A 121,896-nucleotide genomic window follows, 5' to 3' on the forward strand; every position below is an offset into this window, starting at 1 on the left:
ATAGTTCACACAAAAATGAACACACTGTCATCTTTTATTCTTCCTTCAATTCAACTCCTTCAACTTCAAGACAATTCAAACCGGTATGACTTTCTTTCTTCTGCAGAACACAAAAGATATGTTGAAGAATGTTGGTAAACGAACAACAGCAGTGATTGCATTGGTTTTGTGTCCATAGAATTGAATGGGCACCGCTGTTGTTCAGTTACCAATATTCTTCAAAATGGCTGTCTTCATTTTTGGGTGAACTATCACTCAAGTATTTACTGGACAAAATTATCTGGCAAAAGGCAAACCACAGCAAATGAGGGAATGTGAGTTTTGCTCAAATGTACAAAAAACTGCATACTGGACAGCAAAAGCCTGCAGGAAATAAAGCAAACATTGACTGGAATTGTATCAATTATTAATATTTGTTGATCCTCTCGTGTAGTAATGTTTTGTAGCCATTCTTCTGGGCTTTGACTCAATAGGCTTTGCTGTCTTGTGTTATTTTTTTGCCAAGACTCCTTAAATTCTTCTCAAAGCTGAGCTGAGCTTTACACTCCCAAAAACAACATCTTTAATATTATACTTGAATAAAAAGTGAAGAAAACAAGTTTCTAAAGTTTTATAACCATCATATTTAATACTTATTAATATTCTTAGTCAGTTTTCTAGAAATGAAAGTCTGAGAGAAATGCTTAGTTTTCTGTATAACAAGCGTATATAGGGCTAGATGTAAAATCCAAAAAACTCCAAATTTGATTTACTGGGATGTTATAAAAACATGTTTTACACAACGAGGAAAAACTGTGAATAACCCTTGTGCGGCAGATGCTGTAATACACACTTTGCGTTTGTAATCCATCTCCGACAACAGCTTTGTTTGTACTGGCTGTCCGTCACCAGGTATTAGCAGCTGTCAGTAGACTTCACTCTGTAATGAACACTGTGTCTGGAGTTGTTTGCACTGTAATTACATGTTTGATGAGCTCTGTTTATAATCCAGTGACACATTCAGTGATGGTATGCTACAGTATGTGTCTTCTGCACTCATCTACACCAGCCTCCAGTCAAACGGTATGCTACATAGAATTACTATTTATTTACAGTTCTTGTACTCAGCATTCTATAGATATGAATTAGTTATACTTATTGAGTTTTTCCTTGAGAATATACCTCATCCTATAAAAATTAAAAAGGGATTTTGTTGATTCCTTCATGTGTGGGCAGAGAACATCATTAGGTAAAATGGCGGAAATGCGATCTTGAATTTGAAACAAAAGGACAAAGAAGGGAAAACACAAAACACAAGATACAATATAATGTAAAGTATAGCTGGATTGTGTGATGAAGGATGTGAGATGAAGAGAGCTAGCGAGAAATATACCTCATTAGGTTTGATATACAAAAGGATCAGCTGTTGCTTGCCAGATGTCACTTCTTCTCAAATGTGATTCTTAAGATCTGAAAGAATGCCGAAGGGTGCTGTGTCGTGGAGACTTGTATTGATGAAATTTTAATTGCAGTAATTCAAAGAAGCACGGATGCAAATTGTGATAGTGTTTTGAGAAACGAAATATTTAAAATTTATTTTCAAATATGTATAGATATGTATAGAGTTGTCCATGTCATCAATGCTATATACAATAATTACTAACATTTTGCTTACTTGCTTTGTAAAGGGACACATTTTAGCTTTCAAGGTCAGATTCCAGATAACTAAAACATTGAATCCAATTGACTTCCATTGTATGGGCCCAAAACCACTGATATATTTCTCAAAATATCTTTTTTTGTGTTCCATTAAACAATATGGCTGCATAAATGCTGACAGAATTTTTATTTTAAGGTAAACTTTCTCTTTAAAGGGATTCTTTAAAGATTGTCCCTGTCATGAATAACTTGACCTCAATTTGTGCCAAACCTGTATAATTGTATTTGTTTGATCAAACATGGTTGTCAAAGGTGCCCAGAATTGTTTGTTGAATTGCTGAAAAAAATATATAATTCTGTCTAGTTTGGTATTCAATGGTGCCCCAGAAATCTCAGTTGCTAACATTCTTTTAAATATCTTTCGTTGTGTTTATACATGAAAAGAAATATCCAGGAAAATAAATTAATTTGGAACAGGGGTGAGTAATTCATGACAGAATTTTCATTTTTGGGTGAACTATCCCTTTAAGGTCTCTATAACAGCTTTATCAGCTTTCTACATCCCATCCCTTATCACTCTGCAATCGTGTTACTGTCTCTGGGCTTCATTAATATGACAGCCCAGCAGATGGACCTTCAAAGACGTTGATGTCTACATCAGGTGTCCTCCGATATCCAGAGAGCTGGAGAGAGAGAGATCAGTATCGTATCGGTTGTGAATGGAAGATAAGCAGCATCTAAATCAAAACACATACACTCATAGGACCCATTAAAAGTTTAGCTACAATGTCAAAAACAGCTGACGGAGCTTTTCAAGCTTACTCAACACAAAGAAATAGAACAGACTCATGGTAGTCCACATCGGCCCCTGGGGGTCTCGGCCTCTGAGTGTTAGCTAACGAAAGCACATTAGTTCAAACAGTGCATTTGGCAGTGGATTTGTGTTACATTGCTCAAAATGTTTGCTGAGACCAAGGCATACTGTATATCTGCAGAATGTGTATTTGAAGTTGCAGGTGTAATAAAATTACAAATGCTAAATGTCATTCAGCAGACACTTCACCAGTGATCTACAGTACACTTGAGACCCATTTACACCTGGTGTTAACATAGTGACACTTGAGATATTTTACAAACTGTAAGTAACTTTGCAAGTTCTTGTTAACCCACACAGCCCATTGTTTTTCACACCCTGTTGCAAATCACAATGTTCTTATGTGATGAGCTACACAAGCTGTAAACATTCATATAAACACAAGGTTAGAGGATAGATGCTTACTTTAGCTTTAATCTCGCTTTAAGTCTTCCCCATGGCTTTTACACCCTTCCTCAGCAGACCAAACCAAATTTAAGATGTTTATGTGGATATTTCTACTTTCGAAAAATATGCTTTCCAGCTATTGGCTTCGGTCCCATAGACTCACACTGTGTTTGTGTGTCTGTGTTTTTGTGCATTGTCTCTCATTTGCAGACTCCAGTGAATTTGTGCTTCTTATTTATGAAATCTAATTGGAAGCTATTTTGATGTTGTAGAGCTCAAACCATTAGACATTCCGTTGCAGTCCAGCGGATCTCACTTAACTAGTTATAATTGAATCCCAAAGGTTCCCGCTCTGTCTGTGAAATTTTATTCTGAGGAAATTTGGAAGAGAAAGACAGCTTGTGTGTGTTTTTTTCCTCGGTCTGTTCCGTTGTCTTCTAAAACACTGCCCATCAAAGACGCTTTTACAAAGCCGAGATCCACAGCATGGTCTGAGTTCATACAGAGAACGAGAGAGATGGTGGCGATCTTTTCACTGTGGTTATGTACTGAGTCCAGTCCTTCACTGAAGTGCACCGCCAGCCTTGCGAGGACTTTTTATTTTTAGGACTTCAGCTGTGCCTGGAACCAGTCCAGGTAAATGATGCGTAGCAAATGCGATGGCTTAATACGAGCGTCGGCACCCGCAGGTGAAATGTTTATGAGTGGTCCTACGTGTGTTGTTTACTATGTGTGGATAAATTGTCTCCAGAGCTCTGGGGTGTAAACACGAGGTCAGGCAAAGTTCATGTGCTGTGGTAATGTGAGGGCCTCAGGTAAATGCTTGCTCTCTTCCAAATCCTTAGCTCTGTCCCGGTTCAGAGGCGGCGTCCTTTGAGTGCATCACAGTGGCGTGGCAAAGCCGTCCTGTTTGGTCCCACACAGATCGTTTAAATTAACATTAAAAACATCAGTTAAGTAAAAGTTTGTAATTTGATAAAGAAAAAATACTATGTAGTCAATGTTGGCCAGCACTTTTCAATACTTTATATTTGGATAGAGATTTTCAAAACCCAGGGACAGCCATAAAGGGTGACTGCTAATAATGATTTAGCAGCGATATTAAGTTTTGCATGATTTCTGCTGCATCACTGCCTATGTTGCATTTTACTTTTGTATATGTTCAAGGTTGGTAAATTCAATATACTCTTGTGTAGTTAATAATGCAGCATATCCTATAGGATCAAATATAGCCTAATGAAACATTTATTTGAAAAATAACTTAACAATAATGTGAACACCCCTTAACACTGGCTTCAAGTTGTATTCAGTTGTGCTTTTTCATGTTGACAGTCTTTTACATGTCAAGAGATGCTCAACTGCACTTTGTTAAAATAGAGAATTGCAAACTCCATCTTTGAGAGTCGAAGGAAATGCTGCATTAGATTTTAACTGAAATTAGCTATCTTTAAGACTGCACAAATGCATAAAAATATTACCTAAGAGGTATCATTTTGAAATCGAGTTCCAGAGTCTCTTTTCTGTCAAGTGTATTGATTCCCTGCGATGGCAGAAGGTGTTAACAGTGTGACAGAGGAGTTCTGGCTGTGAGCTTAAGACACCGTAGGAGTTGATCGACTTCGCTTTGCCCCACAGGGGGTTCACTTATCACTCCAAGGGCCTTTACTCAATGTCTTCTGTGCCCGGGAGACTCGCAGGGGAGCCGTGATTCTGTCACCCCCTCACTCTCTGCAATAACATTCCAGACCTCTACTTAGGAGACAGAATTTATCTCTCATCAAGGGCAGCTGGGATTTTGTCTTTAATCAATTATTGATGTGTGAAATAAAGCCGTATTTGGGAGGTGCTTTGTACTCTAACAGGTGAACAGAAAGACCTGTGTGATGATACCTGTGCTCAGAGTGAAAAGTGAACTTTTTAAGGGGAAGATGTACAACAAGGAGTCATTGTGATGTCTGAGATTAACAACACAGACATTGATTTGAATCTCTTGGTTCGTCTCTGGCATTTTTTTTTTTCTCACAAACACACACCAGCATTTTTTGTTTCATTTATTTTAAATATTATTATTTTTATTATCATTAAAGCAATAATTATATTAATAATGTTATAAATTATATTATGTATTAATTATATTATAACACATAATCATATAATATTAATATGATTCTGATGGTTATTATTATTATTAATTATTATATAGTTCACGAAAGTAATAATTTTATGAATAATGTGATTATTAATATTTTTACAAACAATACATAATAATAAATTATAGAATTAATAATTATGCTAAATTAATAATTTATTAAACAATAATATAATATTCATATGATGCTGATTATGGTTATTATAATTATATATTTCATGAAAATAATAATTTTATTAATAATGATATTATTTATAATTAATAGATAATAATATATTATATAAGTTATAATAATGCTTACTTAATGAATAATATTATATTAATATGATGATGCTTATGATTATGATTATTATATAATTAATGAAAGTAACCTTTTTTCATGGAAGGTGTGTTTTTATATCATTTCCAAGCTGCCTTTTCAAACAATGTAAGTAAACGATGATCACAACTCACAAGCATAGACTTTCAGTGAGTATATGAACTTTAATAATGGTTTTTTTTTATCTTCTCCATTATTCCCCTCTTCTTCATCTGTGTTTCTTTCTTTATGAGATGGTCAACAAATTTCAAGTGCGTGTCCACACGGACATGTGTTTGTGTCTTTAATCCCTTCCTTGCATCCACCGCCTCTTTTTTCCTTTGTTAGTGGCATGCTTGGAGTGTTACATTGTTGTGTGTTTGCTGATTGGCTGCTCTCTGAGCTGACAGTCGGATTAATTTAGCCTCTCCTGGGAGTCCTATCAAATCTCACCGCCAACATTGACACCAAAACAATCAACGACGGCTCGCGGCCCAGCCTGAGATCCACAACTAATTAAAGGGATTGTACGGTTTACTTCTAGAGAGCTGCCTAATGCTCCGCAGGTCATCATAACACAGCGTGTGGGATATCAAAGCTCAGAGTCACTCCTAAAGATTCTTTCACAATTCTCCAGGGAGATTTTCTTTCTTCTCTCTTGAGAGGCACTTCATAATCAATTTGATTGGGTTTTGTTCTGCTTATTTTGATTCGGCTCAATTAGGTTTCATTCAGAAGTGCTTTTATTGTAATTGCAGTGCAGTTTTTAATTCTAAAAACACTTTTAGACATTAATGACAGTCATAAGAAAACATATATCAGGTAAAAAAGTACTTGTAAGTGTTTAAATGTAAATTTATTTGCACTGTTGTTAAACATGTTCATATCGCTGCTGTCCTTCTGAAGCCTCGTTTCTCCATGTTTCGTGATTTTTATTTTGTGTCACAAATCATTGTTATTAGTCACCGTTATGTTTGTCACTGGGTTTTGAAAATATCTAATTAATGAAAAGTATTCTAAAGTGTTTTTCAAATTTGACAAAAAAAAGTATTTAAGCATTTTTGGACATGGAAGGTTTTAGAAGCACAGCGACGATATCATAGATAGAGAACCTGAATTTAATGTTTTCATATCGTGCATTGTGTTGGTGTTAAGCTTTAATTCCAAGAGTTGCATTTTGCCAAGAAAATTTGAAGGATGTAAAGGAAACAAAATATCTACAGAAGAGCTTGAGAGCAAAGGGATGTGAGAAGAGAGACAAATATTTAATACATACAATATTTGATAAATTACTTGAGCCGTGATCAATAGAAACTCACTCTGTAATGAAACACGATCAGCAACGACACAACTTTGAGACATCTAAATTGTTTTCTAAGTATGTCTTGTATTTTGTAGATATTTCTAAATCTATGTTTGCCGTGTTTCTGCAGAACGTAATGTACAGTAAATACAGTGCAATGACATTTCAATGCATTTAGTGGCTGGTTGGTAAACAGCACACAGGATTTTGCTTCGATGTGAAACGATGGTCTTAAAAGTGCTTCAACTGTTGAGTTAATCCTCTGCCTCTCTTCTATTCCCTTGTGCAGAGTTTGAGAAAATCAAAGCTGTCTTTAGACCTTTCACCCTGTCTCGCATTTGCATTTTCCAATTAAACTTGCAGTGCTTTTTTAAGCTTTAGGCCTGACCCAGGGAGTGCGTGTGTGTGTGATTCATAGAAAAGTGGCGAATGATTGTGTCACCATCATGCCCTGGTCGATAATCTGATGTAAAAGGTCCAAAGCTCACCACCTTATGACTTGATAAGAAATGCGATGAATTCATCTACATAGATCTTACGATGGCTGATCCGTGAAAACAGTGCACAGAAATCAGCGGTAAAAAAATGTTCGCCCTCTTCCATTTCACTCTTTTCTTTCTATGTAAATGATACATCTGACCTTGACTGCTTTCTCCGCTATTGATTAGCCACGTTAGCAAAGCCCGTTTTTAATCAGCGGGCCCGTTTCGCTACTTTCATTCACTCTGTTGGGAGACACAGACTTTTCCAGTCTCCCACGGCAACAGATGGCAGAGACGCAGGATTGTTTGCGAGCAGAAAAATCCTTTTCCTTTTTTGAACCCAAACATAATGAGCCCATATTCAGTGTTCAGTCTTTCCCGCATTTAGTGTTTGGCAGAGAGACGGAGCGTAGATGAGCTGCCAGCGTGTGTCTCTCTGTATCTAAAATGGCTCGGGTCATTAGTCACTGCTCATATACGACATAAACAGCTTCCAGTCTTTCGCCCGTCTTTCAGTCAGCGTATCGCACGGCCTACAGCGGGTTCAGTTGGTGTAATGGCTGAGGACGGGCGTTTTACTTTCAAGGAATTGGTTTGAAACATTTCATGTTTTAGTCTGCAAAATTGTTGGTATCTACACAGCGTACAACAGGAGATTTTTGTCGTATGGGTCCAGAGTGATTTGAACATTTTGATGTAAATGAGGCTTGAACTATTCTTGCACTTTTAAACAACAGGTAATTTGTAGGGAACATATGAAGTTAGTAACATAGTAACCTTAGGTGTACATTAGTTTCAATTGGTGACATATGGCAGATGAAGGCAATGAGACAAAACCATAACGATCTCCATTAGTGTTAGTTGTATTGAGTGTAAATTATCTTTTCAGTTTACTCTACTAATAAAACTTCCAAACTTTTATATTATATGACATTTATGAGTAGAAAATGTAGAGAAATATTTCATTAAAAACTAAATTTACTTTATGGTTTATCGTCATGTAAAATGCCATATGCTACATTGTTACCTAAAAAAGTAGTTTACAGTAAAAGCACTTTTGAAAACAGTTGAAAAAAGAAAGTTTGCGAACACTCTTTTCAAACAGTTCAACAAAGTAGGTTATTAGTGTGAATGCTCCTTTAGAGGTCCAGTGTGTATTTTTTTTAAGGATCTATTGGCAGAAAGGCAATATAATATACATAACTATGTCTTCAGAGGTGTATAAAGACCTTACATGATGAAGTGTTATGTTTTTGTTATCTTAGAATGAGCTGTTTCTATCTACATACACCGCGGGTCCCCTTACATGGAATTCACCATGTTTTTTCTACAGTAGCCCTAAACAGAGAAACTGCTCTACAGAGCGCTATTCGTAAATACTTTATCTCCTTCAAGCAAGATGCAAAAATGTGATGACGGAGTGGAGTGAGGCGTTGGTTGCAATTCGCAACCTCTCCACTAGATGCCGCTAAATTTCATTCACTGGACCTTTAAATATAGTTGAGGGTTTTCGCACTACTAATAATTAAGATAAACTGTTTATTTGTAAGAGCAGGTTAACCTAAGCTAACCTAACCTAGGCTAGTAAAGCCAGTGCTGTATTCTTGTCTGTTTAAAAATGTCATCAATACCTTATTTGTACATGTGGATATCAAATAGATCTTTATAGGTTTCAGAGCAAGAGAGCAGAGAGATATTTTTCTTTTAAATTCCAAAGCTTAGACAGTACTCCTCATGACCCTTTTGTTCTAGACAAATCGTTAATTTTTCAGGGGTTTGATGGAAAGTGTTTACTGAGAGAGTTTTCTGCTCTTATTGTTTTTGAAGCATTTTCTTTGACGTTCGTACAAGTTGTCTGTTTACATTTGTTTTATTCAACACAAAAATCCTTTTCATGTTGTAAAACGCTCCTGAACTGAATTTATTTGCAAAGTTTTTTCATACTGGCGTAACAATATGCGTGACTTTAGATTGTTTTATAAAATTGTTTTTATCTGTAATACTTTGTATTTGAAAACAAATAAAAATCATCAAAAAAGCCCAACGTTAATTAATTAGTACCTTCAGAACAGAATCCATAGACACGCAAAACTGAAATATTCATTTCGACTCCAAACAAAAGAACACAATTACAGCTTATCTGCAGATGAGAATTAAGCAAACCTGCCAATGTTTAACCTTGGAAACTGAGAGAGAGAGAGAGAGAGAGAGGGGGGGGGGGGATTCTCAAAGAATGAAAGCAGAGAGCACCTACAAATATTGTTTTTCTGAATACTCAACCTCACTATACCTATTATCATGACTAACCCATGATCCCGTAATTTCAACAAGAAAATTATATTTGAAAGATTAATTTCATGAAACACCAGCAATGCTCTTCTATACCAAACTGTAAAGTACAGCACTTTTTGAGGTTGAAAGTGCTGATTTGTTTGAAAATAGATGAAACCTTCACAATCCTTCACTTCAGAATATCACAGCTATTCATCATTCATCTCCATCTGTCCTCTGTGGAAATCTTATTGTGCTTCCCACCTCTCTCTCTCTCTCTCTCTCTCTCTCTCTCTCTCTCTCTTTGACTGTCTCTCTCTTGTCAGTTTTAGATGATGGTCATAATTTGTTTATGGTGACGGTGGAGGCAGGGGTGTGGATTCTGTAACCTTATCATATCAAAGCAGCTTCCCGTTAGATTCCACAGATGCACAAATGTAATCTGCCTCTGTTTATGAAAGCCTCATATCTGGAGTAATATGCATAACACTTTATCAGTGTGTGGCGAGACTCTATCTCTCTGCTGAAAGTGTGTGTGAAAGGGGAGGGTGAGAGAGCAGGTTGTATTTGCTGAAATTGAATTGCTGTAATGGCCATTCATGTATTTGAGGATAGCAATAGGTGTTTGTGGATTTATATGCATATAGAGCGTGTATAAGAGAATAGGGAGGCTCAGAGATTACCTATTTTTGTATGTATTTTTTAGCACTTCCGGATGGTTCCATTGCGCCAAAGTCTATGGGTTTTTTGAATGGGTTTTTGGTAAATCGCCCGAAATATCTGTGGTAAACAAACCTCTAAATATTGTCGTGTTTTATTCTATGACATAAAAAAACACACCAATTATAACCCGCTTGTGATTTTTTAAAGCCTTATTGTGTCTTAAAAACGGTGGTTGCTAACAAGTTGCTAAAAGCGTCTACTTCCTTTTTTTTCTCAAATTAACCATGTACTGAATGAAATAAAATTGTATTGTAAATATCTTTGACTTGTATCCACACAAACATGAATTGTTTCTAAAGTAAGGTATTCATGAAATTGCATGTTATTCATCACGAGGGTGAGCCAGTTCAGGTTTGGGCTGGATTCAGTTTTAAATATGTAGTATTTAAAAAATAAGTATAAAAATAAGTTTGTAACGTGATTTTATTTTAATAAAAATAGTCATTTTATTTTCATTCTCTATATTATTATCTGTATTCTTTATTAATAAATTCATTTGTTTATTTATCTTTTTATACATTAGTATCTGTTTATTTATTTATTTTGTTGCGTGGGTGAAGCTGGGGGTGTTATTCTAACTCCTCGTGTGCTTGTATCCTTTTAATATTGTAAAAGTTCAATCAACAAATTTTACAAAAATCCCCATACAAACTGGGTCGGTTCAGCTCGCGGGGTTTTGGATTTTAGATTCGGCCTTAAAATCGGTAAGTGTTTTAAAGAATGATGGTGTAACTTTCCTCTTGGGTGTGTCCTTGATAAGACCCCGGTAGATTCCCTCATCTTAAATTGATGATGCTGTTTATTTTCTGTATTGTTTGACTTCTGTAGGAGCTGTAGCTGTAGGTTCTGTAGGCGCATAGCCGTGGACTCCTGGGGTCCGTCAAAATGTTATATATCTGAAAATTGCAGGTCTTCAGCTCTAACCGCTCTCACTCCAGAGTTTCCACAAGGCCAAGGCAAAACCCCTTTATACCTCTGAAGACTCAAGGAGGCCCGTATTGATGTTCAGCAGTGGACGCGTGCTATCATCTGTATTCATGCATCTCAAACACATTATCATGAATCCGAGCACATATCTGTTTGTATATGAATTTATCAGTGCGTGCTGGGAAACATAGATGTTGGATTTTTTATGAGATGGGAATTACTATGAGTTATGTATTTTTTTATTAATAATATAAAAGTATGATGTACCTCAGTGTAGCCTTAAATGGACAGTTCACCAAAAATTTAAATTCTCTCCAAACCATGTGTAAATTTCCTTGTTCCGCTGAACACAAAAAGATATTCAGAAGAATGTTTGTATCAAAACAGTTCTGTGGCACAATAGTAGGGTACAAGTCAATGGTGCCCCAAAACTGTTTAGTTTCCCATATTCTTCAAAATATCTTTTTTTGTGTGTTCAACAGAACAAATAATTTTATACAGTTTTGGAACAACTTGAGGGTGAGTAAATAATGAAAGAAATTTCATTTTTGGGTGAACTATCCCTTTAATCTTGTGAACGCTTTTACACGAAATTGTATGGCTTTTTAATGAATTAAACACTCCTGTGCAGGAACAACCTGCGTTAACAATGTTGTTACAATCGAGGCATTAAAAGTCTTTTAAATGCAAATCCGTATAGTTGTACACCTTTAATTTCCATGACAAAAACATGAGAGTTATGCCTGTGTGCTACAGTCTCATTTCTGATCAGTGGATTCTAGGGCATTACTTCTGTTGCTTGTTGCTAGGGTGTTATTGGCGGTTGCTAGGTGCCTGTCCCAAGTCAAAAGAGCCACCAAAACCTTGCAAATATCTATGGTCCAAAGAACTGAATACTTTAATACTACTGAATTGTTATTTTATGAATCCCAGCTATCACCTGTGTGAAATTGGAACTAACAACCTTTGGTACTGAGATATTTGGCATTAGGAAAGGAGTTTAACCCGCCAGGAGCAATGCATGATGAGCAGAAGGTTGTTTTCTCGGAGTGGAGGGTGTTAAAGTGTTTTCAGTCTCAAGTTAGTTTCATCTCCTCCTCATTCACACGCCGTTCAGGGTTCTCCTCAGGGAATCGGCACCACCAGTCACCCAGCCTGCTGTCATGCTGTCTGTTTCTCTCTCTCTCTCTTTATTCTCACTCTTCATCTGGCTTTTTGGACTCAATCTATTGCTCAAATGTGTATTTTTGGTCTTATTTTTTCATGCGTCAGAGTGTGTTGTAGTTGATTTGATTTTGGACTCTTATTAAATCAAAGTGGGTTTGCTTTAATGTGGATGATATGAAGATAATTTCTCTTTTTACCTCTCTCTTTCTCTTTTTCTCAAACTTACGCTGATGAACAGAAGAGGACCACTTTGACAGCTTCAGGTTTGATAGTATGACTTCTGTTTTGTACCGCCATGGCATTGGTTAGTTCTTTTACATCATGAAAAAATGCTGTACAAAAAATATACCGAACCGGTCAAAAGTTTGGAAACACTCTTTATTTCTTGAGATTTTTTCACCTATTTAGAATACTGTCACGATTTGCCGACTCTATAGGCGTGAAAATGACACGCTTGTATGAAGGTGGAGTACCAGCAGGGGGCAACAATTTCCTCGATGCCAACAACCGTAATGTTAACAATACCATAAATGTATTATATTCAGAGGTGGGTAGTAACGCGCTACATTTACTTCGTTACATTTACTTGAGTAACATTTTGGAAAATATGTACTTTTTAAGTAAAATTAAAAGTGTGTACTTTTACTCTTACTTGAGTAAATTTCTAATAGAAAATCTGTACTTTTACTTCGTTACATAACTTACATTGCGTGACGTTCCTTCGTTCCTTCATTTTAAAATATGCTTTTTAAAACGCGTTGTTTATTTCAAGGTTGTCGTCTCTTTTTACGGGCATTCCCGAGTGATCGATTCTTTTGAGTCGATTCTTTTGAAAGCATTAATTGAACAATGGGAAAAACCATTTGAATGGGCTAATGAATCAGTTCAAATGATTTGTTCAGTTCGCAGCACGATCTGAATCATCTGAAGCAGGATTACTCACTCCTCGTAGCGCGAAACTGAAGAACACGCAGAACACAAAGAGCGTTGGATGAAGTGGATATGGATATGAATCTATATCTATACAATCAAAACTGCAAATGTGTCATATTGTTTGCCAGCAATGATAAATGCCCGCCATATGCGCGCTCCCGCGCGACCTGTTCGTCAGACAGATTTCCTGCAGAAATATACATTTGACGAACAGAAGGAAGAAAACTTGTTGATGGGCGTGTGGTTCACTGTTTACTGTTTGTTTACAAGTAAGAGCGTTTCACAACACACACGTGACACAACACGAGAAAACATGAGCTTTGTTCAAAAATGTGTATTTCATTTAAGAGAGCACTGCAGATGTTCGAGATCATCTTAGGAAATGCTCTGAGTTTAGTTCATGCTTTAGTTTGACATGGTCTATTATTCTAAATAAGTTGTGTAAACTACATTGACATCAGGACTAGATGAAATTTACAGAAATGCTTGTCTCTTCTGTGTTTGTCTATTCTTTAGTCTCTCTAGTATATTGCAAAGATATCTGCTTATGATAATTAAAAATATTGATTAAAATGTAATATTAAAATATTGGCGTTAATATTAATTTAATGTAGAAGGCCTATATAATCAGATACAAAGTAACTAAGTAACTAGCTACTTGAGTAGTTTTTTCATTGCATACTTTTTTACTTTTACTCAAGTAATTTTTAAAATAGTGACTTTTACTTTTACTTGAGTAACAATTTCTCTAGTTACTTGTACTTTTACTTGAGTAAAGATTTTGGCTACTCTACCCACCTCTGATTACATTATATTGGGGTGTATTTGGTTTTATAATTTAACCAGACATCATATTTTGTGTACATTTATTGTTTCACATTTAAGGCATAGTTGAGCATGTAACCCTACCCCACTCCTCAACCTAAAAGTTTGTAACTTATGAATATAAAACACAACACATACCAGGCAGATATGACAGTTTATTCAAATAGTGCAATTATTCCAATCGTTTTGTATTCATTATTGTCTTTACTAAGAACCGGGCGCCTCTCACATTTATCACATGGCCTTGTTTGGATCAGTCTAGAGCGTGACAGTCTATACATGTGCCTGAATCAGTTGAGCTGTTCATTGAAATGTAATGGCTTTGATGCAGAATCATGTAGAGTCGGGCTGAAGCATGGCAACTATGTCATTTCTGTTACATTAATAAGACTGTGAATGACAGCATACAGTATGAGAGGAAAAGCACATGAAATTACATGAATAGACCCTTTTATATCATCATCATAAATGATGAGACCTTGACTACTCTACATATATTAAAGTGAAATTATTTCTGAGACTTGTTTTTGTATTTGATTGTTGTTTGTGTGTCCAGGCGAGGTTCATCTACAGCGAGGTTCAGCATGCATGCAGATGAAGCAGCGATGGTCTGATGCTGGCCAATCATATTCTCCACAGGCTGTACCCACAATGCAACACTGTAGCAGAAGCGAGAGCCTTCCTGCACCTCGGTACTTTTCCATTTTTCATGAAGAGGTATAATTTTTTTGTTCTTGCTGGTTTTCTTTCTCTACCTCTTTCCGACCAATTACAGCTCCCATTACCGTTTTTACTTACTCCAGAGTGAGAATTTCATTTCATTTTTTCCGGTTCTTTCACTCCGTGCCAGTGCGTTTATTTAAAGCTGAGCTCCTGAGAGGCGGGAGCTGAGCGTGGCTAATGGATCGGGGTAATAATTGGGTGATTAAGGCCAAAATATTCAAGAAAAGAACAGGAGGGATTTTTGGAAGTAGCTATCTTGTGGATGTGCCAAATTCTCCTTTCCCCTTCTCTCGCTCTCAAAACCCTTTCTTTCTTTGCTGGTCTCATACAACCCACAGGCAGGTGTAATAGAAGCAGGCGTTTTTCAAATTGCTTTAATTCGCCCATCTGTCAATGTGATTAATCTAAAGTACAGAATGATTGGGGAAAAGTACAGCAGCACATCTGAAGGGCAGAATCTGCATCAGTGAATCCATAGCAACGTACTTTCAGTCCACACGTTTCTAAACCCAGGGTCATGTAGGTTTGTGATTCTGTCTCTCAGTTTTTGACCTTTCTGTTAAATTGGTGGAATTGCGTGCAGCTAGCAGCCATCTCATAATGTTTAATGCCATGATTATATACTAACCCCTGGACGAAGAGGGACATTTTATTGGAGATGTTCTTCAGTCAAAATGTTCCATTCAGAAGTGATCAAACCTATGTCAAAATCTCTTTAAAAGCTTCTCCCTCCACAGTGAAGGCTATGGAGGGATGAAGTATGGGCAATGGTTTGCAACCGTTTTTATTATAGTTTATCAAAACTGTAAAAACATACCTGAAATCGAAATCAAATAAAGTATCAACCTAAATATTGTTTGAAAATGTAAATTAATTTCCTTATCAAGTAGTTATAGGACGTTTAAGTTGAGGCTCAAAAATGATTAACTGAAAATACATAAATAAAAAGTAAACTAAATGAAAATAAACAATTATGTCATAAAACGACAAAAGCACATAACAAACGTGCTAAAATTAAGAAAGCTAAAAATATGAAAAATATAAGCTAATTAAAATATAAATAAGTGCTGGTACCATAGGCTAGTTGCACAAGATGGCACCGGTGAGCTTTTACGACGAGTCCCCAGACTAATTTTCGGTCATATAACACTATTGCGAGTTGTTTTGGCTTAACGAAGTACTCAGCAATGCAAAGAGGATCTGTCTTATCGCTTATGTATTACTTTTGTCTTTTTTGTATTGCTGCGCTCCTGCTATGTCCATGCAAGGCTGCATGGACGGGCAGAGAGTTTGCCCAGAACAGTTTCATTCCGGCAAACTACATATATGCTATCGTTAAATAATTGACGACAGTGGTCCCGACAGAAATGCACAGTATCTCTCCTCATCCATGTTTGATAATTAATATTCATGAGGTGCAGAACTTCCATCCAATGAGTTTGCTATGTGGAAGGAGCTGTCAAGGGCGATGTCGCAGAACTAGAAAGCGCCAAATAATGTTGTTGCACCTATTAAGGACAAAAACTCTTATTAACAAAAATAACCGAAAATATATATCACGTGATTTATGCACAACTTGTGAGTGAAATACGGTAAAATGCTGCTGCATCCGACGCTCTCGTGCAGAAACTCCAAATACGCACTGCAGAAGAAGACCATAACACATAGTTCTAGGAAATGCCTAAGGACATGTTTTTATCACTGTTCCTCAAGCCTCCTGAGGTATTTTCATGATAATAAAATATATTTATAATGATCATGTTTGATGGGTGTTACTTTTGTAAATGCACATTATAAGCAACTCAAACTCGCACTGCTTTTAGATCGAGCAGCATTTCCTACTGATCCCAGAGCCGTGCTTCACGGACAAGCTACGTATCAATAAAATAAACGATGCCTTGCATTATCGCAGCCAGCTCGGTTTCAGCAGGATTTAGTGGTAACCGCGGTTAACCGGGCACATGTCTAATACATACTACCGTGTGGCAACACGTCACGTTTGATTAGGACATGGTGTTATGGTCATTAGTTTTGTTTTATAAAAACAATTTTTACATCATACGTGTTGACATATTTACTGGTTACAAAAACAACCAAAAGCCAGAGGTTTAAAAGATAGACAATATTTATAATATAATCATAAATATGATCATTAAAACAAGACTATCAGGGGGTTTCACATCTTATTTGCTTACAGGACCAGAACACATTTGCACATGCGGCTGTATCTTGCATCTATATCTTGATGTTTGTTTATCTTACCCCCTTGGCAAATAATTTTATCTTATTTTAAGGATACGTCCATCCAGTTTAGAGAGGTTTTTCTTTTAAACCGGATGAAAATTGCCATGGGATAAGAAAAAAACATTTTAATTCACATATCAGCTTTATTCTCTATACATCATGTTATCGCACACGATTTTGCTTCTCAAGTAAATTCATCATGTTTTGAAGATGTTTAGATATGAAAAAAGAAAAGAAATCAGATTTCAAATCACACATTTAGCTGTATTTATTTGCTGTTCAGATTGCAAAGAACACAAATGGATTTAATGTAAGTGCTGTCTCTCTGCGCAAAAGTCTTGTCTAAACATTTTGTTCTGCACTTTTTGGCATCGTCTGGAGAATCTGCACGTTCTCTCTCTCCTTGTTTCCTCGTGGATGTTTGCGTGGGATATATCAGGGATGCCAGACCCGGGCTGGTCCATTGATGAGGGACGACTGAGCTTTGATTATCGCCCGGACAAATGGATCCAGGTGAGCTTCCATCTCCTGTGATTTGTCCCTCTCCACACAGATGTTGTTCCTTTGTGTTTGCTTCTGTGCAAATGATGTCGTTTGATGTCTGAAGTTCACCGTTTCGGGGTCATCCCTCTTTATGTAGCTTCGTATTTGTAGTCTTCTCAGCGGCTGTCTCGCGTCCAAATACCCTGCTGGCTCTGATGTGTCCGCGCGTGTATCAGCGCGGGTATTTCAGTCCAGGTTTTTGCATGGCTGTGCCTTTTAAAATGACAATGGGAAGACTAGTGATTGAGTTTGCTGCATGAGTTCAGGGTGTAATCTGACTCGGATATCTGGCTCGCCATGTTTAGATAGCAGCCTCTTTTTTCGGTGGGATCTCTATTTCATTTCCACTTTGTCCATCTTTCATTCATCCTTTGGCAGCATTTTGAAGGCCATTAAAAGGTTTGTGTATTGATATTCCTCTCTCTGCCTAGCTATTATAATAAGCCTTGGCGTTTATGCAAGTGTGTGTTTGTTCCCTCTCTCTCATGCACATACACACACGTCTCTCTCTCTCTCTCTCTCTGTCTCTCTCTGTCTCTCTCTCTCTCTCTCTCTCTCTCTCTCTCTCTCTCTCTCTCTCTCTCTCTCTCTGCAAGCCTATTCAATATGACTTCCAAAAGTCGAATGACTTTCAAGTCTTGCATAGGAAATCAAAGATTTCATGCTTGGTGCCGAACCAGAACGCAACGCTGGAAAATAATTGAAAACAAGTGAAACAAATCATATTTAATCATATAAAAAAGCCTTGCAAATTGTATTGCGTTTTAGCTGAGCACAGAATATTAACTGTCTCCGTGGTTTACCATCTTAAAGGAATAGTTCACCTATCTCATTGTAGCTTCCAAATCTCATTTGTATTGCATTTATTTAGATTTGGAGCATCGAGTTGCCAATAACACCACGCCATTGGTCTTGTCCATGCATGACAAAAAACTACTTGAAGGCAACAACAGGAGACTAAATAATATAAATAGGCCTATATTTGCACAAAGTTATCTGGAAACTTCAGCAAAATATAAAGCACACGAGTTGCATTTACTTATTTTGATGAAAAGTATATAATGATGACAGAATTACATTTTTGGGTGAAACATTTCTTTAATATCTCAGCAAGCTTAAGTAACCCTGTGTCTACAAATCCCTCAAAAACTATAAACACGCAAACTGCACTTCTCTTGGCCTGTAACTCTCTTTATCACAAGGAGATGTTCAAAAGGGTAAACTCTCTACTAATTTACTTGTGAATTCTCGCTCTGTTCTTCTTCTCTATGTCACTTGCAGCGTTCAGGCTTCTCAGCTGCGCCGTGTGCTGTGACGGAGGTCGGCTGAGCGTGGCTCGCTCGTGAAATTAAAGTGTCCACTCTCCGAATCGATAATGCAGATGATGAACAGAGCGGAGAGAAACGGGAAGAGAAGATATCTACCGGCCGTAATGAAACCTCCCCAAACCTAATGAAACCATTAAAGATTTCCAGAAAGAGAGCAGATGTTCTCTCTCTCGCACTGTATTCGCTGATGAATACATTAATGCGCAGAATCAATAGTTTTATTAATGATGCCGTTTGATTTGTGGGCCGGAGAGGAGAGCGAGAGCTCAGTCATACTTCCTGGAGTAGAGAAATGGAATTGGAGATGAATGAATTACCGAAGAGCTGATTAGATCAGGAGGTGACTGAGTTTCTGTTTGCCGGTGGCAGTTTGAATGTTTGCTTTCTTCCTATTGGGTGGAGAGGTCAGATTAGATGGAAAGATATTATAAGTGTGTGTGCGTGTGCGTGTGTGTGCGTGTGCATGCGCGTGTGTGTGTGTGTGCGTGCGCGCGCGTGCGTGCGTGCGTACGTGCGTGCGTGTGTGTGTGTGTGTGTGTGTGTGTGTGCGTGTGTGTGTGTGCGTGTGTGTGTGTGTGTTTGTGTGTGTGCGTGTGTGTGTGTGTTGGAATATTTAAATTGAAAGTTCACCCAAAAATGGAAATTCTGTCATTATTTGCTCACCCTCTTGTCAGTTCAAACCTGTTTAAGTTCCTTTCTTCTGCAGAACACAAAAGAAGATATTTTGAAGAATGTTGTAATTGAACAGCGATGGCACTTATTCACTTCTGCTGTACAGTACAGACACAAAACCAATGCAAGTCAATGGGTGCCATCGCTGTTCGGTTACCAACATTCTTCAAAATATCTTATTTTGTGTTCTGCAGAAGAAAGGAACTTAAACAGGTCTAAAATGACAAGAGGGTGATCAAATGATGAAGGAAATTTACATGATTCCATGACTTCATTTCTTTAGTTTTTTTTTTGCTTTTATTTGACAGACAGTTGTAGAGAGGACAGGAAGCGAAGTGGACAAGAGAGAGGTGGTAGGGTCAGGAAAGGACCACGAGGTGGGATTCGAACTCGGGTCGGCCGGGACGCACCGGCAGTGTTGGGTGTAACTAGTTACTAAGTAATTAGTTACTGTAATTTAATTACTTTTCCCTTGAGAAAGTAAAGTAAGGGATTACTCTTATTTTTCTGTAATTTAATTACAGTTACTTCTGATGTAATTAAACTAAATACTTTGTGTAATATATGTGTGTGCAATAGTGGAATTGACATCAAAATTCAGAGTCTAACTTTAAAATCTGTGCTTTAATGTATAATTCTCACATTTGTAATACTTTGGTCAGTTAATAAGATTACTTTATGTAGTTTAATATTATTTATTTGAATGAATTAAAAGAGCCGTTTCATGTCTATCCCTATAACTAATCAAGGTTGATATAGGATATAGAAAGTAATTAGTAATAAGTAACTAAATACTTTTTGGAGAGAGTAATTTTTACAGTAATCTAATTACACTATTGAATATGTAATTAGTAACTAGTAATTAATTACTTTTTGAGAGTAACTTACCCAACACTGCGCACCGGCACCATATGTCGGAGCACGAACCACTCGACCACCTGGCTCCAACTTCATTTCTTTAGTTTAACATGAATGATTAATTTTGTCTCAAAATGCATCTTTATCTTTTTTAACTTGCATGTGACAGCTAGTCACCCCCAGACATCAGACATGAGATTGCATGTTATTATCGTACGCCTGTTGTCATGGGTACGCAATATATTGATCCCTAATTAAGCTTAAAATATTAATTGTTTTCCCTTACAAACTTATATTTTCGCTTTAGAAGAAATATTAACACACTAAAGTAATTTCGATTACTTCCATGATGGATGGATGTGCTTTTTTGAGCTTTGCCATGTTGACTCCCATCTTAGATGATGACATGAGAGTATTTAAATGATTATTTTTGCATATACAATTATGTAATTGTGTTCAACTGAAGAAACATCAGATACGTACATCATATTTCAACTACTATTCCTTTAGGAACACTTTACTCAAAATGAAAATTCTGTCACCATTCCCTCACGCTGTTCCAAACCTCTATAACTTTTCTTCTTTGATCTGTGTAATTTGAAAATGGTCCATATTTTCTTTCTGACACTCTCGAGTGCTTTAAAATTGGTCTTGATGTATTGTCATTGATGTATTGTACTGAATCCTTCCAACTGGATATTCATTAACTCCCATCCACCTCTATTGAATAGACACAAAACCAACGCAGGTCAATAAGTACCGCTGTTCGGTTACCAACATTCTTTAAAATATCTTCTTTTGTGTTCTGCAGAAGAAAAAGTCAAACAGGTTAACAATGACATAAGGGTGAGTAAATGATGACAAAATTGTCATTTCTGGGTAAACTGTCCCATTAAGAACATCCAATACTGTTTGAATATCTAGTGGCTGACATGTAAACCATAGCAATGTTATTTTGTTGGTTTTGTGCCTTTTTTAAAAATAGAACCATTCAACCAACATACGACTGGAACCACTTTATATTAGTAACATACCTGTTCTTGTGAGGACACCATTTCTAAAAGTGTGTATAGTACAACAAAAAATTATGCATTTTGTTTTAAATGACACATACTCGCTGTTTAAAAATGCAGAAGTGGTTTCATCTGTGTCTGTTTGTGTGTGTCAGAGATCTCTCTTGTGTTCTCTGCGAGAAATGATGGCAAATGGGAAATGATGGTCATGATGGGAAATAAACCCATTGTCTATAATTACCAGTAAGTGGCACTAGAAAACAGATTAATATCCTTCTGTCCTATCTGGCTAAAAAGCTCTCCACCGCCCTTATTTGTTTATTTGTTTAATTCATATCCTGGTGCTGGGCTCCATGCGGCTGTTGATTTGATTAATTTGCTTAAGCAAATGAACTCGAATTATCGAATACTTCTCGGTTACCCCCACCCCTCGCGTCAACCTCCCACCCCGATGCCCGTCTCTATCTCGAGAGGAACAATTAAAGCTCATAATGCGTAATTGTGATGGAAAGTCTGTCTGATTTCTGCTTCCTCATTAGAGAACATCAGGGTTTTAGTTGGGCCTCCGGTGGATGAATTATGTATCGATATACTTTTATTCCTTTTCCTGTGGTCTGAGAAAGAAAACGTGGGAGAGGTGGATATGATGATAGAGAAGCAGATCTCTCTCTCACTCTCGTCACACTGAACAACACTTATTGTGTGAGATAGCGTGGGTGCAATATTTGCCGTAATTAAGTCTATGGTTTGGGCGTGTGCGGCATGCGCTCACCGTTCCCTGTTTATTGGGTTAAACGGTAGATTTCATGAAATTTGAATTATAGTAAATGAGAGAACAGGGTGCACTATACTGGAGACTCGTATGCCATTCTTAGAATACTGAATGTATGCCGTCAGACACAGTACATATTGACTGCAGGAAGTTAAGCCATTGCCAACATTAGTTATATAACTGATGCTATGAATCAAGATCAATTGTGGCAGTCATGCTAGTTTGACTACAGGAGGCTTTTGACCTGTACAAGACCAAAGCCTCCGCTTTCTGAATGTGTACATTGATTTAAGTCTCTGATGCTGTAATATATAGTAAATATTCTTAATATCATGCTGTTTTCTTTAAAAACCTCTTGGATCCAGCTGCATGTTGCAGCAGGTGCCTGTTTCTCAGTAGTCCCTCTACTGGACAGTGGTTGAATTACACAGCAGTTAGAACAGCAGAGAGGTTCGGTCAGAGCTGGATGGGTTCTAAAAGCTCAGAGAAAATGTGTTTGAAGAGATTGTTCATTGTGAAGATTCATCTTCATTGTGCATTGTGAACAAAACAGTACTATTTTTTATATTTCCCATCATCGTCTGATCACTTGTCTTTTTTGTTCTTTGTTTGCATTTTTGTATTATAAATATGTGATATTTGTATATTTTCTAAGGTGTTCTACACTCTTAAAAAAACGAAGGCTCTAAAATTGTTCTTTACAGCAATGCGATAGAAAAACCTTTTTTGGGTTCTTCAAAGATTTTTGTAAGCCAACACTTTTTTTAAAATAAACATTTTTATAGACGGTTTCAGCAGCAACAACATAAACTATGTGGCCCAAACTAAACTTCTGGTTGACATCTGCAAAGAATCAATAACTATTGAGTACAATTAATATACAATTGAATATAAATAAAATATATATATATATATTATATTATAACCGAACACTGACTGGAAGTTAAAGGGATTCAAAATAAAGATTATGTCGTTGTTGGAAACCTGTATACATTTCTTTGTTTGATTGAACACAAAGAAAGATGTTTAGAAGAATGTTATCAACTGAGATTTCTGAGGCATCATTAATTACCATAGTAGAAAAAAAAGTATTATTTTTTGTTCTGTTGAATACAAAAAAAGATAATTTGAAGAATTTAGGAAAGCAAACAGCTCTGGGGCACCTTTGACTACCATTTTTATTTTTTCTACTATGGTAGTCAATGGTGCCTCAGAAATGTCCTTTGCTAACATTCTTCCAAATATCTTTCTTTGTGTTTAACAGAACAAAGAAATGTATACAGGTTTGGAACAACTTGAGATTGAGTAAATGATGACAGAATTTTCATTTTTGGGTGAAGTATCCCTTTAACTTTGGGCCAGCGCAAGCATCAGATGAAACCGTCTATAGTCTAAAGGACCTTTTTCCACTACAAAGGACCTTTTGTGCAACCGAATAATTCTTTGGACATTAAGGTTCTTTATGGAACCATACAGCTAAAAATGGTTCTTCTGTCATCGATTAGCACCTCAGTGATAGGGATGAATTGGTCAGTTTGAACACTGCATTTTCTTTATTTTGTTTCTATCGATCCTTCTACATCATTATCATGATATAGTGTTGTTCGCCATCATTCCTTCGCTCATCACCAACTTTCTCAGCAGTTGTTTTACAGGCATTGACTAAACTGGAAAAGTTTGCCATATAAAAGTCAGGAAAGTCTAAAACTCATAATATTGACTGCATTAGACTTAATGGTGTGTGGCCGTGTTTGGATGTTGACCTGTCTGACCTCTGGGAGTTGGCCGGTCCCTTTAGAGATGGCACGGGAGCTTATCGTTTATTGATTCATCTATTTATGTTCCTCCTCTGCTCATAAACACAAACACAGACTCAACCTCTGCTGCATTTCAATACGCTATTACAAATTTAAATAGGGCGTATGGTTTGCTAATGTTAAAGTTCACTCAAACGCATCCAGATTATACAAAGTCTGTGTTGACATTGTCGGATTTACTTCACTATTTACTATGATTTATTTAATCATGGTGCTGCAAAAACGTTTTTTAGTTGATGTAACTACAACATTTGCTAAGGAAAAACATATATGTTACTTATGTAAAAAAAGTAGCTGGTGGACTTTGGACATGGGTTCAAATCCTGAAGAACACATAAAATATATCGGTGCATCTCTACTTCAAACCTGTACAATTGCACGTTTTGCTAAAGCAAATAGCTTCATTTTAAAATTACAGGCAGTATTTTAGAAAGCATGAGGAAAAATCATATATCCTTTAGAGTAAATGAACTGCTAAATGAGAGCCGATACCCATTGCAAAGACGGATTGCAGTCTGATTTCAGCTTGTTTCACAAACAAGTCAGACTCCCAGACTAACACATGGTTCTACATCATTTATGAATCTTAAAGTCTTACTTTCTACTTCTGTGGCTCAAAGGCACAGGTGTATAACAGCTTCAAGCACTGTTCACTGTGGAATATTTATCTGAAGACTGTAATGATTCTCATTCTGACGGCCTTCAAGTACGAAAAACATTGAGTTTCCAAAAGGAGTTTGTGATTTCTGCCTCCTGTTGGTCCCTAAGCATTAACATATAAACCTCATCTTTTCAGCAAAGAAAACCTTTTTTAAAGATTTTATTTCTGCTGTTGTTGTTATTGGATATATTTTGAATACCTCCCAATTTTTGACCTTTGCATTTCATGACGCTTATCTGAGTTTTCCAGTTTTGGCCTTCTGTTTGCCAGACCAGAAACATTTTTAAGGTCTGTGTCAGTTTTCCCCAACATTTCTTCATCATTTTTCTTTGTGTAAATCATATTATAAGGAAACGTGAGCTCAAATTCTTGTCACATTCGGTGAACTATCATAAATTAACTAGCATACTGAACAAAGGCGTCAGACGTGCAGACTGCAGCGTATTTCGACCATCCTCACAGATTGGCTTTGTAAGGCGGTGTAAGTGAGCCGGCACCGAGTGCGGCGCTGGTCCGATGCTCTCCCTTCACAGTATATCATTCCATTGTCTTGATTTGGTCTATTAAGGTGAGAAAACATTTATGTAATGAGTTTCAAGAATTAAAAAACAATTAGCTAGTAGCAATCTTTTTAATAAGACACCAGATGTCTGTAAATAATTGTTCTTTATTAATGGTAACAGTAGTGCATTTTCTCTTAGTGATTTGTAAATTAAGTAGTATTGTCCTCTGCTCCACAGTCAATGTGTAATTTTTGACTTTCGTTTTTATTTCTTTCAATAGGCTATATTATATAAAAATGGTCATGCTTGAAAGCTTGTGTATTTATTAACAGCAGGTGTGCTGAATGTGCAACATTTGCCATTGCCACACAGCAACCTGGTATACCAATTATTCTTAACAAGACATCCACAATACGGCTACAATAATCACTTGCAAATTGTACATTTTTGCTTTTTCTTCAGGATCTTAGAAAATAAGGGCCATTTAAAGTTTGTTAGGCAGTGTAAATTTGTCCATATAAATGTTCATGTTGTAGTATTTCCATTGACATGTTGTTTTTTCAGCAAGTAGGTGTATTTTAAAGACATTCTTAGTAATTATTTTGTTAGTCATTTTTTATTGTTAACACAGGTTTACAACTGAGTGAACTGATCTAATTATTATTGAAAAATAATATAATCATTATTATTATTATATTAAGTGATAGTTCACCCAAAAAAGAAAAATATGTCATCATTTATTCTCCCTCATGTAATTTAAAATCTGTCTATGACTCTTTCTTCTGTGAAACACAGGGGAGAAGATATTTTGAGAAAGGTCTCAGTGGTTTTGTGTCCATACAATGGAAGTCAATGGGTCCAATGTTGTTTGGTTACCAACATTCTTCAAAATATCTTCTTTTGTGTTCTGCAGAAGAAAGAAAGTCATACAGGTTTGAAATGGCATGAGGGTGAGGAAATGATGAACAATCCCTTTATAGGCTTTTTACTTCAGTGTCATGGTGTTCATGCATTGCTTGGATGTAATCAAATGTAAACAAACTATTGACTTATAAACTAACAGTTAAGTTACTGCTGCTATAAAAACAATTTCATAAAAGTAGTATTAAATTAAACTTTTATATTTTGTCATGGTTAAAAAATAATAATGTTATTTTTGTTTTTGAGTATATCATTTAATTGTGTGTGCTTGTTTGAACGTGTTTATGCATCACTGCATTTTTTCAGTATTAGCATTCCGGTATGGGAAAGTTAACATATCAGAATGTTTCATATCCCTTGTGAATTCTGCTGTATCACATATGCATGAATGAATAATTGTGTTCACTAAAAGAGCAAATCATAAACCACAGCCGATAACAGGAGTTCTAATTAAAAACATAAATAACACATCTTTCAAGACTGCGCTTGTGTAAATCACTTTAAAACCAAATGCAAATCTGAAAGTGACTATAAGTTTACGTGAGTATAATTCATCTTTTGTTTTCCACGTCTGGTCTCCCCTCCTTTATGATTTAAGCACAAGGGCAACGAGGCAGTAAAATTGTAATGAAGCGCTGTCCCTCTCCAGATCATGACTGATGCTGTTTTTATATGAATCTTTATTTGGAGTTGTTTTTAAACACCAAGATCAATGGCAAAAGATTTACAGCTCATTATCAAATGCTGATTGGTGTGAAGCAGTCTAGTACTGATGAAGCAAAAGCGTGTCACAATATTTATCCATATGATGTATGATCTGTACAGTATATTACATATATGATTTTGTAAAGAATCAGAATTTAAAGGTTAAATTGATGATTTTTCATCATTTACTCAATTTTCATTTCAAACTTCTATGACTTTCATTTTTTCTGCAGAACACAAAGAAAATGTTTTGAAGAATGTTACGCTACATTCACACCAAATGCGAATTAAGCGATTTGCATGAAATTACGTACAAATCAATGCAAAGATGCGAATTGACGTGCCTTCGCGGCAATCATGCCGTCCGATTCGTATCATTCTTGTCGACCGGCTGAACAATTTCAACTCGAGCACGAAATGCACACAAAGAGCTCATTGACACCTATTGTTTGACACGTCCGGACACTCCCCGTCGTGTGATGTTTTTCGCGTCACTCACACAGAAATTACAAACTATTCCCCGCAAGTAATAAAAAGCAAGGAACACAATGCTTCACGTTTGGTGTGAACACAGCATTAGTTGCCAAATACATTGACTCCCATTGATTTCTATTGTATGGTCAAAAAAACACTGAGACATTTCTCAAAATATCTTCTTTTGTATTCCACAGAAGAAAGAGTCACACCTAAACATTTTTTTAAATGACTGTTTTAACTGTGACTAGATCTTAGAAAAGTCCAATGCTTAGATACAGAAGCTATTTGGATAGTGGTTAACATTAACCAATAGGCTTTGGGCCTTGATGATGTCAGTAGAAACGGAAAGTTATTTCAGAGGCGGAGACAAATTTTGACGAAAGATTATGAAGGCTTTAGTTATTTACGCAGCTTATTGGAACCAGAAAACTTACAAGCCACCTGAAACGGCAAGAGGAAAAAAGAAAGATGAAGAAAGACAACAAGAGCCAGCAAGCGAGAGAGAAAGTATAGAACGGTTTACTCTGAAGCTAAGCCTCAGGCGAGACTGTGTAGGAGGAGACTCCTGTAATCTCAGTGAAAACTTGTGAAGAAAAAGACAGCTAAAAACAACCAGCTGTTAAAAAGTCACACACCATCAATGCATTTCCCCTTAGAGGACCTGATCCTATCACGGGCCTGTCCTCTATCTGTAAAAACACATTGCTGCTAATGACAAAGTGAGATGCAGTCCCATCAGGCAGTGCGGGAGGGTTTCTAATAAGGCCAGGAAAAGTAGCGTTTAAACAGAGAAGTTTTAGAAAAGCGGTTTGTGAAAATGTAGGTGGAAGATGTCTCCCCGACTGCTGACAGAATGAGAGAGCAAGAGCGATGGAGAGAAGGGATAGATGGTGGGATGCTTGGAGAGGAAGAGTGGATGGCAGGGCACAGGCACATTGATTGGCTCCATCTCGCCTGTGGGCTCTGTCGATTGTGCCCCCTCTTAAAAGGTTGCAGTGTTATTAAAAGGTTTCTTTTATCTGTCCGTCACCCTTCTGCTCTAATGATGGTGAGCAGGAGTGGAGGAGCGGAGGAAGAAGGAGAGAGATTGACTGTCAGAGTCACTTACCTCCTGTCTCTTCGTGTCTAGGAGTAATTCCCTCGGCTGCAGTTCTAACATCCTGTTGGTTTTACATGTGCGCCATTAGTAGCTGGTTATTTGCAGTAATGGCTGAAATGCATCCTAACTGTATTTGTTGTGCATTAAATTGTTTGTTGCCTGTCAAAAAAAACTGCTTAAACTAGTCTTAAACTAGTTTTTGTTTGGTCAAGCAGGTGTGTAGCTTAGGGACCAGTTGGTCTCTCAGAATAAGGTCGCAGTCACACTAGACTTTTTGTTGCATTAACTTCCATTCATATGCATGGAAATGCAGCAGACTGTAAATGCAAGCTCATGCAAAGTTTCTCATTTGGTGCATTCCCGGTTCAGGTTTGGTGAACTCTGACCTGAAAATCTGCAAGAAGACGTGTGTCCAATATTCAATTTGTCTGTTTGTCACACACTCAGTTTTACACAGAATACAGCTTGCGGTGAAAAGTAGGTAGTCGACCAAAGCAGTGTCTGAACATAGCAGCGCCATCTTGGAAGACAACAGAAGATTGAGATGTGACAGTGTGATCTTTTTCGCACTATGTTGGATGCTGAAAAGCTAGTGTGACCGCAGTATTAAACTAAAAACTCTATGAGAACACATGGACCAGTTATGATTTTAAAAACATCTCCTGCTGGATTAAAAAAGTGCATGAAACTACCAAAAATCGTACTTCAATTTATTCTTGTTTTGAGGATATGTGTTCTGTCACTTCTTTCAAATTTTTGTTTGTCTGTGATGGTGGAAATAATCTAATAGGTTTACAATAAATATGTTTTAGCTAAATTCTAGGGACTAGGAACACTTTAAGACCTTACCCTGATAGCACACGTACAGCTGGCAGACATCTATTTGATGTCTGCATTTTCATCTGCAAGACATCTGGCAGATACTGTTTGCTCATCTGCCCTACATCTCCGAGACGTCTGCTGTCAGATGTCATATAGACCTCTAGAAGATGTCTGTAAGATGTGTATGATTTAGAATGGATGTACAACAGCTCTTTCTAAGATGTTTAGCAGATGTTTTCCAGATCTCCAGATCTTTAGCAGACATCTTACAGATGTACCTGTGCTATTTAAATCTCTAAAAACATGGATAATTAATTCAAGGAGTAATTACGAGGAACTTGTCTTGAATAAAGTTTGAAAAAGTTGTCGGAGACTTGGTGGTGGTGACGTTGATATCAAGCGACCAAAGTGTAGTCTGTTTATATAGCCTCATGTTAGCTTTTTACTGCTAACTACTGGCGATTGTATGTAGGTTTTAAAAGCATTTGTAAAGGTTATCTTGACAAAACGTGTAAGAATCATAAACCTTTATTAATCACAGAGTTTATTTTTTGCGATCTTCCAAAAGTCTGTGGGAAAAATGCATAGGCTTCGGTCGAGGGAACCAGTGTGGCGCTAACTTCCGGTAAAGTCTACAAAAATACATAATCTCTGAGCTAATCTATTGCTTACATCACCCAATCACTGCAGCATTCACTCACATTTTCGTAAAGAGCTAAATACCACATTTGTTATACATTATACGTTTTTTTTTTCTAAAGTTTTAATAATTTCTCCCACTCATTTTCTCTCTTGCTCTCTGTCTGTCTCCTCACCCCCTCACCCTCTACTTCCAAACAAACTCTAAACAAACATCAGCTTTCTGAACTAGTTATCAGCGTGCTCTGAAATGTTTATAAAATGAACTGATGTGCCAAATGAATCTGCTCACCGGGGGAAAAACATCCAGAGGTAAATACTCATAATCAGAAACAGGTGTCTCACAGCAAGCAGGTGTTTGTGTTGCTTAGAGAGAGAGAGTTTTCAGCAGAACAGAGACTCTAATCTCGTGTTGTGACACACAGGGTGCCAGACTCCAGCTGTGCTCATTTGACCCTTGGACACTTGAAGCGTGTCTGATCAACATGGAGCACTTGTAGCGAGAAACAACCTTTATAGGTCACCTTGTGCAAACGGAACTTCATCCTTCGGTTTGACTCTAAGCTCATTCTCAGATAAGTCATTGGAGGACAACACGGAGCGCTGATCCGGCCAATGACCTGAACAGTGCTCCACTGAGTCCAAACACAGTCATCGACCTGATCCCACCGAGTGCGCCAACTCACTGACCCACAACTGCAGTCCGTACTGGCAAAGTCAATGGGCTTCACCAGCTCTTACCGTTAGTGTGGTCAATGAGCCACACTTCGCTTCAAGATGGCTGTTCCAACACACAGGACACGGGGCGGGCAGAGGCCAGCGCAGGGGCATCCGAATGCAGAGGAGCGATACGGGATTTCACACATGGGTGATCCCACACCTGGACTATGGAGGACTCTCGAGCTTGCTACATTGAGTTTCGTCCTGAATTGACTCTTGAATGCAGCTCTGACCCCAGCTTGACACTGCGGCAAAAAGTCTAGCTGCCTGAGCAGTCTGCCTGTCATCTTCCATTCAAAGAATCATGTATCTCAACTGACTCAGTTTGTAACACGTCATGCAGGGCATGTTCTCACATAAATGTATGACATATCGCTTTATTGCTCCCTGAACTCTCTTCAAGTCGCTTTGAATAAAAGCGTCTGCTAAGTGACTAAATGTAAATGTAAACACACGCACTGATCAGAGTGTGAACTCAGATTTGTATTCACATTTAACTTCTGTACTTATAAAACTGAATCCCAGTTGTGTATACGTACTTCATTATTCTAGTAGACATATGTTATCCAGTATCAAATATTGATAAAGTTGTAGGAAATAACACAACAATTTATAGTCTCAAAGTTTAGACACCTGTCATGGACTGAAGCATCCAGCTACAAAAACTCTCACTCACAGCCTCTGCATGGGAAAGTCTCCTTGGAAACCGTCTATCTAGTGCTTTGTAGTACTGTGAAGCACCTCTTTTGAAGTACTGTGGAAGTTGAGTTTTTGGTGTTCTTGACGGACCCAAACTAAGTTACACTGCAAAGTTTGGACATTTTTAGGCATATTGAGTAAGTCTATAGATATCTGTGGATCGTATGTTGTATCCTCCTCTGAGGATTGTTCTGAGTGGATTTGAAATGGTTAGTTCTCACTGTTGGTGTGAAGAGAGAGTTTAAGTACTTTAGAGAAAAGCAGAATTTCATTAGACCACAGTAAAACACGCTGCAGAGAAGAGTTTAAACTCTCTCATTTGTACAAAGATGTTTACTCTATTATTGAGGAAGCAGAGCTAAAAAATGAGCCCACGCTGCATGGTGCTGCTGTCACAGTTCCCAGTACTGTGCTAAAGTCTTAGACCACCACAGCTTTGTTGTTTTAATGACCATCCATGTTTATTTTTTAGTCGCTTTATAGAAAATACAGGATGTACATAAAATAAAAACGTACAAAATGGCTACTACAGGTAAAAGCCAGTACACCCGTGTGCTCAGTATCAATGTAAAGTCAGTATCGACCCATGGTCGGGTCAAATATGAACATTTTCTTGGTAAATTTAACCCACTGGGTCAAAACAGACAAACCCAGACAGAAAATTGCTTATATTTGACCCCAACAACAGGTCAAAACAACCCAGCATTTTTGGGTTGACACAACCCAGCATAGGTCAATTTACAACCCAATGGTTTGGTTTATCTCTTTTTGACTCGACACGGAGTTGAAAATAAGCCAACATTTTTTAGAGTGTATGTAGTAACAATAATATCCCTTTATTTAATTGACAAAGGTGGAGAACTTACAATGAAAACTTAACCATCACAAACATTTGAAAGTGTCTGTTATACCAATGTACACAATAAAACGTAATTTCTACTGAAAGACAAGTCAGTTTATATAGCCTACACAAAACACATCCACCACATCTGCAGTAGAAGAAGCAACACTCAGCTGTGCAAAGCCTGAGGCGGTAAAAGATTGCTGTCTGGATGAGTAAAGATGTCTTTCATTACAAGCGCTTTCCCCCCAAACACATAAAAGCATTTCACTTTGTCTACTCATCCATATCTGTGTGACAAAGGACTAAAAAACAGTAATACGTCCAAAGGTCACCATCTCAGTGTGCCTTCACATCAGCAAATAGTGAGTAAAGGCACTTCGGTGTAATTGCACGCAGAGACGAGCTCTTTGCCGTAGAGCAGAACACATTCAGATAGAAATAAAGAAAATATTCCTGAGACTCGTAACAGTCAAGGCCAGACAGCAAACGCAAGCGCCATTGGATCGATGGTGAGAAAGTCGTTTAGCCCGTGTTGAGCGAGAACAAATTGTTCGAGCAAAAGAATCAATCTGACGTGTCAAGCCTAAAGCTCCTCATCCTCGAAAAATTCCTCTTAACCCAAAGCGAAGCCAGAACTGTAAAAGAACATTGAGACAACATGGAAGATGAGATGCCTCTGCTTTTAAAGAGGAAAATGTCTCGGTGACATCAAAACTTTGCTTTATGGAGGGGTCAGAATGTGTATTTGTTCAATTGAAATGTAATTTTATATTTAATTTAACAGCCACCGCACCGGTGACTGTTTTCATGTCTTAGCTAGAACATTATGTTCTAAGAAAAATCTTTGTGTTCTGAAAACCCATGGCAAACTCATGCAAACATGTTTTGTACATCAATACTTTTGTCTTGTTTTCTAGTAAAAGATTCAAACATCCTTTCAAAGAAAGATTAATTTATCTGAGAAAGATAAAGGTTTTCTGAGTTTTTGAAGAGTTCATTTGCAAATAACAGGCAACGTGTTTAAAAGTGTTCAAAGATGTTTTTTATTGTGCATTCCAAGTAATATCAATCAAATGCAGTTGGCTTGTTTTGATTAAGTAATAATAACTCAAAAATGCTAAAACTAAAGCAATACAAACACAATAAAAACATCATAACATAATAAAAAACATTATTTATCTAAAAACATTACATTATCTGTTTTTGCAAAAAACTCAATTAGATTAGTTTGTTTTTATTACTGTTTAGGCTTTTTTATATTTTATTAGAAAACAAGACAAACATGCTAATTAGAAAATGTTTTTACAGCAAGCACTCATAGTAAACGTGCTTTTTAATTAATATTAATGTAATATTGTCACTAATGGCAAGTTGTTCACAAATAATGTCTCTTGCTGATGATCCGAGACAATTTATCTCAACTGTAGTGAGCTGTGAGGACATCTCTAAAATTATGAATGTAGAGAAATCAGTTTTTCAATCAGGTCTTTTTAGAAGCTTACGCTAATTCCTAAAGCCACGAAACCAGAATGAACTCAAGGCCCATTCAGAAGAAAAAAAGAAAAAAAAGTTTTAAAATTTGTTCTAAGTTTAAGAGAATAGCACACCACGACTCCAATGTTAGCGATAAAGAGTATGTTAATGTTGAGATCACTTTTGTGTTGATTTTTTTCATGAACAACAAAACATTGACAGCCAATTGAATAAAAAATGGATTGTGCATTTTGAAGCTGCATGTGAGTTAGAATAAACATGACTTTGTCTTTCATTAAGTGGTAGTTATCATGCATAGTTATCTTTATCAGTAATGTTTTTGGCTTTTAGTTCCCATAGCCGTTCTGTGCTTCTTCTCAAATCAATGCTCAGTTTTGCTTAAATTCATCCACACAAACACATCGATCCCATTCTCTCTCTCTCTCCCTGCTAACGGCGTTAATTAGCATGCGGCGGCTACATCATCTCCCGCGTCAGCCGACACGCTAGCGCTGTTCTGTAAATATTCCAACTCGTTTCAGAGGTCGATGTTTGAACTGCGAGAGCTGCTTCAGGCTTGGAAGATTAACATCCATCCGTTCATGTGATCGCGGTAGTACGCATCTACTTCTCTCTGACCTCTTTTCTCTGGATGATTGTGCTATTGGACATTGATGTTAGCAGTGTTCCTCTTCTGATTAGTAGTTCTCTCCCATTGACTTTGGCTCCTCGCCAAGGTAACCGGAGAACTGATCAAGAATCGTTACGCCTGTCTGCCTTTGTTGCTTGTTATTACAGCCCGCATTGCCGGTTGCTGTTATTTAGGTTCCATATGTACATCTAAATTGTGCAACTAGACTCTTCTTAGGTTAACCTACGGTGCTCTTTAACTTGAGGTCTTCAAATGGAACCATATGGTTGTTTATCATGTTAAACATAAAAGCTCTTTCATTACTTTGTAAATAAACACTTGCCATTGTTGAAATGGCTAAAGTACGTTTCAACTCAAAATAACTCTTTCATATCAATTAACGTGACTTTGCCTTAAAGTTGCAGTTTACCCACAATTGAAGTTGTGCTGTCATTTGCTCGTTCTCGTGTTATTTTGGAGCTTCACGTGTGTGTTTTATGTTATCACTGCTGTATTTCTAAAACCTTCTAAATCTCCATATTTTGTGATTTTTTTGTTGTTGCCATAAATCATTATTATTAGTCACGCTTTATGTTTGTCACTGGGTTTTTTCAAATATCTAACCAATAAAAAAGTATTAAAAAGTGCTTGTCAACTTTAACACAGTATTTAATCACTTAAAAAGAGTGTTTTTACATTTCTTGAAAACACAGCGAATCCGATGTTTCAGAAAGACGGTGACGCTATGTTGATATATAGATTATATAACAGCATATGGAACTATTTGACGGCAAGTAAATAATGACACAATTTGCATTTTGGGTGAACTTTTTCATGAATAACTTGTAGGAGTACTCATCAAATTTTAGAGTGAACCATCTATTCCACAGTAGCTTAAACCGTGATTTATGATAGCAGTGTTTATATAAGCACTGCATTGCATCCTAGTCAACATACAGTATAAAGTATAAAGAATGTTTCTTTTTCTTCTAATTACAAACACAACACTATTTTGGATCATAAATGAGTCATTTCTCAATTCCAGCGTGCCAGCAAAGCAAATAATCTACCAATTTAAACCGCACATCCAAGGATTCCGAGTTAGCGTGGGAGAAGTAAGAAGTAAAAGAATGAAAGTTTGAAGTAAAAAGGAGGTTAAATAAAAACAAGAACAAATCAGGCTGTTGCTGGTGTATGTGGAACTGAAAGCGGGAAGACACCAGTCCTGATTAATAGACATTTCAGCGGGAGATCAGAGCAGCATTAGGCTGACAGTGCGGAGGATGCCAGTGACGCTCTGAGAAGCTCAAGACTCACAGGAAGGCAGTGTGCCTGAAGAGGCTTTAATTGAATTTGAAAGGGGTGCCATTTTCTCCGCACGTGCAGCGAAAGAGTTTCGTTTGTGGGCGGAAAGTGTTGGCCTGAATTTATTTATTCATTTGTCTTTTTAAAAACCTCTTCTGGCGTTTCCAACAGAGGGGAGGTTGAGGGCTCGAATTCTGGGAACAAAGAATGCTTTTCTCCCCACTCCTGTTTGTTTGAAATATCTCTGGTAAGTGTAATGGTCTGGCGGTGGGCCATCTGTTTAAGGGACATTCTGTTCTGTCCCTGCTGGTTCACCATAGCCAGTGTGCTTTTGCTATTGGAACATAGAGAGTGATTTGATTAAAAAAGTACTCATGTCAACTTCAAGATGACCTCATTGAAAGATGTTTTAAAGGAATAGTTCACCCAAAAATTCTTACCATTGGCTTTGCATAGAAGGGATAAAAATTACTGTAGTCAAGTCAATGAGCATCATTTTTGGGCGAACTATTCCTTTAATTTATCTAGATTATTTAAAAAATATGTCCTCCAAAAATAAAAATTATGTCATGATTTATTCACCCTCATGTCATTCAAAACCAGTATGACAAAGGAAGATATTTTAAGAAATGTCTCTGTGGTTTTGTGTCCATACAATGGATGTCTGGGGGAGTATTTAGTTTGGTTTCCAATGTTCTTCAAAATATCTTTGTGACCAGGGAGGCATGACGAGAGCCGTGGGAGGAGGAAGCGAGGCCGGGACGCCGAGCGTCCAGTACCACCGCATGGCACCGCGAGGAAGAGCCTCTCGGCTGGTTGAAGACCAAACGACAGTGTGTCGGGGAACCGGACTATATATATTTTTTTTACATTTAACAAACTTTAATGAAAAATAAACAAACAATAATACAGAAGTAACAAGCCGTCAGCCCCTCGCGGACGACTGCCGGCAACACGAACATAAACAAACTTAAACAAAACTTAACTAATGTCGCCGTATTCCCCTGCCGCTCAGCCTTTTATGCTTCCGCTCCTCCGTGAGAGATACGAAGCTCCCATCACGCCTCCCTCGTCACAATCTTTTTTTGTGTTCTGTAGAAGAAAGAAAGTCATACAGGTTTGGAATGACATGAGGGTGAATAAATCATGATATCATTTTTATTTTTGGAGGAAATATTTTTAGTCTAGATACAATAAAATGTAAATGATGAGCAATTTTCATTTTGGGGTGAACTAATGAAATTTGTAATGCCTGGAAAGATGTATCTACAATGCAAAACAATTAACTTCTTAGTTGTTGTTTTTTTCTCTTGAAATATCTATATCTAAATATTTTATTCTAAAATCAAGATACTTGAGAGACCTAGTATATTAAATTTAGTGTTATAATGAATATTATGGTTTGTTTTAGATGTAACGCAATGTGTATACACGATTTAAGGTTCAAAAACGCTGTATTTTCCACATACCATGCATGTTTGTATCTCCTCTTTGCCCCGCCTCTCTGAAACGCGCAGATTTTTTACAAAGCTCATCGCTCTGAAAAGCGAGGTGTGCTATGATTGGCCAGTTTGCGTTACCTTTGCGTAGTGATTGGTCTAATACTGCAAGCGTGTGAGGGAAATGTAACGCCTCTTACCATATTTGGAACATCAGGTTCCAAAGCAATTGTACTGACAGGTACGCCCATCTTACTTGCGTATACATTTGGGCGGTCTTAGTCAAATCAGACCACGAACTGATGTAGATTTGTGGGGGTGTGGTTACACGAGGTGTTTCAGGCAGGTCTGGGTGAGCATTCGCTTTTAGACAGAATGCATCTTTTGTTCCGACACTTAAATTTTTTGCAATTTCACGTGTGGGCAACTTATAACACACCAAAGAAAAACACGTATTCGCGCCATATGACCCCTTTAATAAAGAGGTCAAGCTTATTTTTTTCTTATCCTTTTATAGATATTTTCTCTTGTTTTAATCATAAACTTAATTTAAAATTTAGACTTCATTTTGATCTTTTGTTCAGAAAACATGACTCGATATTGTAGATCATTTTGTCATTTTATGTCCATTTAATTATTTTACAAGTCCTAACAAACATTCACTATAATATAATAAAATATGTATAGTATAAAGATTTATATGATGTTTGTTTTTTATGAATGGCAGTAAAATTAAAAATGTGCTTTTGGCCCCCTGAACGGTGCAGTCAACCAATATCTTCCAACAGACTACAGGTGAATAAAATACTGTAACACGCCCCACTATTAGTCAATGTAATCGTACATTGATAAAGCCACTGAAATAAGTATCATACAGTGCCAAAATCTACCCCTTTAAAACCCATTAATATTCTCTCTAAACTGTTTTGTGTGTATGCTTATCTACACTGAGTGTGTGCGTGTGCGTGTATGTGTGTGTGCGAGAGCTTTTTTTAGACCGTGTTGGAGTGAAGGCATATGTTTGCTCCTACCAGAGCAGAGAGGAAGTTATTTCACCCATTAGACAGACTCCCATTCCCCTTAATTAAGACAGGAAGGTGCAGACAACAGGCAAAATTGCACACTAAACTAAAGCAGCCAGACACACAGACATCCATTAGAGGCATCCAACAAGAGTTGGCCCTGGGCTATTAAGAGAGAAGTTTGGAGTGTTGCTTTGGCAGAGGTCTTAACAGTCTCAGCATGGAAACCACAAGGTCGTGGCCTGATGCAAAATACTTTTAATTCGGCTTTTGTGTTGCCTTAATGCACTTTTGAGACTGTCGTTAACAAATGCAAAATGTGACTTTTTGTTTTCTAAGCATTTTTTTGCAGATAAAATTAGCATATTTAGTGGTGCTTGGGGAGGCTTGGGGGGTGCCATTTTGGAGTTGGGCAAGCAATGCTATACTGTAGCAAACACGCTGAAAATTCTAACAACACCCTAGAAAGTGCATACTGTAGCAACATGGCAAGAAACACTTTAGCAGTCGTCTTATTTTACACACACAGTTTACCCTTACGGGAAAAAAGTGTTTTTGGTGAAAAAGCTTTTTGTGATGATGCCATAAACAAACCCTTTCTTGTTTTAGATTTTAATAATCAAAAAAATCTCCAGAGTCAGAGAATTGGTGTGACTCATACCTTTCGTGAATAAATCAAATTTAATGAATTTGGTTTGCAGATACACTTGACTGATCATAGTATCCTACAAGCCAATTAAATGTCTGAAAGAAGTTGGAAACATGCAGTTAATTACCTGTTGTTGAAAAGGTAATTTAGATGTGCTTTGTATTTGGTTTATTACCATCAAATCTAAAAGTATTGTTCCTCACGAAGTCACACTCCATGTATTTTGCAAACATTTACAATTCCTCACCTATCATGCATTAAAGCCAAATCATTCTTTAAAAGTAAATGACATTGTTTTGTACTCTTAACCATTGTGTCCGTGTCTCAAACTGAAATCCAGATCGAGCTGCATCTGTTAATCTGGATTTACAGAGACTGCGTGCAAGTCACATTATCTTTAACAGTGGAAGAGCTTCTTTCTTTGACTTCAAATTGACACCCAACTCAAAACACCATCTAATCTCCACCTTGCAGCTTGTTACACATGAAAGAGATTGAGAGCTAAAAAGAAGTCCATTTCTTATTTATGGGTTCATTTGGAGGGCTTTTCATGCAAACTATTTAAATCCCATTGCAGCACACCAGGATCTTTGGCCTCACGCTATAGTAACCAAAGAGAAACTTGACTTCAAACATCACTACACGTCAGATCAGATTATGGGCTTAGTGAAATCTTAGAAGGGAAGCATGTGTAGATGTGTATGCGTGCATACTCTTAGTTTATTTGAGGTCAGACCGCTTGGTCTGAAATGAAAGTGTGTTTACAGTAATTGACAAGTAGTAGCCCATCCTGTTTAGAAGGTCTTAGCAGGGAAACCACAGAATGCCTTGATCGTACTTTTGCGATCTTAATTCGCTCGTGTGACTGTCATAAATGTGAGTGTGTAAACATATGATCGAATTTGCATATTTACATGTGCTTGCTCAATCAGACCGGTATACTGTGTAGAAGGTTCGAAGTTTGGTGAGCATATTGGTATGCATCCCACAACTTTTTTCCTCAAATTGTGCTTTTTTGAGGTGTGCTATTAACAGGGATGTTCTTAGACATGTTCAAGCCTACTGTTCTTTCAACGTTTTCTCCATGTTATCAAAAAGATTTTGCAGTAATATTAAAAGAGCATTTTATCAACATTATGGAGTATGTCATTGTATGTTATAGACGGTTTCATCGGACACATGTGCCTGGCCCAAATTTAACTTCCCGTCTGTGTTTGGTTATAATATAACAATTTATTTTAATTTATATTTTCTATTAATATTTTGTTTTATATAACTGTGTTAAATTACATTAAAAACTACTCAACAGTCATTGACTATTTGCAGAGGTCTACCGGAAGTTAAGTCTGGACCACGTAACGTTTGTTTATGTTGTTGCCACTGAAACCATCTATATAACATTCTAAAAATGTTATGTAACCGTTAGTATGAAAACCTTACTTCTTACAAACATTAAGAAATAACGTTTTTATAACTTAATGGGAATGTTAGTAAAACATTCCTGTGACGTTTTTGTTGTCTGGGTACTTTCCTAAATGATTGAACTTACAGTTAAATAGGTTTTCAAAAAACGGACATACTTGGGAGCAGGGGCGCAACTGCACATTTTATGAGGGGTATGCGAGATCAGTATTGATGCCCCCCCCCATCGGCCACCCCAATATAGAAAACACACAACAAATAAAAAATCAGCAGACAAGTTGTATATTACCTTTGGAGTCATTCTAGTTATATTTTACATCATGTGAAGGTGACAATCAGATCTGCATCTATAACAGAAGCATAAAGGTTTCCTTTTACATAAACACTTTTCCAACTGCTTCACAGTGTAATTGATCTTATTTATCTTTTCAATTCTGAAAAGATAAATAACAATCTGAAAACTAATGAAACAAAGGAGCGAAAAAAAGTACATAAAGTTTATGTTCAGACATACACAATAAATTAGGGCTGAAACTAACGATTATTTTAATAATAGTATAATCAGAAGATTGTTTTTTTTATTAATCGGATAACAAGCTAAACAATTTTTATTTGATCTTTTGCTTATAATAGCTAAATAAAACCCTAATTAAGGCTATTTATTGTATTATTTGAAAAGTGAGTTTTACTTATATAGTCTAGAATTTTGACATTTAAAACCTTTAACAAAAAAGCTTGTCCAGTTTTAAACAATAAAACTTCTTTAAATATCCCAAATATGAGTAACAATCGAGTTGTAGCCCATTAGAGATGTGCTTGTGAGGAAATAAACTTATTTTGATCTTCAAAGTTATATATTTAGATTATTCCATTTCCTTCAACAAAAAGTATTATTAACATTATTTATTATTATCAAAACTAATAAGACATATGACATATACTCGAGTTGTATAACACAAATAAACAAAATGTCTTTGTTTTTTCCCACTTAGGCCTACTTCAAAACGAATGCTTAGTTTGTGGTTCATTAATATTTCATGAACACACAACAATAAAATAGAAGCCTATGTTAAACATACTTTTACTGAAACTTTATAATTAAACTTTTATTGAAAAACTAAATAAGACGGATAACGCAAATAAATAAAAAATCTTTGGATTTTACCCTTGCTTTAAAACATTTTAAGTTTGTGGTTCACATTTTATGAAAACACATCATTAACATACTTACATTGAACGCAGAAATTAGTTTTTATTAACAAACGTTCTTTTGCGCTCATGTCTCTGTCATCCTGTCAATCATTGCGCTGTTTCACTGTCCACACGCAATCTCTCCGGTGCGCTGTGCTGCGCGCTGTTTGCAGAAGTATGGAAAGCCGTTTGGGTCATATTTCGCCATCAACCAGATGCCTGGGGCCTCATGTATCAACACTGCGTAAGCACAAAAATGTTGCGTACGCCAGCTTTCACGCTCACGGTCGGATGTACTAACAGTGAAATTAACGTGAGAATGCGCGTTCCTACACGCCAACTTCAAGTCTGGCGTACGTACATTTCTCGTGGTTTTTGTCCTTTGGCGACTCTTAGAGGCAATGAAGTGAAGTTTCAAACATATAGACTATCAAATCATTAGACAAGTCTATGGCACCACCAGCTGTGAGAAACATTACGATTAATTTGTAATTGATAAAATAATTGACACACTATTGTCACACGAGCCTTATGGGAATATGTTATCAATTATGCAATTAAGACAGAACATATAAAAGCATGAGCAAATGAATACAACCCTTAATCCATGACAATGGCAGCGTTAGCCTTATTAGAGGACATTGCCAATGACAGAATCCGAAGAGAACAAGTTTTTAGGGACCATAATGACTTTCTGGCCCACGATGATGACTGGCTTATCAGCCGTTTCAGATTTCCAAGGGCTATCCTCTTGGAACTTTGTGCTGAGTTGGGTCCGAATTTGGAGAGAGAGACAGCGAGGAGCCACGCATTACCTGTTCCCTTACAGGTGCTCACAACACTTGGTTTCCTGGCAACTGGCTCTTTCCAAAGGGAATTGGCAGACCGCTCAGGAATAAGCCAGTCGTCTTTGAGCCGCGCAATGCCAGCTGTATGGGACGGAATCATCCGCATTTCTACCAGATATATAAGGTTCCCATATGATGCAGTTGACCAGCCAAACATTAAAGCACAATTTGCAGCGATGGCCGGTTTTCCTAATGTAATCGGAGCGATCGACTGCACACACACTGCTATAAAGGCGCCATCTGAGGAAGAATTTGCATATGTGAATCGGAAACATTTCCATTCAATAAATGTGCAGACAATATGTGACGCACAAATGCGCCTAACAAATATTGTGGCAAGGTGGCCTGGGTCAACCCATGATTCATTCATACTTACAAACAGCATGGTTGGGATGAGGCTCCAAGCTGGCAGGGTGCGCGATGGGTGGTTCCTTGGTGAGTGATGCGTTTAAAGTTATGTTTCTATATAAAAAAATATTAAAATCATTCAACTGCCCATCAGGAGACCGCGATTATCCACTAAAGACATGGTTGTTAACCCCCCTCACCAACCCACAAACTGACCGAGAGCGCAGATACACTGATGCCCATTCTCGCACTCAGTCAGTTGTAGAGCGGGCGATTGGGCAGCTGAAATGTCGGTGGCGCTGCCTTGACAGGACCGGGGGAATGCTGCTATACCGCCCTGACAAGGTGTGCCGCATCGTGCTGGCCTGTGGTGTGCTGCACAATGTTGCGCACAGGCACGGCATTCCACTTGGTGAGGTGGTAGCACCGCCAGATGACCTCGACCCAGGACCAGTGTATGGGCAGCCCAACCAACAAGCTATTCAGGCCCGTCAACATGTGATTGCGACAATATAAATGGTAATCAGACACAAAGTTAATTTTTTGACCAATTCCTTTAATGAGTGACTTATGTCTGTGAGTGCGTCAGTGATATTTTTTAGGTGAGTATTCATTTCTCCGATGGCCTGAACGATTTGCTGTTGTGACTCCAGAACAGCATGCGTCAAGACGCGGCCAGACGGATGGGACTCAGCACTGGGGGGAGTACTGGAAACGCCTGAGACGTCGGACACAAAGGGCTCTGGCTGCTCCGGAGGGGCGGACTCTTGAGTGCGTGCCAGTGGACGTTCCTGCTGTTGCACCGCACAAGTCTAAATAAACACAGGCACATGTTAACTGTGATTTCAGTTTGTTCATTATTAATGGGTACACGTATTTGGCATAAATGGAAAGATATGTAAAATATCTTGTGTAATTGAGCTAGATTGCATGCATTTTGAAATTAATTGCAGGCTGGTGTGTACCAACGTTAAGCAAAGAAATAATAAATTACCTTCGTGGCAGTCCTGTAGTAAATCCGAGTCTCCCACAGCAACGGATACTACTCCAGAGAGTAAAGTGTCGCCTAAAATAGAAACAACTCTCTGCTCAAAGGGTGTGAATTCATTGACCCCTGTACCACCGCCTGTTCTGCCCACACTTTGTCGGTGTGCAGCAGTTCTCCGCTTAACTTCCACTTTTATATCCGACCATTTCTTTTTAATTTCATTTAAAGTGCGATTTTCCGATCCCACCGCGTTGACGGGGTCAGCCAAACTCTCCAACTCATTTTTTTTCCTTTTGTTATTAATTCCGGAGGACAAAGTTCCAGATAAAATATTTTTTCTAGCTTCTACCTCTGACAGTAGCACATCCAAGACTTTGTACATGAGGCCCCAGGCGTCTGGTTGATTTCGAAATATGACCCAAACGGCTTTCCATACATGTCTGCATTCAGCGCATGGGTGGCAATATAAGGCACCTGACGGAGGTGACAGGGGTCGTAAGAGAGACAAAGTGTCTCGTCATCTCCACTCCCTCAGTTTAATTATGGAGTCCAAGCTGTCACAGTTCTTTGTGTGACTGTCCGTCGCCTTCCGCGTTTCTAGCCCATGTGCCGTCTCTCTCCAACTGACACATGATATGACTGATCGGAATTATTCGCTGCAGAAGGTCCCCGTGCACATTAAGTAAAGTTCAAGTGGAAGCGGGGGGATTTGATCACTCCGATACCCTCCCTCTTTTTTACTCCTTTTTATTTATTTCTAGCTCATTCATTTTCTTGTCATGAGTCCTTTAGTGTTTTCAAAGCTTTGAAGTGTTTCTCTTTCTTCATCTTTTTTAATCAGTGATGTGGTGATGTCTTTGTTTAATGACTCATTAGTGTAGCGTTAGCTAGATGCTTTAATTAAGCAGGAAATTGCAACTTTAACTGGAGAGAGAGAGAGGAAAAAACAGTTTCATCAGCGATAGAAGATGTTTGTTTTGATGTCATACATTGCAGCAGAAACATGAAAGATCATTTCACAATTTTTTCATGTTTTTTCTGTACTTTATAAATAATATTAATAATGATAATAACAACAAAAAATACAATAAATAAATATAATAATGATTAATTAAATAATAGTAATTAAATAATAATAATAATAATTACAATTATTATTATTGTTAATTTTGTCTGTGACTGTAATACTTTAATGCTTTAAGTGTACAAAGCCATAAGGCTTTGTAAAGTTTTGTAAAGTTCTGCAGTGCACCAAGCCAAAAATCCAATAAAGAGAAGGTGCAAAAAAATATTTTAGCGTTTTGCTTGGAGATATTTAACATAGGGCTCCTTTTCTAGCAGTTGTTGGCTAGACGTTCACTGTAATGCTGACAAAATTAAAAATAAATCTTATTTAGTTAACAACACAATGTGAGACCATCTTTTGAAATGGACCTGTAGGGAATGTAAGTTATAATCATCTCATAACCCACCAAATTACCTAAGCATGCTCTAAGGTATATTTTCATATTGGTGATAAAGGCTTTTACCAACTTTTGCAATCTCGATTTTTCAAACTTTACTTTGTCTGGGTAGAGGGTTTGCCCATGTGGAATGACTCGACTTTTGCTGGTAGGAAAACAGTGAGAGCTGATGTTATGATCGTTGCCAGCTCAACCTTGTGGACATTGAGCATTACCGTCAGCTACATGCTTTTGACAGTGACATGAATCGGTTGGCTGGATGCTGGTCAGGTGAGATGAACTTACCCATATTCATGAGATATGTGTTCCTCAGACTGGCTTCAAATGAACAGTTCACCTGAAAATTACAGTTCTATCATTTACTCACACTCATGGCATTCTTTGTGTTTCAAGAAAACAATAAAATATTTAATATCCTTAAACCTATGGAAAAGCCCCTGTGTAAAAGTACTTGCTGGATCTGTACTTGCCATCTGTTAACCTATAGGGGGTTGTTTATCTCCTCTAATAAATGGGATGAGATGCACAGCCCATATGATAATGAAAGTACATACAGTAAAACAGTCAACCAGGCATGACTCCATAACAGACAGACTGTACCGGAGGTGCCAGAAATCCCATTTCACTGTTTTAAACACTTTACAATTCTCTAATCATAGAAGCTTTAGTTCTTGTCCAGTGCATTTAATAAAATGTAAAATATCTCAGTAGTCTTTCCCAGATGTCAATAAGCGAGCAAATTAAGACTTCTGCCTATATCGCCTAGTGAATTGAATAAACATAACTTCTTTATGTCTCAAGATCAATTTCTATACCATGAAATTTGCTTTGAGACTATTTTTAATAATTCATTATATTTTGGAAAAAAGCTTCAAAAGTGTAAAGGTCCTGTTGTCATGACACACGACGGAGGAGACTCAAGTGCAGGGGTAACAGACAGATTTTATTAACAAAAAGACAAAGCAAACAAAAACACAATCCAAACACAAGATAGTCATGGTGGTAGGTGGCAGACAGTCCACGGGGAGAAACTCGACCCGTAAGAATCAGAAAGGGAGAACAAGAACGCCCCTCGGGGATAACAACACCACCGTAGAGGTTAGGTGTGGGGAAATACCTCGACCCAACTAACTCACAAGGAGAGATTCCGTAATACTCCGAGTGGAGATGCGTGTCCAGTAGGAGGTGAGGTGCCTGACCACCGAAGAGAGTTGAAATCCGGGGCGCCAATGCGAACTGAGGGACAAAAAATAACCAAGAAACAGGGGATGCACGAAAAATCAAAACTATAACCAGAGAAGGGAAAAAGGCTGAGGCAGACTACGACTACGACTACGACTACGACTACGACTACGACTACGACTACGACTACGACTACGACTAGCTAGTCTGAGGCAGTCAGCACGGGCTGTGACAACAAGCAACGGTCTGACACAAGACGAGGGTACAAGAGGGACTAAATAGGGAAACCTAATGGGTAGCAGGTGAGAAAGAGAGAGGTAATTAATAAACTAATGGCCGGGACGATCTACAGGTGAACAGCGTGATGAAGTGATGAGAAACCGGTGAGGGGAAAGCCTGACGGGGAGACACGAGGGCGGGGTGGTGACGTAGACACCTAGCGCATGACGAACTGTGTAAACAACTCACATGTGCTCGACAAAAAACAAACAAACCCCAAACCAGACAAAAGACCTGCCGTGCCCAGGGTCACGACATCCTGTTGTATCTTTGCCCTCTAGTTTAGAATCTACAGTATGGTTACAATAGTGTGAAAGTGAAATTGAATATAGTGATTAGGAAGCTTTTGAACATTCTTAACATTTTCTGAATAAAATATACAACCTTTAAGTTAAAAATATATACTTTTGTCTAATCGCTTAGGACAGCATTCAATATCCAGACAGTTTTTGTTTCATTTAGTTAAAAGTGTTTTGTTTATTTTTAACAAGTTCATTTTATAGTTTTTATTTTGGTCAGAAAATATTTAGATAATATTCCATCATTTTATTGTTTGGAAAAACAGTACATCATTTTTTACAGCTCTTCTTCTAGTTGTCGTCCGAAAACTGTTTTTCAAATTTTGGTCAGAAAATTTACAGAAAATATTCAAAACAGTTTTAATGTGTTTAAATTGGTGGCATAGTGAAGCTGTATCTTGGCAAAGCTTCGGCATATTCAAATAAAATTCAGCGTGTAACTTGTTTGGTCACGACGCCTCCTACCGGTCAAAAGTATAAATTTACATTTGAAATAGTTTACATTTGGCATAAATTAATTTTTCAAGGTCCATTTTACCACTTTATGTGTCCCCTTGGAAGTCAAACTAGAGCTATACCGGAAATCAGCATATTGCTTTGATCATGATTAATGTGATGATTGTACATGAAGTTATAAACATGCATGGCCCTGTAAATGTTGCTTGCAGCTGTATTTTGCCTTTTGGATGACCACCATTTACTACTTGTTTCATCTCTGTCCAGGCGGTGGTCATGACTTAAATCATTCTGATGAGGTGATAGCATTTGAGCGAGCAAAGCTGTTGCTGTGTATCTTCCAGCTTCCGACCCAGCCAACATCCCCATCGAATACAGAGTGTCAGTGGAGCATTCTGGGAAGTATCCTTTCACCTTGGAGCTTCAGAATAGTACATCTCTGCAATATAGTGTTTATATACAATATGTGTAGGTGTGAGGTTAAGTGTGTGAACTCGGTGCTATAGAATACACAGTGGATATGTAGGAGAGAAGTTAGATGACTGAATACACATATTCAATTTTATGTGTGTACATAAGGAGTATATTTTTATATGTGTGTAGAAATTCTAAGTGTAAGAATCCTAATGAGGGCATTTTTCCCCCTTACGGGACCAAGGTTTTATAATGTAAGACCCATGACGAACATTAACAACAAGGATGTGTTTAGGTCCTGTGTGTTCTTGGCCATTTAGATGCCGATCTACCATTGGCTGTAACACACTTCCATTGATGTGTAAAGACAAGTTCGTACACCAGGGAGGCATTGGGATGGGTAACGATCTGACAAGTCTTGAAAACACATTTAATTGGCTGCAGAGATGCTAGAGGTGACTGTTTTCGCACGACACGCGCTTGTGTTTGCGTGTTTGTGCGGGGGTGTGCGCAACCCATGCCGCCACAGGCAGTTCGGGGTTGCGCCGATGGGACTTTGAGTTTGTACGGAGACTCTAATTAGAAGATGAGCTAAAGGAAATAAAAGGAAAAAATCTACGGAGATCAAGCATCAACCCCACTCACATATATTTACTCACATAAATAGCTTAACGCGCAAGGCCTTATCCTGGTCATATCTCCAAGTACAAACATTGTTGTGCTGTTTTTGCTAGAAATAGATTTTTGCAGGTAACTCATCAATATTTAGATATACTGTATTGTGGCCTCAAACGTACGAAGCTGTATAAAAAATGTATTGGTGTACAGTAATCGTCAAGAAATACTCAAGGCAAATGTCATTTCTTACAATAAAGATTAAAATGTTGTCCATAGTTAATGTGATGAATTACATCTGGTTACTCTTTAAAATCACCTCAACGTCATTGCAAGAATGATTCAAAATTGAAGTCAATTTATGAAAATTCAAACATTTTAAGTCTTATAGTTTGGGAAACTCTATGGGTAATTGTCTTAATGTTAGTCAATGTCTACCTCCAAGGCTGTCATTTCGTATATCTTCTTGTGATTCCGTGCTCGCACATGAGTCGCCCAGAAGCATTGGAGTCTTGTTTGTGAGCCCTGTGGAATGGAAGCATCTACACCTCAGATCAATAAAACAGTAACGGGTGGTGCAAACAGACCATGGCACTACCTCTGATGGGGTGGGATCTATTTATTTTAGCCCCAAGAACAGAGCTCTGTGTTGAGGGAGACTTGAGATTCTTTCAGAGGTGTTCCGCAGCCTTGATGATTCTGGGAAAGAGACTTGGATCAATAATGCGCTGTAGTGGAGATCTCTGTGGAGGCATATCTCCAGACGTTTCTCCTGAACGCTTTACTTCTTTATGTTTCTTTCAGTATTTTCGCTTTTTTGGCGCATCTTTTCATAGTCAAGGGATGCAGACGAGGATAGTATTTGACTGCGATAGTCAACAATTGCTTAGGAGGCACACTTTGCCGGGCAAGGTTTTGTTGTCTGTTAGTTTGTCCGTTTTGGGCTACTGTAGAAACAACACGACGAATTCCATGTAAGGGGACCCGTGGTGTATGTATAGAAATAGCTCATTCTAAGGTGAAACATTACGTTTCATTATGTAAGGTCTTTATACACCTCTGAAGAGATAGTTACAGTATGTATATTATATTGCATTTCTGTCCATATGTCCTCCAAAACACACTGGACCTATACATCTAGATGTTTTTGATTACAGACTTTGGTTTTGACAAATCTGGGAACAGTTTGAGACAATGTTGTGGTATCCTTTGAAACTGCATATGAAATTGTTATTTTTCTCAAAATGGAGAACCAGTCTCTATTTTTAAGATTTTTTGTGCTTTTTATTTTTTAGGAAGAAATAAAATCCAAGATAGTTTAGCTAAGTAAATGTATCATCTTTTAAAAGATGAATAGAAATTTTCACAGGAAAGCAACACAAAATATATATTTTTGAAGCTCAGACCCTGTAGTGATCCAAATCAATCTTGCCTTTTTCTGACAAACAACGTTCAAGCTCAATTATAAATGCCCCCACTGTCAAGTAATAACCAGCTTTGCCAGGAACGGCCAGTATGAAGCATGTCGCTAATGCACTCTCCAGCAGCTCCAGACTCGAGCGAGCCGACCCTCATTATAACAGACCCAGAGTAGAGGCCCTCGCCCACCCAATGGCTCCGCTCATACCCCCTGCCCTCCTCTTCAGAGAACAGGGGCCGTGGGGAGCAGCCGGATATGAGTTCCACCAGCTGAAGGCCTCCCACCGGAGCCTCTATTTAATCACGGCCCAGGCACCGAGCGAGCTTGGCGGGGAACAAAGACGCCCTTCAGCCAAGGCTACTAAGGCTTCCACCAGCTCCTGCCGGTGCCCTTTCTGTGTCTTGCCTGTGAGGGGGGAGCCCTCTTTCCATGCCACCAACCGGCGTGCTTTGAAGATGAGAGATGAGGGGTTCAGAAGTGTGGGGTCCTGCTAAAGACAGACAGGCAGAAAGGACTGTAAATAGGGCCCCCGTCGGCCTCCCCGAGCATCTAATCGGTTTGTGTTATGGCGTGTATTCTTCTCATTAAAACATCGCCTTTAACCAGAACTAGTGTGGGCCCATGGTGTGCATTTTAAAGGTTAAGAAACTATTTCCTTCAGTTCTGCCCCGAAGCTATAAACCTAATGTGGTTCTTGAGACGGCACTCATCGTATTTTGATATTCAAGTGATGCTTTTTCAGCATGCCTGTATAGTTGTATTCAGTATTTTTCTATACTATTCTGCACAATTTTTATTTCTGAATCTCAGTGTAGAAAGCAGAAAAAGCATGTGACATTTCGCATTGTTGTTTGTAGCTAAAAGGAATGATGGAGCAGTTCCTTTTGATTGAATGGTTTCAGTTCTTGTTCATCTTAAGGGGACAGTTCACCCAAAAATGATTCTTTCATCATCTACAGTTCTCACCTTCATGTCATTCCTAACCTGTATGACTTTCTTTCTTCTGCAGAACACAAATGAAGATATTTTGAAGAACGTTGGTAGCCAAACAACATTGACCCCATTTGTCTTCCATTGTATGGACACAAAACTGCTGAGACATTTCTCAAAATCTGTCATCACTCATGTGTAAAACACAATTGACACATGCACACCTAATATCAACTTCTGTTGTCATGTACTGTTTCATATCTGTTCCCCCACATTCCCAATCCCATGCTTCTGATTGGCTGGAGCTGTTACTAATCACTTTAATCTGATCACGATGCCAGATTTCTCCTCTACTGGAGTGTTTTGTTTCGAGGCTGAGATGGGAGGTTGATGTTGGGGTCTCGGAGAAGGATCAATCAGTTCTCTTTGCAGGAGATATCGACCCTTCCGGTCTCCAGGGCCATGAAGTGAGGAGGGAGCTTTCAGCCAATCGTACGGGTCGATAGGAACATGGCTGGCACACGCTGGCTTCTGATAGGTTATCACAGCCAGCTAGGCTTTCGGATGCTGAACAGTTAGATGTACTCAAGGAACAATTGTGACCTGAGAGGCAGGTGGCTCTTTAATTTTTGGATTTTTAAAATAGATTTTAAAAAGTTCCATATTTAAATATGTGTAGCTCAGGGTAAATATTTACAGATTTAAATGTTGAATACCGACTTAAAGTAACATAATCCAAAAGTAAATGGCAAATATATGTGTACAAAGATTTTACAGCTCAGGATCCTCATGCAACAATGACACAAACACACACACATGTAATGGAGCATATGGACCCACTTTGCATTTTGATCATATAAAATATTTTTAAAATGTTAATGTCATCTTATTTGCTTTCCCACACGTTCTTAGTCATCTCTCCCGCTTTCTTTCTATAGCTTCACCGACCTAATTCTCTGTGACACTTTCTTTCTACTTTCTTTTTCGTTTCGTTGTTTCTTTGTAAGCTGTGTTTTCTTTCACCACTTCAACTCTCCAACTCTAGTACTCATTTCATGCTTATGAAAGCCTGCAGACGTTTTCCCTACAGACAGAAGTGCAGAGAGTGCATTCAGGTCTATATCAGCCATAAGTGTTCCCCAGTTAAAACATGTCCAGGGGCGAGTTATCTTCAGATCGATCGCGCTGAGAGGAAGGACCAGCTGAAGCTGTATATCCAGGACAGCAGGATTTAGAGAAACTTTTCTCTGAATTATTCATGAAGACTAACACACAGAGTTGAGTTGAAAGGCAACAGATTGTATAAAGTAAGTATTCTTGGAGCTTTTATTAGAGACTTTCAAGAAAACTGCCACTCAAACAAGTTCACAGGCAGTGTACCATAGCAATAACATTAATTAGAGTGACAAACACACACTGTAAACTCTTGTCTTTAGTGCCTGAGGCTTTCTGGATAATTCTCTGGCTGTGTTCGATATATCACATTAACATGCTATTAATATTTTTGCATTGTAGAGTACAGTATGTATACTATGCAAGTATACAAATTCTCTGAAGGACTTATGTTTGCCAAGCATACGGTGTTGAATATTGTATCCCACGATGCAATGCACCGACCTTCACCCTTTTAGTTCAACACAGCAAAATCGCCAGTGTTATAAAAGGTCAAATTAACACTCACAGTGTATATATAATCCACACTATCGAAGTGCGGATTATATATACACTGTGAGAGTTAATTTGACCTTTTTTAACACTGGCGATTTTGCTGTGAAGAGATGGTAAACAGTTGAGTCTGTTTCTTTAAATGTTAAAGGTGGGGTGGTTGATTTGGAAAGGTGCTAATTTTAGCCTGCTAGCACTGAAATTATAATCCCACCCTCTATGGGATTCGCCCTCCAAAGCCACGCCGTCTCCTCCAAACACATGAATGTATTTCTTAAATCCACGTAACGAATTACAAACTAAATCCATTAAATTCCTCCCAAAGCATGTACATACCTGTCCAAAAGAAAGAGAGCAACCATGCATCGTCTTTCAGATCCATTGCCTGCCGGGGCTGTCTCCATCGTATAAAAGCTGAACCGATGTTAATTCGAGTTTTTCCTCTTTCATGATCCAGACGTTTTTTCGTCACTGCTTTTTCAAAATCGGACTTTTATTTTGTAGATTTACTTGTTGTCGGTTCCGCACAAAAGTTTGATTGTCGCTGATTGTCCGCCATTCTCCCTACATTGACACAGCGGACGTGAGCGCGCTGATGACGTATTATGTATGCGTGAACAGGGTGCGCAGTGGTATGCAAAATACGTTGGCTGAAAATGTACACATGACCAGTCACAGCGTTCGGCCAGAACATTTTGATTGGCCGAATGTTTTTTGGTCCTACACCTTTCACAGATGATATATAATTATAAAAATCTTATTTGACCACTATACTTTTTGATTGCTATCAGGATGTAGAGAGATTTCCAGCCAACATGACAAACAATGTTTCTGGACAGGATCACCCACCCTGCCTTTAACTGTTCTTTCTGTGCTCTCTTATATACTGGACCTTAAAGGATAGATCACCCAAAAACGAAAATTCTGTCATGAATTACTCACCCTCCAATTGTTCCAAACCTGTATGAATTTCTTTGTTTGGTTGAACACAAAGAAAGATGTTAGGAAGACTGTTAGCAACTGAGATTTCTGGGGAACCATTGACTAAAGAATTAAATATTGTGAAAATAATTTGGAAAACAAACATTTCTGGGGCGCCTTTGACAACCATTTTATTGGTAGTCAATGCTTCCAAATATCATTCTTTGTGTTCAACAGAACAAAGAAATTTATACAAGTTTGAACAACTTGAGGTTGAGTAATTCATGACAGAATGTTCATTTTGGGGTGAACTATACCTTTAAACACCAACTCAAAGAGGTGATCTGAAAGAAAGATAGAATTAAATTAAAAGCCTTCAGTAGCAAAAGAAGATTGGGCAAATTGGCGAGAGAGAAAAACGATAAGCTCTGTTTGAAATGAAAGAACCAAACACAGTTGAGAAATCTTCAAAGCAGAGAGAGAAATGTTGGCGTTAGAGAGAAAAGGTCACCAAGATATAGATGTCAGATTTTCCGATATTAGATTAGTTCAATGAGTTTAGGTGAATGACCCACGGCTGTTTTATTCCCAGAGATCCTCCTGTGATCTAGAGAACTGATTTCCACCTCAGGAGTTTCTCAGCTGTTGCTCGATCCTTCTACGGATGGCGAATGAGCCCAGCGAAAACCATCTCCACTCAGACTTCCCTCTGATGTTGTCTGCGGTGTGTAGCTCACACAAAAATCAGCCCCCTTCCAAACATCCGGGGGGTAAAGAAGAAAATGGGGAAACAAATAGAGCGGGAAGGGATTTGGAAATGCGTGACGGCACGCAGGAAAAGAAGTCTGAAATCGAAATGGTAGGAAGATTGCTTGCCCACCACCAACCTCCCTAAAGAAGCAAAAATTCTGCGAAAAGCCAGCAGCGGGGCTGTGGGGCTTTTTAAGGAGAATGAGATTCGGCTTGTACACACGGAGCATTGTTCTCTGTTTACTAGATTTAAACCGCAATCCCTCTCAAATCCTCAATTTTACACCAAGCCGTGGTGTTTTTATTGCGATTTTAAAACTATAACGGCAGTCACCGGATATAAGCTCTGTCTAAAATGATGTGCTTGCCGATTCCAGAACCTGATCTTTTTCTCTCTCCCTGAGGTTTTTGATTGTGTGTTTGTTGGAGGACAGGGATACACACCTCTCGTGGAAGAGGGTCTCGTTGAAGTCGAGATTTCTTGGTTTAATGAGAATAAGTTTGCCACCTGCTATTCTCATCCAGCTCGCAATCACAAAACACATTTGACTTCCTTTAATCTCGACAGCAGCTGGCAGCATTTACAAGCGGTGTCATATAAAACGCTAAAAATATAGGATTTAAGTTACTGCGACGCTCTGTGGTGCTATCAGAACATTGCATCAAATCATTGTTTGAGCAGCCTGACAGCTATATATCAAAAAGTTGTCAAAATAAATAATGTCACTTACTCATTCTTTATTAATATTTTCCCATTTAGAATATAACACAAATGTAGTCTACAGTAACTGTGAATTATTTTGTAAATAAAATAAAATGCTATAAATTAAAACTTTATGTTAGAATCTTCAGTGAAGTCACCAGTTGTGCAGAATTTGTAAAAATTTACTTTCTGTAATTTATTAACAAACTTTTTGAGCCAGGTAATGTCTGTTCTGGGCTCTTATTGTTTGCTTTTACTTTATTTGGTCATCCATATTAAAACATTTTTGATTAATGAAATTAATATGGGCACAATATATATTATATAGTAATACTACTATTATATTATCATTATTTTTTACATTTTGGTTAGTTGATAAATATATTACTATAACTAACAACAAAAAGAAATCTCTCTTATGCTCTTAATATAAATATTTGTAGTATAAAGTAATTAACAGTTATTGTTAACAGTGTTTTCTACATCTTACATGTATGGTATATTTGCCAACTACCCATATGCTTATACTATTAAATATTCTTATGTCCTTCCAAAACGTTGTATGTGCAAATTCATTGTTTTTCAGGAAATGGGAAAAATGATTTTAAATGATTTAATTTTAAATTATTAAATACTGTGATGTCAAAGTTGACAAGCACTTTTTAAAACGTTTTTTTTTTTTTTGATAAAATTTGCAAAACCCAGTGACAAACATAAAGGGCAACTAATAATAAGGATTTACAGCAAGACTGGGCTGGGCTGGTTTTTCTTCTCCTTGTATGTTCAGTACTCATTCATTTTCAGCACTCGGTTGAAATTTCTTTGCACCAAAAATGTTCAAGCTTTACTCTCTGAAGTGTTACTCTGTTTGCAGAATTTTTCTTCTCATTGTATTTTAACTGCATTTGGGTGATGCTTTGAAACATTCAATAAGTATCCACTAACCTGTAGTGCTTTTAACTATATTTTATTTTCCCATGAGGCCAGAATTTAGAGAGAGAGAGGTCTCCCTGGTTGCATTCCTCCCTGTGTGGTGCTTGTTCACTGGCCTCACATAAAACATAACACACTGTACCCACAGGGGGTAAATTATGTTGTAGCTAATGATTACTGTAGCTTGCAGGGGGCGTGGAGGATTGCTTGAGGGTCTCCACAGGAAGGGAAGAATGAAATATGTTCTTTTAGCAAATCGTTTGAGTCTCAAGACTCGAGTGTATTAGCCGTTATAATTATAAAGGTCCATATGGACATGTAACTTTACTGACAATCACAGCATCACATCATCCCTCCATCCCACATGGAGGCGATATGCTCAGTTTTCTCTAGTCTGGATGAAAGGCATCATTGATTAGTTTCTGTTCTGCATCATGTTATTAATAAACTGACCAATCAGAATGGATATTCATTCGTTCACTGGTTTGATCAATTATACTGGTATACATATCAGCCTCCCCAGATATTTCCCTCACAGAACACCCAGAAATGTAGATATAGATCAATTTTTTGTTTCATGAGTCTTGTGGTTTCCATCTTGTCCTTTGCGGTTACAGTGGGGCCATCCATCACAAATGTATTGATCATGATCAGACCAACCATCTGTTCCTGAGCTTCTGTTTGCAGGAGAGAGATAAATGTCACAAGGCCAAAGAGAGTTTCATGTTTTGTATCAGATATAAAATCAAAATGGAACTTAGACAGGCTGAAGTGGAGGCTCGTTCCAAACATTGAATTCTTCACAGCACCTGTGTCTTTAAACGTCAGATCACACTCAGATCTGGTGACTTCTCAGTCACTTTATGTTTCTGCATTTGTCTGACATTTTTATCCATAATTCACAGTACATTTAATCGGTATGTGTTTCTGACAGTGTTACCCCCTTAGGTAACACTTTATAATACTGTTTCATAGTTATGCAGGAACTAATGCAGAACAAATGGTTAGTGCTGCATTAACACATTAGTTATCAGTAATGACTACAAAGGAAGAAAGATTAACTAACCAGTAGGTAACAGCATACTGATGTTTAAGGTAAGTAACAATTAGTTACTTATTACTTATTTAATAGTCATTCATAACCACTAAATGTTGTATGTCTCCCGCAGAACTATATAACAACTAAGACTCATTTAAAATAATTATCTACAAACTACTTATTAACAGCTGCTAAAAATAATTGTCCTGATTACTATTAAAAATACAATTTTAACCTATTTTGTTTACTTTCAGTGAACTTCATTATTTTATATCACTAAACTATTGTCTAATATTGTCCTCATCAAGATTTTATTTTTCATATCAATCATATCAATGAAATAAATCTCAATAAAAATCTTCAATAAAAATGAATTTTTATCATTTTTTCTATTTTATTTATTTTAAAGGAAAGAAGCTTAAGAAATACACCAATCACTGCATCATTAGCCAACTTACCTCACAAACATATCTGACATGTCTCTCCTTGTTGCTTATTGAGTCTTGTGGACAATAGCTGAAGACTTGTGTTTTCATTATTAACTATTAAGAAATTCTTGGTAACCCATTAGTAATTATTAAAAAAAGAGTATAACTCTGTTCTTATTACTGAATTATTCTGTGAAAATCATAGTAACTTTTTAGTAAAACTCAGGTCTTACCACAACAGTATTAAGTAATTAGTTATGATCCGGAACCGTATTATAAAGTGAAAACCAAGGTCATTTTTAATAATTACTCAGGTCTTACCACAACAGTATCAAGTAATTACTTATGATCCGGAACAGTATTATAAAGTGAAAAACATTACTTTTTAATAATTACTCATGTCAGTATTAGGTATGATCCGGAATTAACAGACTGATTATAACAATTATAAAGTGATTCTGGGGTATATTCCTAGTATTACCAATAAAGAAAAAGTACTGTTAAAGCTAGATAGGTACATTTTCTGAAGAAAATGTGAGTGATGCTTTGTGGCAAACCGCGGAACTGGGCACCAGAGTGATAACACATTAAGCCACGAATGAATCTAACCAATCCCTATGTCTCTACGATGTTCTGATGCAGAGATATACATATTGCTAAACTGTTGCTAGGCTAATATGTTTGGTTACTATGGGCGTGGCTTGGCATCTGCACTTGATAATACTCTAACCTATGAGTGAAACAAACCAACCCCCGTGTCTCTACGAAGTTCCTATGCAGAGATATAGGTTTTGCTAAATGGTTGCTAGGCTAACCTGTTTGGTTGCTATGGGCGTGGCTTAGCATCTGACAATTGATGATGCTCTAAGCTATGAGTGTAAAGAACCAACCCCGTCTCTCTACGATGTTCCGATGCAGAGATATAGGTATTGCTAAACGGTTGCTAGGCTGACATGTTTTGTTGCTATGGGCGTGGCTTCGAAGCTTCATGATGATCCTGGGACACTGATTGGTTGCCTGAGTAAAACGAGCCCACCCCCTTGTCTCTATGACACTGTGTTGCAAAGATATCCACCTGAACATTTTATAATGGAAGTCTATGGGATCGGTAGCTAGGTTGCTGTAAATGGTTACTATGGGCGTGGCTTAATAGCTTCAAGATGATCCTGTGACACTGATTGGTTGTGTGAGTCAAATGAGCCCACCCCCTTGTCTCTACGACACTGTGTTGCAAAGATATCCACATGGACTTTTTATAATGGGAGTCTATGGGATCGGTTGCTAGGTTGCTGTAAATGGTTGCTATGGGCGTGGCTTAATAACTTCATAATGATCATGTCACACTGACTAGTAGCCTGAGTAAAATGAGCCCACCCCCTTGTCTCTAAGTGGTTGTACTGCTAAGATATTCAACACGGGACGTTTTACGCCTTATATGGGCATGCTTCCTGTGATTGGGAAATTTTGGGAGGCTCTCACACCCCAGGGGTGCAATTTACACCCCATTGTGAGTGATGTTCTTATAGAGCCTGATTGTGTTTGTTTATAAGAAAACAATTTATTTTATCATAAAATTTTATTTATATTAATTTATATGAATATTTTATTATACATTCACTGTATTAAATTACATTCAAACTACTCAACAGTTTTTGATTCTTTGCGGGGATCTACCGGAAGTTACGTTTGGGCCACATTAAAGGCGTGTTCGACTTGATGCGGCGCCGCAAGATCCGACAGGCGGATGACATCACAGCACTGCGAAATCGATTCAAAACCAAACTTTTTATAGTTTTTCGAATAGCTCTCGCGGTACTGTGATGTCATCCGCCTGTCGGATCTTGCGGCCCCGCATCAAGTCGAACAAGCCTTAAGTTTCTTGTTGCCGCTAAAACCGTCTATACCGTCAGAAAATTGTAAGTACATTTGGCTTGTACTTACAATTTTGCTCGATACATAGCCTACTTAAAAGTGTAATGAAGTATTCTAAATGTACTTGTCATGTATGTTTACTTTTAACCGTTAACTGAGTAGATATTCATATATGTTAAATATTTTTTAATATAGTAAATGATGGGTATGTCATATACTTTTACAAAAGTATATTTAAGTATTATAAGTATATTTAAGTAAGTATATTTGCTTATACTTGTAAATACATACAACTTATTTTTTACTTTATACTTAATAAAAAAACTTGAAGTACTTATGTTTTGTAAGGATAGCACTGCTGTTGGGTATATTGCTGGTTTTACATGCACATGCACATGCCATATTTTACCTGGTACTGTATCAATTGTTCATCCTCTTCATGGTCTAGTTTGATGGTCATGGTCTAGCATTTGAAGGTTATATAACTGTGCTTGTGAGAGATACTTGCAGCTAAAAAGTAGATCTTCGTGGTCTCTTGTGTTCAAAGTTTGATGTGCTTTAAACATAACCTTGGCATAGACTCTGAGCAAATACTACAGTTACCTGTATTTAAAAAAATGGTTGCACACTGCACTGCTATCAGAGAGAACAGCACACCAGCGCTGTTTCATTATGCAAGACTAAACTATTACAGTATGTCATTTATTAAAAAATACAGCTTTAAAGTAGAGCGAAGACTAAGTAAATCATGATCTCATTTCTGCCTCATTACAGCTCATTGAATTTTATGACAATCCACTTCGTGTAGTATCTAAGGCCAAGGTGAGTGAAGCTGCCCCTTTCCGTAAATCAGGTGAAGATGTGAAGATTTACCAGAGCATCCAGAACTGAAATTATTGGTGCAGTAAAATGTTTCTTAATACAGTGAAAAGTTATTCATACACTTCATGTACGCAGACAGTATACAGTGCAGTGTAGAGAATGTGATCGCCATCCACATGCTGTGTCTGAGGTGTTGAGCGAGTCCTTGCTGCTCTGCCCTGGATACAATCCACATAGCGCAACTCTGGAGATGGAGGTGAGGCCTGAGGGAGGCTTTAGGCTGAAGTTCATAATGTCCCCCGTACTTGATTTATTTTTCGAGTTCCCAATCTGTCTCTGTCTTTCTCACCTTCTCTCCCTCTTCTCCTGTTACTGGCCATTCAGTCAGCTCCCCAGGCTGTTTTCAGATGGAGCGCCGGGGCTCTGGAATAAGGCAGGCCTGTAACGAACAGTTGAAAGAGCCGTCTCCAATCAGTTAACCTGTGAAAGCCAGACTAACTTTCTCTTCATAATAGAAGCTTTCTGTTTAGCTCTCACTCTCTCGCACAGCGTCTCAGGACAGGTCCATAAACACAGCGCCTCGCTTTCATATTGCTATTGATCTTTCTATCCCATATTTATAAGCAGCCAAATGTATCATTTGTTTCCCCTGCTATAGGATAGAAATGTACTCTGTTAGCTTTTCAATGTCTTCAAAATATTGTTTTGGTCTAGTTCCTATGATCTAGTTTGCTTTTTATTTTGGGGCTGGCTCCAGTATACGGATAAATAAAATGATGAATGAATAGGTGGATGGAAAAACAAACAGACATTCAAAATGTATTCCCACATTCTGTGGCTAATTACATCCTAGAGACATTTTAAATATAGAGACTAGAGACATTTTGAAAATATGAATACATTTTTGGAAGAGTGTTCAGTTGATGTAGCTGCTTAAGACATTAGAAGAGTGACTTTTACATGTGGGAACTTCTGTGGCTTGGAGATATTGACTTGTTTTAAAGTGAGTTTTAATATTTGTGCTGGTCACACTACAATTAGGTTTAATGCATGTGCATCTATGTATGTTTGTGCAGTGAGGTATTTGGAGGAGGGGTGTTTTCAGTTTAGACTGCATTTTATTGGGCACATATTTGGATATTCTCCTGGGTGCAAGATGACTCATCAATATTTATGGTCCATTTTACAGCAAGAAAAATACTGTCGATTTTTTTCTAAAAGTACACATAGGCTCCTTCAGAAGATCTTAATAGCACTGTTCCAAAAGAACTTCCGTTTCAGTTTTTTTAAAGTTCCAATATGTAATTTTTTGGAGGATCTATTGACAGAAATTCAATATCAAATCACTCAAATCACTTTTATTGTCACATCACCAACAGCACGTGTGCCGTGGTGAGTGGAAAGCTTGGATATATAATATATATATATATATACACAGCAAAATCGCCAGTGTTAAAAAGGGTCAAATTAACTCTCACAGTGTTTATATAATCCACACTTTGAGAGTGTGGATTATACATACACCGCGAGTGTTAATTTGACCTTTTATAACACTGGCGATTTTACTGTGTATATATAAAATATATAATATATACACTGTTAGCCCTTACCTGCCATTTCTACAGTAATATATTGGCAACACTGATGCCAGCTAGTTACTGTAGGTGTTTTACAGTAAACTACTGCAATGACTGTTTGAAGATACATCATTAAAAGAATCTAACTCACTTAAGTCACACAGTCTTAGATAAACATTAAGTGTAAATAACAGATGAACACATGAAATCTGTCAAGATCTCACTAGAGGAGAATTAAACACAAACATCATTAACATCTTCACTTATTACAGACACCACTTTCACTTTATTTCTGTCATCTGTGTAAGATCTTATTGAGAATTAACAGAGATTTAACTCTAGTTCATTATAGTGGTTTCATTATGTTTCAAGTCACCATTATGGTGATCAGTGTTTGCTTTAGTTGGACGCTTGACTTTATAGTGGCTTGTTACCTTTTTTGGTAGTTGCATTAGTACTTTGTAATGTACATTTATGCAGTAACACTGAAAGGTACTTTTCAGGAAATGCAACTTTATGTTTGCTTTGTAACTGAAAATATGTCAGAAAGAAGTTGATTATTATATACTGTAATAAAAATATAGCATTTATGATTTATTAAGATATGTTTGGTAAAGTGAATACAGCTGATATAATAGAAAGATCTCTGTCAAAAAAAAAATTTCTTTGCAATTGAGACACAATTAGACACTTGACATACAAATCTCATCAATGGTGACAAACAATCATGAATGAGTTTTGTACTATGCACCCAGCATGCATTGCGGCATGAAGCAATTCAGTTGATTGTCACCATTGTATTCATGTGTGGATTGTATATGTCTTTGTGTGCCGGACTCATTCTGTAGATTAATTTTTTTGTCTATATATTGTGAGAGCACTTTTGGAACTTAAAATACTATACATTTGTTTACAGGTTAACATCACTTCATGACAATTGCCCCACCATATGGTCTCTTTTAAGCATAATGTCCTTTTCCAAAACAAACGTGTTTAGAGCACAAAGTCAGGTAGAGTTAATTTAAAAAATGAGAGCCAACAGCCCAACTCAAAGAAACACTGATCACACTAATGGTGACTTTCAAAAATTCAACCTCAATAAGAGATGTATGCCAATATTACTGTAGAAATGGCAGGTAAGGGCTAACAGTGTACATCATTTAATACATAACTATGTCTTCAAGGGTGAATAAAGACCTTACATAATGCAGCATTATGTTTTTATTACCTTAGAATGAGCTATTTCTATCTACATACACGTGGGTTCCCTTACATGGAATTCACCATGTTGTTTTCTACAGTAGCCTTAAACAGACAATCTCCAGCGAGAACGTGACAACATGTTAGTTAAAGGGGCGGAAGGGTTGGAGTGAGCCGTTGGTTGCAATTTGCGACCTCACCACTAGATACCGCTAAAGTTCATACACTGGACCTTTAACACTGCACAAACGTTTGAACAGAATACAACCAACAAAACATGTATGACCAAATCCAATGCTAAGCAAATACATTTAAGATTTAATGATATGTGTAAGATTAAAAAATAATAATACAAAAATGAAACCGGAAATGCTGCTGGACCAGTGTTTACATCTTGCAAAGTAGTCTATAGATAGCTGCTGAGCTAACACACAGGGATTAAAACCACCAGAACAATTTTTATTTCAAGGGCCCTTTTAACTATAATACTAAAAATGTTCTGAAGTCATAATCACTCGTTTTATTACTTTAAAAGTACATAATTACATCTTGTCAGTATTTTTGTTCATTCTGTGTCTGCAACGGACATGTCTGGCGTGGCGCGACACGACACGGCTTGTTCTAATGGGATTGTCGCATTGTGCCGCGCTGCATCCAGTGGACAAAATGTAAAATTATAATGGGTTCTTATGCGTTCTATTGTCTTTTGGCGCGTCGCATCGCGCCGTGTCCAGCGTAGATACGGTGTGAGTGTAAGCTAGCGAGTAATGTATTGTTCTAACCTTGCTAGCATTAGAGGCACTAGCAAACATGGCCAACGTTTAAGCCATTTTTTTCTCTACACTGTCAACTAATACTAGGTTCAAACACCTGACAAAAAAGAAAAATATCCTGCTTTCGTCTCTCACACACACAAACAAACGCACACGCCTTATAGGAATGTCTGATTGTGACGGGGAATTAATTATTAAATAGAGACGCAGGTGCCGTTTACAACCTCCATTTTTGGAGAGTCGCATCATGATTTATTTAAAAGACCGTTGCTTCAAAGTCAGTTTAAAGTTAGTCTTTCCTCACCGTTTCTCTTTAACGGGACTCATCATTTTTCGCTGTTTTTCATCACCTTATCTCTTGTTCTGTTGTTATCTCAATCGTTCTCTTCTCTTTCTCAAAGACAAACTAACATTTGGACTCTAAATCTGTTTCTGTCCTGACAGCTATCACAGTTTGAAAGGATGAGCCAGGCTGGATAGCAGTGTCGAGCGTTCGATATTGCAGGTTTCACAGGGAAACCGCAGCACTCGGTATAAACTTCACGCTGGTTTCGATCACAGCCTCTCATGGCAAGCATCAGCTGTTATCCTGAACATCTCTACCACGGGCGTCCCGCATGAATTACTCTGTTTATCCCTTGTAGTTTGCAGTTTGGTATTGAAACAGCACTTTATGCTCGGCGGTTTGCAAAGAGCCCCAATTTGAGGAACATGAGAAACAGTATTTTGTTCCTCTCTAATCTGAGCATGATAACAGAGAGACTTGTTTTGTTTCAAAGCAGTGTTTGGCTGTTGAAGATATTGGATGCATTCAGTGCTGATTCACTGCTGAGTCAGCCATTTTGTCAACCTTTCCTTCTTCCTCTCACTTTGCTTGTCTTTGTATTTAAAAGGATAGTTCACCCAACAATATAAATTCTGTCACCATTCACTCACCCTTAAGTTGTCCCAAATCTGTTGAACACAAAGAAAGATATTTTGAAGAATGTTAGCAATTTTCAGTTCCGGAACATCATTCACTACCATAGTAGAAAAAATTATTGCATATTTTTTGTTCTGTTGAACACAAAATGAGATATTTCAAAGAATTTAGGAAAGCAAACAATTCTGTGGTACCTTTTAGTACCATTTAAATTTTTCCTGCTATGATAGTCAATAATGTCCTAGAACTGAAAATTGCTAACACTCTTCAAAATATTTTCCTCTGTATTCAGCAGAACAAAGTCATTTATAAAGGTTTGGAACAACTCGAGGGAGAGTAAATGATGACAGAATTTTTATTTTGGGGTGAACTATCCCTTTAAACTGGTATTGCAGGCATTGTAAACCAGAAATGTTAAAGAAAGAAGTTTTTCACTTTTCCTGTAAGACAAGGCCTCATTTGTGTAATCGCAAACAAATATAACATTTGGCTCTTTGTTAGATATGTTGACGGTACATTAACAATGGTATAATTCCAATAAACATGTTTAGGAGTTAAGTCTTATTTAAATTATTTGTTTAAGTTATAGTCTTCTGAGAAATTGGTCAAATAGACAGAATGTACTTTCACAAAAAGGTGCTATATGTTACCAATTTTAGCAGGTTGCTCTTAACTTTTTAATCAAAAAATTGTGGATAAATGTAACAAAAAAGATGTATTTTATTGTAAGAATATTAATAAAGTTGAAAAAGATAAATAAATAAAAGGTTTATATTAAAAGTCATTAAATATATTGTCAATAATTGTATTAGTTTAGTTAGTATTAATAATTAAATTAATAATATTATTTAGTGTATATTTTATTTTATTATTTATTTATTTTCTATTGATTGTTATTGATAGAATTAAAAAACTGTATTAGAACTGTGTGATATTTTTTAACATTTCACTTAATTTTTTTATTATTTATTGTAAAATTTTTATAAATTGTGTTTGTTATCTGTCTATTTCTAAAAAAAAACTTGTACGTGGCTCCATACTTGTGTTTTTTTCGATTTCCTTTTTGGAACACAAAGTTTACAAGGGTTGAACTTGTTGCTCTTTTTCAGGCAATTACAGTAAATGGGGACTGATGCTTCACACCTTCAAATACACAAAAGCACCAACAGTTTTGTAACAGCAGGTGAGTCAATAATAACAGTTTTTATTCTTTAGCCAACAATTTGCCGTCTTATGTAACGTGTGTTAGCAACTTGCTGTGCGTGTGTTCACTACTCTCTGGTTAAATGCAGAGGTCACATTTCGGGTATGGGTCACCAAATCTGACTTGTTTTTGTCTCTCTCTGTGAAAACTGTTCAATGTAAGATTTCTTAATGTGTGGCAGGATTGAATCATTACAGCCCTTAGATGTTTTCTTGATGAGATCCTTGCAGCTCAAGACGGGCCACGCGAATCTTCTGACGACTCCCGAAGAAAAGAAGAGAACGAATTGCCCCGTGATCAAAGGAGGTAAAAAGCGCTCTTTCATTTTACTCTGTCTAAAGCAATATGAATCCTCCACGTTCAGCCACACTGTACAGATAATAAGGAAGGGTAATGGGTAAAAACAGTGGGAGTTTTCATGTTCATTTATAACCTTTCCCTCTGACCCACATTCAGTCCAGACTGAGAGTCAGTCACAACACTGGAAAGGACACTTTGTTATTGGAGCTTTTTTTCTAAATTCTCCGTGGCGGAGGGACTTGCTCTACAGGTGATCGCGTTTTTATGGGTCTGGTGACTTACTAACCTCTCATTCCGTGTGGGGAAATAGCCTTCATTAACAGGACGAACTGAACTGTGGGGAAAGATATATCGAGCGGTGAGGAACAAGGTGACCGGAAAGATCAGGATCCTTTAGGAATAGTCTGGGGGACTCGAGAGTGTCTGCTTTATACGCTTATAAAATGTTGATCAGAGTGTTTAAATATATCTACCCTCACCTTTTAAAAAAGACTCACATACACCGCATACACCTTCTCTGTGTGCGGTAGGAGCATTGAACGTGTTGGGAATGCCTGATGGGTTCATAATCATCTGACAACTTTGTTCCTCTTTGCAAAAACATGAATTGATAAAATGACTTTGTTCTCATTGTAAGAGCCAGTTTCATATGGTTTTGCATTAAGAAGAATTGGTTCATATTTATAAGCACAGTAGGTTGTTCTGAACCCTGCAGGCAGTTTGGGACCATTGGATGGAGACCCAGGAGAGGAAAGTTTGGGGCCTTTGAAGTAGCCCTCCAGGTCCAACCCGGTCTCATGAACTGCCTATAAATAACACGCTGTTGCATTATCGTGTAATACGTACGGCAAAGTTAGATTTTGCGTGCATATGATACGCCAATGTTTGCGTGCACCTCGCTGGAAAGAAGCCATTTTGAAACGTACATGAAGAGGAAACACTGAAATAATTAAAATAATACTGTTAGGTTTAGGGTTTGGGTTAGGGTAGAGGTTATAATATGCACGCACGCTAACATTAGGTTTAGGGTTTGGGTTAGGGGACAGGTTAATAAGACAAATTGCCGGTTAATATGCACGCGTGCTAAATTGGCGTATCATATGCACGCAAAAATAGGCGTATCATATGCACGCAAAATCGAACTTTGGCATAAGTATTTCAAGATAATGCAATGCGTGTGTTATTTATATGCAATTCATGAGACTGGGCTCCCAGGTCTGTGTTCACATCCTTAGGGTATAACCTGGGACACTACCAATACCTCTGCTTAGAGCTAGTGTGGTTACTAGGGAGTTATGGGTGTTTCGGGGTATATTGCTGGGATGTTCTATAGGTGGTATCAAAAGAGCCCATCCTCAAGTCTCTATGAGATTGTGGTCCTCAGGTATGGTTTGTATGTAATTTCAGGGTTTTTTTATGGCTGTCAGACCAAAAGAAAATATGTCAAGCTTAATATTAGAATGTGATTTTTGCAAGAGCAGATACTGTCAGCTGCAAGGATCAACTGCATTAAACATAAATTTGGGAACTTTTTAGATGGATAGTTTACCCCAAAATTATCATTCCAAACCTGTATGGCGTTCTTCCTTCTGCAGAACTAAAATGAAGACATTTTGAAGAATTGACTTCTATTGTATGGACACAAAACCACTAAGCCATTTCTCAAAATATCTCCTTTTGTGTTTTACAAAAAAAGTCACAGGTTGTGGTTGAATAAATGGTGATCACCTTTATTTTTGGGTGAACTGTTCCTTTAAGTAGGTTCTAAATTAATTATGACACACCCTGGTGCCAAATGTGATCACCACCTCTCAATCACATCTGTAGTGTCGATGCGTAAAAAGGACACATTAAAATGTTCCCAAGTCTCATCTGTCCGCAATTACTATGCAGCATGGATGAGTGTGGAGCATTAGTTTGTGTGTGTGTTACAAGGTAAAACAGCTGGAGTCAAATGGCAGGACGTTTATTGTGTCCTCGCTACACCCACAGATCCCGCTGCTGAGTCTCGCTCTCGCTGATGTGGCTTCACTCAAAAACAATCGCCTCATACACCTCACACCGCTCATCAGTCCCTTCTTATTCTCATTCGATCATAGCTCATGTTGCGTTTGGACGCTAATATGCTGGCGTGCCGTTTTGTCCCAACCAGGCTGGTCATCAAGCCTAAAAAGAAAGACTTAAGTAGGAACCCAGCTTCATGAGAAAGATCATGCTGGTTGAGCAGCTTTAGAAGTTTTGCAGGTCGGCACCAAACCAGTAGGCTACTAACATGAACTGAATTTTTGAGTTAAAAGTCAACATGAAAGCTGTATTGATGATTTTACCGTCGATTCATGGTTGTATTGTGAATGTTTACTTAATACAGAATATAAAAAATGTTTTGTAATCTTTGATTTTTGTAGGCGAACCTGAAAGTTAGCAGCACATTGGTTCCCTCAACAGGAAGTCAATAAAGTTTTTCTTCATAGACTTTTGAATTATCCCAAAAAAATAAGCTCTGCCACCAACAAACATGTGTAATACTTGCACGTTTTGTCTGTCGAGATAATCTTCACACATGAACACAATATTCATGAAATATGAACCCTAAATGTAATCAAAGTCAGTTTAGTCAGCCATGTTTGCAAAAACTCCTTGCAGCTTTTTCACTCATAGCAAGACCACAGTCCTACCTACTTGAATGATTGACAACAGATATTTCTAAAATCGCTGGGAAAATCACAATTAAATGGCATATTTATATAATGGCATATATATACTACGTTTGTTTCCTAAGCTTAAATTGCACTTAAAAACACCTTTTTTTAGGTCGCTTCAGTTGCCACAAGTTGGCACGAGCTTCTGTAGCCCCGTCTCAAATAATCGTCAGTCTTTGTTGTTTGGCTCTTTTTACTGGAAGGCAGGTTTCAGCGGCAACAACATAAACAAACGTTATGTGACCCAAACGTAACTTCCGGTAGACCTCCGCAAAGAATCAATAACTGCTTTTAATTTTAATTTAATTGAATACAATTAATATACAAAAAAATGATAAAAAATGAATAGCAATTTAAATTAAATATAAAATAAATTGTTATATTATAACCAAACACAGACTGGAAGTTAACTTCAGGCCATGTGCGTATGTCCGATGAAACCGTCTATTGATTGTTGCATTCCCTCCCCATTCAGAATAAGCTCAGTAGCACATCTTGTTAAAGGAACAGTTCAACCAAAAATTTAAATGCATCATGTATTCACTCTCGAATTGTTCCAAATCTGTATAAATGTCTTTGTTTTGATGAACACAGAGAAAGATATTTGAAAGAATGTGTGTAACCAAATAGTAGGAAAAATGCTTTATAAATTCCTTTGTTGTGAGCAAAGAAATGTATACAGATTTGGAACAACTCGAGGGTGAGTAAATGATGACAGAATTTTTATTTTTGGGTGAACTGTTCCTTTAATATATATTTTATATGATCAGCAGAAAGAAAAAGCTAACATAAGTCAATTCCTGATGGACACCATTAATTCTTATTTAATATACGCTCTGGAAAATGTCACATTCCGTAAAGTAAAATTATTTTCTGATGACTTAAGATGAAACTATTGTTTGAGGTCTTTTAGTATGTTTGCATTGAGACTGAGTAATCTGCTGAAGTATAACTCATTGTTCTGCTGTGTCCTGACTCAGCATCATTTAATGACTTACATCTTCCGCTTAATGTTTCCAATGTTAACATTCGCTCGCTTTGCTTTGCCTGCATTTTCTGGCCTCTGGCACCAATGTAGATATGAATAATCGATACATTCATATCATTTTTGAAGAACTAAAGAAACCGCTTAGATGAGAGAATATGTAATTACACCAGACTTTAATTTTCAAACACAAGCAATTATAGATCATTTTAACCGTGAAATCAAACCAGTTTTGTCTTCACCGCGGGAGTTAATCATTCTTTATGTTATTATGACTCATAAGGAGGCATTTTAGGACAACATAACATGCCAAATCCTCTGCTGAGCTTTAATTAGCGGCGACGACGTCTTTATTACGGGGTTAGATCTTCGTGTTTCTGGAGGAGAGCCCGACTGCGGTCCCGCACGCTGTTCTGCTTCCTCCTGGGCCGCTGTACCTGACGATAGCCTTTTGTTTTAAATGTCAGTGATGGATTATCCGGCTGGTCAGGGGTCAGCGGCGGCCGTGTAGTTTGTAATGGCCTGAGTTGCGTGATTACCGACGTTGATGAGCCGACTGAAAGATGGTTATGCCAAAAATCAATGAGCCTGCTAATACCGTTTTGGCTCAAAGTGCCTTTTAAGAGATCCGGCTAATCACAGCAGGCATTTTAATTGAGCAAGATATTAACGCCGGTGTAACTCGGACGGTGGTCTGATGACAATGCGCTTGTTCAAAGGTAGCCTATGTAAAGTGGGCGATTTAACTCTTTCACTTCTGTTCTCGTATAGCTCTGGTAGAAAGGTGCACTCACAATGACAAAGTTACGGGTTTGAATCCCTGGAAACACATTGGCTGCCTTAAATGCGCAATGACTTTAAGAATGTCCGTCAAATGTAAATGTTATGCTATTTCAATATACAGTATAGATGTGGGTGTTCTGTTAACAACACTGAAATCTTCTACAAAACGTTGTTCTTTTTTCCTTCTTGCAATAACATAAACTGAGACTTTCATACGCCGGCCATCTCGAGTCACTTCCTACATTTGAAAGTAATTTAATCTGTTGATTTTATTTGCCTCATTAGGATTGTATTTCAATTCAACGCAATCCAATTTAGCCTCGGGACGTTCACAAAAACAAAACTTTGAAGCGCGAGCCCATTTGTGCGTAGATTAGAGTGCACAGTTTAGTCTCAAATGCAGTATATATTAGCAGGGATGAAGTTGCCTGCAGAGTTTGGTGTTTAAAAAAAAAGCTTGCTTAAGGCCCTCACGCCTTCTCCATGATGTTGCCTGTTTCCAAACTCCAGCAGTGACATCTAGTCGTGAGATGGAGAACTACACCTGGAGGCAGAAGAAGATGCTAGAGTGATATTAACTTCATAGTGACTTATAAATCAATAGTTCCTGCTGTGTCTGTTTCATGTTTGAATTTGATGTAAACTATAGAAGTCAGAGAGGTTTGATTCTGGATGTCTGCAGTAGGCATTTACAGTAATATAGATCAAGGGGTTTAATAGAGAATCTGTGGAGGTGCTGGGGTTAGGGAAGGGGTTATGCTGGGGGTCAGTGAAGAAAATACATAAAACACACTTAACAAGGCTTAATTAAATAAAAAAAACACTTTTCACATTTTAAAACATAAAATAAATATATTCATTATTTAGGCTATTATTATGAAAAAGAATCGGCACTAATTCTTTTTTTAATAATATTCGGCTCTTTACATTAAAAATATTATTATGTTTTTTTTTTTTTTTCATTTTGAAATATTAAAAACAAATATATTATTTTCTAATTATTATGAATAACACTGAATGAATTAAATTGTGAATGTCACCAATCAAATATTTAATGATCAAATAAGCATTATTCTTAGAAAGAGAAAACATCACCCATGTCAATAAGGATTTTACTGTTTAATTTTACAGAATGTTCACGTATTTCTGTAACGGGGTAAAAACGCGGTACTTTACAAAAATGTTACGTTTTTACCCCAGCTGCTGGAATATGACCATTTTTGTGGATTTAAATAAAAAATAGTTTGTGCACATTCTGGAGTTTATGCCAGCTCAATGACAACCTTCAGGATTTTTTTAACGATGTGAACTTTTTTACCCATTTCTCAAAAAGATTTTCAGATGTCCTTGTCAGGTTACAGTATGCATTTTGTTTTTGTTTAAAGGAGACATCACATGAAAACCCCACTTTTTCTGTTTAAGTGCTATAATCGGGTCCCCGGTGCATCTAGCAACCCAGAAAACGTGAAAAATAAGAACCCAGTAAGTTTGTTTTGGTGTGCCTTTCCCTGCAAGCATGTGAGAAATCGAGCCGTTCAGATTTCGCTCCGATTGTGACGTCCAAAGCTGATTTTATTATAATCTTACGGCCCCTTAATCTACACAGTTCCACCCACCACCGCGCTCCGCCATTGTTGTTTTCATAAGCGACAGCGGTGTACGTGACGCCATGGCTAAAGTTCGTGGACAACATGCAATGTAGTCGCTGCACAGAGTCCAAACCTAGGAAGAGACAGGAGTGGATTTATTTTATTTTTAGTGGAAATCCCTCAGAAACCATAAATAAAAACCTGCTTGTTTGAGCGAATCACTTCAAACCGGAGTGCTTTTTCAACCTGGGACAGTACAAGCAGGATTAGCTTCAAAGTTGTTCCTCAAGAGGGATCGAGACCGACTGAACCAGACAAAACTGCCGATGTAAGTAATATTTATCAACAGTCTGAATTGATGTAAATGTACCGTATATATAGGAGGATAACGTTAGCATATGATAGCGAAGGGAGCTAAGTCAGTCACGGGCTAAATAGAACATTCAAAGCCAGTGTTAAACTTACTGTATATAAGTGCAGATGGACACTTGGAGTTTAGCTGTATGAATGTTAATACATTATGTGCGTTAATATGTTCAGCTGTGGCAAGCTGTTTGTTTTGCTAATGAACAGGGGCGAACACTGGGGTTAGTTTCGTTTTAAACGTCTCAAATCATTCGTGTTTAGGCTGAAAAATCTGTCACAGCAAACTAGCTCTTGTGTGTGTAACGTTATAACTTGTCAATGACAAGCGCTAAAATCCATGTAATTCCGCTGAGATCTGCAGTGGATTCCGTGTATTTTAGGTAAGCATACATGCACAACGTAAGAGCATTAGGATTCGCTGTTTGCTGTGACTGATTTTTTAATCTCCGGACGAATGATTTGAGACGTTTAAGACGAAACTAACCGCAGAGGAATTCAGGAAATATCATTTAGCTAAACCATTGCCACTACACGTGTGTTGTGTTGACACACCGGACAGAAGGGGGTGGGGTTCACTGTAACTCATTATCAGTTAAAGAGACATGCACCAAAACGGGTTACTGTGAGCAGCTATTTTTGACGAGGCAAGAAGGGTTTTGTTTACACAGCCAATGAGTGTTTTTAAGCAAAATATGTTCCAGACATTTCATGAAGACCCTAATAAATTATACCAACTTGTTGAAAGTGCTGGTCTGAGGAGACCTTTAAACTGTTCCCTGTCACTGTGACCTCTGTGCATAAAGGGTTAAAGCAATAGTGGTTCACACCAAAAAGTATGAAATTCTGAAGTTCGTTCGTTTTAACATTCGAGTAATGCTCAAATAGCAGCTACAAGCTTTAATAAATCGAATGCACCGAAAACAAGTATGTGTGAGCACTCACGCAGAGGCTCACAGATCTCATTTCCAGAGCGTTCTATAGGAAACACGCTGAAGGTTTGCGGGTCAAAACAGTGATTGTCTGTTTGTAGTCACAGCGGCGCGTGTAAGCTGCACCTCACCTTCATGCTGTGTATCCAGGTCCAGTTTCAGCAGGTGAGAACAGGCGCAGTTAATAAACCTCACGTCTGCTCCCTGTGGAAATCAACCAGAACCTGGCCTACAAGAATGACTCAGATTCCTCTCCCTACAATGTTTTATTCATGAGAATTTTCGCTAGATATATTCTTTTTTTCCCTCTGAGAGAAACAAGTCTTTCTTGTCCGCTTGTAGACTACCGGACCCAATCACTTCTCAGCTCCCAGCGGACTGATCTCAGACCTGTAGTCTTATGTCCTGCGGTAGCGGCGGAGGTCAAAGAACAGTGATTTAACTAATAAAAGCGGTATTGCTTGTTAGTCCCAGGTTACATGAAGAATTGTTTTCTCTCAGAAGATTACAGGTCCTTTTTAAGAGTGCAATAACTTGCTCTCAAGCTTTTCTCCCATGAGAAATATAGAGCTGTACCTTTTTTAAGATCAGGTAGATATGGCCAAGTGTTTTTTTAATATGGCTGGTTCCTTCCCTTCAAGAGTCTTGGACTAATTCTGGATTATTTGTGGCCTGAAATCATCTTCAAACAGCAGGTAGCATAGTCTGTAATATACTGTAATTTCTTTCAGTAAGAGAGTAAAAGAATATGAGTTTCACACTCAGTTTTGACATGAAGAGCTTTTGTCCAGTCAAGGCTGTTCTCACTTTCAGTGAACACTGTGAATGAAGATTTCTCTCTCTTTCAATATTTCTTGCAGATCGTCTCTGCTTCTGGCTAATGAGGACATTGATTACACAAACTGAAGACTGTGCAGATGGAGCTGGACCCTGCATCGCATCACAGAATCTTACCCATCCCTTACATTCATCTGCTTACATTCACCAGCAACCTACGGTATTGCTCTATAATGTTGCCTTGTTAAAACTGTTACACATACAGTACAATGTTGCAACAGAAAAGAAAAGGTAAAGAATTTGAGTAAAAAAAGATGGGGTGCCAGAAAAAAAGTACAATTTTTGTTATTTTACTATTTGCATTTCTGTAATTTAACATTTTTAAAGCATTTCAAACATACAGTAACATTCCATAAAATATTTTTTTTTTTTGCACTGTATCAGTATTTAGTTTTTGTCAGAATTATATATATTTTTTTAATTAACCCACTGGGGTGGTACACTTTCATAAGTACACCTTTGCACCTAATTGACTGAGAGTATATCGTCGCTGTCCTTCCAAAACCTCGAATGTCCAAATTTGCTAGTTTTCAGAGAAGGGTAAAAACATTGTAGTTTTTAAATGATTACATACTGTGTTGTCAAAGTTGACAAGCACTTTTTAATACTTTTTATTAGTTGGATATTTGCAAAATCCAGTGACAAACATAAAGGGTGACTAATAATAATGATTTATGATATCACCAAATATGGATATACAAGGTTTTAGAAGAACAGTAGTGATATATTAGTACCTCAGAGGTACTGTACATATTGGTACCAATACCAAATACATATCTGTACTTAAATGTTACATACAGTATTAGGATCTTTTTAAAGGGTACCATCCCAGAGACAGCTTGGGTACATTTTTGACCATTTATTATTTACAGTAGATTACACTGAAGTCCAACCCAAACGTTGTGTGTCTAGTGTGGACACTAAAAGCTCGCTAAAGCAAATCTGCAGCTTTGTTTAATGCATTGACATAAACTCCTCTGAAATAGGGCGAAAGATATTCAGTCCTGACCTTTTAAAGTAGCCAATAGCAGGGGCTCTAAATTTTCCATGATCTAGAGAGCTTTTGATTGGTCTTTTTTATTTTGATGAGAAGCCGAAGTGCAGAATGATGTCATAAAATTGTTGATCCATTTTTGTGGAAGTGGACGTTTTGTAAGTTTTGAATGCTTAAACAATATTTTCAGAATATGAAGTTTGTCAGTGTGTTGGGTCATTTAAGTATATCCTTAGGGAACATGTTCTAAAAGCCCAAAACTTCCCAATTTTATATCATGGGGACTTTAAGGAATGTCAGCGTGTAAAACAATATTTTGTACCAACCAAATGCTATCCTATTTTTTTACATTGTTGCATCATAAAGCCAACCATAGAGAGCTTTTAATGTGCTATTCTGAACATGCACATCAGGTCCAAAACATTTGTGCTCATTGCCTTTTGGATATCACTTTCATTATGACATCATGAAGGTCATTTCCTTTTTTTTGTGCCTCTATATTCGCTTCCCCTCTCTATCGTGTCTTTGCTTTAGCCTTAAATGCCTCCAATCCATGATTCAGATTTAGTGGGCCATTAAAAAGTTTTACAGCCCCGGTGACATCATGGGCCAGTTGGATGTGTTAGGGAATATGAATCTCCCGGGTCCGTAATGCTTAGTGTCCTCCCCTAGGAAGATTTTCCTCTTTTGCGATCCCTGGGTGTGAGGTCTCAGCGGCTGGTATGATACAACAGGAGACAAAATTCCCACCTAATTACTCTAATTATTGCCTTTTTGTCTTTAATGCTTTTAATTAAATTGCCTCAGTTTAATCTATCGCAGCACTTTAATTTTGTCGGAGCTCTCAGCCCAAGCTTTTACAAGATAATAAAACAGTATATCAATATTGAAGACATTCATATCCTTATAGTGGAGTTTATTGCCTCCTAGGAACAGCAGCATAGGCGGTCAAATAAACATTACAAAGCCCAGCTGTGATGTGCACTCAGGTGTGAGTCGACAAAGAAAATGAAAGCCACAACAGAATAATGTAAAATACATTACAACATTTATTTTAAGTCCATCAGTCATTTATTTTCTCTTTTACTGATTTACGCACCTTCTTGGAATATACAAAAACCTTTTGTGCCCTATGAATATATCATACGAGATTGAGCAGATTTGGACAGGTAAAGGACAAACACATCCTTTCTCCTATAGTTCGTTTAGATAAAAAGACCCTATGGATGTTTTCTAGGTCTACTATCCTAAGTATAGATTTACTGTCTGCACAAGAACGAGTAGTTCTAGTGGCATTGTTTTATAGCTCATGATCACTGGCTCTGACTCACATTGTGTTCTTTGTTCTGGTTTGGACGTGGTGTTACCTCCTACTAGAGCTTTCCAGACTGATTTATAGCTATAATTATCAATGAAAATGCTCCTAGAGGGAAAACCACACAATATCTGCCGGGCTGAGTACTGTACACTGTTAGGTGCTGTAAAACCCTGTGTGCATATCTCAGACTATTGAAACGGAATACAAACAGGAGAATAATAAAGTAAACAGCGCCCCCTGGAGTAAATGACAGGAACCTTGGAGAAAAATTACAGACGAAAATAGAGAGCAATATTGAGTGAATTAAATATTCAGACATTACAATATTGTGTTTATCGGCTTCAGAAACATTTTAATAAATTTAACGTAAATGATAAGTGGTCAAATCAACTCGTTGCATTAACAGAATACAGTTACAGTAAATATAACATTAACCAAATAAAGTTCAAAAGTTGTTACAGAAATACAGATTATTGCAAAATTTATGATTTTGGGCAGGTCTGATGTTTAAAAAAACAACTCTGTAAAATGTGTATTTCTGTAAAATTATTCTGCGATATGATAAACTGCATATTTCTAATTTATTAGTATAATAGAATAAATTTTTAATATTAACAGTACTACAGTATTGGATTTACCACAACCTCCCCTTATCCAAACCCAGCATTCACTTGCTACCTCAGAATAAAGTTCATTCTGATAAGGAAAGCCCTAAGAGACTAAACAAACTTTGGTAATCTTAAACTGATATCATTGCTGTCCTGCCGAAACCTTGTATCTCCATATTTCATGATTTTTATTTTTTGCCATAAATCATTATTATGAGTCACCCTTTATGTCTGTCACTGGGTTTTTGCAAATATCTTACCAATGCAAAGTATTAAAAAGTGCTTGTCAACTTTGACAACACAGTATTTAATCATTTAAAAAGTGTTTTCTCTATTTCCAAAAAAACAGCGAATTTGGACATCCAATATAAATGTAGTAGGTTCAAAACTATTTATATTCCATTAATACAGTGCAACATATGCACTACAAGCTACAGAATCAACAGAGTGCAGCAATTTGAGGAGGGAGAAAACTATCAGTTGCATTTAAGGAGTTTTAAAGCCTGAGAGACAATTGTAGACGGCTGTTTCACAATCATTTACATTTTAAAACCAACTGAAAGCTGATTCCAAATCAGATCTCATATTTTAATGTTTGGTGAGCATATGTCCAGCAGATCAGCAAATACTGAGTTACTTTTCAAATCCGTTGATGTTCTCAGGAATCAGACCCTCCATCATAGCTCGCTCAGACTGTAGAATCTGGAAGAAGTAAACAGCAGGTGAATCAGTAGGTTTATAAGCCTCATGCATAGAGATGCATATGTGGGAAAGAGAAGAGAGAGGGAAGCCCACCTGGAAAGTTGGACATAAAGCAATGAGGCTCTGCATGTTGCTGCTGTAGTATCCAAGCACATAGTCCCCTGCCAGCAGGGGGAGCTCATCCTTACTAATAATGACCTTAAAGAGAAAACATCCCCCATGTCATATTTACCAAGAGGTCAAAGATGACCCAATAGATGCAGTAAATGACACCAACTGGACCAATATGCCATTTTTAATTTTTTTACCATTTAAAAATAATGTATAGAGATTCCCATTACGAAGAGCAATCTTATCTATTTTTTACATTTTTTTTCAGATCTGAGCATACAGAATAATATTCACAATAAAACTGACCTGATCTTTTAAGATTTTATTCATTTTCATGAATTTTCTAGGCTTGAAAAAATCCTGGTTCTCTATAATAATGGAAAGTTACTGTATCCTGCCTCAACATCAACACTATTAATGTCTTTGTTAACATCAGTAATATCATCATCAGCTCTTTTTCAGTGTATAAGTCTGCCGTACCGTCACGACTTCCCCATTGGCAGCTACATCATCATCTTTGACCCAGGCGAAGGTGATGTAATCTGAAGGACTTCTGAAGCCAATCTGCACACAGAGATATAAATCACCTCTGGTTAGTGACCTGCTTCATGATACCCATCTCCTTTTTGTCTCTTTCATGGTTTTGTTCATCCATCAACCATTCTCTCTCTCTCTCTCTCTCTCTCTCTCTCTCTCTCTCTCTCTCTCTCTCTCTCTCTCTCTCACCTTGTAAAGTCCAATCCAGTCCCATGTTGAGGCTTCAAAGGTTTCCAGAATGGTGTAGGTGAGTGTGGCATCTTCATCTGCGCTCCAGAGTCCCTCTGCGGTCAGTGTGACCAGAGGTGTGTCCACCTTCTTTCTCATCTACATTTAAACCAATAATCGTCAATCTTAATTTACCTTATTAATGTATTTTGCTATATTTGATTTGTAGTCCAAATATACCTAAATTAATCCACGCTTAAGTAATGTCAGAATAAACTGCATTGCAAACCATTTGACTGAACATTCACATTGTCTGTCATTAATTCAATCTTCAGGAAGAAAGTGAAATAAAATAGATGAACAAACTCTTAAACAACCCACAAGTTTTCAGGGTATCAAAATTATTACGTTTTGGGACTTTTATTTCATGTCTGTTAGCTTTTGTCAAAAACAAGTCTTTTCAATACCTTTTTTTAAAGTAAGTATTTCTTTGCCCAGTAAAATTAACCAAAAATATTGTAAAAAATGTCAACATGCGTTTTTTTGTGTGTTTTGATAGCAGTACATTATTCGTACCTCCAGACGGAAAGTCCCTATGACGGGTTTGTGGTCACTGATCCCGTACGAGACATCACAGGTGTACATGTCCTGAATCATTTTAACCAGGTATTCATCATCATCATCTGCTGGCGATGTTATTGATCCGCTCTCATCATTCTCAGTAGCTTTGGGCTTTATTCTCCACAAGATCCGATCCGTCCAGGCTGGCTTCCGCTTCTTACCACTAAACATTGAGCCAAAACAGAAAAAAGACTCTTATTCAAGACAGTTTGCTATGTTTAAAACAGAATACTCCTCACGTACTGTATGTACTTCTCACTGCGTATAGTGTTTTGTATACAATATACAGCCTGATATTTAAAAAATAGGAAAAATCTATCAAATAGTGTGTTTCAAATAAAGTAGGGCCTACATTGTTGTCATAAGAACTTTGCATTGTGATCAGTATGCAAACTGCTTCCTTTAAGTTAAATTAAAAATATTATATGTCAGACTCATTCTGTATAGCTACACTTGAAGATACCGATCAAATTATGTGGATATCATAAAAAAATATAGAAATACATCAAACAGCAGCAAATCGGAGAGAGATGAGCATTCTACACACATAAAAGCAGAGCGTGACATGCAGTGATCAGTAACATGCTGACAGCTCTCCAAGACCTCTTTTCCACACCCACTGACACACTGACAGCTTTTGTGCTATTAAATAACTCCAGAGACTGTGTGTGGTCATGTTAAAGGTGAAGGCTCTGATAGACGGGGTGGATGGACGGATGGAGGAAGAAATATGTATAATCAGTCTACATCATACTCTTTAGAAAACATTTCCACTTCCTCTGATACATCAGATCAAGCTAAGGTTTACTGGCCTTGCTCTTCTAACAGCGAACAGCAAAACAAAAATTCCTGCAATATAAACTCATCCAGACACCTTAACAAAGTGGACAAGCTACAACATACAAATGCACAACATTACATTTGTATAAATATGATTGAAATATTTACTAAACATCCAAAGGGAGAGTATACTGGGTTTGTATGTGATAGGATGTGATGGTGAGTAAAGGTAGACAATACAACCATGCAACAAACACAATTTTTCTGTCTTACATAAAGCCAAACAACGTCCTCTGTGCTCTGTGTGGAGAAAGAATGATTGTAAATTTCAATAAAATGTGTTCGATGTCATAAAGTGGCGATCTGAGTCTCTATGTTCATACGCTGAGAATAGTGTGCTTGTATTGGTTTTGGATTGTGTGAGTTGTGTGGATGTACCTTGTATCGTATGTCTCGGAAAAACGGTCAAACTTGTATGTGGGCTTGAAACACAAAGGTCCTTCTTCGAACTCTTGAAGGATAGGTTCATTCTTCTTCATCATTGTCAACTAAGAGCCAAAATAGTAAGGAAAAAAGAAACAACAAAACACAATTTTGGAGTAAAACAGAATCTGTTTTCAACTAGAAAGAACTATCATCTATTAATAATTTGTCAAGACTGAGCAAAATACAGTATATTGCATTGTGTGTCAAAGTGCATTGTGGGATTTCTTTTTCTTAAAAGATGTCTTTCTGTTTACTATTTAGAACAGGCTTTATTTTTGAAGCTTGTGTGATGCCAAAAAATTGATGGATGGATTTAATTTATTTTTCTCATTTAATCTTTATTTTGCTATAAATAAAGATTAAATGAGTTGTTTTGACATATAAAATCTGTATGTATGTGGTGGTAAATGTGTCATATTTGTGCTTTTGCCTGACCTGATCTTTTCCCCACAGCAGATTAAAGCGCCCGTTGTTGATCGAGGAGCGGAGGAAGTGCATCCCGTGATCAGCAATACGAAAGTTCAGATCACCAAACCAGAAGACTACCCTAACAGTAGGTCAAAGAGTAAGGCAACAGAAAAATATGAGGACCACATTGTATTCATAATCGCAGCAAATCTGCATTCAAGTCAGGAGTTTGTACTGACTTGTGGTCAAGCACGCGCGGCGTGTTGTAAATATCAAAATCTTGCGTGTCCAGTATGTATTCAAACTCATCCATCCGTTGCAAGGCGTAGTTCATATGAGCAGCCAGATGACAGTTCAGAAAACACAACAAGTGACCGTAGAAGGAGAAACGTACAGAGACACCACCTTTATTCCCCTGAGGAAAACAAATATTTTAAATGTATTTCATTATTATTAGTCTAAAATATAAAATATTGTTAGTACTAAACTGTATATAAGTCTGTCTTTTCCAAAAACAGTTTTGACAGTTCTCACTGTCAAAAATATTGCCCATTTTACCCTCAATTCACCCTGCTTGTTGTGGGGTTAAACATGTTTAGGAGATTTTGAGGCACCATTACAAACTAAAATACAGCCACGGAAATAATTCAGACACTATTCCAATTTTTTTCTAGATGTATTGTGGCCATTCCAGTCCAGTGTCTGTTGAATTTCAACAAAATCAAATCTCAGGAGTGACATAAAGTCATCCAACAGCAATGTGAAAGACTGACAACATGACAAGACACATGAAAACTTCGATAAAAATCAAGGTTATCACATAGAAAAATATTTTTTGAACTTTTCTGTGCAAATATAACTGTTGTATTACTTAAAAGTGAATATGAACTTGTTTTCAAAAATACTTTTGAAATGGTCTTACTTTTTTCCGCAGCTGTATATGGGAATATACTGGATAAAATATAATGCAATATAATAAATAATACATTTACAATATTGGACCCAAGTGCTTATATTTTTTATATATGAAAAGCGGCAATTCCTATGTATTATTCAATATATTGTAATATATTATTATTCTATACTATATGTTTTCAAATGTGTATTAAATGAGTTGATATATTCACAGTTAATATATAGAAAAAGTATATTTTCTTTGCTTAAGGGGATTTGGTTCTCCAAACTTGAACCAATGTGAAACCAGTGTTAAATTCATCATGTCTGCAAAGTTTAAGAATGTAAACACTGTCCCATACCCAGTCTCCAAACAGTCCTGTGCGGGTGTATGTGCTTTGAATATCTCTGATGAAGGGAAGGTGGATCTGCTTTGCAAACAATAACAACAGCAAACCCTGCATCCTTACCGATGTCACCTGAGAGGAGCAAAGATCAATTGTGCTTATCATCATTGTGATCAAAGAAATAACAAGTTGTCAACTGTTATTAAAATCAAAACACACAAACACTGAGTGTACAGTAGGCCTATTTGTAAGCTACTGGAAATTCCTGAAATATTTATTAATGTTTTTAAATTGAAAGCTAATTAGTTATGAAAGGCATATGGGGGGGGCACGGATTAAATGTGTGGTTGCGTTACATAAATACTCTGGTGTGAAACAAAGCCTCTAGTGTTCTCATTGGCCTGCATTGAACAATGAAGCTTAACAAGCTTAATGAGCAGGCAGTTCATCATCCTGCTCTTTGGTTCTCTAAGGCTTGCTGTTGCAACTGCATGAAACACAGCAAGACACTCATGAACACATCCACTCCAACCTGAATCTTTGTATAGCTATACCTTGACATAACCATTTGGTGCCAGTGTGTCCATGAGAAGGCGACACCATGAATCCTCATATATGAGGTCAGATACATATCTTGCCGGAGCGGCATTCACTTCCTGTAGCCTGCAACACAAACACATCTGCTTACATTATTAATGAAATTAAATGTAAGGTTTTGTTTTTCTTTTCATTTAAATCTGTCCTTTCAATTTATTTTTGTTTCCTTAACCTTGCCTCTGAACTTTTTGTAGTTTTTTAGTCGTGTTTATAGTCATATTTAAGTTTTCGTATTTTACGAACTAAAATGGTAAATTTTTACGTATTTTTCGTACTAAAGTAATATTTTATTTAGTTTTGTTAGATTTGGAGTCAAGAAAATGTATTTTATTGTTTAGTGTCAGTGTTTAATTTTTTTAAATAATTTAAAATTACTTGTGAATTATGTAACTATCTAAACAGGCAGTGATTGTATCTTAGGTGATCATGTTTTTCAGGTGACAGTAACTCACCCAATCACATAGAGGTCAGTGGCCGGGTGTAAGTCGAGCTGCAGTAATGACCTCACATCAGCTGGCGGCTCTGCCGTGCCAACATTCCACGTGACCATGTGCAGCCTGAACCAGAGAAAAGGGAAGAAACAGAACAGCATGCACATGTAACTAAATATATTCAATATTGTCATAGCTGTGTGAAAGAATAAAAAAACTAGATTTTTTTTATTACATGCAAGAATTTGCTGGGACTCCTTAATTACCAATTTCACACTTTTTATCACTCCAGCATAACACAAGGGATAGTTCACTGATAAATGAAAATTATTTTACTCTCATGTCATTCCTAACCTGTATGACTACACAAAAGAAGATATTTTGAAGAATGTTGGTAACCAAACAACATCGACCCCCATTGACTTCCGTTGTATGGATACAAAACCACCGAGACATTTCTCAGAATCTTCTTTTGTGTTCCACAGAAAAAAGAGTTTTATATAGCTTTTGAAAGGCATAAGGATGAATAAACGATGACAGAATTTTCATTTTTGGGTGAACTATCCCTTTAGCCGAATCAACTTACAAATGAACTTTTTATTAAGGTAACTATTTCCCCCTTGGTATTATGAAAGCATTTAAAACTGTAAATAATGCAAAGGATTTTGCATAACTAATACTGTTTAAAATATACGATTCTATATACAGTTCTGCCATTAAGGTATTTTATAGATTTTAATGTGAATGCATGTTTTAAGATTTAGAGTCAGTATTTTCAGCTTCATATTTAAATCCAAAGTCTCCAAAATCTCTAAATCTATTACTAACAGATACATCTAACATCTCTGGACAATCAAATGATGATAAACATAATCCTGACATTATCACTGAACATCACAAAGTACACAGCAAACAGCAAGAGATACAGATCAGAGGCAGAAAATCGGATGTTGAGGATTTTTCACATCTGTGCATTCAGACACCTGAAAGACTCTTTGTTTGTGTATCTTCCACAGAGATGAAAGGCTTCATCCAGCGTGCGGGACACTTCCTCATTTGCTTCATCATCTGAGCTGAGATCTTCCAGACATGTGAGCAGCTGAGCGATCCGCTGACGCAGTATCATTCGTCCTGAAGTAGACTGAGACCCAGTGCTGGATGTGCTGTCTGAGCGAGCACGCGGTATGTCCAACACGTCACACATCTTACTGCTGTTTGTCCACAACTCAACTGATGGACTGAGACCAAATTTGTGCAAACCAAAAGATCAGTTTGTAGATAGATTCATTATCATGCTGTATCTTATTCAAATTCTGTTCGGATGTCCAGTGTACTTAAATCCGCAGTGGATCTTTCTCTTCCAAGTTAAAGCAAAAAGTAATATCTCTGGAGTTTCAAAAGAGAAAGAGTCCCAGGAAAACATTCACATGATCTCCTTTGACCTTTTAGTCAAAAAAGGATTTAAAAATAGCCGAGCCTCTTAGAATCACATGGACAGTCCTTTATTTTGATTTGCTGGTTGTTCTCATTGCGTCCCTTCCGGCGCTGTTAGTGGAAGAATGGATGCGTTGGAGTAAAAATGAATTATGGAGTGTTTTATGGGATTAGAAACTAGCGTGGAGCCACATGAAACAGGTTAGGACGGAGTACAAATGCAGAAATAGTTAACAGTCCTGATCTCTAAAACACTGTGCATATTGTGACCGGATTTGAGTGACGAGAGATTTGCGCAGTGGATACATATGAAAAAGGATAAAGCCACCTTTTGGTAATCAGACATTCTTGGGTCTTTGTAAAACAATACACTACAGTGTTTAGGGGATCTTGCTATTAAGATTACCAGTGTAAAACAACACAACTGTTGTGATTAATCAGATTAGTTTATTTTGTTCGTGATTTTGAAATTAAGCTCTCTTAAATCTTCAACACTTTACGAAACCACATAGGTCACCTGTCTGATCCAGATTTATCAAATGTAATTTCCACTAAAGAAAAAGTATTTCACTTGCTTTATTGTTAAACCTATTGTAACTCAGTATCACAATATACTTTTTAATTTCAAGATTATCCAAAATGTACCTGTGTAGAGAGAGCGAGAGAGAGAGAGAGACAGAGAGAGCGAGAGAGAGAGAGAGACGAGAGGGGAGAGAGAGAGAGAGGAGACAAGAGAGGAGAGAGAGAGAGAGAGAGAGAGAGAGAGAGAGAGAGAGGAGACAGAGAGAGAAGCGAGAGCGAGAGAGAGAGAGAGAGAGAGAGAGAGAGAGAGAGAAGAGACAGAGAGAGAGAGGAGAGCAGAGAGAGAGAGAGAGAGAGAGAGAGTGAGAGAGAGAGAGAGAGAGGAGACGAGAGAGAGGACAGAAGAGAGAGAGAGAGAGACAGGAGAGAGAGAGGAGAGAGGAGAGAGACAGAGAGACAGACAGAGGAGAGAGAGAGAGAGAGGGAGGAGAGAGGGAGAGAGAGAGAGAGAGAGAGAGAGAGAGAGAGAGAGAGAGAGAGAGAGAGAGAGAGAGAGAGAGAGAGCAGCAGCAGTCTTGTAACCGTTCTTAAATTCTTCAGAGGATCAAAATTTTCACGATCTCTCCGTCTCACTTATCTCTCCCCTCCTCTTTCTCACCCTCTTCTATTTTTTAAATACATTTGGCTCAATGTGATCGTATACCTGTGAGACTGAAGTCCGTAACCACATCGTTCATTCTGCGCGCTCATACTCGGACCTGCGGAACAACACGTACTACAAAAGCACACAAGTAAATTGTTAGCCTAATTCCGCCTAATAATTCATTTTAGGGACCTTATTTTAGCACATTCATAAAAGCGCACGTTCTTAAACATACAGTATAGTCGTCCATACTTATTTATTGCATATGGCTACAGAAATGAAAGACACTTTGCGGGTCTGGCTAAATCAAACCACCTCTATGTAGCGCAAGACAATCGTCAAAGCAAATGATAGCAGCCATAATCTCTCACATAGATTTTAACAGTCGGTTTAAATGTCTTACCTGCAGTCTCTGTAGCGTTCTCAGATTCTGTCGGTGTTTTAAATGGTTAAATCCGCACTTAACAGGTGTGCGAGAGCGGTTTTGGTTCGGGTTTACTTCCCGCTACTTCCCCGCTGCCTTTACAATCCACAGAAAGCTCTTAAAGCCACAGTGCTTTATTCTTTCATATCGCAAGTATTTGTGAATGAAACAGAGGCTCTCTGTTGATGCTTGTAACTGGTGCGTGCGCCCGCGTGCGTGCGCGCGTGCGCGTGCAATATAGAAAGAATTTTAACTCTTTGCTTTTTCTTTGCCCTATATTCCTGTTCGGTCTAATATATTTCGTTAAGTTTAAATAAAAAAATGCCACAGTCCTTTGCATTCTGTAAACAGTCACGATAATCACATTTTTGAGACGTAAAATCGGCATATTTATAGTAGCCTTCAGGCTAAAACATTGAAACCAATGATAGCACTTATTGTTGTCATATCATTACGAAATTAATTGATTTCCCTTAAATATAAGCTAATTAATCATTTTTCCAATAAGTAACTGAGTCACATATCATAAAAGTTTAGGAACCCTTACGTATTACTCGTTTTTTCCACATTAACTAGGCCTATCCAAAATAAATAAAACTTGCTAGGCCTATATTTTATATTTTCAGTACAGACACCTTTCTCTTGCCATTTTTTTTTTTTTTGAGGTCTCACCGTGGGTTGTTTTTTAAACATATTTAAAGAAGTTACTATTTATGCTGGGCTCTTATTGGGTGTTTTTATTTTATTATTATATGCCTTCAGACGAAAAGGTTTGTAAGGTCAAGAGAAACGTTTCCCTCAGGTGACCCTAAGCTCTTCCACTGAAACCAGAAATGTCTGTACCAAACACACAAGCCTTACAAGCTTAGTTTAATCTGCTTCATCTGTTTAAATCCTGATTAAATTGGAGGTTTCACTGAGGAAAGAGTATGTGTACCACCCTCCCCCATCTTATGATTGCCCAACATGCACAATATGAGACGATATGCATATGTCTCTGGGTGTTTTGTGAGTGGAAGTACTTTTTAAACAAAATCAAACATAAAAAAAGAATAGAACACTACTTTTAAAAGTTTATTTCTTTTTCTCCAATGAAAAAAGAAATCTCCAATGTACTTTTATTGGAAGATAAGATGACAAAAGGCACAAATTCACATTAAAAGAAATAAAAAACAGATGACATGACAGAAGGGTGAGGGAAATCATAAATTCATAAATAGATTTATTTCGTATTTTTGGAATCATTGGATTTTTAATTCTGACAACAAATCGTGAAATCTAACAACAACATATTTATGACAAAGTCCTGTTTACCGTGATCTAATGTAACACAAACTGAGCCGTTTATGTGGATGATGATGCCACTTAAACATAAGGTTTAAGACAAGTTTCATGTGTCCAAATCTCTTTTTGGGAGAAAGGAATTTCCCACCGATCTCAGATATGAGCATAAGCTCATCTCTAAACCAGAACCCTGAAAAGGGCTTTGAAAGATCATAAACGTGGCTTTGCTCACAGTGTCATGTTGGAAAGGAATTTAAAAGTGACATATTTCTACAGCTCACAGCAAAAATACCACAACAATCAATGGATGAAAACATAGACACCATCCTGCCAAAAAGGAGCGATCAAGAATTAAGGGCGGGACTAGCGACAGTGATGGGCGGAAAATATCTGAGGGTTCATCATTGACATCTCACTTTAAGTGTTGTTTATTATCAAGAGGAGGCAGCAGAATTCCTTAAACCATTATTTACTGGTACATCTCATGAACCAAAGACCATCTTTTTTTACAAATAAAGTCACCCACAGACAACATCCAGCCAATACTGACCCGCTATATTACTGTGGCTGGGTTGATGGGAGGCTGTGCTAATAGACTGGCAGGAAAGTCTGAACTATATGAATAAAGTTTTATATTTATTATATATATTTATGTGTTCATCTACATTTATTTATATACTATATACAATTCGATACATACAGTACATCCATACATCACCGATTAAACTCAGGACCAACACAGTTCTGTATTGCTGAAAGATGTTAATGATAGGAAGAATGTAACAGAATGATCTACACCACAGAACCTGCATTTACTTCCAAATACTTCAATTTAACCTCATGCATTAACATGAGTAAATTTAACTCTGTCTCTGTGAATTCGTGTCGAATATCCCTCACGGAAAAAGAAGAAACACTACTGAGAAACACTCACGCACATCCATACGCACATCACGTGACTGAGAAAAAATCCACACGCGACCCATTTCGTCGTTCCTCCAACAAAATTAATGTTAATACAACTAAAACAATTGGAAGTGAGAGTATACAGTATAGGCTATCTGTGTCCTATTGACACAACATTCTGAGAAGGGGTGGACTTTATAACCCTAAAGTCACATTCTCGCTCAACGTTTGGTATTTTGAGGGGTTGGTGAAATGGAAGGGAGGTATTATTGCTAATATCTGGACAGATATTTTGTTTATCCTCATGACGGGTTTTAAAATGGGAAGATAGGCTATTTTAGGTTCAAAATATGCAAACAGTGTAAAATGCCTTCATTGAGCACCACTGTGCTGGCAGCCACAAAAAACAGACGTTTTCTGAAAGACGACAAGGTTTGGTGTTCCTTAACGTGTGAACGAGCCAATGCGTAAAGGGGCGGAGCCTGGTCGTGATGTAAACCAATCAAAAACCTAAAAAAAGGCTAAACCTGTCTTTTAATACAAAAAATCTAAACTGACTTTAACCAAACTAGCACATTATCACACATAACAGAAATGATGGAGCACAAAAGAGGACCTGCATCATTAATACTGATGCACACATACTTGATCAACAAACAATGAATACTTTAAACGTCAGCTTATTTCAAAGACATGTGTCTGATACTGTTTGATGGAGTTGAGAACCTCCGCTTTAACATGACCGAGCAGCTTTCAGTCAAAATGAGTTCATAATGCATGTAACAGAGGTCAGGGACCACCGAATTCACATAGTAAAGATTCACACTTAAAAGGCTGATAGATTAAAAAGACCCGACAAATAAAAAAGGTAGAATGAAATGAAACCGTACAGCAACAAAAACAAATCACTACAAGATTAAAACGAAACACATAAACGACTTGGTCCGCAAAAACAGACACTCAAGAACAATCACTTAAAAACCCTGTTTGTACACCTGTCACAATAACTCAACTGCCAATAGATATTCTGAATATATGTACACACGAATGTTGTCTGCTTTACAGAACTCAACATTGTGAAACCTATTTGTTTGCCAGACATTAGAGTAATGATCTGACAAAGTTTCTCTGGCTGTATTGCTTTACATAGGGAGACTTCGCATATTGGGCGTAACTTTTAACCAGGTTTAACAGCCTGTGGAATTAGTCAATGTGCTCCATTGGAAAGGAGGAATGCTCAGGACGAACAGGTCACACAGGGCTGGATGAATCACTTTACGTGAAAAATATGTGTTTTGCTTCGATTGAGGGGGGAATGCTGCTGCTGGTCTCCAGTAGTTTAGGTCTGATCTGAGAGAGATAGTTAGAGTGGACATGAGAGAGAGAGAGAGATGAGGAAAACATATACAGATAATAATATATATGTCAAAAGTAGTTTCAGTTTTAAATAGAATCTGTTGCATTGCCCTTACAAAAATTAACAATGCCTTAACTATAGTAACTTTAGGTAATTTGTAGTAAAACTCAAATGGTAATCGATTTGCTTAAAACATGGTCACTACACTTTAACTATAACAAAACCATAACTTTTTTTCTTATAGTTATTATGGCCTTTGAAGATTTATAAGAAAAATGATAACCATACACTGTAAAACACATACACTGTCTTATTTTTTTTAAGTGCCATCAAACTGGCTTTACAAGGTATTTTTTCATCTTACTATTTTACATTTTAACATTTTAAACATATGTTTTATTTCAATGTATAACTGAAATGACTAAAGCCAATTTGATTGAACATTTACAGCTAACATTTTTTACAGTGTAGTTTTCAGAAGGATTCATCATCGACATTTCAGTCATTTCAGTAATATCATGCTTAGAATACAGATACAGTAGTTATTTACACAACGATGAAACAATGTTGTTACATGACCTCATTGCATTGCATATACAGCCGTGGAAAAAATTAGGGGCCATTGCAATTTTTTATTTAATCAACATTTCTAGATGTATTGTGGCCATTCCAGTCCAGTGTCTGTTGAATTTCAACAAAATCAAACCTCAGGAGTGACATAAAGTCATCCAACAGCAATGTGAAAGATTGACAGCATGACAAGACACATGAAATGTGATCAAAAATAACGTTTCCTTAATACATGTACAAATATTACTGTTGTATTGCTTAAAAGTAAATATGAACTTGTTTTCTTTGCAATATTTTGGTCTGAAAAAAAATACAGAGCATATTTTCTGTTATTTTGACCTGTTTCTCCAGTTTTCATTTTTTGCAAATAAAAAATATTTTTATTTGAAATTTGGGAGAAATATTGTTAGTAGTTCACAGAATAAAACAAAAATGATCATTTTACGTAAACCCATATACCTATAAATTCAGAAAAAAACTGAAAATAATTTTGAAATGGTTTTCTAATTTTTTCTATGGCTGTAGGTTTAACAATTCCAGTGGAAATAATTATGGTTCTTTTGCATGGTTTAATCACATTTGTGTAAAAAATATTTTGGCAGTCTCATCAAATAGTAGAAATAAATATGCTAAAAATGACTACATGTATTTTCGTCAAGATTTTCCCTTTTCCCTAGCTTAACTTCTTAAGCTATAATTGTGAAGTATTTTTCAACTCTCACTTGATTTTCTAAATAAATGCCATTAGGTGGCGCCAAAGTTTGTGAATTACCATTATGAATGGCAGCATCCAGCACCACAGAGTATCATCAGTCTTCAAGAGCCACCATCCCTTTCACTGGATCTTTCACTCTCATCTGAAACAGCACAGGAAAATATCAAATCTGTAATGATTGTATCAGTTAGCCCAATGCATTCAACTCAACATAAAAATAACAGCAATTTAATCACTGTTAAATTGTATACACAAAAATGACAAATGTGAAAGTTGTAAGGGTTGCGTGCATGTACACAAGGCATTATGTACAGTAATCCCAGTAATCTCCATCTCTCCCCACTACCATGTTTAGATGTGACCCTCTCTGTAAACATGTCATCCTTTCTATTATTATTTACGATGAAAACATTTAAATTAAGAAGGCATAATTGAAAATGTAAACTAAACAAAGCTGAAACATTGCTTGGGAGTCTGAGAGAGCTCTGAGGGAGAGGTCCAGGGAAAAGTCTATGGATATTGGGTGTGATGCTAACATGTTATGACATCATTCAGTCCCCGTGCGGCACCTGAGAACAGCAGACTCTGACCCGCTCTGCACTGCTGCCCCTTTTGTTCACACAGCGCTCGGACCTCATAATGAGCTGAATTCAATCATTCATCTCACGCATTGTGCATGATTGTGCGGTGGGAAAATACTGTCAGAAGGTGACACTCTTTACATGCCCGAGCATAAGCAATGACTCAGATAAGCTTAACTGTATGTTCTTCTTTAAGAAAGACCCCACAAAACTACCCACTGATAGTTATTTTGTTAGGTATTTGGCAAAAAATGAATAAATAATGGTCAATAAATCAAGTTATATAAGCCATCAGCTGTCGTCCTCTATATCAGTGGTTCAAAAACCTTGCAAATATAAATGCAATGAATCATTCCACTAATCATTCTTAATAAAAAAACATATGTAAATATACGTTTTTTTTATCAGATGCTTCCATTGCCATGGTAAGGCATTCTTAAAAAATAATTATCTTAATTTAAAAAATAATAATTATCTCACTCTCATGATAGAAAAATGGCAAAAAAGTAAGTAAATAAAAGCAGATAGTTAGATAGCTTAAAGATGTTTGGGAACCAATGCTCAAAATCAGTGGTTCTCAAACTGGGGGGATGATGATGGATCCAGGGGGGCCACAGATTTTGTGGCATTTTATGAAATATAGAAATTTATCATAAATTTTATGTATTAGACATCAATAAAATAAGCCCACCAACCAAAATAATTGATGTTCCAGCATTGTATAACTGAATATGTTTTTGGTTTAATTAAAATTCTAAGTTTAAGATTATAAGTCTTTATTTGGGGAGCCCCAAAGTGATGCACCCTACACAAAGGGGCCTTACAACGAAAACGTTTGAGAACCAGTGCTCTAAATCACCATTAGCATTGACACATAATTGTCAGACGCTAATAAAATATAAATCAAATATATCCAAGTGAATGACAGAGATGAGGAAAGATTTGTATTGAGCATTGTGAGTGTAAATAAAGTTCTGGGTGCCGTCAGACCTCATCCAGCTCCTTCCTGGTCTCCTCCTCCATTCTACGGATGTCCTCCATGTTTAGCTCGATCCATTTATCAATCCAGCAGAACAGCTGCCGGTGGAAATTAGTAAACAAGCGCTTCTCTTGCTGATAAAATAGAGAAAATGTGTTACAAAAATCAAGCACAACTTCATTTCGGAAGAAGGATGTTGCATGTTTCGATGCCATGATGCGACAACATAAACCAGCAACCGGGTTTACGTGATTAAATGAGTCAAAATGCAAGGTGCTATAGTATTTACTACATTTTAAATTAATTTAAATATTTTTTCATGAAGGCACTATAGATGTTTCAAACACACTGACCTTTTGAATGAAGTTTTCCACTTTGTTTTGCAGGCCCCACCACTTGAACTTAACAGTAACCAGTTTATAGGCACACATGTGTGGACAGTCTGTCTTTTTAGGAAGCTCTTTCTACACAGACACATCCAAAATCTATTAAGCGCTTGGATATATTTCTCACAATATTGTATATTTTCCAGATGGAATTCAAGCGTACTACTCATACACAGAGCCCAATGAAGATGTTCTAAAGTAAAGGGTTTTCCTCCCACCTTCCAATCAGGTCCGAGCGGCCCCCTCCCAGTCTTTACAGACTTGATCTTAGTAGGGTCTTCTTCTGGTTTATAGTCCTACAAAGAGAGAACTCTTATCAGAATCACACATGGTTTCCATGGTAACCAAAAAACCTTTAAACGTCTAAATATAGGAGGTGAGTTGTGATTCCCGTGAAGCGTGTTGAACTTCTCACCTTTAGCTCTACCTGACTCCGGTCTGCAATGTCTATGTACACAACATCCACCTTTTTCCAGGTGTCTGGGTCTAAACCATGAACCTGTACATATTAAACAACATGAATGAAATAGTAAATAGGTGAGGGGTGTAAAATGTAAGGATCTAAAAGGGGTCAATAGAACACTAGTTAAAATGCTTTTAATTTGCTGATGATTCATATTATTCCAACATGATTTGAAAGATTTGAAAAACAAAAAGTCTTCTTTTCACATTTTATGAGTGACCTAGAAAACATTTCTCATTAATATTGTATAATTTTGTATTTTAAATATTTAACCATTCTGGTATTTTCCAAGTTTAAATTAGATTTCTGTAGTTTATTGGTAGAGCATTGCATTAGCAGCACATGGGTTTGAATTTTGGGCAATACACAATGATAAAAACATATCACTTTAAGTCGCTTAAGGGTCCGGTGTATAAAATTTAGCGGCTTCTAGTGGCGAGGTTGCAAATTGCAATCAATGGCTCACTCCACCCCTCCCCTTCCCTTTCGAAGCACTACGGTGGCTGACGCAGGGCTAAGATGTGGTCACCTTTTTGCTTATTTGCCGAAGGAGATAACGTATTTATGAAACGCGTTCTGTAGAGCAGCTTGTCCATTTAGAGCTACTGTAGAAACAACATGGTGAATTCCATATAAGGGGACCCGCGGTTTTATAGATAAGAAATAGCTCATTCTAAGATAATAAAAACATAACGCTTCATTATGTAAGGTCTTAATACACCTCTGAAGACATAGGTATGTGTATTATATTGCATTTTTGTCAATAGAGCCTCCAAAAAATTGGACTTTTAAAAATTCACATAAAAGTGTCTGACAAATGTAAATGATGATTTTGACCTACTAAAAACAGCTACAAAATGATGATATCACTTACATTGTCCTGCTGTCCCATATCAGGCTTATGCCACGTCTCAATCTTGATGAGGAAGTTTTCTTTCATATACTCGTTCTAAAACACAAATGTCAATCAGACAAACTGATAAACGGCAATAACCAGTCGACTGACACATATTTGTCCTCTCTTCTTTCACTGCGGGTGTTACTGTCTCCCGTTACAATCAAACAGTGTGTGTGTCTGTGTTTGTGTGTTCTTGTGATGTAAATCTACATGTTTATAGGTGAGTTCTACTTGTGAAGAGTGAATACTTACCGTGATTACTGAAGGGTGATATGACACCGGCATGAAAAAGAGAGATAATATAAATTAGATACTACACAAAAATATCAGTTTAAAAAACATCCAGATTTATTTATGATCAATTGTGTCTGAACTGTCTTGACATTTCCTGCTGCAACTAAACGTTTGTGTGGAACATTTTGGCATATTTTTAAATAGCTTAAAGGCTTTGGTTGTTGTTGTTTTCAAGTTAATAATGGACAGCTGTAGCAGGATTTTAATTTATTTAAATTTCATTTATTTAGGATTTTAATAGGCCTACTACTTAATTGTTACAAGGTGTAATGTGTGAACTAAAAAAATATATCTGTTTTATAGCCAATATATTGACTATATTGACTGATTTTGAAGATCTCTGCTGGAAATTTACAAACTTTGGACTTTCGGTAACTATAATGGAACAACCCTGATATAATACTACAATGCTACTGTATATCAGCTTGATGTTTTGAAGGAAGACACTTTTATTAAATCCATATTTTACATGTTTTAGGCACCGCATAGCAGCTATAAATATCTTAGTAAAACACACTTTAGCAAATTAGAAATCGTCCATCTATGGGACTGTGAGAATAAATATCAAAGTGCTGGTATAATCTGAGTTTCCTGTGCTGTAACTCCACTCCTGCTCGACTCAAACAGTGAATTATTCAGCACCCACAAACGCAGTGACAGAGAGAGAACGATAGAAGTAGAAACAGATACAGTAAAGCAATAATTATAATTAAAGCTGCGAGCAGCGATGATCGGGCCCTCGCGGAAAGTGCCACCGCAATCCGATTGCATAAGGAAAACAGCGAATGGTAGGCGATAAAATTAAGGCAGGCGAATTATAGTAGGATTTGTTATTTATTTAAACGCGTCACATTTCCTTTTGCCAGCTGGTGGCGCTATTGCTATAAGTGAACACTGACATGGATGTGTGTTCAGGCCAGGACTTTTATCAAATGTGTGAAGTGTGAGGCCGGTCAGACATTGTGTGCCTGAGTTACTATAGCTTCCTGTTTCATGGCGAAACATCAAACTTTGACACGCCCCTCAACGAAAAGTCAGGAAGATGCAGTGTATCGTCACAAAGGTCTAGGAAGTTATATTATATAACGACTTTAATATATTTACGTCACATTCCCTTTTGCCAGCTGGTGGCGCTATTGCTATGAGTGAACACTGGCATGAATATGTGTAATCGTTGGCGAAACATCAAACTTTGTCAGGCCGCCACGGACACGCCCCTCAACGAAAAGTTGCATAAGGAAAACAGTAAATGGTAGGCGATAAAATCTATGCATTCGAATTATAGTAGGATTTGTTATATATTTAAATGTGTCACATTCCCTTTTGCCAGCTGGTGGCGCTATTGCTATAAATGAACACTGACATGGATATGTGTTCAGGACAGGACTATTATCAAACATGTGAAATATGAGGCTGGTCAGACATTGTGTGCCTGAGTTACTATAGCTTCCTGTTTCATGGCGAAACATCAAACTTTGTCAGGCCGCCACGGACACGCCCCTCAACGAAAAGTCAGGAACTTGCAATGTATCATCACAAAGGTGTGAAAGATCATACTTGCCAAATATGATGCTGAATTGTTTGAATCTCTATGAGTTAATCACAGTTTAAAACATGCCACTTCCTGTTTCCTGCAGGTGGCGCTATAACTGTATCTGAATATTACCATGTAGATGTCTTCAGAACAGGACTTTTAGCAAATGGGTGAAGTCTGGGGCCTGTTGGACATTGTATGCCTGAGTTACAACAACTTCCTGTTCATGGCGAAACGCCAAACTTTGGATGGCCGCCAGGGTCACGTTCCCCCACGAAAAGTCAGGATCTCCGCAATTTAGCTTGCAAAGGCCTTAAAATGAGAATGACATGAAAATGATGTTGATCGGATTAAAACTCTAGGAGGAGTTTGTTAAAGTACGACACCTGCAGATTGCAAAAATTTACAAAATTGCACTGAAATTAAAAATAACGGACTTCCTGTTGGGTTTAGAGATATGCTCCAAGAGACTTTTATAAATGATTCGGGGTGTTCTATGAGTCCACCAAATTTGGTGCATGTACGTTTTGCGTAGCGGCCTGGGCAGATCTAGGTGGCGCTAGCGGGCCATTTTGCCATGCCTAATTTTGAAAAACCCCTATCAGACGTAAATTTTCGCCACGTCTGATGCGTGTGCAAGTTATTGTGAGTTTTTGAGCATGTTTAGGCCTTCAAATTAGCGATCAAAGAGGGAGAAGAACACAGAAACAATAGGGCTCTGCACTTCGGTGCAAGCCGGTGGCTTGCTCCTCCGTGCTCGGGCCCTAATAAGAGAGCAACCAGAAACACAGCAAACAAGTCACGAGCAGAAGTTAAACCACAACATTACAAGCCCGTCTTTCATGTACTGTACGTGAGAGAATACACGTGCGTTTGTTACCTGTGCGACAGTATGGGTAGGCGTTCCAAGCTTTCTCGTGAATGTTGAGTGCTGACGCCGGTGCAAGCATCCGCACAAATGAGGGGACTTTACTGAAGAAGCAAAAAGAGGAATGAGATGGAGACTATGGGACTGAAAACATGCCATAATCTTAAAGGGGAAGCATGGAATATTGTTTTTTCAGTTTACACAAAAATGAAAATTCTGTAAGCTTTTACTCATCCAACCTTTATTGTTTTCTTCATTTAATTAACTTTAATGTAATTTATGATGTTCTTTTTCTATTCAACAGAAGTGGATGGGGACAAATGCAAAAGAAAAGGTCAATTCGACTCACTTTCCACATCTTCTAAAACGACACAATATCTTAGCTTTATGCTTATCTGTTGTTATATATTACATGACTCATTTGAACAACTTTTTATGTTCTTCCATTGTGTGTTTTTTTTTTTCATTTTTAGATTTTGACATTGTCAGTCCCCATTCACTTTCACTAAATGAAAAAGAACAGGATATGTTCATTTATGGAGTAAAGATTAAGAACAACATGGATTAAAAATGACCGAATTATCATTTCTGGGTGTCCTGTACCCATGACACATTCTATTGTTATACATTTGTGGGCGTGTGTAAGTGTGATTACCTCTGCAGGTGGTAGATTTTGTGTGTGTACTGTCCCTTCTCTCCATCCTTCTCATAGGGTTCGTTCTTCAACACCTCCACACCTTCTCCTCCTCCCGTCTCTTTCTTACTGGCTTCTGCTACTGAGTACAGCTGCCCTACCTGATACTGTGAGACACACATGTATATTCAGTGAAAGATGTCTGATAAAGATCTGGAGATCTGATAAACGTCTTAGACAAAGCAGTTTTACATACATTCTGAATCATAAACATCTTACAGACATCTTCTAAACGTCTATATGACGTCTGACAGGAAACGTCTAAGAGACGTATTTGCACATGAGCAAACATTCAAAAAAATACATCTTGCAGATGTAAATGCTCAAATCAAATAGACATTTCTGAGATGTCAAGTTATACATTCATTTACAGTATAACAGCTCCTGGTTAACTAGTAGCCAAGTCTTTGTTGAATTAAGAGATGTTTAGTTAGCTCGGCCGGTACCAGCTGAAACCAGTTGAGACCAAAAAGAAGTAGGCTACTTTAAGCTGTTTTTGTTTTCAGCATGGCTCCATTTGTTATTCTATGCTGAATAAACCCAGAGAGTTCAAAAACAAAGACCCCCTTCATATCATAATCACCTCTAATCCTGTGAAGAATTTAGTTAGAACATAAATGCACAAACACTTACAGAGAACTACACAGGCAAACCAATATTTGCGAATATTTGACTATACTGTACGTTAGGAAATGCACAATTTAGCTAATTTATTCCTTTAAGTATTATTGTATGCCACTTGTCTACTCCATTTTCACATGGGCAATTCAAGCATTATGAATGTGACATTATTAGTCAAAACTTGAAATATACATTTTCAGAGAATGTATTTAGTACCAATATATTGAACCATTTTACTAAAGCCCTGATGATAGAGTCCAGACATCAGTAAAATATCAGTCTAAGCACGAGTTTTCTATTTTAAAAGAGAAAAAATCATGCGTTATGGATGTGACAATAAAAAGAGTACAGGATTTGAGAGACAACATACTTTGTAGGATTTCTGTGAATTAAAATGCACAATACAGAAGCAATGATACCCAACACATGGAGAAGGTATACTTCTCTACAGACCAAAAAAATATATAATTTTATTTCAATTTTCATGTGCCCATTTATAAGAAATATGGACCATTTTGGATGTGACAATCCTGACTATGATACCAGACTATGATAAACTATTCTTAAAAAAGGGGGGTTAAAAAAAATTGGGGGTGTTAAATTCACCAAATATTGACATCTGACCTATAGTATGGTGAAAAACTTGGGTAAAAACTTTTTTTATCGTAAGGTTGACATTTGCATGGAATTGTCCACATGCTATTCCTATTTTTCACGGATTTATTTTGCACAATATTTTTGCACAATAAAAGTGTGCAGTTTTTATCATGCTGACAAAACACACTGACATTAAATGGAAAGAGAGAGATCCTGCAGGTATTGTTCAGTGTAAAAGAATCCAGTGTGAGGTAAAGCGAGTTAAACAAAGTGATTTGCTGTGTTTAGTGTCAGCACTTTTGAGTCTGAGCTGAGGCAGCACAGCACAATTCCAGAAGTTCAAGGCACCACCATGAATCCTACCTAGAAACAACTCTGACTGTAAATGTGGTTATCAATCCCTAAACACAGTGTTCTTCACACATGAGAATGTGTGAGACAGACCGGATAAAAAGAGAGAAATGACCAGTTTGAGAGAGAACAAGAAAGAAGGACGAAAGAGAATAAGTGACAGACAGAAAGATAGCAGTCGGCTTTATGCTTCTTGTGGAGTGTGGTGTGTTTGTATGTGTGTCTCTGCTTCTACATGCAGTGTCATCATTCTTTCACCAATCAGAGGCTTTGGCTTTCCTCTCAGCCAATCAGAGGCCAGCAGGAGCATGCGTCACTTTGCAGCACCCTCTGCAAATCACACGCACACGCATCATCCGATTCGTCCGCAGCGGATGTGCTATTTTTTGTACATGCGTGTTACATCGATCTATATTTAAACTGACATTGAAAATAAAAGCGTAATCTTTATGAATGAACAGCATGTGCAGGCCTGATTGTAGTTCACTGACAGTGATGGTCAAACTAAACACTCGACATAGACTTTTAGTGTGTCATTGACTGAGAATGACAGATATCTCATATGAAGACAGGAAGTGAAAGTATATGAGGGAGTGTCACAGGCGGCCATTGACTGCGCAGCTGCCCCCCTTAAGCAAGTAAGCTTTCTTAATCCATAATTCCCCATCGAATGAATGAACTTCAAGAATAGCACTTTGCCCTCTCGCTTTAAACAACATCAGCCAAATAAAACGTCTTTAGGCTCCTGGAATCAGATGAGGGATCAGAGCTTTAATTTATACGAGCTCATCTGATCTCAACATTCAGGACAAGTTGAATATTTGGCCTTATTTGTTTACATTCAAAGTCATATATGATCAGTAACCTTATATTTATTTAGTTGTTTTCATGTCTTAATTTTTTTTTAATAAACACAGGGAGATCGACTTAGCAAGGTTATTTTAGTTTACTAAAATTAAAATTTTGAAAACGTTTCAGTTCATTGAAATCAAATTAAATATTGACCTAAAAATTATTGGAAAAACTTATACTAAATGAAAAATGTAAATGTTGCCTCAAAAATAAATATGTTTAAAGCACTAAAATGAATAAAAACTAAAATAAAAATGAATTAATCTTATATAGACCATTTCATCGGACGCGCATGCCGGGACTGCAGCTAACTTCCGGTCTGTGTTTGGCTAGTGTCTAATAATATAACTATTTATATTTCATTGAATTTATGTTCATATATTCTATTGTTTTTATTGTATAATAATTGTATTAAATAAACGATTTGTTGAATTTTGTTGTATGTTCATTTTATTCAATAAAAAATGTGTTGAATGGGTCCTGTAGTTCTGACGCATTTTAAGAAACTCCCAGATAGCACAATCCATCTGGTTTACGTCTATTTGACATCTGCATTTACATCTGCAAGACATCTTAAATACATAGTTTGCTCATCTGCAATACGTCTCGGAGACGTCTGAACGTCTGTAATACGTCTGCTAAAGATCTGGAGATCTGCTGCTTAAAAGCATCTGCTAAACATCTTAGAAAGAGCTGTTGTACATCCATTCTAAATCATAAACATCTTACAGACATCTTCTAGATGTCTATATGACGTCTGACAGCAGACATCTCCGAGACGTATTGCAGATGAGCAAACGATATATTGTAGATGTCTTGCAGATGTAAACGCAGACGTCAAATAGACGTTAACCAGATGTATGTGTGCTATCAGGGGTATGGTACGTTGACATCTAGCGGTTGAGCTTGGTTTCGCAGTCTAAATTAAAGTGTTGGAGAGACAAGTTTAGCCATCTACCGGTTCTTCTCGGATTCTTTTGCGTGTTATCAGAAATAATCTACAGACCATCTATTATTTGTGAATGTGAAATCTATTATTGAGTTAAGGGCAGTCCGCGAATGTAACGTTCGTTTATGCTGTCACTTTGAAACCGTCTATACAGCAACATAAAAAATCTAATAACTTATAAAATGAGAAAAGCATATACACCAAAATTGCTAAAACTCTAACAAAAATTACTATAAAAACTATGAATCTAAAAATAAAAGCTAATGTAAAATATTAATAAAACCAAAACTATAACAACTATATGCGACTTAGTCGGCAATATGACTATTATTGCAATTATGCAACAAAAATGTCTCATTTATATCTTACAATTTATTTTCACAGGTTATTATGCAATGTTTACATGAAAGTGTCAGTATATTAAAATGACCTAAAAAAAAGTTCTTAATTTAGGCTACAGTTTCAGTAGACATGAGAAGGATATAGTCTCAAAACAATTGATAGCTCCCCTAGCTCCGCCTACTCTAATGACAGCATTTATCAAAAGGATTATTTTCTCCAACTGAAAACAAACAGCTCGATAATGAACATGAGAATTGTTAACCAAGCTCAGAGCTCATGCAACTCCAAATAAAATTTGATACACTTTTTGGGAGGGGGGTAAATGTGCAAAAATCTTCTGGATGCCAAAAAGGAAACCTTCATCTGACAGGAAGGACATATGCTCAAATTTATTTAACCAAACTTCATCGGGCAGAACAGATTTAATCATATCCAAATGCAACTTGGCTGACTGTCCTGTTTCGCAGGATATGCTGAGGTATGTAAAAACCAGTGCAGATGGAAACGGAGGCCTCAGGAGCTGGAAGAAGCAGACGTTGAATTTGCATAATCCAGCCCAGAGAGAGGGTTTGAGAGGCCTGATTCAACTGTACAGTAACAGGACCACAGATACAACCGGGAGATTACGTGAACATGATGGTATGACACAAACAGCTGGAAGAGTCAGGTAGTCTAGAAACAGAATCAGGATTATTATGAGATCTAAACTATAATTGGAAGAATATTGACTCCATTTGTCATTTTTTCACCAGATCACACTGGTAGTCAGGGGCCTTGTTTGAACTCCATGTTCCTGGACCGCTGCAGTTTATTTTATAACGGTCTGATCGATATTGCCACTAATCTTTGAAAGACTTCACAGATATTATGCTCTTGTGATGTATGTTTTCTTTACGATTTGGGGAGATCTTGTTTTCCGTCTGATGTACAGTACATGAGACACTCAACAATCACCTTTCAAGCATGCGATACCTTGTCACTCCTATGTACTTACATTTATTATTAATAAGTCTGAGCATCTTTTTGTGACATATATATATGGAGTTTCAGGCTCGCCTCTGTTTACCCACACCAAACGCAATAGTAAAACATTTTTCTTAGATTAGAATTCTCATATTAAAGGTCCACTGTATGAAAATTAGCAGCATCTAGTGGTGAGGTTGCAAATTGCAACCAACTACTTAGTCCACTCCTTCTCTTTCAAAACACTATGGTGGCTGACACAGGACTAAGATGTTGTTGTGTTTTTGCTTCTTTGCCGAAGGAGATAACATATTTACAAATCGCGCTCTGTAGTGCAGTTCGTCCTTTTAGAGCTACTGTAGAAAAACATGGTGAATTCCATGTAAGGGGACCCGCGGTTTTATAGATAAGAAATAGCTCATTCTAAGGTAATAAAAACATAACGCTTCATTATGTAAGGTCTTAATACACTTCTGAAGACATAGTTATGTATGTTATATTGCATGTCTGTCAATAGATCCTCCAAACAGATTACACCCTGGACTTTTAAACTATAAATAATCAATAAAATAATCCACAGTTTTTGTGGAAGACAGAAGCAAGAATAAACAGCCTAGACTCTAAGGAAAGCGAGCGAGAGAGAGAGAGACAAAAACAGGTGGTATCAGGTGACTCATTGCGAATTCAGGATCGGATCGCTGTTCATGGGAAATGAGGAGACTGCAAAACAGAGTTAACAGGGAAAGCTCATTCTGAATAGGACAGAGAAAAGATGAGAGAGAATGGACGATAAAGTAGGAATTGCTGACTTGGCTAAAAGCAAAAGCTATTAATACTGGCAGACCCCCAGAGGAGTGATGCATTAGTGATTTGCATGGTCCATATTGGGATTAGACAGCATGAGAGAAGAAATATTCATCCTCTTGCTGCGATAACTGACTCATAACTGACTGAGTGGCATAGAGGCGTCCGTTTCGGCATTACAGATCTGTGGCTCGGCGCACACGGAGAGAATCACAACACTGGTGTCGTGACTGCTGTCAAATTGAGTCATCCACACTCAACAAATGTAAATCGATGACTGGCACCACGCGCATGCATACGGAAACAAAGTTTGAAATCACTGTCATTACTAGAAATCATAACATGCAGTACACAAACACTTAGTTCGCACTTACCTCCTCCACAGAAATCGGTAGGATCACTCGACTGCAAAAGAGAAAACAAGAAATTATTTTAGAGCTGCTCTACTCACAAGAATGATAAGTATCATTATGCAAAAAATTAATAAAATGCTTTTACTTAGTCACCATTTTGGCCATGTGGTGCTGCATATGCATAGATTTCTACATGCTGACAATTTATAATAAAATAAACTCGTGATCGCTGGAATTGATAGTTCACCCAAAAATGAAAATTATGTCATCATTTATTCACCCTCATGTCATTTAAAACCTGTATATGAGTCTTTCTTCTGATGAACACAAAGGAAGATATTCTAAGAAATGTCTCAGTGGTTTTGTGTCCACACAATGGAAGTCAAAGGGGTTCGATGTTTCTGTTCGATGTCAAAATATCTTCTTTTGTGTTCTGAAGAAGAAAGTCCTAAAGGTTTAAAATAACATGATGTTAGTAAATAGTCCATAGTAGATGGTTAGTTTGTGGTCTAAAATAAAATAAAATAAAATATGATTTTTTTTAAGATGATGTCCCTCCACAATCATTTCACAACATCTCATAAAATCCAAAAACCTTAACAATTTAATTTGATTACATTTCAAGCCTTTAAACAATAATGCAAAAACTAACACAATTTTTAGTCTGTATTAAGATCTGCTTGGCTTTGTTTCGTCAACAAATGTGGTCTAAAGTACAATATAATGTAATGAATCCACTCATAGTAGCAAACCTATAAAGCTGTTCCTTGTCAGGAGCATCTCCAATATACTGTTTCTAAATGCAAGCTGGCGAAGTACCATGCGCTCTGCAGCCTGCATATATAATCAATATACTTCTCAGGAGTAAGTCAACACCGCTGCCTCTCTCCATTCCAGTTAAGCGCTCTAATCATCTGTCGTAAGTCACCAGTGCACTTCACAATTGTCCTTGCATGTGACGGGATGCACTGGAAGTTCTCCAATGACCCGATTTGAATTATCTTTAATGTGCAGAGGAAAGTTTTAATGTACTCTTATACAGTAGATTGGGAAACTCTATCAAGATTTCACTTAGGTTTCACGTAAGAATATGAATCTATAACATAATGTGGATAATTTGGTGTGAGACATGACTTTTGATTTCAGGCTTTGGGATCTTGGAAAAAGCCGTGCAGTGTGAGGCACGAGACCTCGTGTGAGATTACTGGAGCCTTTTCTAAAGACAAAATTTAGGGCACCATTTGCTTTCTATTACTTTTCTCTATGGAGAAACAACTGAGATATTTAAGAGATCTCATTTGTGCTTTTCAATAAATGAACCCAAACTTTATGAAGTTTATATTTTAAGTTTAAGTATTTAGTAAAATGTTACAGAGAATTTGGATAACAACTCAGTGTCTGCTTTTGCATTCTGTTGAACAAACTTCAGTCCTGAACACTGATGCTATGTGCCATATCAAACGCACTATACACTCTGTGGGTCGCTTCAGCATATATCACATGCTATAGTCACCTTGCCCTCCAGAGCGCTGTTTGTGTCCTGAACCGGGACTATCGGTCACCGCTGTGGATTTAGCGTCTCATCTACTCTGCCTCCATGACACCCAGGCTATTTTCTGCATTATAAATGCTGCTGACCGCATGGCATTTCTTTGTATCTGACAGACTTTACTTATTGTTTCGGTAACAAGACAAACTAGTTTACAAACGGATTCTGAAATTTAATACACAGCAAAGGTCAGCTTCAGCTTCCCTTTATTAAATATACTAAACAAACAAGCATTTAGAAATGAACACAATGCTCTCATATTGAGGTTTACTAAGGTCAGATGTAAAGTAACATGTTACATCAGGACAGGGAGGACTACTAGTAAAGATTTTTTGGGATATAAGGTGCTGGAATAGGGTCAACTAGAGTTCTGGACTCAGGAGATGTTTTGTCTGTGTCTGGAGGTGAACTGGGTCACAGGAAAGTGTCAGTACACTGAGTAAGACCTGAGAACAAGAGGTCAATGCTTTAGCTCAAATGGACAGATTCTTTTCAATCATAATCAGCTTGGAAAAATAATGACATACTTTTTTAGTTAATGCATAGTGGGACAATGACATTTTTGGTTAAATATATTTGAATCATTAAGGGAGACGTTACACTGTATGATTTTTTAAATTTTAAATAGCTCTTTATGTTGAGACGACATGGTGTCTCAATAAAAGATCATAAAAGACACATGTATAATAATTTCAAAATAAATTATGTTTAAAATAGTTTTACATTGAGCATAATACGCAGCAGCGCAGGCCACTTAAAAAATGTATTTCATGTCAACTAGTAGCATACTGAAAACCTTAAAAGTATTACATAAACATTTACGCATTTGATGAGCCCTTTTATCCAAAATGACCTACTATTTGCATTTAAGAAACTTTAAGAAACTGATTAATTTCTTTTAATCAGTGTATGTTCCATCAGAATCAAACCCATGACTTCTTCACTACAGATAAGTGTTAAGAAACACAAATCTTTTTGGTAAAACGCAAAGCTTTCCTTGCATAGAAATTAAGTAATTTAACAATACAGCATTGAATTCTGCATTGAATACACTTGATCTCAAACATCAGCTTGACTTAGAAAGGTCTAATTCTTCACCTGGGGGTATTTTCAGTGTTAAAGGTCATTTTTAGTCAGTCAATTACTAAAAACACCAAGTGCCATGGACAGCATCCCCGAGGGACCTCGCTGCGCGTACAAGCATCTTAAAAGACTAGATGAGTCGTGGAAATTGTTTGCTGATAAACCGATTATGTAATACTGTTTTCCATCCTTTAAAAGCATGCACACAATACAATTTAAAAAACAATAGGCTGCATACACTATAAAATAATGCAGAAATCTTCTAAAAATATTTAACTGAGGTTCAGAAACGGCAACTCGTTTTCGGTGTCCACTGTCCCTCAAAACCGGCATGACGTCGTTGAAAAGGACGTCAGAGAGATGCCCGTGACGATGCGCGGATACGCACGTGATGATGCGTTGGCGGCGCGTCCTTGCTGCGAGCGTCGCGATTCATCGCGCCTCTCTCCGAGTCACTCGGGAAACTCGCGGGCATTGTTTGCGTGGGCATTCATTACCAAGATGCATTTACAGGGCAGATATTATATAAGAAACACTGCGCGCACTAGGCTATTGTGTGCTTAAGTGCAAAATCACATTAAGTTCTGTCAGAGGAAATATCTATGATGTTTATTGAGATGGTAGAAAGCCTCAGATGTTTTCAGCAATGACCTTTTTGCTGGTGTGTAGCGAAAGGTTATTAATATTTCAGAGGGAAAGGACAGGGGAGGTTTGGAGTATATGATCAAGTTATAGTTAGTCCGGTTCAATGAAACAGATGCTCGAATTACACGCGCAAGGTGAACAGATCGGGTGGTCGCGAAAAGCGGCCGGTTTGTTTAAAATGTGAACGTAATTAATAAATGAACTGGATCTTAAAGTGTACGCGGGCGCCATTTAATATCCGAACGCGGTGTGCTGGAGTCGGTCCGTTTCACCTTCACCAGTATCAATAACACCACGAAGAGACAAATAAACTCATTTGATCGCTGCTAGAAATCCAGTTATAACAAATACGCGTTTAACTAATAAAACAAAGAAATAACCCGAGAAAACATTATAATTGCACCATCCAAAATTACCCAGACGCGTTTTTAAACGCAAAGAAATTGCATTGTGGGCCCATTTAAAAAATTGCTATAATGATTAATATTGAAGCGTTGTTTTATTAAATGCATCAAATATAATTACGACCAAGGGCTTTGATGAACATGAACTGACATAAAGTCAAGTTTACAATGTCGCCATGGCCTCTGGCGGTGGGATGGGGTCGTGGTACCCGCGCTGCGCGCACGGACGGAGGATGCTGCCATCACAATGAGATCAATAATATAACAGCTGCACTTACAATTCTTTAATGAGCATTTTCTCCGGTTCTCTGTGCCTTCCCGAGATAACGTCGTTTTACACCTGGATGAATGCAAATAGGTGTCGAGTCCTCGGTTAGTGCCACGGTCTCCTTCTCCCCACCTCACCCGCTTCTATGTCATTCTAGGGAGCGTTTTTCTATTCCCACAGATTCACTTCCTGATCTGGGCCGAGAGGGCGTGGTATGGAGTCCTGACGTCATGGGGAGGAGGGTCATCGTCGGCTTTTTGATGTCTTTGAAAAACCAGGGACGACCGTGGATGGTCTGAGGTGGTCCCCTTTGCGATGTAACAGCTGGTGGTCGTATTGTTGGTTTGGCGGCTTCAGGCGAGCATTGTTACATTAATATCATCTTCCTTTAGCAATCTGCCAGAAATTATGTAACAATAAACCGGTGGAGTCTGTTTATAGCACATCTGTTGCCAGATCCCACCATCCGATTATTTTCCTGTAGTTACATTCTGATCTTCACAAGCCATAGCATTTCTCAAAGCGCACCTTGCACAACTAAGCACAGGGTCTCAGTGTGGTCATTCATCTAGCTTAATACAGTTCCACGGCCTGACTCAAAGCCATGGTAATTCCAACACCTTTGTTTTTGTTCAGTAAGCAAACACTGGACCTTTGTGCTTTCTGTGTTATATTTTATTGCAATATGCAATAGGTTTTAGAAAGCATTAGGTAAATTAACTTTAAGTTATCAGTATATCATAAGTGCGCACTTAAAATCTATACTGACTATAAGAGAATAAATATCACTTCAAACAATTAACATTGACACTTTGTATACTAAAATATTGGTATGTAGGTGTGAATGTTTGGCACTATTGGTCCCTACACCTGGATCAATGCTGTCATGTGACCTGTCTATCGTTATCAACCTGGGTTTGGCATAGTGACTGGTCTAACAAACAATAATCTCAGAAAAAATTAATAATTTTATAAGAGAACACAGAAATAGCTGTAACTGTGTGTTTCAATATTTCTATGTGAGCGTCTTGATTCAATTTATGCTTTGAAAAGACATGTAGACAGACACTCATATAATTCTACTAAATATTTTCGCACATTACAATAAATTAAGGCAAAATTAGTCATTAAAATCACATTTTATTCAATATTATAGTAATGCCATAAAGAACGATAAATGAAAGCTGTTTAGAAAAAAAAGAAAACAGATACTGCAACACTGTGTTAACTTTTGCAAGTAAGGTTGCATTGTCCATGTTGTCTGTTAGATTCAGAAACAAAATAAATACATTAAACAAAACAACAAACACGATTTACATGGCTCCAGTTCTTCAGTCAGCGGTCACTGGCACTGTAAACTGCACAAAAGGCACATTTGTGAGTTATGTCGTGCTTCAGAGATCCTTGGGAACTTGCTCGCATAAATATCACAGGTTACAGTATACAAGCACAAGAAAAAAGACAGAAAAGGGAATTATGGGTCATGAGGGCTTCATGGGATACGTGTGTTAAAAGTGCAGTTGTTCCCCTGATATTTGAGCCTCGGCTTTGAGCCATCACCTCGCCAAACAAAACTATGTTTTCTAATGTAAGCTTATATGGACTTACAACTTTGACATCCCTTGTTAAGGTTAAAAGAATGAATGAGAGTTGCGTTTATGTGAAAGACACCCAACTGGCATCATTACAGTCTGTGTGGTCAGGCCTGCTTCAGCCATCCTCCGAACATACAGGCGTGTATATAAATCTTGCAATAGCAAGAAAAAATCATATATTAATGTGTAATATATTGAAATGTGTTTTCTTATATTTAGGTTGTAAAAAGACAGTCAGGGTTAACACTTTTGCAACACTTGTAAGTTAATGTAAAATGCCTCAAAAAGAACGCCAATTTTCCCATGTCACTTTTCATTCTGTTTCTGTCTCTCATTTCTGCTTTCATCCAATGAGTTACTCATACATAAGTTAAATAAGCCTGGAAATGAGAGAGGCACAATAGCGTGTAACCATCACTGCTTGTGTGTTTCTCATGATATTCATCATCTCTGCCTCTTTATTCTGCTTTGTTTTGTCCCTTAGTTTGTCTTTTCTTTACACAAATGCCTCTGGAACATCTGTGCCGTTGATTTTCAGATAGATTTTGGCATTGTTTTCTCTCTCCTTCCTCTTTTTGTGCAGAGTCTTTCTGAAGTACAGCAGATAAAGAGGTAGCAGGAACCCCAGCATACTGACACCCAGCAGACCGACGTTCACCTACACCAGAGTAACAGAGGGGTCAGAACGTATACCTAACAGGCATTTCATCCATTTGGTATGACTCAAGGTCTCTTATATATAGTGCTTGTGTCATTACCCAAAGTGGGTCTCCATTTAATGGTCCCATCATGGCCATGAACAACGGTTGCTGCAACAGAGCGAACAGAGCGCTAACCAGAGACTGCATACCGGTCAGACTGCCAAATTGAGATGATGGGTACCTGCAGACACGCAAAGACATATTCACGTGTAATAAAGAAACAATATGGACACTTTTCTGTTGGAGTCAACATCTTTTAAAAATGGTTTTGTATTTGAATTTTCCTCTGTACAGTAAATGTGTTATAAAACTATACAACGTTCCTAAAAGTACACAGCATTCCCAGCATGTTCCCAACATTATCGCAAGTTAATTTGTTATCACAGTTATCACAAATGTGATGATCACATGCAGAAAGTATTCATGTGTAAGCATTAATACTGATAAACTCACACAGCGGCGTAAAGTCCACCAATAGCCGAATGGATGAAGCCTCTGACAATGGTGTGAAGAACAAAGGAGAGCATCTGGAGAAAAAGAATAATGACATGAAATGACAAAAGCATATAGACCTAATAAGACTGAAAATTGAATAGTATTTTCTTCTCATGGTATCAGCCAATGACACGACTACACAGCAGTTTTATAATTTGGCCAATAGGGGGAGATACCGTACAACTATGGAGACACAACCAAGTTGCCACCCAGGTGAAAAAAGTGCACTAAAATACACTTTAAAGTGCTCTGTACACGGAACTTGTACTTAATCAAAAGATGAGTTTTTAGTACCTTTTAAGATAAACTTGAGCACTTAGCAGATCTAAGATGTGCTATTTTTGATGAATAGAATTAATAAAAACTATATTTTTAGTGTTATAGGTACATACTTATGGAAGTGTACTAAGTGTAATTAAATAAAGTGTATTTTAGTGCACTATTTTTTTACATGTGCAGTAATGTTTTTACAACTTTTGGCATCCTGACCAAATGAGTTAGTAAAGTGTTTTCTTTTCTAAATCTAAGCTCATATGATGGCCATTTATCAAACTGGAATGAAATTCAATCCGAGCGCATTGTATTATGTAATATAGTACCATCACATTTAAATGTAACAGGTCAATGCAGGTATTCCATACTAAAAATCTGCACTATGCACTAATGCGGAGTATGGGAGTATGCGCTTGTATTATTGATGCATTGTTACATTGATGTCGTCTCACACACCTGCAGGGGTAAGTTAGGAATCAGGCAGGTGATGCCAAAGCCGACGAGGAGGATGTTTGTAAAGATGAAGGCTCGTGTGGCATTGGTCACTTTCTGGATTTGCTTGTCTCTGCGTTTGGGCTGAGGTTCATCCCTGGAAAAACGAGGCAGTTGATTAAACATAAAACAAATGTCAATGATTTACTTACATTTTTACATTCTAATGATTATTTAGGCCACAGATCACACATAATTCGTAACCTACTTGTTGAGTTCTTTCTCATTCCTGTCTCCATCGTCACATTCCTTCAGCTTCCAGTCCATGATCTGACCGATGACCGGCGTCGTCATGAGGCACAAGAGCTGCATCACGCCAAAAATGGAGGTGTAGAGACTTACTAAAAAAAAGAGAAGGAGAGAATATATCACTGTCTAAGCGATAACAACAGAGGTTGGTTAATAACTACTCAGGTCAATGAGTTTAATGGTCATTGTATCTCAGAGGTCAGACTGTGTACAGGAGAAGGTTAAATGTTAGAATAACAAGCTGTAGGAAAAAACACGCTCTACTGGGTTCTACTGCTATTTTACTGCTTTGAGGAGGTTCTTACCCAATTCCATTCTTTCAACTGTAAAATAGCCAAAATGCATCGATTTAGCAAAAAATTATGTTAAAACCAGACAGAAAAATAGATATTTACTAATATACTGTAGCTGATATAATGTACATATGTAATATATTTAAACTGTTATCATTTTCTCCAAATTATAATAGAAAAGTTATAATTTTATCTAAATTCAGCTATTTAAATTTTTTTATGTTATGACATCAAGAAAAAAGTGTTTTGAACAATAAAGCATCTTGTTCTGTTATACTAACATAATAAAACTCTTGGAACGCCCTTCAACCAATCAGATTAGAGCAGGGGTTTTCAGACTTTACGATGCTAGGGACCCCCAAATATGATGGATCTTTTGTGAGGGCCCCCTTCCTAAAATATATTTTTTGTATAAAGAAACATTTAAGATAAAAATAAATATAAATAATAAGTGTGATATTGTGAAGACAACATATTTAATAACTGGCTAAAATAAGAGTCATGTTGGATGTATAAATCTGAACAGAAAAATGTTTAATTCAAATGTATTTGCTACTTTACAAAACCCAGTGAGTGAAAAAAGGGAGCTGTGGTGAGGACTACTAAAAAGATAAAAAAATAAACAATCCTGGAAAGGATGCATGTAGCAAGAAATAAGAGATAAACACTTAGAAATAAGTATGAACACTTCTAAATGAAACGGTAATAATGTTCAGTAGACTTTTTTCTTTTTTTTTTAGATTTTTTGGGGACCCCCTAGAATCTTCTGGAGGCCCCCTGGGGGTCCCCGGGCTCCAGTTTGAAAACCCCTGGATTAGAGGACCAGAACTAACAAAGAAAGTGTAACAGGCTAAAATAATACATCAGATACCTCCATGCTTAACATATTTATCTACCATCACAGACACACACCTGTGTTGAAATCTCCTCCGCTGAGGGACTCTAAGATGTTGTTCATGGCTCCCATGTAGAAGATGAGACGTAGTTGAGTTACACACATGGTCACCAGACTCAACATGAAAAGCGGACTGGAAATGCTCTTCATAAACGACTGAGCTGCAAAAACAAAACAAACACAGAGTTAACAATCATTTGCCAAAATAACTCAATGAGCCAAAAACATGCCCAGTGAGCTCTTCAATATGTCCCCCTCAACTTGTACTCGTCGAATTTTTGTGTTTGAGTATCTTGCTAGATAAATCATCCAAATTGCCAATATATTTGAGATAGGTAGCTAAATAATAAAATACCCAATTTGATGACATAGATACGGTATATCTACTGTATATCGCCCCCTGTTGCCCTTTTGAAGCACATGCATCTTGGAAGTCTTTAATGTGCTGGCTATAATCACTTACGCTCCTCCTTGGGCTCACAGTGTAGTTCCAGGTCCATGGTGGACAGGCAGAGTTTGTTTGCTTCTTTGGCCTGGAGCTCTTTCTGCTTCTGAGTGTTGTCCACGCTCAGACGCTTGCCGACTGTCGTCACTTGCCTGTAAAACTGCTTTCCTGTGATCTTGTGATCAAAGCCCAGCCAACTGAACTTGATCTTGATACTGGGAAAATACAGTCAATATTACATTTAAAATAATGCATTTGTCAGATTTTTTCAATTACAGTGCATTGAATGTATAAATTTGATCAGAAAATAAACCCATGAGCTCTATGATATATTATAGAATTATGAGATGTAGGAGTGTGTGTGTGTGTGTGTGTGTGTGTGTGTATTCTTACGTGTAGTCCATGTCCTCGGGTCCCGGGAAAGGCTCCAGGGGCCAGTTAAAGAAGCAGTTGAGGAAGACGAGGCCAGCACAGCCAGCCCAGACCACCAGAATCATTATGAAGGTCACACCAAGGTCATAGATCACCTACAAAAAGAAATAACACGTGATCAGACCAATTAATTATTGTAAAACGCAATGTTGGATTTTAATAACGTGTTATTTTTTTTCAGTTTGTTTAATAACTTTAATTTGTCTTACAAACCTTGACCCCAGGAAACGTCACAGCTGAGGAAGCGTATGAGCCAATCATAAGCGCGATGAACGTGGAACGCAGGTCACCAAACATGTTGGAGCACTAGAAGAAAACATGAGAAAGAAACAGGTCAATAAGGACATATGGAAATGTAAGACGTACTGAAATGTTTATGTAAAACTGCTTTGAAGCAATGCATTGGAAAAAGTCCATTTAGAATTTAATTACATTAAAAAACATTATCATAATTTACAACCACATCAGAAATACAATACAGAACATTTTGTGTTGCATTTTTTTGGGTTACATATTGTTGGTGGAAAAGATGAAAAAACACTTAAAGGGACAGTTCACCCAAAATTTAAACCCTTGTTATTCCAATGTGTATACATTTCTTTGTTCTGTACCACAGTAGAATTTTTTTTAAGTGCCCCAGAACTGTTTGCTTTCCTACATTCTTCAAACAGAATTTAAAATTTTGGGTGAACTGTTCCTTTAATGAATATAAAGATCTGTGCATTCATAGTAGTTGTTCAGAGCATTTACAGTTTGACTAGCAAGAACAAAGACAAATGATCTCAGTCATTCTGTAAATAGTAGGCGAGGAGAAATGGCCAACAATTATAGGCTGATGAAAGCCCAGCAAATCAGCAGTGAAAGCCTGTTCAGTATAAACGTTTTGACTCCAGTGTATGTGGGTTTTGAGAGAGAAGAAGAAAGATATGTGACAGAGGACTAAACGTAGAAAACAACATCATTAAATACAGCTGTATTTAAGAAATTAAAAAATGTTTGAGTACATAAGCCACACTTAAAATCCATTTCATTTCAAGTATCTGCTAATCTCTGAATTAACTTTTTGAACCTTTTTTCGGTTACTTTAATATCAGCTTGCCCATTTTAGTGGATTTGTAAAGTCTATTTTCCACAGTTTATGTCAGCATAAATAACTTATGTAAGCATAATAACCGCAAATGTTCAGCACATTAACTAAAGAAAAATTCCCATTCTTAAAATGCACTTCTGTCCATTTAAATGCTGTCTTTCTTTCACTTTCTGTCATCAAAGACGAAGTTACTGGGCCAGTAAGAACTGAGGTATGACCCGTCCAGTCTAAACCGGCTACAACCGAGTCTCTTTTATGACTCTAATTGGAGCTCAGGCCGGGAATGCCCACAGTTATGCCTTGTTCTGACAGCAGGTGGATGAGCATCAGCGAGCATCCTGTTACGTAAGAGCGCGTCGGTAAGTATGTGATCAACAGGTTCTTAACAGAAGAGCTAGTTTTGTGATTCAGTAGGAATTTCTGTTAAAACTGGTCTGAAAAAAATCTCAGATGGCAATTGGGCTGTGGTCCACACCCCATTTACAATGTGATCCATTCAACGTGGCAAACATGAACACAACACTTCCATTGTAATCAGCATTGTGTTAAAAATAGGCTTTGATGTATACAAATTGTTTCTTAGAATTATGAGCAGGTGTGAGAAAAGGGTAGATTTGGACCCTGGGTGTTTCAGGTGAGTTCAGCCAGGTCATATAATTCCTCAGATCACGCTGAGTGTATGATAACCGGAGGCTGTTCTTACTGGGTCACTACACTGGATTGTACACCATCAGGAGTTAATTGATGGTGCCAGTATAGCCACTAAAGCGAGTCGACAGGAAAACAGAGACCTGAGACAGACGGGTTGAATAATTAACCTGCTGTATTGCGCTTGAGAGACGTTTGAAAGAGAAAGAACGAGAGAGAGTGGAAAGACAATAAGATGCGCTGAAAAGATCGCAGGCAGGCAGAGACCAAATACAAACACAAAACTGGGAAGTGTACTTGTATTTTTTACACACAAATACACACTTACTGTGAGTGAAGTGAAGGTCATACACATTCCTCCGAAGCCATTGAAGGTCAGAGCGATGAAGATCAGAACGGATAGATCTAGAAAAGAAAGATATTTGAATCATTTTAAGCAGAGAAATACGCCCATACGTGCAAAGAGATTTGCTGCTATGTTTTATTAAATATACAGTGCTTAAAAGAATAGTTCACTCAAATATGAAAATTCTGTCATCATTTACTCACCCTCGAGTTGTTCCAAACCTGTGTAATTGTTTTTGTTCTGATGAACACAAAGACACATATTTGGAAGAATGTTTGTAAGCAAACAGTTCTGGGGCACTATTGACTTGGGGAATTGGGGAAGAAAACTACTATGGTAATCAATGGTGCCTCAGAACTGTTTAGTTTTCCACATTCTTCAAAATATATGTTTTGTGTTCAACAGAACAAAGAATTCTATACAGTGTTGGAACAATTTGAGGGTGAGTAAATGATGACAGAATTTCTTTTTCGGGTGAACTATCCCTTTAAGAAATTATTAGACCACCACCCAGTGTAAGGTCTGTGCCACATATACCCTGACTAAAATTATTGATGATTACCAAAATCATTTTTTATATTCCTGTAATGGTTAATCCACCAGTATGTGTAAACTCTTTAGTCTCAGTAGTATTTCTAAAGCTAAAAAATAGTTTGTTTCGTGATTCATACAATTTCAGATTTACTGCTTTACAAGCAACTGCAAGGCAGAAAAAAATAGCACCATATTATTTTTCTTTAGTCGGATGCCCAATTACAGTTATTTACTTGCAGTCCTTAATAGAAAAATACATTTTAATGATTGAGTGTTGCACTCTTTTTTTTTTTACTTCTGAGAGAAGTTAAATGTGCCGCCTCAAATTTGGGTTTAAAATGTGAATAAAGAATATTAGTTATTTCAGTTTGTTATTAATAACAGACATTATTAGTTTTAAACATGTTTTTGACCGTTGAAAAGTTCTTATGACAGGTGGTCTAATAAACTGGTTAAGCGCTGCATGTATAAGATGTTCCTAGTACCATTTGGATTGCTGGCTCCATAAGCGATCATGAGGCAAGACAGAGCAAAGCAGGTACTGGAAAATAAAAAACATTGTTCAGAGGTCAACACCACTTAGAATATGAATAAAACAGGGCCCATGCCATGTAAGCTTTGTACGTTATCTACCTGCCAAGCAGACGGAGTTTGCGTGGGCCGTATTTGTCCATAACAATCCCAAGAGGGAGAGTGATGGCGCTGAGGAGAAAAGAGCCAACGGTGAAAGCCATATTGAGCATCTCATCTTGTTCCTTACAGATCAGCCAGCCGTTCATCCTTAGGTGGTCCTCAGGATGGTTCAGAGGGACCACCTCCACTCCCTCATAATTCTTAAAATCGTCGTATTCGAATTCTGCATCATTGGAATGCGATGAAGGCATAGGTGGCGATGAGAGATTTGTCATCGAGCTGTTGCCTTCGAGAAAAAAGGAGAGAGAGAGATAGCGAGATCAGTTTGTGTTGAACACCATTTAAGCTGCAATTTTAGAAACGTGATCTTTTCTGTTTAGTATGCATGGTTAGTAAACATAAACCTACAGAAGATCTAACAGTAGGATGTATCTGTAGAAATACACAGACATCTAACACATTGTGGTTGTACCACTCACATGGTTAACATTTCTGCTAAACCGGGAGATAGAAAGTGAGAAAACTGATATGTTGGTGTAAAAACCGAGGGAAGAGAGAGATGCTGGACGTATTGGTCATATGGTCCATACTGTGAGAACATCTGTGACGTAAGCATCAAATACTTGTAACTCTGGTTGCTGTCCAATCACGTGTACACCACATCTCTCCACTTCAATACCTCCTGACAGTTCCATGAAGCTCACAACTGAGATTTCTCAAAACACACTCTACACTTTTGTCAACACGCCATGGGTGAAACGGTCAGTGGATTTATGCAGGTAAGACCACTTAGACCATTCAGAACTGTCTGACTATTTCATATACATAAACATAGATACTGTTAGTACTTCAAAACTAAAAAATATATTTTGCTTTCGTCCTGCTGGAAAGACCAGCATACTGTACAGCTGGTCCCCAGCAAGGATGTTTCGCATGGCTTTTCTGTTACATCAACACCTGACCAGCGTAAACCAGTTGGATCTGAGTGGAATTCATTCTGGATTACGTTGGTCTTCTGAGCAATATGTGCTCTTTGATTGCAGCTATGGTACAATGTGTCTGACACAGACCTTCACCCGGCAGTAAAATGCTGGGAATGAGGAATCACCATTATGTTGTCTCAATAAAGACGAGATAGGAGCTGGAAATGTTACAGTAGAACGGAGAAAGCACACATTCGCTGTTGCTTTATCTTGTTTTATTGCTTGTTTTATAATTGTCCTTTTGGACTGTTGTACAGAACTGTTTCACATTATATCACCGTACACACACACACACACATTTAATTCTCAGACACTGAGCCAGGTGACAGCAAATTGCTCTCTAAGGTGACACAATGGACATTTATGAACTTTCTGACTTGATCTTATGCTAATGTGTGTGGTCGATCAATTTAAGGCCTATTTTTAGGTTTTCCAAAACTTTAACACTTTAACAGCCAGTGAAATGATGGATGTTGGAAAGTATAACTGTGATTCAATAGATTCATTCTGCTGATACACGTGCCTCCCTTCATGGGCCACAAAGGAAGAGGTTGCGGAATGTCCTGACGTTTTTTACACCTGGTTGTGAACTATCACAAGGCACACGAGAGGCCGGGTCGACTTTAGAGGAAAATCTATTTCGATGAGGTGCTGGCTGTTGAGATGATGTTCCCATTTGGGCACTAGGGGTGTCAGGAGATCCCCTAATGTCGGCCTACGCAACACTGATTAAAAATGTCAGTACACACCCTGAGAGATAGCAGTCACATGTGCTCAGCGAAAAAACAGGTTGGAAGTGTATGTGCGTTTCATAGGAAGACTGATAAGTCCGATGAACCGATTGAACCTGTACATTAATCAGTTGAGCAGATTAGTTAACTTAACTATAATAAATAGTGATAAAAAAAGTGATTTAAATTGCTTTCATATAATCTTTTAAATATTTTTCCTGATAGGTCGATTGCTAGGAGTAGCTTTCTGGAAGCCAGGTGAAAATAAATTTGCCCAAACAGGACAGTTTTACTCAAAATGTTTAGATAGTTCACCAAAAAATGAAAAGTTTGTCATCATTTACTCACTCTCTTGTCATTTCAAACCTCTAAGACTTTCTTTCTTCTGCAGAACACAAAAGAAGATATTTTGAAGAATGTTGGTAACAAAAAACATGGGTACCCATTGACTTGTCATTGGTTTTGTGTCCATACAATATAAGTCAATGGGTACCAAACGGTTTTTGGTCACTGACATGCTTCACAATGTCTTCTTTTGTGTTCTGCACAAGAAAGTCATACAGGTTTGAAATGACAAGAGGGTGTATAAATTATCACAGACTTTTCATTTTTGGGTGTCTGTAACTTTTAAACAACTGTTAATGTATTAATACAAAGGAGGGATTGTTTTTTTCTCCATTCACAGCCATTTGTTTGTTGGCCAGACGTCAGGAACATTGTAAGTTGAATGAGCGACACACACAATACACAATGTTCCTAACCCCATTTCTGCGGAGAGGGTTAGAAGCATGATAAGAACTTGTTGTTTGAAATCTAACATTGCTGATGGAGCTCTACGTTTTGCTACGCAATGAACCACAAGTGTACTCACATGCTACGCATCATACAACTTTCCCGCAATGTAAACGCTGACTCAATGCCATTGTCTTGGACCTTTGATTCTTATCTATGGACTTTGAGATGACACATTCCAGCTGCTGCATACTTCAGCTTTTTTAGTGCCGTTTTCGCTGAGACAGATCTAACTTACGTTATAATAATGTGACAAAACCAAAAGGATGGTCGATCAGCTGAATATGCCACAAAAAAGGAACTGTGGCAGCAACGAAAAATTACCTTTTTTTTCATACACTACTCTATGCCAGAAAGCACACAGACAGACTCGTATGTCTACCACTCCACCCAGAAGTAGATCTGCCTAAATGATAGGACTCCTACAGTTTCCCTCACAAACAACTCCTTTTCTAATCTACCCCCTTATCGCCCCTCCTTCTTGTTGTCTCGGAATTTCAAACCAGATTTTGTTGTTAAACAGCCCTGAATGCTCTATTAAATCAAGAACAAGACAGTGATTAAAGGGCATCAGAAGCCAATCTGTCCTTTTTTGTGACACGTAGCTCAAACAATAGTTAACAGTTAATCAATTCTGAACTAATCAGTAGATATGGGGCTTTAACTCTCTGATAGAAGCAGATCATAAAGATTCTCATTTAAATTAAACCATCATTAGGCGTCTCATTTTAAGGTTTCGTTTGATTCGCTGTGGAAAACTCCTTCACATTCCAGTGTTTTATACAAAGCCATGGCACTGTGATTAAAAGCTGATTTAGTGGAAGTTCTGGTAAAGTGTCTGTGGTCATGGGGCTCCTGAGGGAAGATTCCTCCTCCTTAGAGAAGGTGAGCACAAAAGTGTTTTGCTCGAGATCAGTTACACCATATAAAACCTTACTGTCGGCGATAGATTACAGTAGTGTACAATACGCACAAGTTTAAAAACAGGATTCTTCTGGTTTACAAGTATTGTCAGACAAACATGACTCGTTTTTTTCATTTGCAGCTTAGGTTCTGCTGTTTGGTTATTTTGAAGAGTAAATAAGTTCTTACTTTAAGCACATTCTTTAGATCCGAATATTTTTAGGGGTAGTTCTTTCACGCATAGAGGACACTACAGTGGACAGCTATCAAAACGGCATTTATACAGTGTCAAAAAATAACTGAAAAATAAACTGGTAATTTTCTGCGAGTAGGTTATCCATTAATTATATGGATAATCCTTCATATTACAGTCTATTGTGCCTTATTTTTTTATAGATTTTTTATAGTGTATGCGTTTATCAAGGCATAGTTGTAAATCAACCACTACATGTTCCCTAGTGCACACTGTAACCTCTACAGATGTCCATTTAAATGAAAATTTAAAATGGAAACGTTAAAAATATGTGTAAAAAAGTTAAAATCTTGTTTTTTATGCTCTAATGCTAAAAACACAGGGGAAACTAATGACCGGGGTTATCAGAATTCATGCATGAAAGGCTTCAACAACCATAAGTCAGTGGTTTTTACAATGAAAACTCATTTGTGGAACTTATAAAAGGTTTTCTTTCACACCAGGCTATTAAAACATTGGTTATTTCTTACCTAAATCTGTGCAGAGGTACGAATAGAAGCCCTCAGACTTCAGCATGATGAGTAAGGAGCCCCAGCCCAACAGAACAGCAGAGAAGAGCAGGTTTTCGATGATGGCTGTCACTGCCATCCACCAGCGTCGGGCAAACGCTGTGGCCAGGGTCGGTGCCATGACTGCAAAGCTTAGGAAAGCTGAAAGATGAAAGGAAATGGGTGGTGTGGATGGGGGATCTTAGATCTGTCAAAGAAAGAGAAAGAGTTTGTTTCAAAAGACGTTTAAAAGTTCTGCGTGTGATATTATACAGGAATATATTTATATAGAAATATATTATGCATCTCAAAGGGTAGCACATGGCACAGCAACATGGGGGTTAAAGGTTCAATGTATATGTAAACGTGTGAGATTTAACAAGAAGAAACTTCATATATTTACACCTTCTTTAAAATGCATGACACTTTTGCAACACGGTGATCAGAGACAAATGGAGGCGTCCCAAAACAAAATCATATAAACAGTTATATAAAGAAAAATCTGGATTCTGACATGATGGACATCACATACAGTATTTGCTCATGGATTGTACATTCATGAAAAATACAGTAAGCATATTCAAGAAACCACAATGAGGAATAGAAACTTAACTAAAGTTTTCCTAATTAGAGTTATTTTAACCTCAGTATTGAAAGTCACATATTACATTTTTTCTCTTACCTTTGATTGACAGAGAAGCTCTGCCTTCTGCTTTACAAGTGCAAAGTTTTTCCCCTGATGTTTTTGCAAACCCCCTCTCTCTCTCTCACCCCTGCAGTTACCGACACTTACTGGGAAATACTTCTGGGCAAGTGTCTCATTTATAACGATTTCATCAGGGAATGCATCCGAGCGATTCTATTGGAGGCTTTGGGAGGCTGAGCATGTCTGTCAGCCAATCAGCTGAGAGTTTCCCGGTGCACGGGCTGTTCGCAGGTTATTCGCTTCTCTCACGCAGTTGAATTGATCTCTTTTACTGTACTTCTACTTAGTGTCGCAACTTCCACACATTTATCTTAAAAGAGCGGATGGGTGGGATTTGATGGAGTTCAGGAAATTTGTTTTACATTTGGGGGTCGTTTTGTTCTGGTCGAGCATTGATTATAGGGTATTTCCTAAAACTCCAGATTACAGAGAAAACATTTTGTCGATAGATTTAAATTACTTTACTACTAGTCATTTTGCTTTTATCCAGATTAATTTACAAATGAAGATCTCAAGTAATTTTACAAACATATCTGTAGGTTCACGGTTTCATAACAATAATAGTAAAGAAGCAAAGTGATGAAAAGTGGCATAAATATGAATTGAGAATAAAGCATCTTTCCTCGTGCACATTCTAACGTTAGTTGGATTCGATTATCAGCATTAACACTTGTTTTTCTTTAACAGAAAGCATAGAGTGAGAAGAGGTGAACTAAGGTTGCAAATTGCAAAATGTAGATAAGACGAAAAAAAACAAAGCAGTAAAGTGTGTCATCTTCGCAAGTCCACAAAAACAGCTCGAAGTGTCTGAAAAGGTGACGGAGTGGGATGTGACATATATTCACGATAGCCTGTTTCACTTCCAGTTTTGTGAAA

At 37.4% G+C, this 121,896-nt stretch overlaps 3 protein-coding genes and 1 long non-coding RNA gene across 9 annotated transcripts; 1 reads left to right on the forward strand and 3 right to left on the reverse strand.

Moving 5' to 3' along the window:
• The first annotated feature begins 17,328 nt into the window (after positions 1–17,328).
• On the forward strand, positions 17,329–83,832 carry LOC130545853 (uncharacterized). Of its 2 annotated transcripts, none has more exons than XR_008961721.1 (10): positions 17,329–17,457; positions 65,126–65,199; positions 65,402–65,526; positions 73,732–73,868; positions 77,893–78,033; positions 78,177–78,283; positions 78,706–78,812; positions 80,487–80,586; positions 82,717–82,877; positions 83,727–83,832. It is a non-coding gene; the product is annotated as an uncharacterized LOC130545853 (long non-coding RNA). The 2 variants fall into 2 exon arrangements; XR_008961720.1 differs by lacking the exon at positions 17,329–17,457 and adding an exon at positions 63,281–63,625.
• inpp5kb (inositol polyphosphate-5-phosphatase Kb) lies at positions 75,729–85,896 on the reverse strand. Of its 4 annotated transcripts, XM_057320708.1 has the most exons (14): positions 85,713–85,896; positions 85,370–85,441; positions 82,732–82,836; positions 82,237–82,345; positions 81,698–81,814; positions 80,681–80,856; positions 80,469–80,580; positions 79,986–80,095; positions 79,821–79,847; positions 78,723–78,930; positions 78,168–78,305; positions 77,922–78,005; positions 77,424–77,528; positions 75,729–77,330 (listed from the first exon to the last, which is right to left on the reverse strand). In XM_057320708.1, exons 2-14 carry the CDS (start codon positions 85,414–85,416, stop codon positions 77,262–77,264), a joined length of 1,407 nt encoding a protein of 468 aa, XP_057176691.1. In that variant the 5' UTR covers positions 85,417–85,441; positions 85,713–85,896; the 3' UTR covers positions 75,729–77,261. The 4 variants fall into 4 exon arrangements, with proteins under 4 accessions (XP_057176691.1, XP_057176692.1, XP_057176688.1 ...); XM_057320709.1 differs by lacking the exon at positions 85,370–85,441 and having other exon boundaries at positions 85,713–85,895; XM_057320705.1 differs by lacking the exons at positions 85,370–85,441; positions 85,713–85,896 and adding an exon at positions 83,694–84,650.
• Positions 85,897–86,816: 920 nt separating this feature from the next.
• Positions 86,817–107,235, reverse strand: pitpnab (phosphatidylinositol transfer protein, alpha b). Its single transcript, XM_057320710.1, has 12 exons — positions 107,054–107,235; positions 103,116–103,146; positions 97,224–97,369; positions 96,581–96,672; positions 94,125–94,132; positions 93,849–93,923; positions 92,927–93,010; positions 92,730–92,807; positions 92,479–92,589; positions 92,137–92,259; positions 90,623–90,707; positions 86,817–89,273 (listed from the first exon to the last, which is right to left on the reverse strand). Exons 1-11 carry the CDS (start codon positions 107,068–107,070, stop codon positions 90,660–90,662), a joined length of 813 nt encoding a protein of 270 aa, XP_057176693.1. The 5' UTR covers positions 107,071–107,235; the 3' UTR covers positions 86,817–89,273; positions 90,623–90,659.
• A 928-nt stretch (positions 107,236–108,163) lies between these two features.
• slc43a2b (solute carrier family 43 member 2b) lies at positions 108,164–121,102 on the reverse strand. Of its 2 annotated transcripts, XM_057321194.1 has the most exons (15): positions 120,997–121,102; positions 120,297–120,522; positions 116,165–116,450; positions 116,017–116,072; positions 114,980–115,056; positions 113,127–113,219; positions 112,875–113,008; positions 112,500–112,696; positions 112,054–112,197; positions 111,154–111,171; positions 110,808–110,940; positions 110,564–110,696; positions 109,793–109,866; positions 109,397–109,520; positions 108,164–109,296 (listed from the first exon to the last, which is right to left on the reverse strand). In XM_057321194.1, the coding sequence occupies exons 2-15, from the start codon at positions 120,454–120,456 to the stop codon at positions 109,135–109,137; spliced, it is 1,791 nt and encodes a 596-aa protein (XP_057177177.1). In that variant the 5' UTR covers positions 120,457–120,522; positions 120,997–121,102; the 3' UTR covers positions 108,164–109,134. The 2 variants fall into 2 exon arrangements, with proteins under 2 accessions (XP_057177177.1, XP_057177178.1); XM_057321195.1 differs by lacking the exon at positions 111,154–111,171.
• Between the last annotated feature and the right edge of the window lie 794 nt (positions 121,103–121,896).

This window comes from Triplophysa rosa, linkage group LG22, assembly GCF_024868665.1.
Source record: "Triplophysa rosa linkage group LG22, Trosa_1v2, whole genome shotgun sequence".
Taxonomy (NCBI): Eukaryota; Metazoa; Chordata; class Actinopteri; order Cypriniformes; family Nemacheilidae; genus Triplophysa; species Triplophysa rosa.

Excerpts from the sequence above, each read along its gene's own strand:
- inpp5kb (XM_057320705.1), bottom strand. The coding sequence starts at position 83,914 with ATGTGTGACGTGTTGGACATACCGCGTGCTCGCTCAGACAGCACATCC. Across the intron at positions 82,837-83,693 it reads ACAAACAAAGAGTCTTTCAG|GCTGCACATGGTCACGTGGA; the intron begins GTGTCTGAATGC and ends TCTCTGGTTCAG. Across the intron at positions 78,931-79,820 it reads AGGACGTTGTTTGGCTTTAT|TGGTAAGAAGCGGAAGCCAG; the intron begins GTAAGACAGAAA and ends CTCAATGTTTAG.
- pitpnab (XM_057320710.1), bottom strand. Across the intron at positions 93,011-93,848 it reads ATATGGGACAGCAGGACAAT|GTTCATGGTTTAGACCCAGA; the intron begins GTAAGTGATATC and ends TAATATGTACAG. Across the intron at positions 92,590-92,729 it reads CGCTCGGACCTGATTGGAAG|AAAGAGCTTCCTAAAAAGAC; the intron begins GTGGGAGGAAAA and ends GTGTCTGTGTAG.
- slc43a2b (XM_057321194.1), bottom strand. The coding sequence starts at position 120,456 with ATGGCACCGACCCTGGCCACAGCGTTTGCCCGACGCTGGTGGATGGCA. Across the intron at positions 112,697-112,874 it reads CCCGAGGACATGGACTACAC|TATCAAGATCAAGTTCAGTT; the intron begins GTAAGAATACAC and ends GTATTTTCCCAG. Across the intron at positions 110,697-110,807 it reads AATGAGAAAGAACTCAACAA|GGATGAACCTCAGCCCAAAC; the intron begins GTAGGTTACGAA and ends TCGTTTTTCCAG.